General features: G+C 35.2%; 1 protein-coding gene across 2 annotated transcripts; it reads right to left on the bottom strand.

The window, feature by feature from the left end:
- Window positions 1-40,225: 40,225 nt before the first annotated feature.
- Gabrg2 (gamma-aminobutyric acid type A receptor subunit gamma2) lies at window positions 40,226-128,160 on the bottom strand. 2 transcript variants are annotated; one of them, XM_078052074.1, is made up of 10 exons: window positions 127,626-128,160; window positions 100,823-100,974; window positions 99,240-99,307; window positions 95,657-95,877; window positions 92,519-92,601; window positions 91,571-91,708; window positions 51,322-51,474; window positions 46,332-46,537; window positions 44,035-44,058; window positions 40,226-42,645 (listed from the first exon to the last, which is right to left on the bottom strand). In XM_078052074.1, exons 1-10 carry the CDS (start codon window positions 127,730-127,732, stop codon window positions 42,370-42,372), a joined length of 1,428 nt encoding a protein of 475 aa, XP_077908200.1. In that variant the 5' UTR covers window positions 127,733-128,160; the 3' UTR covers window positions 40,226-42,369. The 2 variants fall into 2 exon arrangements, with proteins under 2 accessions (XP_077908200.1, XP_077908203.1); XM_078052077.1 differs by lacking the exon at window positions 44,035-44,058 and having other exon boundaries at window positions 127,626-128,159.
- Window positions 128,161-144,179: the final 16,019 nt, after the last annotated feature.

Raw genomic sequence — 144,179 nt, 5'->3', positions numbered from 1 at the left:
GTGCCTGTGGCCAGTTTGACAGGGTAGGAAAGGAAGCCATAGGTTTCTAAAATATGCCTTCTTGACACAACTATTATCGTGCTAATTCAAGGTAACCCCATTATTCTGCCCTTTTCCCCCTATTCTAATAAAAACTTCCATAAAATCAGAACAAATACTTTTTTTTTCTATTTCCTTTTAAGTAAATTCTACAATTCCAGAGAAAATGCCTTTACTTATTTTTTTCCCATTCACCTTTTAATTTGAAGTCTGTTTTAAGTGTCTGTCAAAAACTTGACACATCCACTAGCAAAGTTTATGAGCTAGTACCTCCTTTCACTGAGTACAAGGGAAAGGAAAAGAAGAATGGAAAAAGATGGAAAGTAGCAACCTTTTGAGCAAGTACTGGGCTCAATGCAATATATAAATGTAAAGGTATATGTATTTTAAAGTAAAATATTGAGATGGAAAATAAAGGGTCACTTAGATTCAGTAGTTTCCCCAAATCTATGAAACTAGCAAAGAAGTAGAGAAAAAAATTCTAATCAGGGTACATGACAATACTCATAAATTAATAGAGCTGGAACCAGGACTCCTCAGCACTAGTTTTCAACATATAAAATGTTGTACTGCAGTTTAGACTTCTTTCTTATCTATATTCTTCTTCTTAGGAAATGCAAATCTTCAGAATATGCTCTAATACTGCATGTTGGGCCTTTGTCTCTCTGCTTTGCACAGGGAGGAGGGGCCCTGTCCTCCCAGGGGTTTTCAGCCCTGGGCTGTGCCTGGGCCTGGCAATTCTCTTTGTGTTCACTGTCTTCCTTTGTTTGAAGTCCACACCTTTCACCTGATTCACTCTGTGGGATCATGTTCCTGACTGGTTTTGGTCCTGACCTTCATATCTCCACAATCCCCAAACCAGACTGGCTGGAATTGGCCTGTGCTCTGCCCAGAGACTTACTTTGATCTGGTTTGTTTTAGAAGAACTTGGTGACATTTTCCTTTATCCTGACACTGTTCCAACATAGCAGATGATGTGTTCTTTACCTGAATTTACCTTTCAGAGGAGGACCTCAATCCTTTGGGGAAGGAAACCAACTGTTTTACTCAGTAGAATATCTTCTGGCAAAGGTGTTTGTCTTTCTTCTGGTGTTTGAGTTCCCAGTCTTGAATTCCTTTCTTTATACTCCCTGGATAGATCTTGTTTCAGGGTCTCCCCCCCCCACCCCTTTGCAGGGACAAAATTAATGTCCTTCCTCTTTCTTATGATCTGAAAATGAAATGATGCAGGTACTGACCACCCCCATGCCCTTCACCTGTTCTCTACCTGTCCTCTGAAGTTCAGTCACACTGTGCCTGGATTTGTCTTTGATGCAGGGGGGAGGGCCTGAAAACTCTGCTTTTTATCATCCTGAGTCTGATGATTCCCTAGAAATTCATGTCCGGTATCAAAGAAGGATTATCTCAGGGTCATCCAACCTTTCTCACCTACAGGAGAAGGTTAGGCAGAACTTTATCTAGGATATGCAAGACACTTTCTTATAATCATCTATTCTACATAGAATGCTTAATAGAATGCTTAATGGTGTCTTGTGAAGAACCAGAAATCCTTGGCTGTTTGGTCTGGCCCTAAACCAAGTGTACCCAAATGGGGAAAGGAACCAGGAATGGATTTTTCTTGATAAATTGTCTAGATTCTAGGACCTTGAGAAGTTGGCTCCAATATTGCCATTAACAAAACTGTGTCAATTAAGCTTCTCTAAATATACAGATCAAGGAAAGGAAAGAATGCTACAAAAGGTGATGGTATTGATTTAAAAAGGTGACTCATCTTTGATTTTGCATATGTGTGAGACTTGCAAGGAATGAAAAACAGAGAGAGAATCAGGGTATCAGATGGGATAAGGTTGCTAATCATCTGACCTTAAGAAAGAAAGATCATCTTAAATTATACAAGTGGGCCCAATGTAATTATGCCTTCACCTGATAAGGAGGGAGGCACAGAAGAGTTGGAATTAGAAAGCCATGATTGGAAAAAGACTCAACTGGCCAGAAAAAAAAAGAACAACTGGGACTAAATCCCCATGCTTCTCTCTCTAGACAACCTACTGAGTTTCATTTGTCATGCATTGTGTTCCATTTGTCATTGAATTCATGGACTCTGCGCTCCCTTTTTGTTACTCATTTGTAATGTTGGTAAACATATTTTCTATTTCACTTTCTTTGTAAAATGTAAATAGAAAAACACTGTCTGGATAGAGAGGATCTATAAACAATCCTCTGTTTATATTGCAGTCTGTTGCCCTCAGCTGACCTGAGAAGAATCCATGACCTGTATAGATGTGCGAATTCCACCAGGTAGATTTCCGCTTTCTGAGGCCTGAGCTGAGTATTTAGAATCTAATCAAAGATTTTCAGAGACTGAGTCTTATTTTCCAGTATAGCCCAAAGGCAGAGGATGGACTGTGTTTTCCTGCAAGTCTGGTACTTTCTTAATAGTCCACTCCATGGACACAGAATCAGTATTCCATCTTCATCCTGAGATTCTTTGCAACTAAAAGTGCACCTTGGATAGAAGACTCAGTTCCCACTCTAATGTTTATCCTTTCCTGTCTGCTCTTGACATCCCCTTTCACAAATCTGTTGATTTTAAAAAATGAAAATAAAAGGAACGTTAAAAACAAAAGTAAATACAAGAAGAAAGAGTCAATCAATGTCTCTAACACTGGACCTGGAATTTTTTTACATGCATACAGTCCCTATATTTTGGAAGAATTGATTTATTTGTAGAGAATATATACAAAAGGAAGAAGAGTTTCATGGCACAGGAAGAAGAAAAATAAAAACAAATGATAAAGTGTCCTAGGAAAGTGAGTTTGAATTCATTCATGGGGCACTGTGGTTATCCAGGAAATGGGAATCATCTTTCCATTTTCTTCAGCTCCCAGGTGCTGAGCGTGTATTCTATGAAAGATTTGAAGGTGAAAAAGGGAATAAAATGGGAGAAGGTGAACTCCCAGCCATCCCTGCAACATGTAACCAAGCAGATCCTACCACTCATCTGGGCTATAGAAGTCCTCGGTTCTTCCCTAAGCCTTGTTGTTTTCCAGTTCTCACATTCAGAAGATCATATATATCTTAGTATAATTTTCTATTAGTGTCACACAAAGCTAAATAGTCACTTAGTCTAACTTTATTTTTTTTTGGAGTTCTCAGCCTTGAAAGATGAGAGGTTTCTCAGAAACGTTTGCTTCTTCTGAGGCCTCAACTCCAGCTTCTTCACATAATCTAGTTTTGCCTTGGATCAACCCAGACTCAGAAATTAGAAACTCTTTAAGTTTACCCAGAATAATCCAAAGAAGCATAAATAAGCAATAGAGACCCTAAGAAATGCATTATAAGAGTTCAAATATGTTGAGAGAGGTGCCAGTATAACCCATGGCAAGTAATTTGAGCACCCCTTTTAGTAAGTGTTTGTCTTGTCTCTTTAAGTTACTCTGCCCCTGAGGTCTTTCAAGTTCCCTATTCACCCATGGACTGCCTGCCCTGCTGGTCACCATGACTTCCTGAATTCTCCTCTTATTTCTATGGAGAAGCATTTTCCCAGGAATTCATGCCTTTCTCACTCCTGTGGCTTTGCCCATTTTCTTTCTTTTTTTAAATTGATTTGATTTTTAAATACATGACAGCAGAATGCATTACAATTCTTATTACACAGATAGAGCACAATTTTTCATATCTCTGTATATAAAGTATGTTCACCCCAATTCATGTCTTCATACATGAATTTTGGAAACGATGTCCATCACATTCCACCATCATTGCTAACTCACTGCCTACTCTCTTCCCCTCCCACCCCTCTCTGAAACAACAGGTCCTCTTTAGTTGGGTAGCTCCCCAATGTTGGACATTAACTGCACCTCTTATTGACTATAGATTTACTGAAGAGGCTCTTTTTATTTGAAAAGTCTCCTCTGAACATACTGGCATTTCTGCTATTGTCATTTGTGTCTTGATTCTGGTCCTGGCAACCATAAAATTCCAGGACTACTCTATGTGAAAGCCCTCCTTAGGGAACGTAGCTTAGTGGTGGAGCACTTGCTTAGAACATGGGAGAATCTCGGTTCCATCCTTAGTACTACAAAACAAACAAATAAAGGAAAACCAGCAAACAAAACCCCCAACAGTTTAAACAAAGACAAGCTTCAAAAAATGAGAATATCAAGGTGATATAAAGAGCTATGAAAACAGCCTATTTTTCAGAAATTTATTATTATAAAAGACAAAGGATGAGTAACTTTTATAGATTATAGGACTGAAAAGATGCAGGTAACTAAATGCAGTCTATGGCCATGGATTAATAAGTACTAGAAGAAATATAATGGCATAAAGAATACTTGGGTGAACTGAAATGTAGCTGGTACACTAGAGAAAATCTTGTACACATATTTAACTTAAAGAACTTGATTATTTTATTAAGGGTAAAATTGCACCTATTAAGGAAATAGTCTCTGAAGTATTTAAGGCAAAGGGTCATGATACATTCAACTTATTACCAAATGTTCAGGAAAGAGAATTAGAAGTGTATCTTATAAAAAATGTAAGTTAGACAAAATATTAAATGTAACTAAAGCTGGATAAACAATATAGAGAAGAATGTTTTTACCTATTCTTTCAATCTTCAGTAAGTTTAAGACTACTTAGAATTTCTGAAAAGTAGTTTATTTTATTTTTTTCCCATTTTGTTCATCTCTTTTATTTCTTGTAAAATTGTGGCTGCTCACAGTCCCCAGAAGTGTGAAATTCTGATTCTAAATCAGTTCAATCAGATTGTGTCCCAGGAAAAATAATGGTGGGATATACTTATGATAATTGAGGTTTTAGCATTTCAAGTAGGTTTTCAAAAAAAAAGGAGAAAAAAATCAATATGTGCAACTTATAAGAAAAAAATACAAAGAATCGTGTTTACAGCATGCAGATTTCAGATCTGAAGACTTTACGTGTAGATTTTTTAAGGCTGACATAATTAAATCCAAATCCTGTTTTTACATTTACAAGCTGTTTGACTTCAACATTTTTAGTTCTTTGATATTCAGTCTTCTTATCTACAATATGAAGATAAAAGTCCAAAGTTTATGGAAAAGAGTATGCATACAGGCATAGGATGAAGAGTTCTGAAAAGGGGGAATAAGTAAGAAAAAGTGTTACTATTTGAAAGCAAGACAGAATATTAAACTACCATTTTTAGAGTGGTATCTAACTATGAGGTACCAAACAGAAAAATAAATGAAACACAATAGGGTCCCCAAATCCATCCTAATAGCCAAGGCAATTTTATCTTCGATATAGGAGGCACCTCACATCATGAATAAAAGAATATATTCTGTTGACATAGACGGGTGGTTGAGTACAAATAGATTTTTGGAATGATGGGAAACTGGAAGCTGAGATGCTGACCAGGATGCCTGTAGGAGCTTATGAAGGTAACTGGTTGTTTCTAAATATGTCCATCTTTCTGGAAAGATGACAAAAGCAGAAAGTAGCACAGCAATAGCTTCCACATCCCTCAGGGTAAGTCCTCCTACAAGGTGCTCCATGCCATTCATCTCTAATCAAGGAAATGGCTTAGAGAAACCTTTTGGTGCACTCTTGACCTGAGTGGCCAATTGTAAAATATAATGCCAATATAAGAAACTGACCTCATTCTTTTTAATCTATTGCATAGTTCTTCATTGTATTAATGTGCATTATTATTTAGTCAGAAATATTGATGTATATTTCTTTTCCCTTTTTTTTTTCAGTTGTCAATGGATATTTATTTATTTATTTATATGTGGTGATTGAATTTGAACCCATTGCCTCATATATGCTATGCTAGTGCTTTACCACTGAACCACAATCCCAGTACTAATCGGAATTTTTTGTTTCCAATATTTTGCTGTCACTACAATGCTTTAATGACATTCTTAATTTGATATTATCAGTGAGTATATATTTTGCATACATTTCTAGGGGAGAAGTAAGCATTTTAGGTTTTTAAAATTTATTCTATAAGAACATTCAAGTAATTCATTTCCTACAACAGTTGAAGGTAAGTGTACTTATTTCCTTCCCACATTCTGTTTGAAGTGTATATTTATTGAATATTTTGGTCTTTACCAGTCAGACAATTGAAAATGTCGATTTGTGATTTTAATTAGTATTTTGTATATTTTGAGTAAGACTAAGATTTCTACACAAATTTGAAAGGTTAATATTATATTTATATTATTATTTTTAACCTGGATTCTTATTATTATCATAAACAGTCATTGGTAAATTAAGGAAATGAGCCACTTGTCTATGATAATTGATGGAAAAACATTTTGTCTCAGTTTGTCTACTGCCTTTGTTTATTGAGTTTGTACATATATGCACAATATACCTGTTTTTGTATGTGTATCAAACTGCTGAAAGGTAAGTGGATATTTTAGTACTAGTTTTTAATTTAATGATTTATTTTAATTAAAGACAATTTAGGAAGTCCAAAGTAATTATCAGTACATAAGGAAAAAAAGTTACCAAAGGATAACCAAACTAAAAACTATTTTATGTTTTGAGATTGAACATATTATACTGATCATTGGTTGATTGGTTTTACATTAGGAATTGCAAAATTCTCAGAGTCTATCAATGCTATTATTAATTTTCTGAATCATGTTTATGTTCAAGGAGAAAAAGATTAATAGGAAAATTTCATTCTGCATTTCCTACCATTAGTACCGGAAAAATGTAGAGACCAAATTCCAAACTAATAATCAAAAATGTTTTAAAATATCGATATATAAGATGATCTTTTTAAAATATTGGCCCATCTGAGGACTGGATATTTGCTTGGGGATGTGATTATGGATTCAGTTTTGGTCCCTTCTGTCCATTCATAAGGAGTCCATGTGTATCATTAGTGGTAAGTTCACTATGTGATCTGCAGCACACTCAGAGGCTCAAGCATCATCATTTAAGCCTACCTGTACTTAGTACAGATTATGTTAGTAAAAAACACTCAAAAAAAGTTAGAATTCATATTTGAATTAGACTTTGAAAAAAATGAGATTTTTTTAGGGACTAATTATCAAAAAATTGTGGGCTGAAGTTGTAGCTCAGTAGTAGAGTACTTGCCTAGCAAATGTGAAGCACTGGGTTCAATTCTTAGCACTGCATATAAATAAATAAAATAAAGTTCCATGAACATCTAAAAATATATTTAAAATAAAAACAATTAAAAATTCTTTAAAAAATTGTGTTCTCCTTGTTTTAATTTATTCTTCATCTTTTCTTTGTTCTTCTCTCTCTCTTTTCCTTACATTCTCCTTTCTTTCAAAGAATTGCAAGAGAATTAGTTAACATTAATAGCAGAGAGAATGTGAGCAGAGAAATATGATTTTACATTTTGATGCTATTAATCCTTTTTTTTAAATAATTGCATATTCTTTTTCTTTCTTTCTTTCTTTTTTTTTTTTTTTGTAGGAATCAAACCCAGGTTGCTTAACCACTAAGCCACATCCCCAGCCTTTATTTATTTATTTATTTATTTATAATTTTTTGTTTTGAGACACATTCTCACTAAGTTACTCAGGGCCTTGAGAAGTTGCTAAGGCTGGCTTTGAATTCAGGACCCCTCAGCTTCAGTCTCCTGACTCCCTCTGGGGTGATAGGCGTGAGCTACCATGTCTGGAATTTGTGCTTTTTTCTCTGAAAAAAGATGTTAATGGTGAATGTTCTGCCAAGGAGATTATATACACCTCCACCCACCAATACATCATGTTTTGATCCTTTGGTAGGAGAATAGGAAAACTGAAGACAGGATTTAAAAAAAAAAAAAAAACCTTAAAATCTCGGTTCTATACAACCACAGTCTATGGGAGCATTTTCAGATCATGAGCCGAGGACTCAAGGACAAGCCGTCCACTTGGGAGGTGATCCTCAGGAGAACTGGCAGAGAAGCAGGGGCACAAGAGTAAGAAGGAAAGTGTTCATGGTTCCACCAACTTGCTGGATCTTATTGGATTAAGCAGAAATCAATATGGCAAGGGTATATCAAAGTCATCCACTGTAGGAATCCCTGGCTAATGCCTGCTCCCAAATAATATTAATTCTTTGGCCTTTGTTCTTTCCAGACTGCCAGGGACCTGAGAAAAGCCAGGTTGCAGAAAGAATCCTGGGAGTGGGAATCCAGGGCAGTTATGCATGACCGTCCCAGTGCCTGAAGGGTAAGGACGGGAAACTTCAGGTTGGCTTCTTGAACTCTGAAGCACCTGGTACACTTTGTCATCACTCCAAGGGGTATTAGATTTCCAGTGTATCTCCTTTCTACTTCCCTCATGAGGCCACTTCTCAGTGCAGAGGACAGAAGATGTTCTGGACCTTCAGAGAGGATTGTCTGGAAGGGGGTACATTCTGAGAGCAGGGGGACCTCAGGCACAACTAGCATAGGGTTCATTTGTGTTTGCTCACACAGATGGTGTCCAGCTTTTAGAAAACCATCATTTTTTATTTGGGGATGCTCCTCCCTCACTCATGCAACTCAGTTCACGTGAATCAGAGTTTGCACATGTCAGTTTAAATCAGGGCAGTTTAAATAAGCACAGGTTACATCCTAGGGTCTTTGTCAGGAATGCCACAAAAGACACTCACTTATCTGTTGTGGAGCTGAAGTGGAAATGATTTTGCCCCTGGTGCCTCTGTCTGCCATTAAGTGACCCCAGGGAGAGTTCCTCCGTGGGAATGGGCCAGCCCAGACACTGAGCTCAAGAGAGAGGAACTGGGTCCTGAGCATTGTAAAATCCCTTTTCCAGCCTGGCCAGAGCTCAGATATTCCCCTAGGTTACCTTAACCTCATAATATATTGATAAGCTTCCTATTTCACCAGTCGATGATCAGATCATTCCAATGGAGGGAGTAACAAGATATTAGCACCCTCAAATACAGGATTTTGATACAAGCATCAAGGCTATGGTTAAAATCAGCATTCCAGGATTTGGCAAGAAATTAAGGATGAGGCAAGTCATATCTTCAGTTCTGGAAGATACAGAGCTCAAGACAGAGGAGGAACAAAGACAAGCAGGGTTTGTGATGGGAGACAAGCCTCTTGGTGACAATGCTACAATCCAGGATTTGAAAACTAGAAATGCAGCAAATATTGAGTTATCACAATCAAGGAAGTGTGCAACATGTATGATCTTTGCCACCAAGCTCCTCTTCCTGGCTTTCCTGGAATCCTCCCTCCATTTTTGGCTTCCCAGTACATTATCAGTGCCTAGCTATGCGGACGTACTGAAAACAGAGTTGATCCTCATTATTCTTGGATTCTGTATTTTAAAATTCACTTACTCTGAAATTTATTTGCAACCTAGAAACTGATTCTCAATGGTGCTTTCACAATCATTGCAGATGTGTGCAAAGAAGCAAAAAATAATTGAGTCACCTAACACATGTGTCCCCAGATAAAGCTAAACAAGGTGGAGGACTGACTTCTGGCTTCAGTCTCATACTGTAAACAAGTTGTTGTTTAGTGGTCTGTTTAGAGTCATATTTTTTTCCCGATTTTTGTATTTGTGTTCGTCCTTTAATTAAAATAAACCCAAACCACAGAGTTAAATTGTTGCCCAGTGCTTCTGAAAGTAAGAAGCCAGTGTTGTGCATTGTAGAGAAAATATGTTCAATAAGCTTCATTCAGTCATGATTTATTGTCTGTTTGGTCATGAGTTCAATGTTAATGTGTACACAAGATATTAAAGAAGGCATCTTTAAACAGAAACACTCAAACTAAGCTCATGTGCTGATCAATTATAAAAAATGCTATGATCAAAGGCTTTCAGGAATCTAACTGCATTTCTTTTAGAAATAATGGTTTAGCCTCTGCTAATTCTGTGTTCACAATGGTTTTAAATGACCTAACTGCCATCGGTAATGAGAATCAAAAGCATCTTTCCTCCTTTGCTGCTTTGACCTAAGTGCAATTATTCAAAGTGTTCGGGCTTTGAGGTCAAATTGACCTGTAAGAAATGAGCACAAACCCATGTGGTACTCTTATGAACCACAGTTTTCTCATCTTCAGAAATGAATAACCAATATCATGGGGTTTTGAGGATTAATGCTAGTTAATTTGCAATGATCATTTCAGTGCAGTGTAAAAGCAATCAATGATCAATTACTTATCATATCAATCCTTTTTTTGTTTTGTTTTGTTTTGTTTTGCAGAGCTGGGGATTGAACACAGGGCTATGTGAATGTGAGGCAAGCTATATAGCTCAGTTGGTAGAACTGAGCTATATCCCCAGCCCATATTTCAAGTTTTGCCATTTTAATTTTAGAACATGAGCTGAAATGTTTCTTGTATGTTCACTTAATCAGACTCAAGGTAGATCAAAGAAGGAGTGCACCAAACTAACTAGTGTTTTGATATCTATTCAGTTTTTCAAAGGAGGTTTTTTTTTGTTTAAAGAAAGGTTGGCCTCTTCTGCATCCTGACCACTGGACTTCCATCAGGTGTCCCAGCTTCCCCTGATACATTGAACATGACACCTCTGATCTTTTCTCCCTGTTCAGAGCTGTGGCTACCCTAACCATGTGCTGCTTAGCTTGCTACATTGGCCTGGTGTGTAAGGAATCATTTTATGAGAATACATTCAACTTGGTTCTAGAAGAATCGCAAAGTTTTCTTATATGAGAAAACTTTTTAAAAAATAAAAAAAAAAACTTTTAAGAAAATGCTTAGCAGTCACCTGGCAAACTCTAAGCAAAATCTGAGTGACATGAACATCTGCTCATTTATTTTGTCTGGAAAGTGCTTCAGGAACCCTTGCTCTCTGAAGCTATAATTTTGGAGAGGCCTCTGGCCATATTTCAGACTGTGAGAACATTCTCTTTAACCAACAGCACCAAGTGTCACATTATTGTGACACTCACATCCCCCTTCAGAGGTAAGGCCTCTGGGATGAGAGAAAACCTGTTTTGTAACCTTGCAGATATTTGGCCATTCAGGCCTATTTTTTTCTTGTTACTTGTCTAATGACAAAGACCAAAGGGTTTAGATTTTGCTTTCTGTGAATTTTCTAGAAACAACATGATTGGCAGTTCAGAGAGACTTGTCTTGAGGGAAAACTGCATTTTATTTTCATTTTCTGTGTGTTCCTCCTCCCTTTCTGTGACTCTTCCTGCCAAGGCCCTCCCCTCTGAAGAATTTAGAAGTGTCCATGGCTCCGGGTTACCTGGTGTTCAGAGGCTGTCCCTGGCACCCTGCCACCAACTACTGAAGGGAATCTTTCTTCTCCATCTTATTATCCCAGGGTCCTGTTCTCCACCTCCTGTTATGATCTTTTCTTCCCAGCTGTGTTGAGATATAATTGACATGAAAAACTGCATGTATTTAAGGGATGCAAAATGTGGTGTTTAAACACACATACACATTGTGAAATAATTACCACAATCAAGATAATTATCATATCCATCTACCCACATAGTTAAATTTAGAGGGCCATGGGGTGAGAACATTAGTATCTATTTTCTCAGCAAAGTTCCAGTGTACAATACAGTATTAAATGTAGTCAGCATATTGTACAAGAAATTTCCAGTGCTTAATTCCTCCTGCATAACTCAACGTTTATACCCTTTTATCAACAACTACCCATTTCTGTACCCCCAACCCACTGGCAGTCACTATTCTGCTTTCTGTTTTATGAAGTTGTGTGTGTGTGTGTGTGTGTGTGTGTGTGTGTGTGTGTGTGAACATCTGTCTATACACACGCAAACACTACTGGGGATTGAATGAACCCAGCAGTGCTCTGCCACTATGATACACCCCCAACCTTTTTTTTTTTATAATTTCTTATTTTGAAACGCAGTAACGCTGAATTGCAAAGGCTTTCCTTGAACCTAGGATCCTCTTGCCTCAGCCTCCCAAGTTGCTGGGGTTACAGGTGTGTGCAACTTCATCCAACAATTCAATGAGGTTGAAATATTTTAAAACTATACATATAGTAAGACAAGAGAGCATTTGTATTTCTGTGAGTCAACATAATATCCTCCATATTTGTCTATGTTGTCACAAGTTTCTCTCAGTGTGTGTATGTATGTGTGTGTGTGTGTGTGTGTGTGTGTCCATTTGTATGTGTGTCTCACATTCTCTTACCCATTTCTGATAATGGACACTGAGATTGTTCTCATATCTATTGAATATTGAAGTGTGCATGTCTCTTTAATATCCTGATTCAATTTCTTTTCAACATAACCAAGAGTAGGACAGCTATACTATAGGGCAATTCAATTTTATTTATTTGTATATGGACACAATACCTTTATTTTATGTATTTATTTTTTTGTGGTGCTATGGATAGAACCTAGTGCCTCACAAGTGCTAGACAAATGCTGTACCACATCCCCAGTTCTGGCTGTTAAATTTTTGATTTTTCAAGTAAACTGCACATTGTTGTCTGACTACATCAATTTATATTCCCACCATAGCCATTCTAAAGGATAAGATGGTTTTGATTTGCAATTTTGGGGTCTGATTCTTTATAACTAATACATTCACTTAATTTTTAATATTTTTTTACAGTAAAGGACATTTTCAGGTTTAATATGTTACCCCGTATGTCATTCTCTTTAACCTCTTCAGGATTTTTAAAAGGGCAGTAAGTACATACCACTCAATAATGACTAAGGAAAGAGTCAAAGAAGGAAGTGTTAGAACGACTTGCAGAAAGAGCAATTGAGGAAAAGTTATGGACTCAAGCAGGAAAATAGAGCCAAATCTTCTCTGTTTTGCTCTTGCTAGATTCCTGGTGTTGTTACAGCACTGCACATTGAGGGTCCTTCTGTGACTGCCGTTCTAAGACCAACCCCTGCCTGACTCCCTCATGCCAGCTTACACTTTCCGTCACAAGGTTCCCTTCCTTTGTCTGTATTTACAGATGCTATTAACTCTGTAATGGGATGAGGTCTTAATAAACCCATCATATGTGGAAAATATTCTAGGTAAAAAATGCATTGGGTATCTCTAACCTACTGGACATCAGCTTAGCCACAGCTTACTGTGGCCAAAGGGGACCCTTGGCCCAGTGTTGCTAGCCAGCATCATGAAAAAGTATCACTCTACATATAGGTAGTCCTGGAAAAGGCTAGAATACCATTATACTAGGATTTTAATCGAGTTATTGAGGAGTTCTCAGAGCCATACCTAAAAGCTCAAAATTTGAATTATGGTTTTACCGGATGTGTAATGCTTTTGGCATCCATTGTAAATTCAAAGACTCCTAAGCCAAACCATTCTATGTCATCAATCAGTGACAGCATTTACTTCTCTGATTTTAAATTCAGTGCCTGCCTTCCTCACTTGGCTGTAGGTTTCTTGAAGACCTAGCTCAGCACAGAAAACACTGTCATTGTTTATTCGATAACTGGATGTTCAATGTTGAGACAGGGTCACGTCACCAGATTTTGGGCATCAGTAGTGCTGCGTAGGATAGGTGGAAGATCATCTAGGTTACTGTGGTCTCTTTCCACCATCTGTTCCTTAACATCTGAATCAGTGGTTTCCAACTTGGAATGATTTTGTCCCTCTCATGATGGAATTTTTTTTTTTTAATATCAGAGAGATTTTGAGAGAGGGTAGCTACTAAACCCCATATAAACCACTTGCAGTAAAGAATTATCCAGCACAAAACTTCAGTATGGAGCCTAAGAAGCCTTGATCTAAATGCACTGCATTTTTCTTCCCTCTGGCTTTCCTTTGCCTTCCTGTCCTAATTAGTTTCTCTTCATTCTTGTCCCTGTTACTCTCCCAGATAAGTTTTAATTCAGTTATTGAAAAGTGCTCAGGGGCATACCTAACTGTCTTAGGATAAGAAATGCATTCATACCAAAGTTAAGATTTGGGAAATGGTTTTCTTAAACCCAAATAGAGAAAATTAATTGTTCCCCTATTTTTTTAAAAAAAATATCTGTCAGGAAGGATGTAAAAGGAGGAGATCGTTATGGGGCCAAGGCTTTGTATTCAGAATCCCAAGCTATTTGAAACTGACAAGGAAGTTGGAATAGAGGCCCAGGGATTTCATCCAAGAGGAAGTTACGCTTCTGCCAATGATTAAGTAATTCACGGGTTCTTTGTGAGCTCGATCTTAAATATTTTCAACCAATATAAATGTTCCTATTGCACAGAATGGGGCTTCTGTTAATCACAGTCAGTTAACAGTCCCCCTCCTTAGAAAGGACACGACATGGTCTTAGCAGTTCTCAAGAAAACCCAGCCTGTCTAATGAACTCATCCTTAACAGAAGTTGGGCTGACTGAGGCCTGGAGTACATGGTGTGGCTTCCCTGCTCAGAATCTGACCTCATCTTCAGTTCTATGTGGATTCTTGCACACCATACTTTGCAGTCCACACTGAGGGTTCATTATAGGCCACAGTGCAGAACAGGGGAATTAACAGCAACCACCTGCAGGAGCTGAAGTGAGTTTAAATAAACACGTCTTAAAGTGCAACAGGATCCTTCATCCACCATATCATCCCAGTGACAAGCATCACACAGAAACACCCTCCCCCCAAGGGCATGTATTAAGTTCACCTCAAGATATGACATTTATCACTATTTACCCAGTATAGGATACTATGTAAACTCTAGGAAGTCTCTTTATTTAGTCATAGGATTTACAGTAGTAATTTCAATCGTTATCACAGATCAAGCGGTCTGGTCATATGCCTCAGAACAATTTGTAAGGCAGTATCTGGCATGAACAAATGAAGGGAGAAAATAGTAATTGTAGTCATGATGGTGGTTGTAGCAGTAGCTCACCTTTTTAAATGCTAACTGTGTGCATCATAGGTGGGCTCTAGGAAGCAGCAGGTCTGAGGTAGAGATGTGTGTGTGGACATCTGCTGGGAGCAACACTTACAAAAAGGAAGAAAGCAGTTTTAAGCAGGGGGAGATGTTGGGCTGTGGAGCAGTCTCAGTGTGTGCCTCCCCACCACCCGCCTGCAGGGGGCCTGCCCAGGGCTAAGAGTGGGGCCATGAGTGAGGCTGTCTATCCTGCGTTGATGCCTCCTGTGTTGATTCCGGCTGCCCTTGTAAGGAGATGTGGCTTTGGAGAGGCATTCAGCCCCATTCAGGTGACTTCCTGAGAGGGCTCGAGTTAGCACTATTAGCTGTCTTCAACCAGCAGAGGAAGGAATAAAGCCATCTTTTCATCTTGAAGATGCTCTTCAGAGAATCAACCATAATGTAGAGGAACTGGGTTGTACACTTCCCACATTCTTTTGTTTAAATGCTCTTATCCCTGCTGTATAGATGAAATAACCAGGGCATAGAGAGGTTTTATACGTTGTGGGCAGGGGGAGAGCACACCATGATATATATACAACCCCCTTATAAAACTCAACTATTTACATAGTCATCCAGGATAAAAGGTATGTAGAGAATTAAGTAAAATTGGTGATATCATGACTTAGCTTATGGATTTGTTTACCTAGACAATCCCAGTGTGGTCATTACTCACAGTGTCCCTGTTAGATAATAAAAGGTCATCCTAGGTAAGTCCAGCATTGATGCCACCAGGGGGCAGTGCACACAAACTAGATATGGAGGCAATGGGGGAGCCCAAGGCCAGGAGTTAAAAAAGAGTTGGACAGACCAACTTCTCTTCGTCCAATCTTCAGAGCAACAACATCAGCACCACCTGGAAACTTGTAAGAAACGCAAATTATTGGGCCTCTGCCCAGAACTATTAATTAAATCAGACAGGTGCTGGGCAGGTGCTAGTTTCCAGTCTGTGTTCTAAGGAAGCTTCAGGTCATTTGATATTTTCTCAACTGGAGACTCATTAAGAGAATTCGTAGAATGACTTGGAAAAGAAGTTTGTAACTATTTTTGTTGTTGTTGTGTGTTTGTTTTTTGTTTTGTTTGTATTGTCTTTGACTAAAGTCAGTAAGGATTGGTTTCCCAGCAAATGCAGGAAAAAAAAAAATCCAGGATAGATGAAAGTTTTAAGGTTCAAAATTTTCCATAGTGCTGTGACTCATTAAAGTCACAAAAACCTTCACAGTGTCTACCTTCTTGTTTGTATTACTTTTGAGGGTCAGCTGCCAGCTCCACCAGGATCCTGCTGTGTGATGTCTTTGTATTTCCTTTTAACCCCAGTCTCCCCCTCACCTAGCTCCACCAACTTATTTTAAGATATCTTTGAGATGTTTTAAATAATTACATGACTTTAGTCAAGTCACCAAAATTTTGTGTGTTCTCCATTCACATACACAATGATTTTACCTTTCCCACTGGGTCTTTATGAAGATGGAATAAATATTATGAAAAGCTATTTACACATTGAGAAGTGCTTTGAGATCATAAGATAGGTGTGGGAATAGCATAGCTCTTTTCTAGACTGTTTTTTAGCTTTCGAGAAGCATAATTTATGCTTGATTAATTTGTGTGTAATTTTTATAAAGCGACCTATTGAAATAATGGTTTCTACTATTAATGTTTTCACATACTGAGAGAAAGAGAGAAGGAATAACATATTGCCAAAAAAATAGGTCTTTCTTATCTAATAAGTCTAGTTCTCCCTCAGGCTATGAGAACAGGAGCTATAATTTTAACAAGCATTTAACCTGGAAAGATGTATTCTGGTCCCTGCTTCTTCCTGGGCACAATGTCAGTTTTCTCTTGGGCACTCAAAAAAAAAAAAAAAAAAAAACAAAAAAACACCAGTTGGGGAAGGCAAGGATGAACAAATAAAGGACTGAAAGACCATGTTATCATATTTTTGAAATTGCATGAGTGTTAGTGAAATCATCCATGAAAATGAAAACTGGTCTCCATGGACCCCTAAATCCACCTCGGTACTCACCAGGGTCTTCACGGAGGCATACATTAAAGCTCAACAGCATCAACTGAGTCAGAATATAATAGATTGATTCCAGCCTGAGGAGAGAGGTGAAGGACAGTTACAGCCAAAGGCCAAAACCAGGATATTTGACTTTCAATATGGAGTCCAACTGTGGGGATTTTTAAAATGTTCCAGCTCCTTCTTGGATATGCCTCCCATGAACTGGACTAGACTTAGTGTTTTACTTCTAATAAATAAGCTAAAGTGAAATTAATGGACTGTGACTCTGGGATGGGCCATCGAAGCACTAGAACTTCTTTGGTGCACTCTCTGTGTCTCCAAATCCACTGCCATTCCATCCCTCAATCTCAATCTCTCCCTCTCGCTCTATCTCCTTGCTATAAGCACATGTGTTGTGAGCAGCCTTGTGAAAAGACTCACATGGCCACAAATTTAGGCTCCTGGTCCACAGTCTGGTCCTGAGATTATTGCAACCCTAACCCTGTTTTGACAGCAGCCCTGAGCCAGAAGTACCCACAGAACCCACCCTGAGACACCCCTAGACTTCCAACTCGCAGAAACTGCGATTATTGGTGTTATAAGCTATTAAATTTGTGGGAAATTTGTTACACAGCAATAGATGGCAAACACAATAAATTTTGTCACAGGTAAATGACTGTTTATGAAGCCTCTTGTCTTCAGCTGAGCACTAGAAGCTTGGGAAGGCAGTGCCTGAGGAGAGCGCAGGTGGAACCTGTCTGTATCAAGTGCAAAGACTAATTTTTTTTAAGCATGACTGTTGAAAGATTTGACTCTTTAAAACTTGCATTTTATTAACTAAGACAGAAAAATTTTTAAAAAAAAGATTTTGTGATTCATGTGTCATAGAGAAAGTTGGACCAGGGAGCTCATGGCTAATGTTGCTCAGCAAAGGTTTTCAGGGCACTGTTTAAGGTGAGGGTTACTGGGAGCCACTTGGGATTAGCCTGTGAACAAACATCTTTCTCCTTCATTCTGCATCAGCGACCAAGTCTGCCCTTTCCCTACTTGCTCATGGAATTCCTACATACTTCAAAATTGTTTTGACATGAAATTGGTGTCACCTTCTCTACCCTTTCCTCTAACTTCACCATACATGAAAATAATCTGCAAGACAGGAAAGAGGCTATATTTATGTTAACTAAGGAACATTAGATGTGAATGAAGATGGAAGTTGCAAAATTGCATGCTTGTAAGAATAGATTCTTTTTTTTGAACCCAGATGGATGATTCATAGATTGCTGGTTTTTTTAAACAAAACAATGCACATATCTGGATAAAAAATAGGTTTAAAATAAAATATCACATATTATCCCAACTAAAAAGGTAACAATTATAAGCTTTTCTTTCTGAATAGTTACTCTCTTTCGCTCTCAGTATGTGTGTCTGTGTACAGAGATATACATGGTGACAGAAAGAGACTGAATACACACCACACACATATCTGTTTTCAATAAAATATTACAGCAGATCCTTGTATTGATATAGTGCTTTATATTTTAAACATTGTCTTCAATCGTCTCTAGTTGCTCAGTAAATAAATAGATTATGAAGTCTTTAGAGACAGAGAGCACGTCTTATACATCTCCATGTCTATCACTGTGCATCACATGCAGCATGGATCTAATAAATGTTGAAAGCATTATTCCTATCTTATACGGAGCAAGATAATGCAAAAAGAAAGCAAACGGCTTGTTAAGTCATGCACTTGGTTCTCAGTATTACAGGATTAAGAGCCATTATCATCCTAGTATGGCTTCTTCCTTTGGGAGAAGGAACAGCACTCCTCTGAGAAGGGAAACTGCTCTCCAAGGAAATGCACTAGTAGAGAGAACAGCTAGACTCTAGAGACCAAGATGGCATTGCCCTTGGAGCCTATCTTTCCTTGTGCTTTTGAAAATCACAGGGTCCTTTTACCCACAGCTGGTCAAAGACTAGTCTCAGCCATTAAGTGAAGGACTATTGGAGGAAGACCACACCCTGCAGCCTGCAAATGCCTGGCTTCTGGAGAAGCAATGGTGCTTCTCATTTATGAGAAGCAGCCTGCAGATGGTCCCCAGCAGAACAACTCTGACTTTTTAATGTCTCCTTGACAAAAAAGCTATTTCAGAAATCATCTCAATGCTGCTTGCTCAGTCATTCATCTACACAGGCAGGGATTCTGTCAGAATTTGTCACTTTTATTTAAGCAAGGCCTTGACACGGAGCGACTTTATTCTAATCATGCTTACATTTGATTTGACAGTCTCAGAATATATCTTGTATGTCCATTGTACATGCTCAGATAGATAATTTTTCACAAAACATTTCTCTTTTGGCAATTCTCACCTTCTTTTAGCCCAATTTCTAGGGAACAAAAAAGACTATATTAAAAATATCACAGTTTTCCAATTCTCTGGAGATAGTGTGAGAAAACATATTATAGAAACAATCACAATTTATTTTTAGTAGGGAAAAAAAGTCAAATCGAATTAGCACAGAGAATTGAAACCTGAACTTTTGATTTTCTCTTTGAGCCCTATATTCCCAAAGAAATAGATCACATTCACTCATTTGGCTTTATTGAAGTTTACAAATAAGTCTAAAATGTGATTTTAAATGTTACGTAAATAATGATATGTAAACTGAATTTTCACACACACATACATGCACATATATATACATATATATATATATATATAAACATTTTACTGGTTTTGTTTGTTACTTCGTATAACCCTTATATGCACTACATGAGACATTATTATGTTCATTTTGTAGAAGGAAAGACTGAATCTCAAGCAGTCAAGCATGTTATCTAGATTGTTGTAAAGAAAGTTTATTTCAGGGAGATAACCATTCATACATTTTAGACAGATAATTGGGTCATTCTATAGCTATTTGTGGAGGAATAGAGACATGAATGTGTGCCTCACTGTGGTCCATAATGCTGAATAGGACAAATAATATGGATAAAAGTGGACTAGCAGGCTTTCTACAAAGTGTCAGTAAGAAACACACTTCGATAGCACTAAACTTGGCAATGTCCCAGGTATGACAAAACCCACTTTGCACGAGTTGTTGAAATCAGCATTCTCTGGCTAAATATGTCCCAGAACTCTCTGGAGAGATGAATTTTGTAAGGTGACATAACTGTCTAAAAAAATGTTAGGCAGAAGTCTTTTGTCCTCAACAAATATTCATACCCTTCCCTCATTTCCTATTCCTCCTTGCAGTTGCTTAGGGTCATATAATGAGTTCTGGCCAATGATTCTGAAAAGTGACTGGTGTCACTCCCAGGCCGAAGCAGTAATAGAAAAGGGCATTAGCAAACAAATTGGTGGATTTCTAACAAGATCTGCAGTTCAGTGTACAATATTGTACCAATATAATTTCTTGGTCTTCATAATGCCATTACAGGAGATGATAGCAATCAGGAAAAGATGAGTCAGAGATGAAAAAGAGCCCTTTGACTACTTTTTGCAAATTTTCTGTAAGATTGAAATGTGTTCAAAATTTAAAGGTCAAAAACAAGTGATGAGTGTTCTTACCTCATCTCTCTCTTCCCTTGGTTCAGGCTGATAAGATGAAAAGATGAAGACAGTGCACACTACCCATATAAGATTGTAGATGAAGTCTTAGAACAGTGCTTTCTTGGTATTAAGCCCCCGAGATTGGAGATTTGCCCATAGAGTAGGAAGTATTCATTTCTTTAATATACATGGTATGTAACATACTAGTGATTTTTTACTCCAGTGTTCCCTTAAAAGTTCTGAAATAGTGTTCAGTTTTCCATTCCCAAAGCTAAGTGACAGAGGGGGTACCTTCTTTTGGCTCATTTATGCATGATCTAGTCCTTACCTACAAAGCAGGAGAAAAAGATTCCTGCAGCACTTCCAGAAATACACATGCTTTATTCTCTTCTTTTAAACCAGAGGCTCTTACCTGAGGGCAGTTTTGACCCTTCGCCAACCAGAAGCCCATGTCTACAGACATCTCCTAACCAGAGGATAACCAGCCGGAGTACTACTGGCCTCTAGTTGGTAGAAGTCTGAGACATTGCTAAACCTCCTTCGATGCAGGGCAGTTCACATAATAAAGAGTTATCCCAGCCAAAAACTGATAGTGAAGTTGAGAAGCCTTGCTCTAAATGGTGACATATCAGATGTGAACTCTGGATTTTCTGCATCCTGGGTTCCACAAGAATGGAATCATGATTAAGACTGGCAGAGAGATGAGACGGAAAACATCTGAGTTCTCAAAGGTAAAACCAAGCAGTTAAATTGACTCAAACTGAAGCCTTTTCTACTTTAAACGATCCTTTTTTTTTTGCAATAATCAGCTTCTTCGTTATTTAAATACAGGCTGGGTCAGAGGTTTTCATATTTGTATCACAAATCATCTTAATAAAATTCTATTCTTTTTACCAGGTAAATCAGTATTTATTTAAGTAAATATCTGTTTCCAGATGTCTGACATGGATCTCAATTTATAATTCTCTTGGCTGGCGATATGGTTAAGAAGCTAGTAAGTAGAAAAGCTGAAAACAAATGTTTTGTTGGTTTTAATACATAGCCTTTCCAAATACACATCAAGTTAGATTTTATTTCACATTGAAACCAAGTATGCCTAATAGTATTAGAATAATGGGAGTAATTAGTAGTGGTTGTATTGGCAGCAGCAACTTTTATATTTACTAAGTCCCAGGCACTTTGCCAAGTATAACACACACACAAAAAATATGTTTTAAAATTCTTGCATTAATCCTGTGATATATGGTAAATATGAATGTGTGAGAAATTTCTCATTTCCTTCTAATGCTTTGAAACACTCTCAGTGTATCTGTCTAGTCCTCTAGAAGACACCACTACCAAATTTGGTTGATAGTAATAATCTCTGAGCTTATATATATAGTACAGTATTCTTCTTTTCTACTTTCTAGAACATTCTGATTTGGATAAGAGATAACCTATTTTCTTATATGCTAATTGAGAGAGTAAGATAAAATGTAAGTATTACTTCAAAAATGAGTTCTATAAAATTAGTATTGTATTGACCTATGCATAACAAATATTTTTTCTTTGTATGCATACGTGTGCATGAGAGTTAAATTCATGGCAATGCTCTTTTCTGTATACAGGAGCTATGACTTTATAAACTGCAACAGTGACAGCTGTTGTGACTTCATATTTGATTGACAAGAGTAATGAAAACAGCATAACAGTATAGTATCTCTCATGTAACAATAAAGAAACTGAAATTCAGTGAAACTTTGCTAGTTACCTGAGTTGTACAAAAGAAAAAAATAACTACTAAAATGAAAACAATAAGTCATTAAAAATTAACCTTTTGATGTAGAATTCTTTCTTGTTGCATAACCATTACATAAAGCTTCAATGTGACTACCTCAAATTTTTGTGACCCAAGGATAGGGACTTTGAAAGACATGTGAAGGGGATCCCAAGAATCCACAGCCAGAGATAAAACATGTGAATGCAATTTTCTGTGACATTTGCATTCTTAGTTTAAAGATTTTTAACACCCACCTAGTTAGCAGAGTAGCACAGCACTTTCTACGTACATTGTACTCTGCCAAATATAGAGAACTGTTGTTTCCTTTTTACAAAGATGTCTGGCTCCATTTTTCCATATTGACTGCTGACAGATTTGAAGCCTCACCATTCCCCTTCCCTTTCTGTACCACATTTTAGAAAGCTTATAAAAAAAAGCCTGAGTGCTCCCTGCTGCAGGGTCACCTGAAAGTCAGACCATAAAATCCCTGGCCTGTGCATTGGAACACACAACTCCAGTCTCACCAACCAGCCACAGTTAGAACAAAGACTTACCAGGCTCTCTCAAGCCATTTTTTGAACCCGCTCGTGCACCTGGCCCTGTGCCCCCTAGAAACCCTCAATATGTGAGTAATGAATGTTTTCATACCCTCTCGGTACATCTGTAGCATCACCAATTTCATCACCCAAATATCAAGGTTAGGTGATGGACCAGTCCTCTCTTTGTGGGATAAGCAAAACATTTTGCATTTTTCCTCCTGGGGATACTAATTCCTCTTTTGAAAATTTGTTAAGAAGGAAAACAGTAATTCAAAAGAAGCCAATATATTAGTTGAAAGTCACATTTCTTACTACAAAGGGTCATGGACATATTCATGATCCCTGAGCTTCCAGGCAATACTCAAATAAAAATAAATTTTAAAGCAGTCAACAAAGTACATTGAATATTTAGAAAAATGACGAACATAAAAACATGAACAGCATGTAACAGGACTCAAGAATTAAAGATTATTTTATTTCTATTTTAATGTGATAGGAATCAAAAATTGCAAAAAAAAAAAAAAATAGCAGGCAGGTTTCCAAATGATGTCTTCTTATTCACTTTTGAAGAAGCCTTTAGCAGGGAACTGAGTTTTTAACTCCAGTGGTTGAATATTATCTTTCTCTAAATCAAGATTAGGTAGGTGTGCATATTTTGTGGAACTAGTCATTGAACCCAGGGGCACTGTACCACTGAGATGCAACACCAGCCATTTTTAGATTTATTTTGAGAAGGAGTCTTGTTAAGTTGCTGAGGCTAGACTCAAAGTTGCACTCCTCCTGCTTCCACCGCTGGAGTAGCTGGGATTACAGGAAAGTGCCGCCACACTCAGCTAAAATTGTGTTTTTATTACTCTGTTCTTCCGTTGATTAAGACTCTTCATGAAACTTGAAAACAAAATCCCTAGAAGGAACTGAAGTAAATATGATACAATCAGATGCTACCCAGCTATTAAACTCAATACTAATACATCTTAACACCCTTGGGAAAAATATTAAAAGCATCTAAATGGTCCATTTTTTTTTAACAGCCATCTCCTTAAAAGTCATTTAGTAATGTTACAAGATAGGTTATAGTTGAGTGAGTGAAAAATTCACAATAAACCATTTACAAGGTGGGCACTGTGTATTATAATTTTAAAAGGAAACATTTGATTGATAATTCTTATAACTTTTACCCAGTGGGTCACCTATTATTTCATGATTTATAATTCCAGGCAACTTATTTCATGATTTATAATTCCAGGCAACATACTTAAGGCTGGATAGCTCTAAAAATCTAAGAAAGCAGCCGAATAAGCTGGGGAACCATCATAAGAAACATAGTATTCTTGTGTTTATTTATCTAATATGTTAATGTAGTCTGGTGATTTATTTGTAAGAGATAAAGTCATCAGCTCTACAGTTAAATTAAAAACCAATAACATTAACTATGATCTAGACAATCAAAATGTAATTTGCTTTCCTGAACTTTTCTGTGAAATTGCTTTTCTCAATGGAATTACATCCAATCAGCCAGTCTGAGGTCTTAGACCATCTGGCGTTGTATTTCTTTGTTGAAACAAAGGCAGTTGTCTTCCAGAAATTTAACCTTTGTGCTATACTTATAAACCCCTAGTTCCTACAGGTAGTATGCAAAATCCCCACATAGGCATGCACACCTTCCCAGAACTCATAGTTCCATTTAAACAGTTGTAGAAAGATGAATAAATAAACCAAGCACAATAAGACACTTCTACCCAAATGAGTAAAGCTAACAGAAATGACAGCGAATGCTTTGGAATGTTTTGTTTGGCAGCAACTGGAGATGTCACATGGTATTGGTGGGACTGAAAAATAATGCAACATATTTGAAAATTTCCGATGGTTTCTTATAAAATTAAATATCTCTCTAACTCAGTGATAGGGAGTGATGATCTAGTGATTCTATTGCTATATTATTTACTCAAGATACACAACATTACATAATCAAAAGGGCTTTGAAAATCCCTGTCCATAGCAGCTTTAACTGTAATGGCCTTAAAATAGGAAAATAGTTAATTTTTCATCATAGAATGATGGATAAACAAAATTGACTGTATTTATAAAATGGTATAATTATATTTATGAAACAGTACACATTCAGAAATACGAAGGAAAAAAACAATATATGAAATAACATGAATGAATCTCAAAAACACTGTCATGAAAGAAGTCTTAAGAAAAAGAATATATTTGGCACATTTACATTTGCATAACATTCTAAATTAGGTAAACTCACCTGTGATGAAAAAATTCAGAGCAACGGTTGCCTCTTGGGAATTGAAAGTAGGAAACCCCTAGGAAGAGAAAAGAGGGAACTCTTGAGGGTATCAATAATGCTATTTCTTGAAATTGGTTTACCTTACATGGGTATGTGAATTTATGACAGTCATATAACAATACACTTATGATTTATGCCTTTTGTAATCAAAATTTTTACCCTTAAAAATTGGGCTGGTTTAACAGAGTGCTGGATGGAGAAGCATTTGTAATAAAACAAATAAGGTGAAATGTAAATTGTATTAATAAAGTATTATGTGTTATTAGGGAAAATTGAGATATAGTCTTCAGCAAAGAATTAAATAAAATTATTACTAAAAATTTTTCTGTGGTATTTTTTACTTTTCAAAATAAAATTCAAGTGTAATAATGCAAATTATTTTCAGTTGAAATGATAGATCAGTGATTGGAAACAATAATATCAAACCACTGGTTTAAACAATTAAAAAATAAGTAAGTAAGCTTGCTAGGAGAGAATTATAGTATTTTCAATGATTTACTAAGAGACACCATCACAAAGAAAAATTGATATCAGTGGACACCTTACCAATATTACCCCAATCACAATATAATTTATATTTTTAGCATGAGTTTGGATAAAAAAGGGAAAACAATAGTGGTTATATTGTGTTTACTTATAATTTGATTTTAATGCTATAAAACTAAAAATGAGCCTTTATTTGTATGTTCCTGTTGTGTGAGAACACCCCATTCCCCAAGTGTACAAACTTACTTTTTTATTCTGGCACAATTCTAGATATAAACTTCTTCAATTTTAGAAAGCACAAATCATAATTATTTAGCAGGCAAAGTTACAACAAGAAATGGACTTACAACAAGATTTACAACAAGAAATGGAAATTTGTGGGTGCCAGAAATAAAAAATAAACAATACTCAAAAAGCAAGACAGGAATTAAAGTAATATGCATCAGCAGGTGTATGAGAAGTATTATGCTCTCATATTTCTGGCAAGAGTCTAAATTGATGCAGTTACTTTGGAAAGAAAATATCTATAGATAAGAACAGCAAGAATGGGATGAACAGGGCCACTCAGCAATTTTTCAAACTATGTACACTGTGGATTACCCTTGATTTATCTGAGTTATGAAAAATGAATACAAACTCAGAGGATTTACAAAACCCCTGAAATTGATCCACAAACATTCTAGGGTATCTATGGACTTATGTACTAGTGACTCCTGGTGTACAATTTCATTGTTGGAAAACTAAGAATATCATATAATGCATACCCAATAGCTAGCAGAGAGCTTACAGGGACTATGAATAAGTTAGATATCTCAAAGGTACTGGTAGAGCAGGAAGTGGACCTTTCTTTGTTATCATAACCACTCTTGGAAGAATTCTGAGGGACAGACAACTGACAATAATATTAACAGTCTTGATATTGGTTTTACTTGTAAATGTGTTGATGAAAGCTAAAATGTCAATTAACACCTTCATGGAAATTCCACATATTCTATAGTATCACTTGAAAGAAATAACAGCACCGGCAAAAGAAAACATATGGTCTTATGTCATGCCTCCAAAACACCCCTCTTTCTTTCTTAGGGCATAAATGCCCATTTTCCAGGTCACTTTTTCATGGACATGAAACCTTACTGAACAATGTTGAAAGGGATAGTTTTTAACTTGCTGTAATTGGTATTTGAACCATGCAATGGATTGAAAGGTGTCCCCCCAAATAAATCTATGTCCCAAAACCCATAAATGTTACTAAATTTGGAAAAAAATTGTCTTTGAAGATGTAATAATATGAAGGGTCTTAATATGAGATTACCTTGGATTATCCAGAAGGAACAAAAATTTAGTGACAAGTAACCATTTAAGAAAACACAAGAGAGAGATGCATGGGATGAGGTTATGTGACCATGAGGTGCAATTATGCAACCCCAAAGTCAAAGAAGTTAATCTCTAGAGCCATCAGAAGCTGGTATAAGAAGGATTGTATCCTAGAGCCTTTAGAAAGAGTGTGAACTTCCTGACACCTTCATGTTGGACCTCTAGTTTTCTCAACTATGAGAGAATAAATTCATATTGTCTCAAGGCATCAAATTTCAGTTATTTAATATATTTATTTATTTTGTGGCAGCCATAGAAATCCATACTGTGTAGAAATACTTATTTTTCTAGGGATAGAAAAACTTACCCCTGAGATGCTTCATTCCATAGTCACTAATCCCATACAACTATAATCAATTTGTCTACAGTGCAAGTTATCAGTCATCACTTGAGAAGATTCTGCTCTAGAAATTACATATAAATTAATTAGATATTTTGGCATTTGATCATAATTATCAAAGGACATTTGATAATAATTATGGAGTTTCAGAACATAATTTATCATTGACTACATTTGTATCTTATCAGATTACTGAAAAAATTGGGTCTCCATTTATTCAGACCTGAACTACTGAGGGATATAAGGGAGAACTAATCCTAGTGGAAATACAGAGAATTGGAACTGTTATTTAGAAAAATCACGTCATTTCTGTAGCTCTATTTATTTTTCTACATCAAGAAATTTGCTTAGTGAGATCAGAGCTATTCTTAGTTTATGAAAAAAGCCTTCCAGGCAATTACTCCTTGATAGCCCCATATTAAGATAAAAGTAAAGAAAAACATTTACTTGAGAAGCATGACTTTCAGTTATGTCACTACTTGCATTTTCCTCCTCTCCTTGGTGACATTCATTGATCTTCCTGTTGCACTTTATCATTTACAAGAGAATAAAGCATCTGACTAATAGCCTTGTTCCTCTTCACCCCACATCCCTGAATAAATATCAGGGTTTTTTTCTACATTTCTGTGGCTCATTCTTCTAATAGCATAGCCTAAGTCCTTTGTACATCTCTATTCTAATGACCTTTGGCCTTCCCTCACTGCCAATATTTGCTCCTTACCTGGATCCATTTCACTTAATTTTCCTGGTCTATCATTTCAATATTTATTTTCCTTTGACCTGTGCTTTCATGGCAACTAGATCATACTTCCCAGACACACCTTCATGAATTGGGTCTGGTTCCATTTCATAAGAATTACTTAGGAGGTTTTAGTAAGTAACCTCCTTTCAATATCCTGAGATTCTCTGTTGATCTTGGTTGGTACCTGGGAATCTGTGGAATTTACATTTAGTTTGTGACTTCACTGTTAAGTATCCCTGTCACAATCTGAAGTCTTCACTCTTCTGCCTAGACCCTGCGATCCATCAGTTAGAGTACAGTTTTTCTAGGAGTCCACCTTCACCACCTTACATCTGCACTGATTTTTCCCCTTTTGTTATGAGATTAAAGGTGTTTTCCTTCTTCACCTATGTACTGGATGTCATTGCATCCAGGGTTCCTACAAGTCTAGATGGTTTCTGATACAACGGATTTTATTTTTCTTCATCTTTTCCTTCTCTACCGACTTCTTCGTTACAATATTGAAACCAATAATATTCTCTCCCTTAGGGACTCTGGAGCTCTTCTCTCACATCTCTCCTTCTCATCCCAACAAAGTGCCTCAAGGGATTGATCTATGAGGAGGGCTGTCTCTCGTTTTTCACCTTCTCTTTGTGCTTCAGACGACTGCAATCTGGCTTCTGCCACCTGCACTCAGCTGCAATTGCTGTAGATAAAATCATCATTGACATCTTTGCTACCAATTCAATGGAAACATCTCAGCCTTAGCTTTAGTTACACTTGTGCAGGATCTTACCTACTCACCAACTTCTCCTTAAACTGAGCTCTATTGTGGAGGAGATGAGTTACACTATGCACCCCACCCTTCTTGCCATGTTCTTTAGATCCTACAGATTGGATATTTGCCTCTGTTTTTCCTCCACGTTGCTCTTGTCATTCTAAATGCTTCCTCAGTCATCCTGTTTTATAATCTTTTAGATTATTTCCAGTCTAAGTCTTTCTCTTTGACCCCAGTTTTAGTATCCATGTATCTATTGAATGTCACAAAGGGGATGATAAGAGTACTATTAAACTTAAGGACAACAATAAACACAAACTTTGGACCAGCCTGTTTGATAGATTGGTTTCATAAATTATCTCAGTCTTATAAAATAGGTTCAAATATGCTCATTTACAGGTAAACTGAGTTTTAGAGATATCTAGTAAACTGCTCCATACATACAACTAAAATCCAGATGGGTTGGTTCCCAATCATTAACCACTTTTCCTACTGCATCTCATGGTAAATATGTAAGGGCTACTCCAGGAAAGCTCACATCCCACACGACCAAATGGATACCTCCCATCTGATTTATAATTGCAGTGATTTCCAAATATTTCACTTGCACACTAAAAAATTTGGACCTTTTCCCCTTATAGACCCTTTATCTTCTAGCTTCTTCATGACTTGAAAATACAGTACTTTCTTCCATCCCTGCTGTTCAAACAGCATTCTCCATCCTGAATCCCTGCAGCAGCTTTCTAACTGGTGTCCCTCTGTCAGGTCATGGCCTCTCCAATCCATTTTTCGCAATGCAGTCTGAGTGATTTTCTGAAGTCAAATCTGATCACATCACTTTCTGGCTTACTTAAAGCCTGTCAATGTCATTCCACTGCCTTCAGGATAAAGTCCCACTCCTTAGCAGGGCATGAAGGTCATTCATGACCTAGCATCTGTTTAGATCTACAGCTTCTTCTTTCAAAAGAACTGGCCTCATTCTAAACCCCAACAAAAGGACACTATTTGGAGATTCTTGAGCACATTATGTTTTATTTCAGCATTAGTTTTTTTTAATGTCCTATTCTCCTGCCTAATTTCACCTTCTTCCTTTGTTTAATAGATTGGCGGCATCTCATCCTTCACAATTCATCTCAAACGTAACTCCCTCTTATAGCCATCTCTCTCCCAGGATCCCCCTCTATTCTCCCAGACAGCATCATCATTAGACGGGAGAATTCATCACACTGCTTCCTAATTAGCCATTTTCTTGCCTGACCCGGTTACTGCATTTTAGGTCCCATCAAAGGTGGGCATCATGACTCTCTCTTAACTTTTTTTTTCTCCCTCCGAAAAAGGGAAGGATTCAAGTAAAAATAATTTTGAAAGTGATCATAGGAAATAATGGTGGCAGAATAAGAAAGAGAAACAGGGAAGAGAAAGCCATCACTAAGGCACACAACAATCATGTTAGCACCCTGGTAAATGGAGCCTGCTACACTGAGGAGCCTGCAAAAGAGTTAACATTTCCACATACTAACTTGTTTGAACAACTCTCCTGATTGTGTCTTCACAGTAGGTACCATCAGTTACTGGTTGAAGGAAGCTCTAAGAGAACTTTAGGGGTTGAGGGTGTTTATTAATTCCCCTGACACTGTTAGCCTTTGGTGTAGATGGCAAAATGAACTCCAGTGATCCAAAATACCCCAATAAAGAAACAGGAGAAGGCAGGTGAAAGTCAGGATATTGCTTACCAAATATGGGTGACAGACATGGGCCTTAACAGCATTTGCAGCAGACCTGAACATCATCCTAGAATAAGTACTTTTATAGTATAGGGTACCTACTAGGTATTCCAAACTTTTTAATGAATAATTGAATATTGAAAAACAAAAAAAGATAGAGGCCAGTGTCTATGACTTATTCATGCCTCTGTTCTCATGGGCCAAGCATCCTTTCTGGTGCTTGGTGCTTGCAAGATATTTTTGAATGAATGAATAATTGATCGATGTCCTCAGTAGAACAGAAGATCTCAAAAGTTCTTATAAGCTAAGAGATTCTCATGTGAGTATACACACATATGCATCCACACACACACATATTTTAAATCAATCTTTCACAGCATCCTCATCAAACGCTGGTCACTTTACTGTCTCTGCATGGACATTGTGGAGAACAAAGCACACTGATCACTCCTAACCAGTCCACATGAGGGAAGAGGAATGTTGCCACATTCACCAGGCAGGGTCATTGTGACTAATTGGAGTTTTGGTGTCCCATCACTTCAGGAACATTTAAAATCATACTGTGGGATGATGGAACATAAGTAGACTCTGCCACATGAGCTCCACTAATGATGGAAATGAAAAGACACTTCCAGTCTCCAGAGCTCTCCCTCTGTCATGTCCCATGAACACTTTCTTCATATTAAAAAAAAAAAAAGCAACTAAAAGTGGAGGTATGGGTAAGGGAGGGGCTGATTCTTCAAATAGCTCCCTGAAATGCCATCTAAAACAGGAAGGGCTTGGGGGAAGGACAAAGGGAACATGCTTTAACAACAGCAGAAAACGGAATGCACTCACCTTCTGGGTTTTAGAATACTTGACATTTAACAAAAACTACACTTTTAAAAATTTTGGTGAATTGCATATGTAGCTTTATGAGATTTTTTTGCTAGTATTGATTTTTTTAAGGTATAATTTTTTTTCTCTAAGGAAGTTCTTCCTATACTGACCATGTATAATGTATTTTTTTAAAGAGAGAGAGAGAGAGAGAGAGAGAGAGAATTTTTTAATGTTTATTTTTCAGTTTTCGGTGGACACAACATCTTTATTTTATTTGTATGTGGTGCTGAGGATCGAACCCAGCGCCCCACGCATGCCAGTTGAGCATGTTCTCCTCAGCCCAATAATGTATTTTTTAAAATCCAGAAATTCTATTATACTAATGTTCTAATTGAATAGTATTCTGCTTTTTTGAATATGAAATTAATTTGTGTTCATAACTAAGGTTTCTAGTAAACACAAAAGAAAATATTTTTTAGAGGTACTAATAATCTAAACCTCCAAACAATATGAATATTATTAGCATTTGTCTTCTGTCTACCAAGCATCTATCTAATCCATCTAATAAATTTAAAAGTTATCTTTAAGACTTTTTAAAAAAATGTTTTAAGTGGTGTACCCCAAATTTGTTTTAGTAGAACCATTGTTAGGCTCCCAAAGAAATTGTTGGTTATGATTTGCTTTGATCATAAGAGACTCTTTTGCAGCTTTTTTTTTTTTATGTGGGGGGCAAAAGTCTTGGTGACTCACCGTGGAGAACTTGGAGAACGGGGTGTGAAAGCAACTAAGCGTTAGGCACAGATAGAGGGCCTGGTCAGAGGAGGCATGTTTACAGGTACTGAGACTGTGAATACAGAAACAGCTGTCAATTTTGATCAAGTATCGAATTGCCAAAGCACATAGCATGCATGAGAGTAAATGACATGAAGGATTTCTTCATTTGTGAGAGGTAATGGTTCAAAGAAATAAAAGATACTGTGTGGATATGGAAATTTATCTAGGTATATTCTTCATAATATTTGCATTATTTAGTTTGTAAAACTGGCAGAATATTCCCCAACTACTAAAATAATATTTAAATTTTATCTATTTACCTTTCTGTCATTGAAACTGATGATCATTTAATAAAAAGCATTTTATGAAGTGAACTTGTGTAAGTCTAAGATGAATTAGTGGATCTATCAGTAATCTGAAAACTGCATTATTTTTTTTTTAATTCCCTCTCAAAGGAAGTACCAGCCCTGGGAGATTTATGTAAAATTCCATACATAGCTTATGGAATGTAAAAGAGAAAAGGTATAACTGGAGTTAGTGTGGTCCAAGCTCCTCCTGAGAAAGCTCTTGGTCTGTTACATCAATTTCCTGGGGTCAGGATGCTGGTTAGTTTTAAAAACAGAACTAGAATAAAATTGATTTGATTTTCTACAAAGTCTTTTACATTATGCCTCATGACAAAGGGTACATTTTATTTTCATGGTAGATTGATAATTTGTAGATAGATATAACACTACTCTATGTAGTCTTAAAGTTTTATTAAAATATATATAGTGAAAAGTATACTTATCAAATAATTTTTCCAGAATGACTTATTCGTGTGCCTAGAATCCAAATCAAAAAAGAAACTTTATTAGTGTCCTAGAAGCCCCTCTCTTGTTGGGAATCCTCTCTCCATCATCACCATATATATATATACAAGAATTCTCCTCACAGCCACACAATAGAATAGTTTTGATTTGTTTTTAATTTTATATAAATTTTATATTTAATTTTATGTAAATTCATTCAGGTCATCCTACTATAACAAACCCCCATAGACTGGGTGGCTTATACACAACAACAAAAATATTTCTCATGATTCTGGAGGCTGGATGTCTGAGATCAGGTTGTAGCATGGTTTGTTTCTGGTGAGGGACCTCTTCTGGCTTACAGACTGCTGGGTTTCTGTTGTCTACCTGTGTTTTAGTCAACTTGTTTGTCACTGTAATCAAAAGAGCTGACAAGAACAATTAGAGGAAGAAAACTTGGTTTGGCTCAGCGTTTCAGAAGTCTCAGTCTATGGATGGCCAACTCCATAGCTCTGGGCCAGAGACGAGGCAAAACATCATGGCAGAGGGGAGTGGAGGAAGAAGGAGTCAAGAATATGGTAACAAGGAAGGAGAGAGAACTACCCTCCCCAGGGACAAAATGTATACCCTAAAGGCAAGTCCCCAGTAACCCACCTTCTCCAGTCACATTCTACTTGCCTACAGGTCTCAACTGTTAATCCAGTCAATGGATTAATGCACTTAATAGGTTATGGCTCTCATAACCAAATCACTTAACCTCTAAACTTACTTGTATTTGCTCACTCAGAGACTTTTAAAGGACATCTCATATCTAAACCCTAACACCTCAGACAGTGGAAAGAAGCCAGAGAGCCTTTCCTACAAGGGCACTAATCTCATTGATAAGGACTGCACCCTCATGACCTATTTAATTTCAAAGATCCCACCTCCAAATACCATCGCATTAGGATGAGTGTTCAACCTGTGGATATAGTAGGAACAAAAATATACAGTTTATTGGAAGAATAATGTTCTCTCTTGAGTTTGGTATGTTGTTCTACATACACTAGGACTTTAACATCAATTTCCAATACATTCATATTGTTACTTGTAGTTCATCAAGTTGTTGTAGATTGGTATGCTATTTATTGTTAGACTATGTCATAGTTTGCTTTTTTTTAATCCATTCCACATTTGATTTGCATTGGAGGAGTTTCATGCTTTGAATTATTAAAAAACAAACAAAAAACCAAGTGTTTGAATAGAGTATTCTTATAAGCATTTGAGTGTGTTCTGTATGAGTGTGGACATTTCCATACTTTGAAGAGAAGAACTGATATGTCATTAGGTGTGTGCAGTTTATTTTAATAGGTTCTTCCAACAGATTTTTTAAATTTTATTGTAAAATTTATATTTCTACAACAGACTGAGACTTGTTGTTGTTTCATATCCTTGCAAGTGCTTCAAATTTTCTCTTAAGCTAGTTTCAATGGTTGTATAGTGACATTGACTTTTATTTGCACTCTCATGATCACTCAATATATGAGTTGGGCGTCTTCATTTGGAAATGAGCTTTCACTCTTTGCACATTTTTTATGCAGTTGTCTTTTTCTTATTGAATTGTAGAAATTCTTTAGGCAAATTTAATGAATCCTTTGTTAAATACAAGTATTGCAGATAACTCCTAAACACCCTTGGATTGCTTTCTTAAATGTGTAAATTAAAGAATGAAATAATTAAAGAACTTTTGAATAAAAAGTTTGTAAATAAAAGTAGTTTTTAATTTTAATATAATCCAGTTCATCACTTGCTCACATTATCTTTAGTATTTGTTATGTTGACTAAGAAATCTTTTTCTCCTTCTTGTGCATTTTATATTTTAAATTTTTTTATATTTTTGTTTTGTTCTTTTTATTGAATCATATAAAGACATACACAAGGGAAATTTATTTGGAGAAAAGTGGAATAATCTTGTCATTTGTCATAAAGTATTAATTTCTATGAAGTAAAACTTACTGGGAAAATGTATATGAAATGTAGAGGGCTGGGGATGTAGATCAAGCGGTAACGCTCTCGCCTGGCATGCGCAGGCCCTGGGTTCGATCCTCAGCACCACATAAAAATAAAATAAAGTTGTTGTGTTCACCTAAAACTATAAAGTAAATATTTAAAAATTCTCTCTCTTTCTCTCTGTCTCTCTCTTTAAAAAATTGTAGAGATGGAGGTTCCTTGTATATAAATTTTGGTAGTTCTCATTGTTACTAAAGCAGACAATTATTGAGCACAAGTTGTAAGCAGCCTACTATGATAACACTTTGACATAAACAAAAGAACATTTGGAAAATTTTGAAAGGTATTTTTTATTACAGAAGCCAATATAAATATAGGTGCTCAAATTACTGCTAGTAGTAATATGAAGGTTCATGTGCATTTTGCTAAAAAAAATTAAAGCCCAAATGTAATGAAATTGTTACATTACAGCTAAATGACTGTTCATAGTATGAAGCAATGACCAGAGGAGAGCCAATAGCCACCTTCCTTGTCCATTGTGCTCTTCATTCTCGTACTGGCTCTAGCTTGCTTTTGGTCTTTCTCTTACTCTCACCTCTGAGTCATAAAGGTGATAGATTTCATATAATTTATTAAAAGTTTATAAAATGGTCAAAAAAGTTATTGAAGGATGAAGTCATACAAAATGATAATTAGAAAACCATCTCTTTATTTTCCCACCTCTGATTAGTTGTGAGAATTATATGCGTGCAAAACAAGAAGCTCTCAAAGTGGGTTTTGTTGAGGACTTGAAGAAGTCAATTAAAACAATCATGAATGATTGCCAACTTATCAACAAAGAAAGCACTTTGAGTTTTGCCTCCTTTTGGACAGATTGTACCTTACAAAATCCCATTTAAGGAAAGATTTTTTTTTTGTTTCTCCCCAAAACTAATTGAATCTACTGGCTGTCATTGATGGATAGTTGGTGAATAAACCTCATTAAGTTTTTTGAAATTTCATTGTTTTTCAGCTTTGATGACATTGTTAGATTAATGAAAATGTTTAATTCTGATTTTTTCATCAAGTTAGTGTGTTTTTCTGGTGGAGGAATTGTGAAGGTGTGTCTTTGGAAGATTTTGGTAATATATATATATATATATATATATATATATATATATATATATATACATATACATACACACACTTTAATTTCTCTTTCAAAAATCAAAAAATACCATGGGTATTTTATTTTATTTTTTATGGTGGAGATTGATCCCAGGGTTTAATTGGTACTAATCAAGTACTCAGCTACTGATCTGAACCCCAAGCCTCATAATGTATATTTTAAATGAAAATTTTATGAATTTTATGACATCAGTTTAACAGATTTTATTTTGAAAACTTCATTCCTCACATTCCTATTATGAATCAGGCACTTTGACAGGCAATAATTCAGTGGTAACATGTATAGCCCCACTTTAAGGAGCTTATAGCTTTATAAGAAAGTTTTGATAAGACATGAATTTTGCAAATGCATAGGTATGCCTGGTGCATGCATTTTTACAGTAGGACACACAGGTTCCAGTTATCCAGTCTGAAAATGTTAATGGAAAACACAGACCAAACCAGTTTGTTTGCCAAGTGGTTAAACTGTTTTCACTTCAGGTTATGTTGTGCCAATTAAGTTTTAATTGTCCTTATAGTCATTGTGTTTACAGAAATAGAACTGTAGCTCTGCTATTTTTAGTCTTAACCCAGTATAGAATTGTACCCTTGGGCACCCAGTGACTCAGAAGCTCTGTCTCTTTTTCGTTTTGCAATAGCAGAGGGAAAATATGGGCTCAGAAGCTCCCCATATTCCTGAAGCAGCTCCAGGCTGCTTGGGCCTCTAAATCAGTGACTACCTGGGCACTCTTGCTGTGGGACAAACCAAAGGGCCATGACTATTAACCCACATTTACTCCCAGAATGTAACTCCATAAAGGGCTTATAAAGCCAGTTGGAAAGATTTTCATATGGAATATATTACCCATCATAAAATATATGAGACTGTAATATTCTTAAAGTTACCTTTTTCCCTCATGGGGATAAACTTAGATTTCTCCTTTTTCTTCAGAATTCCTAATGACCAATCTGCAAATAAATAAACTTTCTTTTGTACTACATGTACAAATGTGTGGAGAATTTTGCTAGTACATTTCCATTAATTTCTCTAGCTCCATTGTTCATTCCTCTTTATCATCTGTGCCCCACCAGAGAGTGACCCCTCTGGCCCATATTATTTGGGTTTCCTTGCCCTTTAGTTTCCTTTTGGCTAGAACAATTTGGTATTTGTCATGTAGAAGAAGAAAGAGTTCTGGGTGCTTATTCCTCCCTTAATCCCAGGAGCTTATTCTGGGTGTTTATTCCTCCCTGATCAACAACTATTATTTTTACTGCTTTCTCTAAAGTACTGTAGCTCATCCTTTCTCTTGTGTTTATATGATTAGGGTGATGTGCTAGGTAGAATGATGCCCCCCCCAAAGATGTCCATAAACTAATCCATGTGAATGGTAAACAACTTATGTAGTAAGAGGAACATTGCAGATATGAATTAGGAATCTGGAGATGAGGAGATTATCCTGGATTATACAGTCTCAATGTAATTACAAGAGCCCACATAAGTGGGAGGCAGGAGGTCAGAGCTAGAAATGTGAAAGAGGAAACATTTGAGTGATGCAGTCGCTTGCTTTGAATTTGGAAGGAAGGTTTTAGCTGAGGAATACAGAGACCTATAGGACGTGGAAAAAAACAAAAACAAAAGAAAGCTCTGGGGGAAAAATTGCAGCCCTGCCTGCATCTTGACTGTATCCAGTGAGACTTTCAACCTTCAGATATGATAATTTGTATTGGTCTAAGGCAAAATACTAATGAAAATTTAGTACAGTAGCCATAAAGAAATTAGCTTAGGTGACGATGGCTTTCCAGTATTGGTAGGCACATAATACTGTACCATCCTTTTACTGGTGGACCTTAACCTGACCTACATTGTCATGAGTAATCCCTTCATTCATTGTTCTTCAATATCTTCTGGAATGTACCACCTGATTTCTGCCAGAATTCTAATATGCATATGCATTTTGGTATGGCAAAGACTATATTTAGGGATGAATCTGTGGTAGCTATAGTTTCTGACAAAGACATTTACTGTAGCATTATTTATAACAACAAAAATAAGAAATAAAGCAGATTTTTAGAAGCTAAAGACTGGTTACCTATATTATGGTAGAGCTGTATAATATAATAATAGACTTCTGGAAAATGTTTATGCTACATAGATTCATACAATTTGTGTAAAAATTAATCTACAAATAAGATATGTCCATATCCATATGCATATTTGACTACATCTACCTATTTTATCTATCTGTTTAATATGTAGAGAAGAAAAAATGTTATATGATAGTTTTAGTGCTTAACTTTTGCTGATGGATTGACTAATATTTCTTCCTTGTATTTTTTTTACATTTTATAAGTTTCCCACAAGTTTTTCATAGTAGTCATAAAGGAAACATTAAGAAAGTGATAGGACCTCTCCAAATAGGGCAGAATGTTTTGCATTATATAAGAAACACTTTTCTGGTTTCACTTATGGTTAATATAGTACTTTCTTCTACCTAAAGCTATTATGTACAGCCCCATTATAGTTACATGTATTTATTTTTGTATTTTATCATATCACAAACACTTTAAAGCAAAGAAGGCTTGAAATTGTTCTCTTTCTGCATCCACAGTGCCATATTTGGAGCCCGTGGTATGTTTACTGAAAGCTTTCTCTTGAATTAAATTTATAGGTGCTTAATCAAAATTTCTTTGATAAAAGACTTAACTCCAGACCCGTAATATGTACAAGTAACAGAAAAAAAAATTGTGGGGCACATTTATTCAGCAGAGAGGCAGAAGATAAACAGCCTGATTTAAAATGCAAATGGGTAGTGAATTATTTATATCATATTCTTGTCACAGCATTGTTCATTTAAAATTTGTTTACTAAGAGGATTGTACAAATGTTAAATACTCAGATGAGGTAAACATTAGGACTAGGCCACTCAAAAATCACATCAAATATTGAAAAAGAAAAAAAATGCATATTGTAATTCAGTAAAACCAGGTAGAATGTTGAGTCTGTTAGTAGGAAAAGAGACACTAGGAATAGGACACGTTTTTACAGAAGAACTTCTAGGTTGTCCCCTTTCTCCTACACATTTGACTCCAATCCACAATGACAAAGCATTAGAGATAGCAGTTTTTTTGCATAATCCCTAAAGATGACATCATTTGGTTAATTTAATTAGACCTTCATCACAGACAAATGTTGTTGCAACTAACAGAATAATATTGAGACCAAAAAAAAAGGATGAGAGCCATGCAATAAATCTACACTCAGCCAAAAATGAGGCATTGAATTAGACAGCAGGTAAAACCTAGGTGAAAACTATGTGTCTACATATCTAGAAAGTGAGAAATGGGTGTTTAAATCAAATATAGGAAATCACAAGGGGCCAAGAAATTGGCAGGTAGAGAACGGTTAGAGTAGCTTTTCTAAAGAATTATTTTATTCTTCGGAGAGTTTCAAAGGACTTCAGGAATCTACAACACTGTTGCTGAAGCACGGATAATTAACTCCCTATATATCTGAGTTTTAGAAGTGAAATTCTTTGGGGTTATTTGAGCCTTAAAAATCACTAATCTGGGGGCTGGGTTTGTGGCTTAGTGGTAGAGCACTTGCCTAGTATGTGTGAGGCTCTGGGTTTGATCCTCAGCACCACATAAAAATAAATAAGATAAAGGTATGTGTCCATCTACAACTAAAAAAAAAAATCAATCAATAAAAATAAAACCTAATGTGATGTGGAACATTTTTTTCAACAATTATTGAAAACTTACAGTTTAAAATAGAGTTGCAAGGCAAATCTTCCTTTAAAAATGAAATGCCATGAGGCAGGGTCACCTTAAGGCACATCTGTGACCACTGCTTCATTCTTTCAGTGGGGTTGATTTGTTGGAGGAAGAAGGAACTGGGCATTGGTGAGTGGACAATATTGGAAGAAGGGAGAGAGGATTTGACTATTTGTTGATTGTTACTTTATGGGGTGTCGTTGTTACACCCAATTTATAGTTGGGAAAACAGAGATTCCTAAAGGGTGAGTTTGGGACTTTGTCAGACATCAAACTCCCTATTCTTAACTGCATCAAAAATCTCAAGGCGAGAGCCTGACCTTTACTAACTTCATCACATTTCCACATTCCTTCTTCATTGTATGCTCCAAATCCACCTTAAATCTTCTGAAGGCAACAGAATCACCATGTAAAACATCATCCCATAGCTCACAATTAGAAAGGAAGTTAGGGAAATGAAACTAGAAAGGTCACAATCTTTAAGAAAAACAGTCCAACCAGACGAATGAGATGCTACCAGGATTAGAATTCGGGATTTTTATTGTAAAAGTCCACATTAGGCAATTCCTTTTGTGAAAAGGCTTTCAATTACAGCGACAGGGTGCAGCTGATAATTAAGAATTAGATTATATATACTATATATCCATGTTGCCAATACTATGCACACATTGGAAAGCTAGCTTTTTTTAGTGTCCCCATTACAGAACACATTTCAAGTTGACAATAATAACATGTTTCTCACCATTGAAATTTGCCAACAACTCTCCCAAAGAGTCAACATTTAGTATCTTGACGGTTTAAAACAAGAAAATAATTCATTCTATTTACATTTGTTTGAGGTTAAATATGAGAGCACTGATATATTAAACATTGCAAAATTGGCAGCTAAATGTATTTCAAGATTCATCCAGATGACTTTACATGGTTTTATATTCACAAAGTCTCTCTCTTCTTTCTACTTTTTTTTTCAGATTATCTATAAAGTTACACTAGCTATTATTAAACTCTGACTTAGAGTAATGATTGCATAAAGAAGAACCAACAAAGGGTACTATTTTAGAAAAATAAGGACTCAGGTAAGTATATAAATATAAGACTCAATTCATTACATTTGACGTCTGGGACAATCACTTCATTTCATTACAATATAGTCTCATGGGGCCACAATCATAGGCTCAATGACCTCCATGTGGGCCATTCGTCTTTTCATTTGGTTTTTAGTTTAATCTCTGTATACTTTTTTCACAGAGCATAGAATACTACATTCTGAATGACAGTCAGGTATGAATCTTGCTTTTGCCTTGCGTAAATTTGCAAATAGAATTTTCAAGGGATCAGAATTGACTCACACCCAAACCTGGAAAAAAAAATATTATAAACTCTATGCCCTCTTAGTCATTTCTGTACACAAATATAGAACATAGATACTATTTTAAAAGGAGTGCAGACTTTACCTGAAACAAATTTTTGAAGATGAACATAATAACCAAAGATCTTTGGATCCTCTGTGGTTATGTCTACAAAATCAAGCATCACTTGACAGTGCCAACATGAATGGATGAATCACTCATTCCGGGGCAGCACGGAGAGATTCACCAGAAGTTTATGAAGGCAACTCATCGCAAATCATATTTATTGAGCACTGACTGTATGTCAAATATTATGCAAGGTACTGAGGACCCAAAGAAGAAATGACAAGGATTCTGCCCACAAGGCACTAACAGTCACTAGAAGCAGATCTTGAGATGGAGAGTAAGTCTGCTATGATCTAGCATCCTAACTGGAAGAAAAAATAGCGGCAAGCACATATGATTACTTTATAGCTTACTTGTGAAATTGGGCATATTTAGAGTTGGCAAATGTCAATTATTCAGCCTGTATTTTACTCAAAGTGTTTTTTAATATGCCATACAAGAAATAAAAATAAACTGAGTCTTCATGCATGAGGGAGAAGGCAATGGAAATTCCTCCCTCCAATTGTAAACCCAAATCCTTATAATTACATTCATGATTCTCTTATAACTCAAAGACACAAAATAAAGGACAATACTTTATGAAGATAACTTCAATCCATTTATTTTGGCTCTAAAGAGATGCATGCATTAAACTTGAAGCATTCTACATTATTGAAATATTTACATCATTGTACATGTGATGTGGAGGAAATTTTCTTCCTATCATGGAATGAAGGAATAAGAGATTTCTAGTCTAGGCTTGTGATTATTCTCAAATGAGGGAGTTCATTGTGTTCATTATATCCAAATTTACCACAACTTGCCCCCGAATGAACTTAGGATACAGTTTTGGACCTTGGTATCTAACTGTTTTATGAATCAAGTAAGGACTCTGGTCAATATAAACAGGAAGAGCTTTCACTATTTCAGTTGCTATAGATGAAAAATACCTTGCTTGTTTTCCATTCTTGCTCTAATTTTCCTTTGCCTTGCAGGTATGAAACACAGCAAACATTAAAGTTCAAATTATACTAACCAAAGGAGAGTTGGGCACAAACGATATGACATTGTACGATTTACCAGGTTAGGACATAGAAACAAATTCAGGTCATTATCAACCACACAGGGGATTTTTGAAGTGGACTTACAAGGGACATCTTATTTCCATGAGATTCAGTGAATAAGATCCAGATCAATAAAACCCATACCTCCTCACAGGTAAAGATAAGAGACCCAATACACCAGATTGAACAAGCAGAAAGCCGTAGGGAAGAAGATGCGAGCATAGGAGTCCATCTTGGCGATGCGGATATGTATTCTCCCATGTCTCCAGGCCCCTGTGCGACAATCTTCAAAGCAGCAGAAGAAGCTGGCACAGTCCTTGCCATCCAGACACTCGTACCCATACTCTTCATCCCTCTCTTGAAGGTGAGTGGCATTGTTCATTTGAATGGTGGCTGACCTTGGGCGGATATCAATGGTAGGGGCCTGAGACAAGGGTAGGGAAGGAGAAGAATCCAAATTAGTTACACTTGAGAAATCCTGGATGATTTTTCCATAATGTCACCAATGTGATGATGAATCTGAAAATGGGTACTCAGGAAATTGCTATGACATCATGATCTACAATGGTAAAATTGAACTTAGAGAACACATTTGCATATTTCAAATTTTGAGCTTAAGCAGTGCAGCTGAAAATAATATCACCAAGCTAATAGCTAGAGCAAGAATATTGAACACCAAAAGAACTCAAATTTGAAGATCTAAATCAAACTACATGGAATCTTATTCTATTAATTATTAGATATGAGGTTGGTTACATGAAGGCTAATGGTATTGCATGTGAGTGAAACAGAGAAATAAAAATGCATCTATTTTGAAATCAAATTTTAGGTCATGCTTACTTATAAGGCAAATAGGAAATTGTTACACAGAGCAAGTATATTAAATGATGTTAATAGAAAATGCTAATATATATGTAAAAATAGATGTTTCCTGATTTTATGCCACAGAGGGATAGTTTATGTTTTTAGAGAACTTTGTGTGACATTCACCAGTTAGAAGCTTAAAATTATCAGCAATGTTGACCTACATCTGAATGAAAATTAAAAAAAAAAAAAGATGTAACTGCCTGTTGAACGTTTAAGCATATGAGGAGGAACTAGTGCCAAATGGCTACATGCTAATCTAACCTTTGTTGCAAGACCAATAATAAATTTGCTAAAGGACAAAAGGACTTATTTAATGCTAATTTGACTGACTTAGCTTTAGGATAATATCAACACAAATTCTAATGTGTCTAAATCAGATATTAGAGTTGAATAGAAATCTCATTGCAGTATTTCTCAGAGCCAACAGCCCTGATAATTAACTACCCTAGAAAGAAAATATGGATATTTAAACTCAGCCTTTTAAAGGCAGTATTCTTAAAAAAAAATCAAAAGTGGAGTTAAGGAAAACACAGATTATATATTAAAAAAAAACACAATATTTTAGTTTCCATTCTTAAAACTAAGGTTTATAGAGTTAAACTTTACTTTTAAAAGAGTCTGTATGTGGTAAAATTAGCCAGTAGATTTGGATCCCATGTTCATTCAAGGAAAGAGGATCAGACTTGGTTTTGATGTGTAAAAAGACCTTCTTTACCTATGACATCTCTCATAGGCCTGATAGCTTTTGAGCTTGATATAAGATCAAAACCTATGAGAATTAGTGAATAGTTGTAGAATCAACTCTAGAAATCTACAGATATTTCTGTTATTTCTAGTAAAATGCTTAGATTTCTCCTTATAAAAACATAAATAAAACACCATGGAAGCGTTAATAGTTAAATTTAGCAGTGGCATGCAGTGAATTTCCATTCCAAAAGCATTATACCTTGAAGGAAAACATCCGAAGAAGCTTTGGGTTTGTAGACAGAAAAGAGAATAGCATTTTTTTTTTAATTAAAAGAAGGAAAGGGGAAAAGAAAAAAAGAGAGAGAGACAAAATAAGATAAATTAAAAATACATTTTGAAAACATAGTAAGTAAAAATGAACTGAAATTATAAACACAGAAGGAATCTTCTGAGCTTGGGATAAAGTATATGCCTAAAGTTGGAACACAGAATTTTGTGATATTAGTGAAATTTTCAGTAAGTTAATCCAGTTATCTGACTGCAAATTCCAGTATTGTTCAGCTGTGAGGAAACTTCCTGTTATCTGGTTTCCCCATATGGTAATACTATGGATTTATCTTCTCACTATCACCAAGGAGACCTGATGTTAGAGTTAGTGAGTCCTGATACAATGAGCCAAGGGTATATTAAACAGGAGGGTGAAATTTCGGCTGCTCACTCACCATGTAGGCTTTTACTAGCTTTGGTAAATTAACAAATTGGCTTAAAAGGAAAAAAATGAATAAAATTACCTGTTTGTTTTCACTTTCTCGGGTTTTTAAATCCCCTGTCCTTTCTACTGTCTTTTTTTCTTCTGTTATTTCCAAGACCCTGGTTAAAGGAATCCATCTGTGTCTAACTCAGCAACAAAATCCACTCTGAGGTGACACAGCTGATAGAGAAGGCCAAAGGACTTCTAAAGGGCTCTTCAGAATTCATGTGAGAGCCAGCCCTCCCATCCTTGTGACTCTGGCAGGTAATAATTCTGAGCGTCAATGGGGGACATCCTCTTGGGGGACAATGAAATGGAAAGTGAAGTAGAGAGAACAAACAAAAACCAAAAAAAAAAAGAAAAAACCATAACACAACAAGGAAATTAAAACCAGGAGAGGAAATAAAAAGTAAAAGTAGAGAGAAGCAAAACAGCTAGCTAGGGAAGGAAAGATTGCATAAAGCATAATAACATTTTGAAAATTAAAATAAGCATTTCCTCTTTGCTAATCATCTAGAATAATGTTGCTTCTTTCTTTACCTGCTACGCAGTCTCATGGTCAAGTAAACATGAGCCAGTTGCAAAAATCTACCTGAGTTTTGGAGATGCATCAAGCTATGACCTATTTCAGTCAGATTCCCTCATAATTTAGCTCCCAAAGTCCATAAGTCAGATAGTTAGCCACTGTCATGGCCCTGGAGGCCCTGAGAACAGAGGACCAGCAGATGCTGTAAGTCAAGGAGGGCAGGGCCATTACCTTTGCTTTCTCTTGGAAGGGAATGGACTTTAACTTTAATGAAAGCTTCTAAGAGTCAGATACTGCACTCAAGTGGGTTACCTACCCCTAACAAAGCATAACATCCACAATAAAAGAGAATTGTGTAGGCATTTATAATTTTACCTCATCCTCTGTTTAATGTTTAGTGCAAGTGGAAATCATCCTACCTGTTTCCAAATCACATTGACACTGAAAGAAATTCAGGCTGGTAACTGTATAGGCCATTAAGAGCATATATCATGACCAGCTACTAACAATAAGGATTTTCATGCACTTTTTGGTAATGTTTTTGTATTTCATTTGTTTACTTCCATTACCATATTTATTTTTCAGAGCAGCACCAGAAGATTTATTTTGAATAATATTAAATTTATCTTCTATATGAGAAAAGAAGAGAAAAATAAAAATATGGAGGCTTAGTAACTAGTCCACACAATAGTGAGATATTTGTTTTAAAAACAGAGATGCATGTTAAGTATACAATCAGTAGAAGTCCTCAGTGGGCAATATACATGTGCATGCGCAGGTATACAGACACACACACACAAACACACACACACACACACACATGCATGCGCGTACGCACACACATTATTTGCAAAAGCTTTGTTAATCTTGAAATTTCAAAGACTTCTTAGTGGAATACCTTGGATGAAAGTTTTAACTTAAAACATCAGTAATTTAAAAATATTAAAGTTGGGCAAAAACAATAAAACCTAGAGAGTAATACTAATTAGAAAATGGATACATTACTCAGAAATGGATTTAATCCTCAAAAAATGAAGAGATCAAGTAATTACATTTGCATACATAAGGAGTCTAAGAGAATCAGGGCTCTCTCAAGTAACTAGTGGCCATAAATGGATCTATTTATGATCTGGTCAAAACTCACACATTCTGTTTTCATCTTGAAGCCCAAAGTGCTGAGCCTTAGCATGCAGATAAGGTAACAGAACCAAACTAAGACAAAACAAGGTAAACTTCCTGTATAAACATTTCTATGATACCAATAGGACATGATACATACAGGATTTTTCTTCTTTTTGTCTTTGTCCTTGCTTGGTTTCCTATTGCTGACAAAATAATGCAGGGTGCCATACTCCACCAATGCAGAGAAGACAAAGATGAAGCAAACAGACACAAAGAGATCCATTGCTGTGACATAGGAGACCTTGGGGAGAGATTTGCGCGCAATGGTGCTGAGGGTGGTCATTGTCAGGACAGTCGTGATACCTAAAAAGAGGCACAGTAGAATTGATGGTGTTATAGTATCAGTAAATTGAGTGACTATGTCACCAAGGAGACTAAACTTGGTTTGTGTCTTCTGATAGACAACCTCAGTGGTGGGAAAGGAGATATAACTGAACTTAATCCACTCTCGCCATGAATATTATTATATTTTCACTATGCAACAATTATTGTGACAAATACTGAATATACACTCGAACATTTTCCAAGCAAACCAGCCCATTCCACTAGTTGTTTTGTGACAGGGAACAAAATTAAGACAACCTGCTGCAACAACCACGAAAAGGTGACAGTTTCCTCTATAAAACCTGTGTCGTGTGTGGAAAAGGTAACACAGCTTCAGCATTCAAGTTGATTCTAGCTCTTTCTGTAGAAACTTAGTTCACCATCCTAACCATCCAGGCATTGATTTTCCCATCATTTGAACTAGCTCCTTGAAAGCCCACCTTAGATTTTATCATTCTAGGATTCTAATTCTGCATATCTTGTAGTGACTGGAAGTGTCTTTAGGTTTTTCTAAAATAGTATCTCTGTGTCTTTATTTTCTCCGGTTTTATGATTTTTCTCATGGGGGAAGAAAACCCACAAAGATTCCATCACTTAGTGATGGCAGATAACAGTTATTGCTGCCCAGAAGACTTCAGAGGAAAGATCAAACTTTGGAAGAGAAGAAGAGTGATCAAGCAAACTGTGACTATAAATGTCATAGCCCTGGTATTACACTGCTCGTGAGTATTTAATAATCCACTTTTTTTTTCCATTATCTATATTCTATGACAATGGATATCTCTCTTGATGGCCATTGTAACCCCATAGTAGAGCATAGTGCTGGGATTCAATAAATACTTGTTGAATGAAAAATGTGACATAATGTATCAATAGATAATATATATGTGAAAGACTCAAGAGGCTCAGCCTACATTTGAGAATAGTAATTCATATTCACAAAGTGTAGGAGATAGTCAAATTTCTTTGGCAAGGTGCTATGTCAAGTGCTTTATTCAAGAAAATCTTCCTAATTTCCTATGATGTGTAAGCACAGGAAGAATAAATACTTGTCCAGGCTAGTAAGTGGTAGAGATGAGATACAAACCTAGGTAGCCTGACTTCAAATGCTATGTTTTGAACCACTAGGTTTCATTTCCATGAACAAATGGAAATATAAAATGAATGATATGCAGCATGAAGCATCGAAGTGCTGGGAGCATGTGTTAGTGACTAATTCTTGATTGAGGAATTATTATAGGCCTGGGGAGGTCTTTCATGCTATTATGGAGAAATTTTAGGAAAGTTCAAGTTTCTCATCTACTAGCAGAGGATGGAAGGTGGGGAAGCAATGGGAAATTTCATGAAGCTTTTGTTAAAATTAATTTAAATAATGTGCATAAAGCGTGATACAGTTTGGATCTGTAAAATGTCCTTCAAAGGGCCAGGGGCTTGATTTTTCAGCTTGGCTCAACTGGAAGATGGTGGAACCTTTAGTAGGTGGGATCCAGAAGAATGAAGTTAGGTCATTGGGGAGGTGCCCTCGAAGAGCATATTGGACCACTGCCCCTCCGTGTCTTTGTCATTGGTTCCTGGCTGCTGTGAGGTGAGCAGGCCTCCTCTGCCATGCACTCCTGCCAGGGTGTACTGCGCTGCCACAACCAGAGCACGGGCTCTAGTGACCAGGGACTAAAAGGAACCTTTCCTCCTCCGAAGCTGATTTTTCTTGGGTATTTGTTACAGTGTTAGAAAGCTTATCAACACAGAGTAGCAATATTTCGTAAAGTCTCAGTAAATGTTCAGTAAATTAAAAATTTTTGATTTTTTAAAATTAAAATTAAATTTTTAACTTTACTTTAATTAAAAAAATATTACTTAGGTTATCTATGCATTCATTAAAGTTGAATTGCTTGATTATACCCAATTACCGCTCATCTTTTTAGGAAGAAAACTTAAAAATTAAATTGGAGCCTTGGCCTTCATGTCATGATCAGGCCTCAAGCTACTCTTTCTTGACTTATGAAAAGTGAAAACCTCTGTGTTTGTGGTAGATACCAAAGATGAGTTCATTTTAGAAAACCTAGTGTGTGACAGTTTAAGCAAAACAATTCCAACATACAGATTAAACACTGATCTTGCGCATTTGGAAGATACTATTAGGTTACATGGAAGTCAGTCAATCACAGCCTTTTAAGGTATGGTTTGAAGAATCACCATAGGATAGTTTTAGAGAGCCACCTGAAGCCACAGGAAAGAAAATGGCTATGACATCAAGAATGAGAAGTGATGGCAGAGTGGGTTTCCCCTATTCACTAACTAACAATACAAAAGCATTTAAAATCCAGTTTTGCTAAACAAAGACATAATTCTCTTATTGGAGGTAGATGAAAAATACCCAGAGGTTTTACCAAGTCTTCCAGTCTTGGCATGAAGTATCCTTCTCAGGAATGTTAGCCCAGATCAGATTACTTTGGTAAAAAATACCAATTGGCATTTTCCCCTTTTTGTGCATCATCATTGGAACATAATCGAACCTCATCAGCTACCAGCTGTGTAGCTACAGTCAAGTGTTATAAGCTCCAGGATGACCATTCCCTGTGTTCTGATGGTCTAGGCACAGAGAATAGCACGTGTCTCTGAGCAATGTGAGCATATTTATCTCACTCAATAAAGAACTTGGCTCTGACTGTTCTCTGGCAATAAGGTTAAAGTTAGCAGGTGTTCATGCTCATCTCATTTAACTCTTGATGATGAACACAGGAAAAGATAATGGAACTCAATGAAATCTAGAGCAATGTTCTAAAAGGTGGACTGCACATTAAAATTGACTGAATTTTTCTTTTTAAATCCTAAGCCCCAGGCCATGCCCTTGACAATTTAAATAAGCATCTTTGGGGACTGTATTAAAGAATCTTACTTTTTAAAAGTGCTCCTCGTTATATAAATATGTAATTGAGTTTAAAAAGCAGTGATCTAGATGAGTGAGACAGCAAAGTTAAAAGAGCGATATTGGTTCAGGCTGGCTTCTCGACTTTACCATGACCAGCCTTCAGCAAAGCTGCCTACCCAGAGCAAATCTATGTTCCATTAGCCAAGGTGCGAATTTATTACCTATTGGCTATGTGACTTTATATAAGCTGTTTAACCTTGCAGCATCTTTACTTCCTTAGCTTAGCTCTAAAAACTTTTATGATAACTTGTGTTGTTATCATTGCAACTTCTTGCAGTTGTTTCAAAGAGTAACAAAGGAATAAAGACCATATTGAACATGCCTGACATATTCATAAATGATCAAGAAATAGGAGTATGTATCCGTATCTTGCTGAAAAATCTGTTCTCCATTTTTTAGCTCACACATCTCCATTCCTTCTGCTAATAAGCCAATGAACACATTTCATGAGTGGTTGAAATGATTTATCTAAGGGGCCATAAAAGGGATTTTGACCAACAAGAGTCCAGGTTTCAAGAGGAGAGGTTGACTGAAATATTTAACTTAAAATATACTGAGGAAGAGGGTAAGTTGGAATCTATCAATGTATTTGTCCCATCAATTCAAGGAAATATACATTAATTGATGGTCATTGAGGTACCAGCTATGTGCCAGACAGTACACTGGAGACATATGACATTTACATTCTGATTTGCAATGACATGTAAACATGTCATGTAACACCTTCTACTCAGTGACAAGCATTAGTCCTAACGTATTAGGCTCAGTGTATTCTGAGTATGTGTCAGCATGAAGCATGAGACGAGATATTTGAATTGTTGAATAGGACTTGAAACAAAAAGTACTGCATATAACAGGAAAAATCAAAATAACTTCATTTTGAAACAGATGGGAAACTAAATTAGGTTTGGAAGAGGACAGATATGCAAATGTTGTCTTTCTTCCCAGTAATCACTTCTGCCCTCAGTTTAATAACCTAGTACAGATCATTTTGTCAGAAAATGACTACATAGTAGCTACCATTTCTGAGTCTTCATCCTGTTCCATGTGCTTTGTGCATAGAATACCTTACATAACCCAAAGAGAACCTGCAAATTAGGAATTGGAAATGATGCATGTTTTACATGTGAGGAAACTGATGTAGAGAGATGCAAGGGCATTCCAAGGTTATGTAGTGTGTGTGACTGAAAGTCCAGATTTGACTTCAAAACCCCAGTTCTTACTTATCACTTGATGTCACTTCTTTAGCCAAGGAGTTGGCAAAAGCTGTGGTTCTAGGTTTTACGTAGAGGATGAATGATAAGAGGGTACTGTGGTTTTATAATGACATTTCCCTTGCTATATACTTAGTTAAGTCTTTATAGTTTCATTCACAAACCTAGACTCCAATGCTCCTGTGTTTCTGTTTTGATTTAGTCTATTTAACACTTCTTCTCCAGGTGAAGAAAAAGACATGGAGAATCTAAGGTAAATATCATCATATATAATATTTGGAGAAAACTTCAAATAATCTTAAAATTGGTCTTTTTTCCAAAATTTCACAGATAAATGTGTTTTTCAAAAAATAATCTGTTCAATGGATCTTCTGTAAAGAGCCAATTACTTCCAATGTCATTGCCATCACTGTAAAATGAACACTATTTTTAAACCATTATTTAAAAATAATTGTAAATAAACATTATTTTTTTAAAAAATGTACTAATTTTCCCAAAGATGAAACAAATGGACTTCTATATAATTGCTGGCTGAATTTTGAGCAAATAAAAAGTAAATAAAAATTTCTTGCATTGTGTACTTATCTTGGGACACCATAATGTAAAGAAATGTAACTCACCTAAAGATGTTCTGGCTGGAACAGCATCCTTGTTGATCCAGAAGGACACCCAGGACAGGACCACGATAAGCGTGCAGGGTATGTAGGTCTGTATGGTGAAATACCCCATTCTTCTGCTCAGATCAAAGTAGACAGTCATGACCACATAGTCCCCTGGAGAGTAGAGGAGAGATAGCAGTACCTATATCAAAAGCTGGAAACATTTAAATATGAGCAGGCTATCTAACTCTCCTGAACACATTTAAATGGAGAGGGTTTTTAAAAAATATTTTATTTATTGTAATTTGTTATATATGACAGCAGAAGGCAATTCAATTCATATTACACAAATAGTGCACAATTTTTTCATGTCTCTGGTTGCACACAAAGGAGAGTCACACCATTCATGTTTTCATACATGTACTGAGGGTAATTATGTCTGTCTTATTCTACCGCCTTTCCTACCTCTATACCCTCTCCTTTCTCCTCCCTTCTCTTTGCCCTATCATCTATTCCTCCCACGCTCTCCCTCCCATTCCCATTATGAATCAGCATCCTTATATCAGAGAAAACATTCGGCATTTGTTTTATTGGGATTGGCTTATTTCACTTAGCATTATATGAGGGCTATGTTGAAAACTCTCTTCTAAACACTGGGTTAAAAAAATAGAGTGGAAATTTGGGAAATTAATCCTGATTCTTTTAGAAGCCATGTTAGCTACTAGGTGGAAGAAAACATTTTAAGGGCATTGATCATATTTTCTTCTTTCAGATGACTCTTGGTTTTTAATTTTGTTATCACATTTGAAACACAATTTATAAAATTTCTGTTTACCTACTATTCTTGTTTTTATGCTTTGCCTGTCTTGCCTGCAATATGGTATGTTCTAAGTTTTGTAACCTTTTCCTGTCTTTCTTAGACGTTTACCTGCAAAAACCAGAGAGGAATATCTAGGTGCTTGACAATAACAAATGAATCTTTTACTCAGAATTTATAGCCAAATTCTTATGGTGAAACATTTTCCTCATATTTTACTGAATCATATGATTTTTTAATAGAAATTATTTTAATTTGCAATTGTTCATTCAATTGGAAGGTAAATGTTGCAATACCTGTCTTTCCTATTGCATGGTACCTGAAAAAGTTCATTGAAAGTACCCATTTTAGGGGCTGGGATTGTGGCTCAGCAGTAGAGTGCTCGCCCGGCATGCAAGAGGCACTGGGTTCCATCCTCAGCACCACATAAATGTAAAATAAAGATATTGTGTCCACCTAAAAACTTTAAAAATAAATATTTTTTAAAAAGTACCCATTTTAGTCTACCATTGTACAATCTGTACTGGGCATCTTGCTTGACTCTAAACAGGTGCTCAGTAAAATTTGTTGGATAAATAAACAAATGAATGAATGCATTGATAAATTTAAAATATAAAGAAGAAAATACAAAAAATATATCATGAAACTTTTTGGTTAAAATGGAATTTATGTAAATAACCCAGGAAATACACTGTTTAGAAGTACTAAGGAACTGAAGAGTAACTACATAGCTATGCATGAGAATAACTTACTGTAAAACAATTTCAAGTCTCTAACTTTATTAAATCATGATGTGTATATTGTTGTTTAAAATCCATGTCCATCATTTTGTATTATTGCATGTAAAATTCTAAAGTATTTTGATTTTCAAAATTACAGAACATAACATGGAATTACATCTCAGTTACAGTATATTTATATATTCCATATATTGTATGAGAACATTAGTTTCAAAGACTGTATTTGTGCTTATGACATGAGAGAAATACATGGGAACACTTTTCAAATTTTGCTTTCCTTTTTTCTTTGATAAATTATATATTACATATAAGCATGTATTTTTAAATATTTATTTTTTAGTTGTAATCGGACACAATACCTTTATTTATTTATTTATTTCTATGTGGTGCTGAGGATCGAACCCAGGGCCTCGCACATGCTAGGAGAGCGCTCTATGCCTGAGCCACAACCCCAACCCAATAGATTATATTTTATCCTAAAATACCTAGATAATTAAATCCAAATCATGTGCCTGAGCATAATAACTAGGCATTGTGCCTATGTTGACTTAATCTGAAATCAGACATCTTAAGAAGCTTCATGCAGAGGAGTTAACTTTGCAAGTTATCTCTATGCAGTCTAGTTCTTTGCCATTTTCAAGCTTTACCTGCTATTCTTGCAAAGGGCTGGTATATAAAGCCCTTTAAGCCCTCTTTGAGGGATCAAAGCCTCTCCCTTGGCACTGCCTTTCAGTAGATTCACATCTCACTATGTGCTTAGGCTAAGCCTGGTTGATGCAGTAATCACTACCTGGTGCAGAGTGGGTCACAAGGCTTCCTGAGGGACATCTGTACCCTCTCAAAGATCACTGAGTAATAACTATTTAGTTTAGCAATAACTATTTAGTTTATGCCTCAAAACTTGAAGGTAGAAATACTTGATTGATAAGTAGATTTTAGCTGACTTCCTTGAGATTATGCTTCTCTGTGTTAATATTTCTGACATATAGGTCAAGTTATAACATTTCATAAATCAGTGTAGTCTTTGCTTTGTCCTAACTTCAAATAGAATAGACATAGGATATGATCGAGGAGTAAAAACATTTTATTTGAGATGGCCTCTATTAAGTCATCTTTCTCTTTTCATTTCTTTGATCGGAATACCAAAGGAAAATGCAAGGCCTCTTATTCTGTATGAAAAACACAAAGAAAGAAAGAGAAGGGGTTTCCTTTTTTGTTGTTGTTGTTGCTTGTTTGTTTATTTATTTATTTATTTTTAAAATGTCATATATGGGTACTTTTTTTGCTATTTTCCAATTCCTTGAGTTTCTCCACATTTTAAATATTTAAATTAAAATTTCTAAATTTTAATATTTTAAGTAAAGCCTCACAATGTTAGTAGCTTCTTTTCTCCTTATCATGTAAGGGAATGAGAGTCTGCACTTCTACCTTAATGATCTGACTCTTTAAAGGTGAACTTTAATCTTGTCCAATATTAGCAAGATAATTATCTCAATTCAATTCTCCAGTTCCCTTTAAGTCAGGGTCTAAACTTCCATAGTGCACTTATCTGTGAATTTCTATTATGAGGGAAGAGCTTCTGAGCACCTTTCATCTTTGCCAGCAAATCTAAAGCTTTTCTACCAGTGGATTATGGATTCAAACTTGGGAACAAGCTGTTTAAAAGCAAAGCAGTTTCACAGTGACAGCCCGATGCCTGTCTTATCTTCAAGGCCCTGGTGTTTTTTGTATTCTTAAAAACTCTTGGGCTGAGGAGTCTATAAAGTCAAATCCCCTTAAAGTGCTGCATCAGTGATTTTCCCAAACCCAAAAGGTTTAAATGCCCACCAAATCAAAGGTGGTTATTTTGGACACTTCAAATTTATTCTTCCCATTGATTTGTCCTAACATTTGGCTTTTAAATTTACAGCCTTTCATAAATTAGTTCCATCTCTACTTTGGTCAAGACTTAAGACTTTGGTCTACTGAGCATGTAGTAGACTTTGGTCTATTAAGCATGTAGACTTTGGTCCAGATTTAGTATGTACATACTTAGATAGACCATGTTTGAGCTCAGGAGGCATAGCTCGGAATAATAACCATGAATGTCCAGCCATCTCTTTCCTTAATTTATTCAAGCTTCTTATGTCTAGTTTTATGAAGCAACTATCAATGTCAGTAACACATGAGACTTTAATTCCTTTTTTAGCTATATTGTTAAAAAAAAAAAATCATAGGTACCTGAGTCAGGAATGGTGGCACATGACTGTCATCCTAGGGACTTGAGTCACTGATGGAGGAAGAGTGTGAGTTTGAAGCCAGTCTCAGCAACATAGTGAAACCCTAAGCAAACTGTCTTAAAATAAAGACTATAAAGAGCTGGGGATATGGCTCAGTAGTTAAGCACACCTGGATCAACCCCTCTTCAGTACCAAAGATGAGAAAATAAAATAAAACTAAATAATGAGAAAGCAATAAAATTCTGAACTTAATAGTGTGTTTAGCTTCTTTCATAGATGAAACCTCAAAAACTTAATGATTTTTACAGGAGATAATTATTTATCTCCATTGAAACCCTGAAATAATAATTATTATTTTCTAATACTAATAATAAGAACCTACTATATGCAGACACTGGGCTAAATGATTTGCATACATCATCTTAAAATGTCCTAAATACTTTGTCATGAAAATGAAAAAAAAATTAAGCCTAAGATTTACCTTTGTTTTGTTCTTCTTCCATCATTCTTAGTCTATTTTAAAATAATTAGAGCAGATTATATTCCGCTCTGTTAACTTTACAAGGTATTGTAATGTATAGTCCTTTTCTAGTTTCTTCTTTAAATCAACAATATTTTTAAAAACTGCTATTTGTATGGCACTCTATTAGGTATTATGGAGATTAAGACCTATGGGATCTAACAACTTATTCTAAATTAAATAGGTTAAATGGGAACATTATTGTTCTCTCTCTGGAACCCAGATAGAGATGTGAGACAATGCATCAGATCTATTCCATAATTCCTCATTAGACATCTGAATCTGAGTCATAATTCTGGGCAGTTGATTTTTACTACAGGCAAACAATAAATTTGGTTGGATTTTCATTTGAAGAAATCATTTTCTCAAATTAGATTTATACCTCCACCTAACACACAAAATGAATTTAAGATGGACCAGAAGTCCAAATTTATGAGCAAATATAAGTACTACATAAACACAGAATATCTTTACAACCTTTATGTATGAAAGGTTTTATCAAGCATAACAAAATATAAAATTATGAAAATGTTTAAGGTGTAAAACTCAGAAATTATGTTTCCTAAATAATTCTATACCTGGTTTTAAAAGGCAAAATACCACACTTCAATGAAATATTAATAAAAAAAAAATCAAAGGCTCATAATCACCGATACATAAAGGGTTCCCATTATTCACCAAGAAAAGAAACTTAAATTTTTAACTAAGCTGGAATAAAAAGTGAAGAATTCATGGATACTAAATGTATGGTGATATTTTTAACTTCAGTAGCAATCAGTGAAATTAAGTGTAAAATAATATTTCATTTAAACTGTCAGAGTGTGGGGGGAAAAACTGACATGTAAAGTTCAGCCCCAACATGATGTAAACAAAGGGCAGAGCTACATATGTTTGGGGGTGGAGGGAGAACACAGAGATGGTACATACAGAGATGCAACTTTTTGAAAGATAATCTGAAATTATTTATTTAAAAAAAACACAGTTTACTCTTACATTTCTGCAGGATCTTAAGTACCTGGGTGTGTGTGGGGGGGGGACTTTCACATATATTGCTTTTCATTGGGTCCCAAGATTTTCTCAAGATCAACTGTGTGCCTAGAAGTTTGAGGAGAATTCTCAGTCCTTGGGCACAATCCCAGGCTTCCAGTTGAAGAGATCTAGAACATGATTAGGGAGGAAAGGCTTCCACATTAATCAGCTGCTAGCTTCTATGCATATTGCCTCCAAGGAGTTTCGGCATCTGTCACCTATACCCACCTTCCCAGGGGTGGTTTAGCCTCTCACTAAGTATTTTGCAATACACTCAGTGTTTTCAAAGAAACCAGCGTCTGAGAGGTCAAGGGAGGGCCTTGCCTGTCACAGGATTTCTTAGGCTAAGAAAGCCATGTCAGTTTACCTTTCCTACACAATGGCACCAGCGCTCCAATAAAACAAACAGACCTTAACTGATCTCACACCCCACCACGGAAGTTTCTGGCAAGCACCTTTTTGAGTGTTCTAACTAAATATTGCCAACCTTCACAAAATTTAACCAGGTCCATTTTCTTTTCCAAAAAAAGAAAAAAAAAATCCACTCTATATCCTGGCATCCAGGTAATCTATAATTTGAATCTCACCTATCTAACCTATGTCTTTCTGTTTTGTTATTCCCTTCCTGTTCTCTAAACCCTAGCCAAAGGAAATTCATCATCTTCATTTCGTGCTTTGGTGACTCTTCGGCCTTCGTTCTTCCTGACTTCAGCTCTCTCCCAGATCCCTAGAAAATTTTACAGCTTCTGGCCGTCCACACCAAAACCACCAGCACCACTACACACACGAATTTCACAGTATATCTAGGCCTGTGTTATCTAAAATGATAGCCATCTTAAATAAAAATTAATATTAAATAAAATTTAAAACTTCACCTCCTCGTTTGTATAAACCAGATTTCAAGGGCTCAATACTACACATGCCTAGTGACTGGTACATAATCTGCATTGGGGCAGTGGGGTGTAGTTCAACTGGACCATCTTGACTCAAATCCTCTTCCTCTTAGAATACGGGTTTGTTCTGGGCCTTCCCTTCACATTTTTCATTATAAATGTACATCGCTCAACACATCTGGTACATTTCACCATTACTCATACTGAACCATCACAACCTTATCGCTCACCATTTATAATGTTCCCAGTTTATTTCCAGCCAACTGATTTACTTCCTGCCTCCCCAAAAGAGTACTTTTCTTTCTTTTGTTCTTCTTTGTCATATATTGCCCCCATCTTCTAGAATGTTCTCTGCCACTCTGGTCAAGTCATACACATACACATGCTTCCTATTCTTTCAGTTATTGACCATTTCAGACACTGAAATTCTTTAACTTGACCTGTAACACTTCATATGGTCTTTCCCCTAACTATCTTCTGCCTCATTCAAAAAAATTAACTTGTTTTAATTAGTTACACGATAAAAGAAAAAATAGGCCCAAATCTTTATCATGTCAGCTTAGGATCTGACTTCCTTAACAAGACTCCTAAAGTGTAAAAAGTAAAATCAAGAATCAATAAATGGGATGGATTCAAATTAAAAAGCTTATTCTCATGGAAGGAAACAACCAATAATATGAGGAGAGAGCCTACAGATTGGGGAGAAAATCTTTACCACATGCACCTCTGATAAAGCATTAATCTCTAGGATATAGAAAGAACTCAAAAAACTTAACACCAAAAACAAACAAACAAACAAACCAAACAAATAACCCAATCAATAAATGGGCTAAGGAACTGAACAGACACTTCACAGAAGAAGAAATACAATTGATCAACAAATATATAAAAAAGTATTCAATACCTCTAGCAATTAGAGAAATACAAATCAAAACTAACACTAAGAATCATCTCACTTCTGCCTCATTTTTACTGGTGTTCCTTTGCTACTTGGCATTCTTACAGTCCTTACATGTCCCACCCAAATCTACTACTGATTGTCTTTGGGACAAGGATATGCCTATACCTCTGACTGTAACTCTAATATTTTTATAGAACTCATACCTTTCATGCTTTATATCAGTTCATTAATCCTAGCATTCAAAAAGTCATCACTGGGTCCAATGTCTTTGGTAAGATCTCATAGTAAGGCATCAGTAGAATCATAATCCAGACTATATGAATGGTGTAAATACTGGATCACACTCTGTATAATAATCCAGAGCTCCATCTGGGAAAGAGTTGAACTGCTTTTTTTTTTTTTTTTTAAATATTTTCAGGATCTAGTTACACAGAAGTAACGATGAATTCCTATAATGAATAATGCTTTATTTCAGAATGTCATGATGAAAATCTTGGATAAACTATACAGCGTCACTCATGCCAATGCAGAGATCAATATTAGTTTTAAAAATATTAGATTTTCCTTTTATGAATTATTGCATTTGGAAGTTGTCTTTTGTTTGTTTGTTTGTTTTTTTTCCTGGATATCTTGCTGAACTGAATCACTTGAGACGACAATGGAAGATCACGGCTTCTGTGAGCAATATTAACTTCTTGCCAAGTAGGAAAAGAAGGGGAGGGAAATCATCTCTATCAGGCTGCATGATACTTAGTGAAGCATTCATTGGATATTTGGCTTCTCTGCCAGATTCAGTTATTGAAAGAAAAGAACAAAGCGGCTTGGCTGTTGCGCAGGCCCTTCTCTGTCTTCATGTTAAGTCTAATGGATTTGTTTCCACTTAAAAAATTTGCTGTTTTTATTTTATCTGTTGTTCAAGTTCAAATGTTGAAGAACAAAAATAAAAAGGAAATTGGGGAAAATAAAAGCTGTCATTCATGTAAAAGCAAAGCACCATGAATATGCTGCAGCTTGCTGGGGAGAGCCTCCAGGAGATTCTTCAACAACCCAGTGCAGTGTTGGTTCCACCTGGAGGCAAGGAGACTGGGGACTCATCTGTTTCTTGTGCGTTGAGGTAGGCTGGTCTTAATCTCTTAGCTCAAATGGCTGCATTCCCTGGAGAAATGGACTACACTGAGCCATTAGCAGCCAACCCATTAACATCTAAAGGTGGATGTATGAGCTCAAGGACAGAGGTAAGGTTGCTGGACAAAAATAGTGTTCACTACAAGGGCGGTCAGATCAGAATAGCTAGGTTCAACATTCCTAGTCGCATCACTAGCTGTGTGATTTTAGGCAACTTCTCTAACTCTCTCAATCACATCATCCTTATCTGTAAAATAGGGATAGTAATAGAATCCACCTCGTAGGGTTATTGTGAACATACCCAGAATTCACATATCAATCAACTAGACTTGGTGTACTGCTAGCACATATAAAGTTTGTTCATTCAGTTATTACAAAGTAGAGTGATTGATGTCATACCACCAAGCACCATTCTGTCCCATAATAACCATAGGAGAAATGTTATTAAACATGCAGGAGAGAATCAGAGATTGAAACAATCTTAGAATGTGTCCTTACCAAGGAATTCTATCCCCTTGAAGACTAAGTAATTAAGTTTCATTAAAGAAGGATACTTCACCCAAGACAGGCTTCTAGAGGCAGAACCAAGATTCCTCCTTCATAAACACACACACCTTCTGTAGAAAACAGCCTCTCATTTTGAACCAATGGTTAGGACCATGAAGATAAAGATGAAGAGAAAGTGAAAAGCAGTTATTGTTGAATGTAGTTAATACAGAAAGCTGGTTTGAATATCTGGGGTCCCCAACATCAAACATATAATACCTTCATTTACTCTTGAGCCTTATGTAACAACACATAGTACCCTTTATAGGCTGGGAACTCATCTGGAAGGACAGCTTGGCAGAATTAACAACTATAAATTTTCTTCTTGGAGAATAGCCTTGGATGCAAGGAAAATCAGATTTTACAAATCCTTCAGAGTGTGTTGATTCTGTAGGTTCACGCTATGAGGAATTTGCTAATATCAGTATTCTTGCACTCCTCTGTTCCATAATTCTCTTTATTAATCAGTGTAGCAGCTTCTCTTCCTCAATCTCCAAAAAAGCCACAGAAGATGCCCAGCCCAGTGTGGACTTTTATAGTTTGATTCAAATTCTGAATCCACCATCAAATTCCAAAAATGCAGCAGGCAGAAAAACTGAATTAATTCACCTTGGGATCTATATGAATAACATAACTCTGGCTGAGAAATCAGAAACTATCCATACAAATGAATATATTTCCACTCTAATCCACCAAAAGGGAATGCAATTTCCCAGCATAATTAAGTCTAACTCCTGCAAACATCTGACTAGATATTAAAACATGTTTTACCTAAGTGCAGTATGGTTCCCAGTAGCAGATTTAGAGCCAGAATTTAAGTACAAGGCATAGTGATAACAAAGGATAACGATAACAAGGTACCTGGACATGTCCACATCATTTAAATTCTCCCAGTAAAATAGTGAGAGCAATATTATTGCTAAAGCTGCTGTGAAAACAACCTTTGCTAATGGTAAGGAAGGTGTTTTGTACTCTTTCAAGCACAGTATATACATAAGGTACTACAATCAGCTTATTGAAGATGTTTGTTTTGCAAAATAACTTCTACAACATTGGTAGGTAAGATTCCTGTTGAGGGGTATGTGTTTTTAACCTTTGTTGAAAGGCTGCAACTACCAGGAATGAGAGGAAAGCAGCTAATCTTGTTCTTGTTTGTACCAATTTCATTGTATCTATGAATACTATTAATTCACTCCCAGCTTAATAGAGCTCACAGTTTTGTGCCAGTAAAATTATACTCTTTTGTTCAATTCAGACTCTGAAGTGCAGACTAATTACATATCAACATGGTCTGGTAGTCAAAGGTAACAAAATATTCTTTAATATGTAGTTACTCTTTGTGTAGAGTATTATGTGGCACTAACAGATCTAATTTACCTCTTTCGGAAGTCCCATTGCTGTAGAAATTTTAAAGTATGAATTCATGTTTCACTCTTAGCTCTTACAGCTCTCAGACAATATTTTCAGTGGCTCAGAAGAAAGATGTCAATATGGAGCATGTGAAATAGCATGGGTGTTTCTGCTAACTTTGGTAATAAAGTAAGTCTTCAAGTCCCAAGAAAGAGCACAATCATTCACTTCTATATGCAGCTAGATACGTTGAACAAGGGGATGAACTTTGTGTTCATTTGAGTTCGAGATTATCATTAATCGGTCAGAGTTACAATCCCAGAGCCACAGAGGAGGGGTCAATACATAACATTTACATGCTGGCATAACAGATTGCACTTCACTGGGCAAGTGAGTGGAATTCCTATCTGTGACTTGTGGAAAGGAACAGAATTCCCAGTGGAAGACAGTCCTATAAACAGTCTCCAGCCATGGGCAGCCACACATCCATCTACTCTGAAAGGTGAAAGTTTGTTCTCTGCAAAAGCCTTTTGGTACCCACCACTTCCTAGAAACAGGAAACTATTGATGGTGAGATCTGAATTCTTATCCCAAATTAGTCAGGTTCTAATTTGTGATGTTATGGAGTTATTTTAACTAATGAATCTGGGCCTCAGTTGCATTTTTATGTAAAATAGAGCTGACAAAACTTCACCATAGAAACCTCAGAGTTACTGCAATGATTTAATATTTCTTGTCCTAATGGTAGTCAAAGGTAACCAAATATTCTTTAATATATAGTTACTCTTTGTGTAGAGTATTATGTGGCACTAACAGATCTAATTTACAGATCTAATTAAATCACTACCTAAGATTTTATTACTACATGTCTCCTCAATCCTGTACTTGGCTATTATTGAACATATTTCAATAATTAGTATGCAAAGATTTCAAATTTGTGTTAATATTGTGGAAAATATTAAAACAAACTTTATTCCAAACCCTAGGCTTGATCATTATTTTCCATAGTTTAAGAAAGATAAAAGATGCAACAGGAGTTAAAAGGCAGTAAAAATCTTGGGGACATTTGAATTATGAAATATGGGTTGTAATTTTAATTAGATACATGCTGCATTATAGATTTGAAAATAAGTATTTGTTAATTCTTATTCTATATAAATCTAATCTCTATAAATATTTTTCACATTATTTAAAAATTATTTTTATAAAGTTTGTTCCTTTTTCAGATCATAATTTGCTTTATGCAGCATTTAATATTTCTGGTAATGCTTTAAGAAGACACCCACTAAGGCCCACCTGTGCTTTAAGAATACACCTACTAAGGCCCATCCTACAACTGTTCACCAAGACTTGCTGTGGCATGCACTCTTCTCTGGGGTTTTCTCCTGACCTCTTCATCCTTCATGTACCTTGTGTTAAAATAGATACACTTGGCTACTGAGGTATTTCCTTACTGGATGAATCTAGTATCTTCTTCCTTTTATTCTCTATTTGGTAAGTTCTCTTGTGTTAACAAAAGAACTAATGTTAAGAAGTTGCTTTCATGGTCTCAATCTATTCTGATTTGGAGTACTCAATAGGTACCAGCCTGCTAATTCTAAGCACGGCAAATCTTGCATACAAGGCTCTTCCCTGCATTGTTGACTAATGCCAAATTTCAGGCTTGGAGGAAAAATGGTAAGAATTCAAGCTATACTCAAAATTTAATACTAATACTACCACCAATAATGATGGTATTTGAATACTATCTGTCCTAATGATGACTATATCACACAAATGGTGCCAAAATCTGGAAAGAATGATTAAAATGATATTAATTATTATAACATTAAACCCAGAAACCTTTTTTTTGGAGAAAAAAGCATGGTATTAGATTAAAAAAAAAAAACTTCATGTTTTCACCCTTTTAATGAACCTGGTATAACTTTGCATTTGAAGCCAGACTTGATTAATCTAACCTAGGCCCTGACATTTTCTTAAAGTAAAAGCTCCATGGAGATTGTGGAACCTAATGTTATCAGAATACCACATTTCTGAAATGTCTTTGAAAGAAGCTGGAAAAAAAAAAAAAAAAGAATGTTCAAATTCAGGCAACTGCAGGCGATGGTTGCAAAAGGTCAAATAACAAAATGTTCCCTGAGATGTCAAATCACTCCTGGGGATACTCTGCAAAATTACAGGCTTAAAAACTTGGCCTTACTTGCTCTTTATTCCTAAGCACACAATTTTCAAGTCCTTCCACCTACCCCATGGAATTCTTTCTCTCAGGAAGTTTGGTGTTTTGTGATAACCAAGGATATTTTTAAGATATCCTTGCTAAGATATTTTTAAAAATCATTGCTAATATATATATATATATATATATATATATATATATATATATATATATATATATATTTAAAAACTGTATATTATGCCATACTGCAGAGTCACAAAGCTCAACTTCTCTCAATTAGGAGACTTGCTATTTTGCTGGGGGAAACACAGGACTCAAAATTAGAAGAACGAGGTTCTAATTCCTATTTGAGTCTGATTTTGTTGTGTGATGCTGGGTAAATATCACTTCTAGTTCTCTTTTTTCTCCTCTCTATAAAATGTAAAGGATTCAATTGGATGATGCATCTAGTGGAAACACTATAGAAATGTTAAATATGATTTTAGTACCTAATAATTTTTATAATATTGTTATTTAATAGTTCAAACATATTTCATGTTTCATGGATGATGCAAATACCACTAGTGAGAGTTATCTAAAAGTTACTTCTAAAAATAAAGTAATAAGACATTTGATGAAAAGTGAAAAACAGCTCTTTCTTAGTTTAAATACTCATTTATCCAAAACCTTGGGTAAGATTTGTACTGACATTTCCCACATGGAAAAATGGGGATGATAGTTGTCCTTTCCTCTTATGGAAAGGGTATGTGATAACTATTAAATAAAACGATTCGTGTGGAATTTTTAAAAAGGGATTGAGATATAGAAGGTGTTTAAAAAAAACTACCGATTCATTATTATTCATTTTTTATTTATCTGATGGTTTCAAATAACAGAGAGGATCTTTTGATCTTGAGAATCAAGTTGGATGTTAGAGCTATTTGTCTGGGTTTATATTTACAGTAAGTATCTTTATATTCTTATACATCATGATGCAGGTCATTTTAGGAAGTTAAAACCTTAGTCCCATTCCTTCGTTTTCCATTTTGAAATCTAATGTTGCTATTGGTACACATCTGACCAGAAATCCTCTAGCACTGCAGTATGTACTTGGGGTCAAAGACAAGAAAACCAAACTAGCCGTCCTGTTTGACTGAGAAGACTCCATTCCAGACATAGAACTAGGGCCTCACCCCAGACATGACACAGTAAGGCTGTCAGAGGGAGGCAGTGCCCATACTCTGTGGGATGTTCACCATGAAGTCTTTGCTGTGACTTGATTGTGAAATTAAGTGACATACTCTGAAGACGGGGAACAGCATGCATTCACATGCATTTTCAGATTATACTTGGATTCCAGACCTCTAGGTCCTCTTGGTTTTCAATTTACACATCAAAGAATAAATTCTAGGGCAACCTGCTACATGGGTGGTGTGTCCTTTGCATTTTATAAAGGGCAGGGATTGGCACCAATTTTGCTCTGCCCGTAGAGAAATTTTGGTGCAGAAAAAGGCTTTTGGGAAAAACTGCTCTGAAGGAAGGGTCAAGTAAACCAACGTATGTGGGCAACTGTCCTATGGCCGGCTTCTGCTGTTGCGGGATTCATACAGGGGATTATCAAAGCCCTCCAAGTCCACTGTTTTTTTTTTGAGTTGGCACTTAATATTTTTTCACAGATGGTATTCTGTGTCTAATCAGCATCGAGAACAATGGCATAATGCTCAGCTCCTAAAATGAACTGTCTCTGGCTTTATTATATAGGGAGTTTTCATTCCCTCTATTGCTGAATTAGAATTAGAATTTGACCCTGTGGGGTCAGAGCTGAAAAAAAATTTATAGAATAGGACATTTTCTTTGTATTATATGTTAGAAAGAGGAACCATGAGAGGGAGCAGTCACTGCTCAGAGTATAAAAGTTGCACTGAAAGCCTGGTCACTCAGTCCATCCCTGAATGCTTTTGTTTGTTTTAATACTTTTATTTCAATAAATAAGCTAAGGGTTGTAAAATTTAACTATAGTTCATACATTAAAGATTGATAGGTTTTTTTCCCTCCTCTCCTTTTCCATAACTAAGTGCCTGAATAAATTTTGGAGTCAACCAATCCTTGATGTGGAATAACTGCTTTTATAACTTACAAAGGAAAAGAAGGGAAAGCATAATAGCCCTTACTTTGAAAGAGCTCCATTATCTGTGAAGCACAAATGTTCTCAGCAGAGTGACAACAACCTCCCAGTCAGCTGATCAAGAGAGACTTCTAAAGGAGCATTTGATGTTGGTATTGATAAATGTAAAGCCTAATTGGAATCTGTTTTTGTAAATAATAAACAAGTTGAAGTTGCTTCCTTTCCTTCTATAGCCATTCATTCAGGAGAAAAATATATCATTTCCTTTTTAGGCAGTTTCCATAGGGTGTACACTCCTAAATTTATACACATTAATATATAGTTTCTTCCTCCAACCAATTCCTAATCAACATAAAGCAACCAATTGCAAGGGTATAATAATTGGGATAGTTTGTGAAAACTGACTCACTAGGTAAAGAACATCAGAGAAAAGAAAATATCTGCTGTAAATGAAATGTTTTCCAATCGTTGCTGTGATTGAGAAAACACTCTTGGCAATGTTGTAAGACATATTCTCGGAAAAAAATAAAAAGAGACAACCCATTCATTTCCTTGTGTGCTGTGTATCAGCTTCTGTGGACAGCTATAATCTTCCCAAGTGTCAAATTCACCAAGCATACACAGCTCATCTTTTGCAGGAAGGCAAAGAAAATTCCTATGACGTAAACATTCCCCACACACTCTATAGCTTTCTGCTGGTTGGTTTATTGTTCTTGTTAAGAAAAGACACTGATCAATAAAACCCCCTTTATTTTTAGTTCTAAAATAATTTCTTCAAACCACTGTCACTTTAAGGTAAGTAGAAGACAGACCAAATGGAAAAGAGAAAGTAGACTATTTATATGTAAAAAAAAAAAAAAGAAGGAATCAAGAATTATCTAATTCGTCTATTGGTAAAACTCAAGAGTTAAAATTGAATCACCAGGGTTGCACAATTACTTAGTACCAGATCTAAGATACATACAATTCCAGGAGCTTGAATCTGAATTTGCAATTTTCTCAGAGTGACATTTCATTAAAAGCATTTCATATATTTTTGGTCCATACAACTAAACTAATAATGCAACAACGATAACCACAGATATTGTGGTTTTAATATCAACTTGTTCAAATCTTTCATCTTAGAAATGAGAAAACTGAAGCCCCTTGTTTCCCATTCTGCCTCCTAGAGAATCAAAAATATTTGTGCTTCTTTGTCATAGGATGTCAGGTGTAACATGGCAGAAGAGAATGAGTACAGGAGAGAAAGGGGTTGGGCATTAGGGAAAATTGATTTTCCACCTGCTGAGAGCTGAGCTTAGAGAAAGCAGCACTTTGCAATACTTATGTTTCCCTCCTAGATGTCAGGAGAAGTGGAGCCAGGGCAATTTCTAACATTGTTCCTTGAAGAGCTGTGGCATCTGATTATGTAAAACAAACCCAGAGAAGGGAAGGGATGCCAGCAAAGAGTCTCGGCACACTTAGTCAACTGTCCTCTAGGGAGAGCCTGACAGTATGTCTCCGCCTCTAGGAGGAAAAAGAACATGACTTGCTGAATGTAGGTTGAATGATCCAGAAGAGAATCTGAGATGAAATCAATACACCCGCTCACTGTGTCTCAGCCCCGGAAGAGAACAAGAGAGAGACAGTTGGAAGAAATCCTCAGCTTGGCATCAGGCCAAGCTCTGTGCTCTCCAGGCAAGGAAAGAGATTCAGGAAGATGGACTGGCAGTTGTAAGAAAAGTGGGTTTTCTCTTTTCCTGGTTAATTTAGAAGACGTAAATAAAAGTATGATAAAGGATGAATTTTATGCTTCATTCTCCCCATTCCTCTGGTCTTGTGCTTCTGGTGCCCTCTGTCCCATGAAGCAGAAGTTTCCTTTCCATCTCCTACCCAGTTTCACACAGGGCATTTGCCAGACCAGTTTGCCCTGAGCAACATGCTGCTCTCATCATGACGACATCACCAGTCTGAATTTGCACCCTCACTCTGGTTCTTGTCAAGTGTTCTAAGTCACTTAACGGCTTGGAATGCCAGATTCTTTGTATCTACACTCAACTGCCTTCTATGTCACATGTCCTCCCTTCTAGATGACTGGGAAGGAAAGATGCATGGCAGAAAGTGTCTAATGATTGATTTTCCTAATTAGTTGTGGTTTAGAGAGGATTTCTAAAGGTAATGCTTTCAACTCAGCAGAGGAGATCTTGAATAGTGGGTTTTTTGGTATCACAGTACCTAACAGGAATATATTTGGGAGCCCTCAAACAACACAAAAAAATTACACTCTAATCCACCCCTAAGGCCAAATCTCACTATTGCTCATGTCTGGAAATGTGAACTTTCAGCTGTGGTTGGATTACATCATAATGACACTTTTTAAGTGTATGATCTTATCAAAATCTGAATTAGTGATTCCCTAAAGCAAATCATAAAGATGAGTAAATGGAGAACAGACCAAACCCAATATGAACCTCAAATAATCTTAATATTTTTTTTCTTGCATAGTTTAAATTTGGGGGAGGAGATCCATTTACTCCAAATATCTACAGTACAGGCAAAAGTGAAGAGATGACTTTCATGCAGAACAAGAAAAAAATGACATGCTTTCATATTCAACACACAAAAGTTTCCAGGAACAAAGATTTGATAACTTTGCTTAAAAAAATCCTTCACAAAATTAACAAGATTTAGGAAAGGATGCTCTCTTAATCTTCATTACTTATATGTCTGTCCTTAGGATTTGTTTCTTCTCTTTCTTTGCATCCTTTAAGAGGAGCACTGGTGAATTCTAATGATGATAGGTGTACTAGAGGTTATGGAGCCTCTGGAAATTACCTCTGGAATTTTTTTGTAATTGTGAATTTTAAAAATTTCAAGCAAATCAGTTACTTCTGGTAACCAAACGGATTTATATCATCGAATGCTTATTGATCACTGCTCCCAGAGGTGGAAATTGGAGAGACAAGAGTAAACAAGAAAGTTTCAGCTAGTCATTCAAGTACAGTGAGAGACTTCAGGGAAACGGGCAATTCAAAGTGCTGTTATTAAGTGTGAAAGAGGAGAAATAAAGGGAGCCTCGGAGAGAACATTCTCAGAAGTTGTTGCCTCTCCACTGAACGACAAAGGAAAAATAGGAGCTGTCACATGAAGAATGTTGGGAAAACCCTCTGTACAGAATAAGCCTGGTAGTTCTAGTGGTTGTAATGTTGAGTGTCAGCACTGGTGAAAGAGAAGGTAGAGAAAGATGAGCTGGGAGAAGCTATGGTGTTAGGCTAAGGTGCTTTGAATTAGTCCTGAGAGCAATGTGGAGCATTTCTAAAGCTCTCTGCTGGAATTATCAGGAGTGACTAGGGAAATGTCATTCCAGGCTGCAAATGAAGCCACAGGTAACTATGCTCATAAATATCCAAACCAATTGCACTACACTAGCCACTTTGAGTCTACCTCAATCTAACCAGGTCACTACTGCCTCAGTTTTTTAACATTTCAGCTCATGGCTCACTATTACTCACTCTAGGGTCTCTTTTGTATTCTTAGAATGTTTAAAGATAACTGTATGATCTATGGAACTCTGTCCTTTAAGTTCCTTGAATTCCTCTGGTATGATAGTACAATGATCTTGTCTTAACACAGTTTTGTTCACCCACTTGAATGGCATGACTAACAGTTTTATTTTTTAATTAACAATTGTGACTTTTCCGTAATTTCTGTATTTGAATCTAGTTATTATGTGTCAAATATCTCTTATTTATTTCTAAATAACTCCTTCTGGTACTCTGGTCTGCAAAATCTTTTCATTTTACGGAAACTTAGAATCCATTGATTTCATAAACTCTTTATTCTCCTTCATCTCCTCAGGGTACTTTTCCACCTTAAGGTTGTGTAAATTGGATACACAGTTCCATACATCTTAGCTCATGTTCATCTCTGTCTTGCAATCCATGATGACACAGTCACCCACAGAGGTTTTTCAAACATCAACAGACAGTTCAGTTTTCCCTGGACTAATAACTTCCAGTTATGCTACCCGTGGGGATGCTCACCATTGCATTTTAAGTATTTTCCTAAAAAAATCAAATCCAATTCTAGAAAGGATTATGAAGACAGACAGTCTTCTGTTAAAACCCCAAGTGCCAAGTACTGTTTTTTTTTCTTCTGTCTTATTTATTTAATCAAAATAAACTTCAAGATACTTATTATTTTATTAATTTTACAGATGAAGAAATTTCCATTTATAATGAGTAACATGAATGACACACTAAATTGGTAAATTATGGGTTTGTCATTTATTTCAACTACTGAGCCCATCTGTGCTATTCCCACGCTCATCTGAAGAATCACAGCCGGTTAGAAGTTAATGACTCTAAGATAACAAACTACTTGTCTTTACTCAGGTGATTCCCCTGGAGACCTGTGAGATTCCATAGGATTATTTGACCAAGGGGACACCACACCTTCATGAATGTCTTACTAACTTCAGTCAGATGTTTTACTCTGAGCAACTACTACAATCACACATTTATTTTTACATGCCTCCCATTTTTTATAAGAGAATAGGAGTTTCCTTAGCATTTATTGTTATCTCTGGTTTAATTTCCTAAAAACAGTTAATTCAATATATTTTTTTTTCAGGAGCTGTTGCAAGACTGCTGCTTGGAAAGCCCAGGTGGCAAACATTAACAATAAGGAAGGTAGTGCTAAATGCTCCAGGGGACCAAAGAGCATATCAAATATAATAAAGGAGACTTCAAATGACACCTCTGGAAATAGGAATGCAGAAGGCATCACACAATGGCATGGGGGAAGAAACTTGTTTAGGAAAGTTCACTCAAGGGGAATTTAAAAGACCAGCTTTTCTTAATATCAGAGGAAGAAGCACTTCTCAAATTTTTATTATGCCTGAGAATCATCTCAAGAGCCTTGTAGTATTAAATACTGATTCCAAGGTCATATCTCTAAAGATTCTAATATTCAAGCATTGGGGTGGGACCTGGAAATCTGTATTTGGAGTTCATGGCAGGAGGATCTGAGGCTACTGTTTCATGAAGTCCTCTGAGTTCTGCGTGATGGAATTGTTGCCCCGTATTTTAACACTTATGAACATATTATAGTACTTGTCAAAAGTAAGGCTAAATAATTACTTCAAGTTAAAAATTCGCTTTAGTTAAAGTTATTTTTAACTTTCCTAAAAGTTCTGGAATTCTTAAGTACAACATCCACATCTAAATTTGGATTTTAATATATATTTGGTTGTTGAATTAAGGAATGGTATTTTTTTTTTGCACTAGTATCACTCTTTATTATTTTCTCTTGCTTCTCTATGGTTCTCATTTCAAATTTTATCCATAGTCAAAATCAAAAGATATATGCCCATGTAAATTCTAAACCGGGCACTAGTAACCATTTCCAGTATATATTGCAAAGAGGATTGCCATCAAGTGCAACCAGGTAAGAGAATAAAGTTTTAGGTGCAAGTCTTCCAGGCACTGAATCAATATCCTAGTTGCTGATCCCCAGTTATTTTTACCCCTAAATTACTCCCTAATTTATAAGGTACCACGATTGGATGTGACTGGGATTGGCAATAAATTTCCTGAGTTGCATTGAATCTTTTTTTCATAATAGCCATGTTAACCCATGGTACAATTGCTAAGTGTGGCTGAAAACTAGTAAATTTTTAGTGATATCAAATGCTAAGCCTTATTTTTTTTTCTCCTTCCTATTTGAGAAAGACCTCAGTTTGAAAAGGACTGAAAGCCATAGTGTTGTCCCTGCTAGTTTTTCCTAAAATCCAAGGACACTAGATGCCAACATTGGCATCCACAAGAGATGCTGGGCAGAAAGAATATTCTTCTTTTATATAACCTGCAGAATTGAGCCAGAAAGATTACCAGTCAGGATACTTAGCCCATATTTCAGTCAACTATGAGATTTAGTTAATGGAACAAGGAGAGAACCTGGCCCTTTTGTCTATAATTATAATTTCTTTCTCTTTCCTGAGTTGACTTCCCACCCCTTACCACTAAGGAGTGGTAAGGGCATGGGGAACAATTTTGACAGCTTACTCACTCATGGATCGCTTCCTACTCTAGCAGATTCCTGCTGAGTGATTTTCATGAGGAAGATTCACAACTACCCAGGGTACTTGCAAGTTCACAAAGAGGTTAGAAAGAGGATTTTTGATCACAGGGAGCTGAGGAAGGCCATTATTTTTAAGTGTCTGATCCTTATATTATGTAACCACAAGATGAGCATGATATAGAAGGATAAATAAATAGTCTTTCCTAAAATATATTATTGCAACAACTGAGGTTCTCAGGAAATTTGAAATGTTACCTGGATGAACATTTATAGCTTTTCAAACGTGTATTAAGAAAAATATACGCTTCCACTTTGAACCTGAACCCAAGGATTTATTCTTAGGAATCTTAACAGCAAAACCAAAGTGCTGGCACTCATCTAGATACTCTTTCAATAATCCTTATTTGATATTTATAAAATTCTATGAGAGTGTATGAATTGTCCCTCCTTACTTCATTTGAAGAAACTGAGGCATGTAAAGGATTGCTAACTTGCTTAAAGTCAGTGGTGGATGGCTCCAGGCAGTTTGGCTCCAGATTCTACACTTTTTCACTCCGCAACATCACATTGTATTGTGGTAGCTCCTTGTTTGTTAAAAAAAAAGTTTATATAAAAATATTTAATATTTCTATAAAATATTTAAATAATAGTATAGACGTCATTATACTGTAATGAGAGTGAAGAACTAATATTTTGGTTAAAAGTATATTACCAATATGTTTGGTTTGGGTTTGGTTTGCTTGATTCTTACAGGTACAATTTTGTAGCATAGGTCTAATTCTTACTAGGATACAGAACCTATGAATTGCATTTAAGTATTCAAATTTCTCCTGAAGTTTATCCAATGGAACTTTCTTTTATCTCTGAGTAACTCCAAATTACTTCAAGTTCTATGAGTATATATATTTTTCAGATTTTAAAAAAGTCTGCATATCAGTGTGTGTATGTGGTGTGTGTGTGTGTGTGTGTGTGTGTGTGTGTGTGTGTGTGTGCATGTACCTAGTAGAATCAACAAAATATTTTAAACTACAAATTAGGGAATACAAAACAATATGTATAGAGAAGATAATGCTAAGTGAAGTTAGCCAATCCCCCCAAATCAAATGCTGAATGTTCTCTTTGATATAAGGAGGCTGATTCATCATGAGATAGGGAGCATGGGAGGAATAGAGGAACTCTAGATAGGGCAGAGGGGTTGGAGGGGAAGGGAAGGGGCAAGAGGTTAGAAATGATGGTAGAATGTGATGATCATTATTATCCAAAGTACATGTATGAAGACATGAATTGGTGTGAATATACTTTGTATACAACCAGAGGTATGAAAAATTGTGCTCTATATATGTAAAGAATTGTAATGAATTTGGTTGTCATATATAAATAAAAAATAAAAAGAAACAATATGTATTATACTTACTTATACAGATTCCCTTTATGCTTCTTTATGTAATTTAAAGAACTTGTAAAATCTGACTTTTGCCTTCAGTGATACTAAAATATTGCTAACTTAGAGAACTATTTATCCATGCAAGCAGTATAAATGATCCCATAGTTTTATAGTACTTTGCAACTATACATTTATTTTATATATTTTAATCTCATTTAATTATTCAAAGATCCTATGTGGTTGGCTAAATAGAATGTTTTGATTCTTATTTACAGGCTTGGAAACTGAGACTCAAAAAATCTGGAAATTGGCTCAAGCTTATGGAGTTTGCAGGGATAATACAAGGAGGTAACTTAGCTAACTCTTCATTTAGAATTCTCCCAAATCCATTATATATGTTAGAAAGATGCATTGCTCAAGCAAAATCACAGTGATGGAGTACCTACTGCAACTTCTTATATTTCCGTTGAATGGAGAATCCAAGTGGGCAGAACCTCTTGTTTAGATATACTATTGCAATTCTAGAGCAACGATCTCAAAAAACTGTGATCTGTTATCTCAGGCTTCATAAAGAACTCCCAAAGGACTGAGATTGAATGGAAAGTTGGGTTAGAGTATCAAATAACTGTCACATCTAGAGTTGGGTCATATTTGTTTAGATGCAAAGCTCATGCCTAGTAATTCCGTGGGCCTCAAATTGAAAGCAAAAGACAGAGAAGACAAGTGAAGCCATTCAATATCAGCTGGCACAGTTATGGGAAACACCTCTTTTGCTACTGTGTGATGTTTGAGCAAAGACCCCCAAGAGAGCTCCATTTAGCAGAGTGCTGGCTGGACACCTTTCTCTGGGGATCCACAGTGGGAGGCACCAGACATTCCGGGCAGGGATGTGAGAATCCCAGCTGTCAGGTAGAGGGGTGGGTGGGAGTCCCAACTTGCTAAAGTGAGCAGTTGGAACCATCACAATTAAGAACTACAATAGCTCTCAAACAAGATAATGATTGTTCTGATACCTTCAAATTATATATCACCATATATGAGGGTATTTTAAGCATATAAGGTATTTTTAGGATAATGATTTCTTCATTCAGAAAGGTAAAAGTGAGAATGACATGCTTTTGAAGCACATGTGTATTGATTTTTTTCTGGTAGAGTAAAAAATATGAATTTTTCATATATGATGTTTTATAGGCATATCTTATAAACTTCTATGTAAAAAATTTTGAAAATGCAGTTAGATACAGCTCATTATTATTCTGCTGGCTTGTGATCTGGTCAAGGGAAATTTATCTTCATGAAACCTATTAGTGCTGTTTGGAGCATAGTAGGCATTGAATGAATAACCAATAAAGTGGACTAAATTGACCCAGAGTAAGGAGCGAAACAGAACTTTTTGGCCACTTACTGATGGCCCGTCAGTGTTCCACAGGTGTGCAGTCTCCACATCTGAACGGAGTCTGAATCCACTTGCTAGCCGTGTAGCCTTAGGGCAGTTTATTCTCCTTTCTTAATCTTAGTCTTTCTGTTTATACATTGACTATATTAAAACCCACATGGAGTAATTGAGAGAACCAGGAACTAAAACTAGGACTTAGTTATTATTTCATCAGCGAAAGAAAACATTCCTTTTTGGATTTTTTTTTTTAAACTCTTTCCCCAAAGTGTGGTATATTTCCTTTAGGGCAATGAAAATTCTGTACCCGTTAAGAGTGAAGAACCCACCTTCCTATCTGATGTGATTTAAATGGGTTCACCTACAGGTTCACAGGAATCCCTGGTCTGTGTCAAGGCTCTGAATGTTCCCTGACTTGGTGAATTTCCACAGTAAATAAGACTTTAAGAAATCAGGACACTGACTCATTCAGGTGCCTGTCAGATGATCTCTAAAATGTTCTTTCCATCAGTTAACATGGGGTGAGGAAACACAAGTAAGAAACGAAGTGGTCCTGTTGATAGCCTTTGGCAAACCCTAGGGGCTGTTTGGCAAGTGTCCTTTGATACGTTGATCTGAATTTACAATGGTTTCTACAGTACATTTTTTAGTGCCAGAATTATTTTTCTCTTCCTTCTCATCCCTTATCCCTATGTATACCCTTTGACCAGAGGCATTCTCACAAGAATGTTTAAGAACATGGGATTTGTGGCACCTTGAATCTCATTTAAAGTCCCCATTCGTCTTATTAGTTATCCAATATCCTTCTTATCTCTAAAAAGAGGATAATCATCATAATTACGTTGGGGGTTTTAAAGGGATTAAAAGAGATACATTTTATGAATTGCCTTAGACAGTTTGCTGCATATGTATTATCAATAAATAAAACATGTTATTAATTATTACAATATGGGGGAAATATGAATCCAGGAAATAAACAATTATTCTGAGAGAAATATTTAACCAGGTGATCAGTTTGCAAGAAAAAAAAAATGTGCCCTGTATCTCCCAGGCTCAGTCAGAATACAGACTAGCACTAATGCAGAGTTTTGTAATTTTTCTTGCATCCCACTTAGAGGCAGAAAAAGCATTGATTGTCTTGCAGTGAAAGGATTATTCTTTTCAGACCTGTTTCTGAGTCTCTATGTGAGGTCTAATATCAAATTGCTTTCCAGCCTGCATTCTCCATCTGACAGTTTAAGTTTCAATGCCCAAGAGTTAAAGGACTGCATTTGACCTGGCCCAGCTCTTTCTCACATTCCTGGGGACTTCAAAAATGTCCGAGGCTAGAGGTCCTTTATTGGCTTTAGGTAGAAACACATTAATCCTAGGGGCCGTGCACATTCCACCTTCCCCTGTCTTTCTCCAAGTGTCATTCCCTTCATCCTTTCTCACCCACGTCTAGTCTTGATCTTTTCTTAGCAGTATGCCCCCTGGAATGGCAGAAAAAGTCAGAATTTTGCCTTTTGTGTTGCTTTAATGATATCCTTGGTTGTTATGGATTATAATCCTCCCTAAGTGCTGATGACAAAATCTGAGCTCAGGACCCCAGGAGTAAGAGACAGGGACTTGAGTCACTCAGCCTCAGTTCTTGAATTGTGACAAGTGATTCATTATTTCCTGTCTCAGTTTCCTTATTGGCACAAATGCCTATCTTTAGTCATAACTATGAAGCATGAATTAAGAATATCAGACCTACAGGCCTTAGAGATAATTATTACAGCAAAGGTAATGATGATGTTGAGCATATGTGCTGCATTTATAAGATGTTATAACATTTTCACATCCATTATCTCATTTGATTCTCTCCACACATCTCTGAGAAAGAAGCCTGCTAATGTCACACACACCTTACTGATGAGAGGCTGAAGCACAAAGAGATAAAGGGATTTACCAAGGTGACACAATACACTAAAGGAAGCCTAGGAATGGAACCTGAGATTAGAGATCTGGCTCGAGTTTTCTTTCTAAACTCTATGATATTCCAACTAATAATTAATAACTACAAACACCACAAAAATTCTAAGCCCTTTGTAACTTATCCTTCATAAAGCATTCAGTGTCAGAATCTTCCAGCAAATGAAGAAATAGGTCATGTTGTTAACACAATCATTTTTCCTCTTTTAATTTTTATTGTTCTTTGTTCTGCTTTTCCTTAGCATTGGAGGCAAGAGAGAGGACGCGCCAAAGTAAACTTTTAAGTTCTAGAACTTTCTAGAAAGGATTGAGAGAGGTCTGTCAGAATGAGATCTGGAAACCAGTTTTTATCTGCTGCATTTCCTGGGAAGCTCTCTGGCAGAAGTTATGCAAGCTGCTTTACTTTCCCATAGTTAAAAAAAAAAAAATCTTTAATATGAAAAATGAAGGAATTTGACTCTGGAAGTCTAGGTTTTCATTCATATGCACACTTTTGTTTATTATATGACTATGTCATAGAGTATTGTTAATAACCTGGGATGGAAAATAATAAATTCTGACAGGAAATGAGTGTGTGTGTGTGTGTGTGTGTGTGTGTGTGCGCGCGCGCGCGCGCGCTTGCGCAAGGACACACTCACACATGCACATGACTATGTTTGACAGCTAAAGCCAGTGACAGTAAATATCCAAGTCAATGTAATATCACTCTCCCACATCCTCAGGCACTTTTCTTCCAGAGATACTTTATAGGAGAGCTATTAAAAGATTGTTCCCATATCCATCTTGTCTTTCCATGTAGCCTAAATGCAAGGTTAGAAAGCAAACGGGATCCAACTACTGCATCAATCCTTAGCTTCTACAAACTTTCAATAAAGTATAAATCTTTTTTTTTCTTTTTTGGAGACATTCTATATGACTGGAATTTTCCAGCAATTTTTGCACATACACATTTTTATTTCAGTGATTATATTAAGGGAAATATAATTATATTATGATGATATTGTCACCTGTTTTTCAAAGCTATTCATAATCTCTTATGCATTTTAAGACATCTACCTTAGTGAAGACTCACAGCAACTCTGACAGGGTCATTGTAATTCTTCCACTTTACAGATAAGCAGACTGAGTGCCGAGATATTATATGACTTGCCCTGATACATATATGATATATTTATATATATTAAAAAGCTCAACTAGGACTTAAAGCCAGTTCTTCTCTCCCCTAGCCCAATATTCTTTCCTTTCAAGTTTTGATAAAAAAGTTAAATTTTGGTAATATAGCACCCACATAATTATACCTAGACTGTTCTTTGAGTCATAGGTAACAATTCAGTTCAAGGGAAGCATCTTAGCTATCCTCGATCAAGACACTTCTGTTCATACCTCATTGTTATCTTTGTAAAATGACAAGAACATCTGAGGTTAGTCAGTTATCAGAACTATGAACTCTAAAGTTATTGCAGGTTTACATAATTTTAGTAAAATGACTGGAATAACTCATTTGCTGTACTTGAGTTAATAATACGTACTGTGTTGATACAGCATGCAGTTTGTACGAAGTGTCTTGAAATCATGTATTTTTGTTATGTATGATAAACATATATGTGTACACACACACACACACACACACACACACAGAGGAACCCCTGTTCATATATGAAGAATTTTTCTTTAATAAATCTACTATATTAAATCTCCACTACCTACAAAGAGAACCAACACATAATGCTGGGCACCCTTCTCAGACTGTGAGTTTAGTCCATGGCTCTGGCACTTAACAGCTGTGTGATAATGAAAATAAAAAGGAGTTCTGCCTTCTAAAGTAGTTGCAGGTTTTTGTGAAGTACTTCCCATAGTGTATTTCACACATGCAATGCCCAAACAAACCTGGCATTAGTATCTGCGCTGGCATCTTCTCACCATAGTACCACAATGTGTAATGGGATCACACTAGCAGGTTTTTAAGTCCAAAATATGGCTTAGAACTTATTTATTGTTAGCCAGTAAATGGAAATTTCTTTTTATACTAATTTTGTCTAACCTAATGGCCATGGAACAATTGTTTGGAGCCCCAAATTGTTGCTGATTCATTCCAGTCCTACTAATAACCAGTCACATGGCAATGTTTTAAATTATTAGTAGCGTTATAATTTATGAGTTTTGTCTATAAACAGAGGAGCATGATTAATTTTAAAAGTGTTTCATAGAGGAAAAGGTTAAAATAGAACCTCGCTTTAAGATTAAATGCAAGAAAATAATTTTACTTGAAGCTACTCTATTTAATGTTTCCTTCTTACTCAGGACGATTAAAGACAGTAAATATGTTTTCATGCAAAAATAACAACAATCAAAACAGCCTAACCTTTTCATTATTTTGTGACCATTCTTTATTAAATCATATTTAATTATTTCCTGCTACTAACAAGAAGATGATTCTGGGTTATTGCTTCTTAGAAATTACCACAGACTAATATCTGTGAAATTGAATTTAGTATAGTACAATATTGATGAACTTGTTTTCATTGTAATTAATAAAGTTGTCTCTGCAGTACAGCAAGAGAAAACCTGCCCATGTTTATAAGGTGGGACATTTCACATCACCCTACAATCATTTTTGTGTTAATATTGTATCTTTTCACTTGTTGCTTCTGAAAACAATTTTACAAAAATAAGAAATCAGTAGCTGCAGTTCATTGACAAGGTGAAGTAGGCTTGACCTGTCTCTTCCAAAGGATGATTCCCAGTCTGAGAAACAATTTCATATCTGGACTGTATTTTCTCTGTGAGTATGTGATCCTTTTCTTTTTTCTAGGGTGACTTATCCTGGCATGTGACCAACAGCTTTGAAGACCAACAGAAACTGGAGTTATGAACCACCATCCAAGGGCTTTGATCTTCCCCATGGAGTAAAGAATTTCTTTTACCATGGTAATACCAGATCAGAGGGCACAGTGTCCTGCATGTACCACTGCTCCTAAAGAAGACTTCCTGGGAGCCAACGACCAGGCCCTCTGACTTCCTTTTCCTTCTTACATGGCCAGGGCAGGAGGTCATTTATAGCACTAAGGATTATACTAATGCAATTTGGGGTTACATTTTTGTAGTTCAAATATTTTTGCCCTTTTTTTTCTCAATACCATCTCTACTGGGCCTTTCTTGGTGGTCCCCTGTGCAAACAGAGTAGCATCTCATCCTATGAACATCAATCAGGCTTGCCATTTGATTCAGCCAGTAGAATATAAACCAAAATGAATAATGTCTACAAAATGCAGACTTTAAAAATAATTTTTCTTTATATTCTTTCTCCTTTAGATGATGAGAATGCTGCATAGACAAATTATGAAGCATACGAAGAAGAGCAACACAAATTTGTTGTTTTTTAAGGCACTACAAATTTGAATGTAATTTGATATCATGGTATATTCCTGCTTAAATTGATCAGTAAAATTAATTCTACCATACCTACAAATGAATAGTTTTAAATAAATAGATGATAGAAAGTAGATAATTATAGAGATATTGAGATATGCTGAAATTATAACAGGAAAAATGTACAATACATAAAATGATAGGAACAAGGGCACATTTTTCTGAGAACAAATTCAGAAACAACTTTGGCTTTTGAATCATCACTGTATTTAAATCAGAATGTCAGTAAGAAAACATGAGTGTCTCTTTAGTCATGTACTACATGATCTTGGACAAGGTCCTCAATCCTCTCTGGATATTTTTCTACAAGTTTGGTTGTACCTGATAATCTCAGCTGGAAAATGAGTTTTGCATTATAGAATGACTATGAAAAGTGCATGAAATGAGGCATATAAAGGGCTAATAAATACTAACACTATTGTTATTATGATCACTCTTATTATAGAAGTGGTACTTCCATGAATTTTTGAATGGGCTTCTTATTTGCAGAACTATTTGGCATCCAGCCAAATTTACACACTTAAGTTATTAAAATAAAATATCAAGTAAATAAAGTAAGGTCATTCCATGTGCTTTTGATTGCAGGTATTCTTTCTGTCTGAACATACTGAGTGACTGTCCTTTCTTCACTATGAAAGTCTTGTTATAGCCACTGGCCTACCTTCACTTCCACCCAATTTCTCACTCACTCTAAATTCAATTGGCAGCCCCTCCCTCCTCCCACCCACAGTGGACCCACAGTGCTCATGCCAAATTCTCAATCAGACCTTAGCTGACTTACCAGTCCTCTCTGTGGCAATGCCCCCTCCCACCACATGCCACTGAAGAGCTTGGAAGGATACTGAACTTGGTGGGGGAAAAGACTTGACCTCAAGTCCTAGCTGAGCGTTTTACAATACATACATATTAGGGCAGGTCATTTAACAAATACCTCTGTTAATTTCTGACAAAATAAGACAACATGAGTAAATTTCTATTAGAAACTCTTGGGAACATAGAAAATAGAACATAGAAAATCTCAATATCCAACAGAGTTTGCTAGATAACACAGATGCTAAATATAAGTTAATGCAGTCCATCATTTTAAGACTAAAAGGGTCCTTCCAAATCAGTCTAGTCTGACTTTTTTGTGTTGAAGAAACTGTAATCGTAAAGTGAAAAGGACTTGCTCAAGGTCATTCACCCTTATGGTGATACAACTAAACGGGCAGCCCTTAAACAGGAGTGGTGCTACTTTATCCTATAGCCAGTTGTCTCATCTCATTATAGAAAATGAAGAATTGGATTTTGCTGCAGATCAATTGCTCTGTAGGTCTTCATAAAACTACAAAAGAATGAAATGTTAATTGGCAATGCAAGACTGCTAATCAGTAACTTACAGGAAAGTGGCAACAAAGCTTTCAGCTGTTTGATGTGTGAAAAAGAAACACAAAGAGAACTCTATAAGCAGAGCTATCCATATATAAAACAGCACAATATTACTTTTATTCAAAATCTGCCTTCCATGAAAGCATATAGTGAAGATGAATTGAATGAGCTTAAAATCAGTTTGCATTGCTTCTGCTAGCCACCTGAGATAGAGCTGTGGCATGTAACAAGCAAGTCAGACCTTCATCAGGCAGGTCCGGGTACTTCTTTGCAACTCCATATCTGTTCTGAGACAAACCTTTCACATTCATAGAGTCTTGTTCTATGATATACATTCTCTTTTCCTCTTAAAGATACATAGTGCTGTCATTTGAGGATTGATCGTTTCTCATCTCCCCCCATTTTCAGTAACAACATGCACAAATACTCTTCTCTGTAACAATTAATTAAAACCCAAGAAGAAAGCAAGTAGCCCTGAAAGTGGGAGAGGGAGTGGCAGGAACTTTGGTAAGCTACAAATTGCATACCCCATATGCTGAGATGGCTGACAGTTCTACTCCTCACAAATGTTTTCACATGGGAATAGGGTGCAGATGTAAAGATACTTAAGTATTTCCTATGAAATTTCTCAATTATTTAATGAGTTCAGTAATTTCACTCTGTGCCTAATGACCCAGGCTAGGTGGGAGATAGTTAACTGGCTACCAATTCACACCCTCTCATATTACCTGTTTGGTGTAATTTCCCTTTAAGTAAAATTACAGTTGCAAATGATCTTTAAGGTTTTTTTTTCATGTATTACTAAAAAGAACAAATAGAATTTTTTTAAAAAAAGATTTAGATCCACTTTTTATGTTTGTGCCAATCTAATTCCACCCTTGATTACTGATATAGTAACAAGGAATCACCAACTAAGGAAATGTGATCATTACATGGTTACACTAGGTGTCCATGATTGCATTATCTCTTTAACAAGGAGCTATTACACAGCTCATGGATTACACACTGTCTTTTATATTATTTGGCTCTTCACCATTTAGCAGTGAACAATGGATATAAATGGTGCAAATCAAGGTGTGTGGTCCTATCAGTCCTGTATCGCCAGAAGAGAAATCATGTTTGGAAACTATTCCAGTGAACATCATTGTATAATTTGAATTTTTCAGCTTTAAGTCTTACCAGCAATGCCACTTATTTCTTGAACTCCATTATTCAAAACTAAAAGTTTCATAGAGCTGGTACTGAAGTGCTTATGGGCAAAACAATTAGATAAGTGTTGAGTATTGGAGAAAAATTATGATTTTAAGAAAATGTTCCTTTTTAGTGTAACTTACTTGTCATCACTCTGAAAGATAATGAATTGCAAGGAGCAGATAATATTGAAGTGGGTGATTAAAAATGATAGTATGAATAGTATGATAGTATGTTTAGGATTCTATATTAACTATAAAGCACTATTTCTTCAGCTGAGATATACAGTTATGGTTTGGATTTTAAATGTCCTCCAAGGTCCATACACCAAAGTCTTGGTCACTAGCCTGTAGTGCTCTTCAGAGGTGGTGAAATCTTTAGGAGGTGGGGCCTAATGAGAGAAAGTTAGGACATTGGGTCCCACCCTTGAAAGGAACATTGGGACCCTGGATACTTCCTTCTTTTCTTTGTTTCCCAGGCACGTTGAGGCTCAACAGATTTGATTCACCACATGCTCCCTGCCATGATGTTTCTGCCTCATCACAGGTCCAAAAACTATGGATTCAAATGATCATAGAAAGCCCTGAAACTGTGAGCCAAAATGTTTTTTCTCCTTTTAAGTAGATGTTCTCAAGTATTTTGTTGCACCAATGAAAAGCTAATACTCATATAGGAAAGTAAACCAAAAAAAAATTACATTACAAATCATATGTTACATATTTGTCCATCCTGTTCCATGGGATTTTCTGATCTGTTTCTGCATGTACTTGTAAAAGTGGATGTTTTTGACTTTCTAAATGAGAGATTACATGAGTAGCAGGTGAGAATTGTCAATAAAGTCTGTTAAGCCTCCTCTAGTCTGTATGCCAGCAAAGTATTTTCTGGGTTGTTCTGCAATGGAATGTATAGTACTCTTAATTCATTGTTTTCTGGACTGCTATCTGCTGTCTTTTCTCAGTCTTTGACATATATAAGTGCCTATATCTGTAATGTTAAATAGTATTATTTTCTGAAAATACAAAAATAAGATGAAGGAATCATTCAATTACATAAAATTGGGTAAAAAGTACCTGCCCTGAGTTTGTGTGAAGAACATGATCTCAGTTTGCTCACTCTTTATATTCTCACTCACATTTTCATTTGTTAGAAACAAACAAACAAAAACACCATATTTCATGTTTTAAACTAATTTTGGCACAGGAGTTGGATAGGTGCTATCTCTTAGTCATGTATGCTCATGCTGATGTATCTTTTAAACATAGTGAGATATTCAAGTAAGTTAGGAAACAACAACAAGAAAAAAAAATTGAATGCTTTCTTGACCTGGTTGCTTTTGATAGACTATCAAAATAAGAGATTGATTCCTGAACTTATTTTAAATAATATTCATGCAGATCTTTTATTATGTTTATACTCAAATGATATTTTTCTTCAAGGGACAAAATTTATACAAATATGCTCCATCTAAGAGTTTCTTAATCAAGTCCAGATAGAAATGGTGACCCCGAGGTCCCCTTAGGTAGTAGATGCGAACATTCCATAGACCTTACACATGTTTCTGAAAAATGAAGGTTCTCATTATCAAGTTAAGTTTCTGATTTTATTTTGTGCTCTATCTAAAGATAAGTTCTATTTATACAATTTCACTTGTCAATGTACACATGTACTTGTCATATTAAATGCTAATACCACCTTGTTGGATGTCTCTGTAAAGTTAGCTATTATCAAAATTAGGAATATTTTTTTTCAAAGTAATCTATCTCTTTATGAAAGATGTGGGTTGGGGTTGTGGCTCATGGTAGAGTGCTTGCATAACATGTGTGAGGCACTGGGTTCAGTCAGTCCTCAGCACCAGATAAAAAATAAATATATAAAACAAAGGTATTGTGTTCATCTACAACTAAAAAAAATCAAAAAGAAATATATGCTTATAAGTGGCAGTAGAGTAAAAATTATGAATGTGAATAAATAATTCCATTTCACTGAATATCCTTGAACCTACTACTTAACCCATCTAAACTTCAGTTTCCTACTCTGTCAATCAAAAAATGATAATACATTTCTCAGAAGCTTGGTGTGGAAATAGAATGGTATCACACATATTGCACAGATGCTAAAACATCAGAACACCCATGGTCTCTTCCAAGCACAAAGCTACAGTTCCGAGCTCTATTTTGTCTCCATGGAAACATGCAATGCTTTTTTGCCCAGTGAACCTAAATAGAAATGACAGGAGTCACCTTGAAACCAAACAATTTCTTTGATTTCACTACAAAATCTCTTTCTACCCCCTCAAACCTATTTCCTGAGAGGTAATATAGGGAAAATCTTGAAATTCAAATGTGTGATTTTTAAATGTAATATACAAATCTTCCATATTTGCAACTCAAATAAAGAAAATAAGTTGCCATTTTTGGTTAGCATTTTTTTTCTGAAAGTATTTGTTAGGTCACTAAGGACCAAATAGATGGAGAATAAGTATTGTTTGCCTTAAATTAAAAATCTAAACCTGAAGGAATTTTTTTTTTTTTGCATTTGTCTTGCTTTGAAAACAATTAAAAACTGGAAGGAGAAACAGCCTAGGAAAATATTTACACATAGAGAAAGTAATGCTCACATTATGACATCTATTTTATAAACTTGGTTATCCTGGGGTCTATGAAAAATGCTAAGGATGAGGACTCTAAGGAAGCACCTGATAAAGATGAATTATTTTTATAGATAAGGTACTTTCATCCTGGAGAAGAAAAGTGACTTTCTTGTGACTTCTCCCTGCCCAGCTCTATTTACATAATCCATACAGTTTCCTCTCTTGAAACCAAAGTTAACTTTTCTAAATTGAAGCTCAAAAATAAAATACAAATTTATATTGTACCATGATCCAAACTCAAAGGATATTTATTTTAAGATACTGCATTATTCCAAGTAATTTGAAAATTTTAGTATTAATTAAAATAGGCTCACCACTCCCTGAAACTCAAAATAACTAAACACTATGGAATTCATACTATAGTTGGTAGTTGTTTAATTTTCCTTTACCATTTAGTTTTTTTCCCCTTTCAACCACTTCAGTGATAGTATACTATTAAATTGTGTCTTTTATCTCCCTCCTCCAAACAGCTCATCTCAAGAATGAGTCAGATAGAGCATTAATCTCCAGGATATATAAAGAACTCAAAAAACTTAACACCAAAATACAAACAACCGAATCAATAAATGAGCTAAAGAGCAGAACAGACACTTCTCAGAAGATATATATTTGATCAACAATTATATGAAAAAATGTTCCACATCTCTAGTAATTAGAGAAATGAACATCAAAATGTCAGTTTTAAGAATACAAACAACAGTAAGTGTTGGTGATAATGTCGGGGGAAAGGCACACTCATACATTGCTGGTGGAACTGCAAATTGGAGCAACCACTCTGGAAAGCTGTATGGACAGTCGTTACAAAACCTGGAATGGAAGCACCATTTGATCCAGCTAGCTATCCCAACTCCTCAATCTATACCCAGAGGACTTAAAATTAGCATACTGTAGTAACACAGCCACATCAATGTTTATAGCTAAACTGCAGAAGCAACCAAAATGTCCTTCAATAGATGAATGGATAAAGAAACTGTGGTACAGATACACAAGGGAATATTACTCAGCATTAAAAGAGAATAAAACTATGGCATTTTCAGGTAAATGGATGGAGTTGGAGAATATCATGCTAAATGAAGTAAGCCAATCCTAAAAAAAAAACAAAGGCTGAATGTTCTCTCTGGTAAGTGGAAGCTGATCCATAATGGGCGGGGGACATGAGAAAAATGGAGAAACTTTGATGGGGTAAAGTGGAGTGAGGGGTGGGAAGGGTACATGGGGGTAGAAAAGATGTTGGAATGAGGTGGACATCATTACTCTAGGTACATGTCACATATGGTGCTATGCTACATTGTGTACAACCATAGAAATTTAAAGTTGTGCTGCAACCGTATACAATGAATCAAAATGCATTCTCCTATCATATATCCCTAATTATAATAAAAAGAATGAGTCTTCTTAGTTTTTAAAGATATGTAAATTCAAACACAGTCTTAAAAGTGAGAATATTATTTCTATTTTGAGTATTATTTCCCTGGGTGTATATGTTGATGCATGCACAAAAGAGTGGACTTGAAGTTGGCATTGAGTAATGGAATTAAAATGTGCAGAGACTGGAGTAGGTGTGCAACCTCTCCAGGAAATTGCAGGAAGGGAGATGGTAGAGTGGGAGAATGGCAAATAGTGTTTGAAGATAAGGAGTAGGTAGTAGATATTTTAGAAATCAGGCAAAGACCATGGACTTCATCCTTGAAGCTGGCATTTCTAAAACCGTATTTGTATGCACTGGTGAAGAGGATGATGCATTTAGTGATGCACATGGTTTTTTTAAAATAAAATTTCATGTTATATATTTCTTGTAGTAGAATTTAGGAAAATATGACTAGCATATGGAATGTAAGCCAAAAAATGTAGGTTAAATACAACAAGGGAAGAAAATAATAGCTAATGTAGATGAGGATGATAAAAATTATAAAGCTGTTTCATGAAGCACAGGTGCTTTGGATACATGGCTAAAGATAATATGGAAGCTTTATTCAAGTAATTGTCACATTTACTGGCCCAAAGGGTCAGAGATTGTGGAGTAAAATAAGTGCCCAAGTAACTGCAATTATGTTTGAGAGTGCATGTTCTGGGCTGGGGATATGGCTCAAGCCATAATGCGCTCGCCTGGCATGTGCGGGGCGCTGGGTTTGATCCTCGGCACCACATAAAAATAAAATAAAGATGTTATGTCCACCTAAAACTAAAAAATAAATATTAAAAATTCTCTTTCTCTCTCTCTTTCTCTTTAAAAAGTAAAAGAGTGCATGTTCTTAGTAATAGTTCTGAACTGTTTTGCTGTTAAGATAAGTGAAGGAATCATTGCAGAGATGTCATTAGGTCATAACAATGAATTAAGAAGCCACACAAGTGAGAAAGAGAAAAAAAAGAGTCATGATTAAATATGAGGGTAGGATTGGTCAGTTAAATTCAGGAAAATATTAATTAAAGTTCTGTCACATCTTGGAAGTACAGAAAACAGTGCTGAAAAGTGATGAGCAGGTTCTTATGTATTAAAAATAAAAGCTTGTGCTTAATCCAACTTACTGGATTCTTGACATCTGATGAAAGTTGTACCCAGGGATTCAGTGGACCCCAGGGTAGTGAAATACTAGAATGATTACATGATGAGTCTGAGAGCAGATCACTGGATTTCATGCCCCAGACCTTGCATAAGATCCCTGCAAATAAATGGATCCCTGAAAGTCTCAATTTCCTCATCGATGATGAGACCCTTGTGTTGATATTTGTAGGTATGGCTGGGTTTGAAAATTAAAGTAGGTCATTTTCACAAAGTGTTTTAGGATGCATGTAGTTAGTGAGCAGCAAAGTGCTAGCCTTTGTGGTTACTGTGTAAGACATGGACCTTAAAGGGAAGACTGACAGCAGGAACATAGCTTCACAAGCCTCTGACATAGTCCAGATGAGAACAAACAAAACTGTGAACTGGGACAGTGGCAGTAGCAACTGGAAAGAGGACAGTTACACAAGATTTTTTCAGAGGCATAAGTGCCTTCATGATTCATTAGATGTGGGAGGCAGACACATGACTCTTTAGTGTTCACGCCTGGCTCGTTGGGGCAATGGTGCTGCTTTTGCCAGATATAGAATAGTCAGGGAGAGAGGCTGGTTTGCAGGAGAAATCCTGGATCCAGAATTTGTTCTTATGTATTGACACTGAATTAAGGATCTTCTCATGGACTATCTATCTACCCCCAAGGAAATATGTTTCTCAAGTGTAGTACAGATAAAACTGATAGTGAAGGAGGTGATCCAGGTGATGAATGAAATGACTTTCAAGTAGCGTTAAACTACCTGATGAGAAAATTGTTTCCTCTGAAATGTTCCTTCTATCTTAATTATATCAAGGAGAATGTTTTACTTGGATACTAATTGGTTTGTGCTATATCTGTAGATCTCTCCCTTTTTCTTATATTCAATATCTTTCATCTGGTCAACACAAATAGACACACTTGAAATTTGTCAGTGGGTTCTGGCTTTTCACTTATTGTCTTAATATTATAAAAAAACATTTATTTTATTAAAACAATCAATGTAAAGAAAAAAGAAAGGGCTAAATACAGAGATAAAGATAAACTTGACCATAGGTGCCTGGCCTTGTACCTGCCATGGTTGCTCATAGCAACACTGGTCTCTTTCCCCCTAGCATAGTTTCCCAGCATGCTATAAATAAATGCTATTACAGTCAGACATGGAGCTTTACCACCAGACTCTGGTGCTGTCAGCTCCAGAAATGTGTCTGATGTTCTTGACATTAGTTTGAGAGAAACCAGGTACATTCTGGCTTGGCTAACATCATTTCATCCTCACCATTCAATAAGCCCCTCCACCTGGCCCACATCACAGGGAACCACTGGTCTTTCTGCTGCCCTTAGTCATTCTGTCAGGAAGTCCCAAACAAATTATACCCTGTACAATTCTAATTCTGTCTTCCTCTTTGTTTGATCTCAGGACTCCTTTCAATCAGTTCTTTTACAACAGAGTTTTCTGATACGCTAAAGTACAGTTACCACTTAGGTGACTGGATTTTACTAAGCTTGAATGAATGAAGATTAGAAAACCCTGCAAAGAGCTATGTTGCATTTTAGGCGATATTTGTGTCCAGTTATAACAGAGGCTTCTTGAAGGGAGATACATTCTCTACAAGCCTAAAAGAAAATCACTTTATGATAATGACCATTATTCAAAAGCATTATAACTTGGACTTCTGATAATTTCCACAAAACTTAGAAATATGTATTCTCTATAGCTATTAACTAGTTAGAGTGCACTAAATGCAAAGTTAAAAATGGCGTTAGAAATAAAACAAAATATCCAACAAAGACTTCCAATGGTCACAAAATGAACTCTCATTATGAGTCAGTATCTGAGCTAGTTTTTAATTCGGCCTTTTCTTTTTATAGTGGTCATTGAAATAGTGTACAAAATACAAATCTGTAAGAACAAGGAGTGGCAAAAAAAGAACAAATGTAGAGCCTACCCATAATATTAAAATTCATAAAAGAGTTGATGAATTCTGGTAAGTGAAGATACTCGGTATCAAATCGAGTATGTTTTCAATACTGTTTCATTGTGATTTCTTCAGCAGGATGAACAGCCTTGTGGGACCCTAGCAATTCTCTTTGCTAAACTAAGAATAAGGGGATAATTTTCTCCTGGCATTATCTTCTAATTATCAGTAAATGTCCTCTACCACTCTCCATACGAACATGGAGAGGAGAGTCACATTGAATCCTATGAAGTAAAGCCAACCCTTCTGCTTCTGTCATTTGGTCTTAGTGCTACTCTGGGCCCCAAATGACTAAACAAAAAAACGTGCTTGTCATGAGTTTGTGGGTTCTGTTTTAGGGTACTAGAATAATTATAGAAATACAAATATACAGCACAGAGGATTGGAGACTATTTTTGCACTTCCTTTCACAGATGGAAGACTACAGCTCTAAGGCAATCCTGAACCTCTTTTTTAATTTGTTTTTCTAAACCAAAGGAAAGATTGTTCTAGTACTTGATGGCCAGGATTTCCTGTGAATAAGGGAACAGAAGGCCACCTTTCAAAAAATATACTCAAGCATTACTTGACCTTTCTGCTGCTTTTTTTTTTTTTTTCTTTTCAGAATAAGAGCCTTGAGAAGAAACTTGCAAATGCTGAAAACAGTGTCAGGACCAAACAACTCTACGATTTATAGAATAGTGTTTTTAAAAGCCAGAATCTTGAATTTTTATCTTTATATAGGCCCTAAATTTTCTTTTCTCTATACAATAGACCAATGTCTATTCCAACTTAACCCAAAAATATGTCCTGTGAATTCTAGAAAAAACAGGTATGTATGAACAAATCCATAGAAATATGTTAACCTCATGGAAATATGTTTCTAATGAAAAGCCTTAAGTAGACATAACTTGAGAATACAATGTATTTGAAATTGTGACCTATTTAAATTTACATAAGCTTAAAAGGAATAATCGGAGTCATCTGCATGGAGGATAGATACATTCAGTATTTTAGAGTTCCTACTAAACACACAAGAGAAAGTTCTTGTTTAGAAATACATTTAACCCACACCACTTGACATTTCAAAACAAATACATAATAGCATTATAAATTATGAGATTTCATGCAAAAACATTGACTTTAGCTTCTATTGAAAAATCTAAAGTACTGACCACATTATTCCTCATGCATACCTGATAAGCATAATTAGTTTTGGTAACACTTACTATTGATTGAATTCTAAGTGCCAGGTAGGTATTATTCCATTATTCTAAGCATTTCACGTTTTTCTTTTTATACAGAGAATCCCTGCGAGTGGTTCTTTTTATCCATCTTTGATATTTGGGTACTTGGGAAAGTTGATCCCTTAGAAATTCAATAAATTTGCTCAGCATCTATAGCTCATAACTGATGGAGTTGGGATTTGAGACCAGAGTTGATAATACCCAAAGCTTGATTTATTTCCACTAATAAAGCCAATCTGAAATATTAAATTATTGAATGGAGAATGAGTCTATATCCATTACAGTCATTTTTCTGCATTTGTGGAATGTACGTTATCTCTGTATGATTCTTTCAAATATTCCTCTTTCAGTATATTAGAAAACATATTTCCTAAAAGAAACAATAAATTTACACCTAATAAATATTTTCTTTTTAAAAATAATTGCTATTCACATTTGCTTAAACAAATTAGTAAATAATTTACTAATCCAATTTGAATCCAATTTGCTTTAAATTGATAGAATACAGTTATGTTTATCTATTCTACTAGAAAAGCAATTATAATTTTCTCTAGGAAATTAAAACACTTCATTAATTTTCTGAATATCATTTGTAGACAGACATTGAAAATACTTTCAAACCATATATACCAGAATTTTAACTCCAGAAGGGCCATTTAAAATTCTTTTCAAGTGGGTCTTACCAGAAGTTGTCTTCACTACTTCAGTGGTATTTCTCAATCCAACAAATGAAAACTGATAAAGCCTCCAGGATCTTGTGTCACCCACTTCCACAGAACTACGCTTCCACTGATAGACAATTTCTTCACGTGGATAGCCATCTACCGTGAGATGGAAAAGCTCATGTTAAAAATGATGATAAATGATGATTAAACGAACATACGTCAGTGAAAAAGGTTTTATAATGCAATTTTTTTGTTTGGAGAGAGAATTTGTTGGGAGAGTTCTGGTCTATCATTTGCAAGGCCATGGGTTTGATGTTCAGCACCAGAGATAAACAAAAATTCATCCGTAATCAATTTTTTATTCTACCTAACATGTCTAACTGGCAGGCCAAAAATGAGTAGTAGATAAGAGACCTAATATAGATACTAAACTAAAGTAAGTCAAACATTTAGGGAAACTGAGGTTTGCTTGCTTGGGTTTAGGTACCTGTGAAGTTTACGAAAACTTTATCTCGTTTAGATTTGTTATGAAACTTCATGGGACTTTATTATCTGGTAAAAATAACAGCTAATAAGAAGTTATATTGAGTTTAACTGTGTCAGGGTGCATATTAAGCATTTTACCTATGTTATACCAGTAAAACAGTAATTCTGTATGGTAGGTCTTAACTAGCAATGTGCTGCAACATTCTTTTCCTGGGTCCAAGCAAACATTGCCAATTCATTAAAACTTTGAACTCCAGTGAAACCTATCTGTAGTTTCTGATAAAATAGATCAGTTGTTTTTTAGAAACTGCCTAATTGAGACAAACTGGGATTAAACTAAAAGCCTGTCAAAATCTTCAAACTCAGTGGCATAGTTTCATGCTATTTTGCAATTCTTTGCAATTCTCCCATTTGATTGACATTGCAACCAGAAAAACTATACATGAGATGGGACACAGAATGCAAAAGAACTACACTTACAACTGGAGAACTCCAGGGGACAGGAGTGTTCATCCATTGGAAAGTTGTGCAACTGTAACTGGCACTCAGCATCAATTGTCAGTCTAAACAGAAAGATATTAAAAATAAACAGAAAGAATTTTAAATGCACATGAGCATGATTTCTAGAGTGTATCTCACATCCCAATCCATAACACAAAATGATCCATAACACTAAGTGCAGTCAAAAATTAAGAGACTAAATGTGTGTTCAATTTTGCAGACCAAAGCTTAGCCTCTCATTCGCCTCAACTCCATTTATTCAAAATTTGTGATCACTTAAGTTTTGTGTTTTGTTTATTTTTTTATTTTTTATTTTTGCAAATTAATTGCACACATGAGATTGCTCAGTGAATATATTTAACTTACTTAACAGAACAAACTGTTTTAAGAACTTAAGCTCATTTATTCTTTGCATATAAAAGAATGCTGAGAATTCTCAGATCTTATCTGCTAATTAAAACAGGATGTTCTGTTAGTAAGTGCTTGTCAGCTGTTAGCTTTAAATTGCTATAGGTAAGTTTAAAAATTACTGTGTTTCACAATGGACTTTTATGCATTTTTACAATGAAACACTATGAATTCATTAAATAGGATGTTAAAAGAGAAGAGGAATATCAAATCATAGCCAATCCATATTGAATACATATACACAGACATATTAGAAAAATGTTTGCCAGTGAGTATGAATTAGTTTGTATCTGGAGGGTTATTAATGTATACGGACTTTTAGTCTAAAGTCCTAGACTGGGACTCCAGGAGGAAGAAGATTTAAAGGAGCCCACATGTTTTGACCACCTTTTAAGAACTGCGAATATAATCTACAATTGTATTGATGGTGGGCTGACAATTTTTAAAGTTTCATATTTGTTAATTCTTTTATTTAAATATATATAAAAATCAATGTTTAAGTTGATGTTAATGTTTAAGTTATGTTTTTATAAAAATTATTTTAAATATTTCTCAAATTGCATAACTTTTAATTGGAGAGACTGATCTTTCAGTGTTGTAATAGAGTAATTACTAATCTTTAAATATATTTGAAATTGTCTAAGAAGCTCTGGATAAAGTGAATTGTTTCCTCATTTGATAAATGTGCCTTAATTGCGCTTGAACTTGTCCAAAATCACATAACTAGTGACACGGTTAATATTTGGGCTTAGGTTTATCAGTCTTTAGAGATGGAGGTTTGAATCACTGCAACTCCATAATTACATGTCATTCAAATAAAAGACTGTTTTATTCATAATTGAATTTATTCTTAAATTTAATACTTTATTAGTATTATCTCTCCAAATTAAACCTGAATTATTAAAGTTGAAAATGATATGGACAGATTGCAGATACACAGAAACAGACATATGCATGTGCACATACCCTCACCCCTGCACACACAGCTCATTATAGATAAGCAACCAGAATAAAATCATTTCTATATATATACTGGCAATGATGCAAGCTTTAATTGAATCTTATGAGTGACATATTGAGGCAGCTTTTATAATTAACTATTGTAGTGATTTCTCAAATTAATAAGTCAAAGGATGAGTATAATGTTATGAGAATGATAAAGAGACTTGAGACAGTGTGACTGACTTCATAGTTCAAAAGTTAGACTAAGTTCTAATTTATTGGACCAGGCTTTGATTTTCACTAGTTTCTAATTCCAGTTATTACCTTATCTTTAATTTAACAAAACCCATGATGAATGAATTTAAAATAGATGCAATGAATTTCTTTTGCAGTTGTAGTCATTTTTTCTCTTGATTTGATCAAACTCAAAGCCTTTAGGCTTTGGAACTAATTTGAAGTATTCATTTTGTAAATTGAATATTACATAAGACATAAAAATATGTATCATAAGTGACATGAATCATTTTGAAGTTAGATGTTCTAGGATACTAATATGTAAAAGAATCATATTGTTCCCATTCTTTTACTGAAAGTATATATACAGATATTTTAACATCTGCTGTATTTACTATTTATGACTCAATATTAAGCATTTTATCTTTATAACAATTCTGTAAGGTAAGAATATTTATCTGTACTTTATAGACATTCTGGAATGAAAGGTACAGGTTTGCACAATTGTATCAGAGGTGGGGGTGAGGTAGCATAGTGCAGTGACTGATGGTGGTCACAGTAACTTCCACCAGTTCTCACATAATTCATCTAAATAAAAGTGTAACCCAGTAAAAACATCTTGCTTACTCTGCACACAAATCTTTGAGATGTCTTTTAGAACCAAGAATCTTTTCATCATATGTGTTTCTCCAAGTTCCCATAGATAGAATTTCTGAAGAGTTGCCCAGTTCAAACAATTAACAAGACAGAGAGCCAGATCAATCTGACTCTTAAGTATATGTACTATTTTACTATTTAATAATGTACTCTCACTAGTGAAGAACTTCAGTGTAAAAATATTTTAAATGCCTGTGAGTACAAAGTGGGCTAAGATGATGACATAAAGTAATTTACATAGAAAACTTTGCAAATATTATGTAATCCTAAATTCAGAAGATATAAGATGGCTTCTTCAACTCTTACAAAAGATGCCTAATCCTAAACTAGATAATAAATTATGTCACACAACCTTGGCAATGTCATAGGGAAGATGGACAGGAGATGGAAGATAATAAATTCTAAGTGCTTGCCATTGTTCAGCTAAAAGAAAAACGATGTGTGGAGGCTCCCACATCAAATCTTCTCCTTTAGCAATGATTTCCTTAGAAATGAGGACATTTTCAAACACAAGAAGTGGTGGTCCCCAAGATAACTACTTTAGTTTCTATCTTCTAAATTAGCAGGACTCACATCCAAAACATCAAGGAAGGTATAAAAGTCAGAAGATCTCATATAGGTAAGAGACATTTCATACCAGTTGTAAGAAAACAGTGTACTTACATTATTCTCAGAAAATTAGTTCTGCCTATGATTAGAACTTTAATGAAGATTATTGATAACAGATAGAAAAACTCGGTGATGTTCTATGCTATTTTCATGAGATACCCTAACCCTCATATGGGCTGGAAATTTTATTTTTTCTTTCCTAAAGATAGTGTGATAGATTTTTGTTATATCCCTAGTGATTACTGGGCTTCTTTTCCAAAAGAATACCTTAGGGTGTAGAGCACTCGACCATCATTCCAAATTCTCAGCATCCTATTAGGAGTAGTTATCCAGTGCGCATCAGCCTTTTTGGAGTTTCTGAAGAAAGTATCTGGGATCCAGATTTTCCCCACCATGTTGCTATTCAATCGGAGGACTTTAATGGTACTGTTAAATTTCAAGCGTCTATCATACCATGTCTGGGCAAAAAATATATCAATTGTATACTCCTGTTTTAAAGAGAAAGATAGATCACACAGAACATGTTAATACAATAAAAATATATTTTGCATATTTTATTCTTGCACATATTGCCAATATGAAGGAAAGTACTTGGCTTTGAATACTCCAAGAGGAAGCAAGAGCTTTGTTTATAAGGCCATTGCCTCGCTTATCTTTGCAAGCAGTTTTATACTTTTATTTTTTAAAAAGACGTTTATAAATATATTCTGACAAAAGTTCAGAGCCCTGACATCATTCTTTGCTTCCCATGTCTAGACGACAGTTTGTGGTGGTATTTTGAGCCAGCTAATTCTTTGCTGTGGAAAACTGACCCATGCATCATAGTGTGTTTAGCAGCATTCTTTACTTTTATAGTCTAGACAGCAGGAGCAACCCCTCCACTCCATTGTAACTCCATCAAGTTGTGACACCAAAAATGACCTCCAGACATCGCCAAATATCTCCTAAGGAACAAAACTTACTAGGTTCAGAATCATTATTGTAGAGTGAAACAAAGTCTAGAATACCCAAAAGGTACTAAACTGGAGCTTCAGATACCCCATAATAAAATGGAGATTCTAAGAAATCTAACAAGTCAGGTCATGTCAACATAGAAAAAGTGAATGCACATGAAGTGCTTCACACATGCATGGCAGACAGCAAACAATCAATGAAAAGTAACTCATTTTTTTCACTATTTATTATAGCTGCTTTTGCTTTTTCTAAAGAAGATGAAATTAATGAAAAATCATTTCTAATATTGCACTAATCTCTATCACAAAGCCTGTTCTTAAATGCCTATAATGATTCCCCTCAAGCATATGTCACTAAACCAGAAAAATCATTGACTTCAGTCAAAGAAAAACAAAGGTGCTGTGGAGTCATAATACTTGAGTTCCAGTGGGACTGTCACATTTAGAGGAAGTCTCTGTGGAAAACCCTTTACTCCCTGGGCCTCATTTCCCTCATCTTCACAAACTAGCAATCAATTCATTACATGCTCAGGCCCCTCCAGCTCTGTAATGCTATGATGCTGTACTTCTCAACTTTATCACCACCATCGCCACCATCCAGCCCTTAATCACAAGGCTGCTCTCCTTTTATTCTTGTTTTCTTATTTATTCCATTGGGTACTTATTTGGTGTCAGTCCTCTGGCTAAATACTTTTCATGCAACATCTCATCTAATAAACTACCTATGTGCAAATACAACAAAGAATAAACTATTATTACCATAAACTGCAGATTAAGTTATTTGATATTGGCATCATTCCTAATAATGAACCCTAATTAAGTCTCACAATTTTTTGTAACTTAATTTTAATTATGTCTATGAAAATTTTAAAAAGTAGAAACAGCTCAGTATTCTTAGATGGTCAGAGACAGGGAAAAAAGTCACCCACGTTCTCCAGCCCAGTCCCTCACACTCTGTTTTACATTAAGCATAATGAACCAGGGAAATCATTGATTTGTTAGAGAATATGTGCTTACTTTACAATATATACACTGTTTTGTGTCTTTTCCTGTACCAAAATTTTGAATATATTTTGACCAAAACAGAAAACAAACCCCAAAATTAAAAAAATCCCACAAAAAATAAAACAGAACTGAAAACATCTGAGTTTTAACACCAGCATTTTAGAAACTGTGACCTTGGGTCTGTTCTGGAGACTCTAATTCCTAAAGAAAACAAAAATTCTAAGTTTAAATAAACTGCCTACAGGAATGAAGTTACTCTGATACCTATAGATTCCCGTTATTAAATATTTACAACTTATACCAGAAACTAAGGATTTTGAGAATTTTATTTATAAAAATGTAACATGTTAAAATGAATGGTTAATGGTAAAGTAAGCAATGGAATTTGTATGGGCTATTCAGGGGGTGCCCTATAGTTTCATCACAGAATTTTGTTATTGCTAGCTTGGTAAACACTTTTTAAAATGTGCCAATATCACACTGGATTATATTATTTTTTAAATAATATAACATATTATCATAACTCCTTGACCCCATTCTTTCTCTCTCCACTCTATTATACTACATACTCAGCATATTTTCTCATTTCAGATTTGGGTGGAAAATGTTATTGAAGAACAAAATTACATTCATTATTATAACTAATGAACTATTTTCTCTGAAAAACCTTTCTAATTTGATATAAACTCTGTCATCCCCACAACATCAATTTTCTAAAAAATAGCGGAATACTCTATTTTATTTTATTGTAATTAGCAATTGTCAAGTATACATACAGTAGCTGAATTATACTATTATAACATTTTATAAAAATTAATTTTCTATATTATATTTAATTTTTATAACAAAAAGTCCTCGATATTTATCTTCTAATCACAAGAGAAAAAAACAAATCTGAAAGATTTTATTTCTTTTCCAAAATGTTGAACTTAATCTTTGTAAAATGTTTTTATTGGTGCATAATAATTATACATAATTAGTTGGATTCATTATGCCAAAATTCACATACGCACATAATGTAATTTGATCAGCCTCATTCCACAGTACCTTAGCTTTCTTTCCCTCCTCGATCATCAGATCTCCTTTCTTTACTGATCTCCCTTTTATTATTATTATTACTATTAATATTATTATTATTTTAATTAATTCATTATATATATGGGTTTGTGCTATGTTTTTGCATGTGCATAGCATAATTCTCTTCCCCAGTATTTCCTTATATCCCCTTACTCCCTATCTATCCATCTATCCCTGTCCTTTGTTCTATTATTTTCTCTTTAATTTTTTTGACATTTCAACCTTCTTCCTTCATTTTCCTTTCTTTCCCTCCCTCTGTCTAGCTTTCATATATGAAAGAAAATATTCAAATCTTGACTTTCTCAGTCTGGCTTATTTCACTTTCATTCATATATATATATATATATGTATATATATATATATATATACATATATATATATATATTTATTTATATGTATGTGTATATTTATATATATATATATATTTATATGTGTGTATACATACAGAGACATACACACACACACACATATACACACACACACACACATATATATATACATATATATATATATATACACACACACATATATTAGTTGTAGATGGACACAATATCTTTATTTTATTTTTATGTGGTGCTGAAGATTTAACCCAGTGCCTCACATGTGCTAGGCAAGCATTCTACCACTGAGCCACAACCCCAGCCCTTCACTTTCCTCTTGAGTTGAAATACATATCCTCTTTTCTGTTTGGATTCCTCCATTTGAGTATTTAGAAATTCAATGAGACCATAACCCATTAAAACTAATCTCTTGTATTGGCATGCTCCTTGTTACTTCCATGCTAACGAAATAGACAATTTTAACATGAAACTCACCATATTGATAGCATTCACTGGGCCAATGCTATTAACGTACATGTCTGTGTGAATTAATGTTGGTTTAACTGTAATGAGAAACACAGAGATATAAACAGATGGAGAGGTACAAAATTTTATCATTTTAGTCTTTATTTTCTAGAATAGACTCATTTAGCTACATTAGAAGTATTTTATTCATAACTAATTTAGTACCAGTTACTAGTTCAATACCTTTGAATAACAACTATGTTTTCAAAGGAATATCTCCTTTTGTGCATGTAAATGCAATAAACAAGCATAGTAGAGTTTTGAAACTGATTATCCTTTTGATACTATATAAAAATGGAGAAATCAAAAGATACTGTTCAAAGCTTATTTTCATTTTTTTTCTCAGACATGTTGAATTTTTCCATCTTACCTTGAAGCTCTGTGATCTACTTTCATATCTTAACCTGACTTTACCCATGTAGAAAATAATTAGTTAGTAACTCAAGGAAAAAAAAACTACATTAGAAACATGAGGTAGATATAAAGAGCCACGAGTAATATGAATTGTTTTTGAAACATTTCTCCCTGCTGATTCATTTTATGACCACTTTATCCTTGCACACCTCTAGCCAACCCCAAATCAATCTCCCTCAGTGAATTATTGCATGCTGTGACTACACAGAAAAGATGGGGAAACCATATGGAAATCCATTATAAACCTATTTATCAGTGAAGACTGGTATAAAAATCTATAATGTAATATCCATGACCAAATACGGGTGCTCCATTTTCATTTAGCATTTAATGAACAAAGATTCATAATAGCATTCTGGGCTTTGATTCAACAAAGTACATTTTTTTCTCATCTTTATTCATTTTCCCAGAAAAACTATGCCAGACTCCATAGTGGATGGAATTCCTCAGGCATATTGGCTTGTGCAGTCTGACCTTCATCTCAGTGATGTTGTTCCTCTACCTCTAGATTCAGGCTTGACCAGTCTTGCTCTGGATAATGATATATAGGCAAAAGTTAATTTGCCGGTTCTAAGCCTAAGCATTAAACACTGCGAGTTTCTCATTTGCTCTTTTCTATTGCCTTGAAAAGGATTCTCCTAACTAGTATGCTAGTTCCAAGAGTAGAATGAAAGATGCTTAGAGCACCTCTGCCCCATATGAGCAGCCTCAGCCTGGTTTGGGCCAGGTTAGTTTATCCCTGGGTACAGTGTTAAAGAAATGCTTTCTGATGTTGGCCAAGTAATTTGGTCCTTGTTTGTTACATAGCAGCAGGTTAACCAGTGTAACCTTTCTAAGTTTTTCTTATTTTTTGTTGGTATTTCATAAGACATTGTCACTATTTTTTTTTACAGCTTTGGTCTAGAATAACTAAGAAAATTTGAATTTCTGGGTCAAGCTTCACTTGAAAATCACATTTTTTTTTTCATGTAGAACTGATCAATACCCTTCCCACCCAGTCTTGAATGCTATTTACATTCTCTATTTTTTACAATACAGAAGTATAATTTAAAATTTTCTGGCTCTTGAAATATGTCTCTGCTTTTCTTCTGATAAGGTGGACACATTCAGGTGGTCCTCTCAGAGAGGCTTCATCATACCTCCTATGTCAGGTCGAAGTTTGTTGTCATATCCTTCCAGCAGGTTGTTTAAGATGACAGTGACATCTCCTTCAGGAACTTTAGGGGTCAAGACCCAGGTTTTGTTAGAAGCATAGTCTTCATAGTCGTCATCAGATTTTTGACTGGTAAAGCTAAGGAAAAAAAAAATATTGGTCAAGAAACAAATTACGTGTGAGTTGATTTTTACCAAAAAAAATACTGATGGTGAAGGAAAAATGAAGCAAGTTTACAGGAATGTAGAAAACAAACAAGAAAAAAAAATAGCCACCTGATGTTGAATCCAACTGATCAAACTGTACAGATGGGGATTAAAATGTATTAAAGCATCTCCCCAGTTTTCCAGGGTGCTCTGACCTACCATCTATAAATACACCACGAGTCATCATTTATTTCTGCCTTTCCCATGTTTGACATTCTTCCTACCCACCTGCCCAGCCTCAGGAAGGACTTATTAAAAAAAACAAACTATTTTTGTGAATGTGATGCTTAAATTATCATAATGTAGTCTAAGAATTCAAGCACAATGTCTACTTCCTCCTCCTTTAGAAGGAACCTATTCATGAAAGTAAGAGAGTGATAATTAGATCCACTCCCACAGACCGCCAGACATTCTCCCCTCTCAATTGAAATACTAGGGATAACTTTATCTTGCTGCCTCTTCTGCCCCCAGGGTGTGTGCATTTGTATTTTCCCCCCTTGCTTGTACTGAAGGCAAGGGAAGTTCATTCATCTTTGATCGTTAAGAACCTGGCACTATGAAGAAAAAATACAGTTGCAGACTTTAAGTCACCATTTATTTCTGAAAACATTTCTGAGCTGGAATTTCAGACAGTGGTTGATGTAGTGCAATCATATAAATACACACCTGTTCTGACTGATAGTCATATACTACTCCTGTAATTCAGTCTTAAATGACTACAATCTGGCAGAACTCCCCCAACCCTGCGTCACACACATACACACTTAAGATAGAAGCTAAGTGTGAATCTGGAAGGTGAGTGGACTTCCCAGAGCTTACTTCTTCCCCTGCCCTAAGTCCCAACACTCTCCTCTGCCACACATAAGATGATTATATTTGACTGATCTAGGAAAACAGGAACCCTTGTAAAAGTTGCCATTTTGTTTTTAGGAGCACTCAGTGAATATTAATTTAAAAAGAAAAAATACAAACTTTCCCACCCTATATCCAATTTCAGTTTATATTCCTGAATATGTGGATATGTGGTATAGAGTAGGTTTTTTTAAATGTCAGATATCAAATTGCCACAGTACCCCAAACACCTGTATTCTCAAACCATATTTATTATCTTTTCTCAATCACCCACAGTTTTAAAACATTCACACACACATACACAATATTTAGATGAATAAATATTGGAGACAATGGTGATTATGTGAATAATGTGGCTTGAGGATAAGGATTGATGATGAAATTTTTAGAGCAATCACTAATATATCTCAGTTTAGTAAGCAAGTACTGTAACCTCCTCTTTCATTGTGTTTTAAAGTTTTAGGAAGCATTATAAAAATACATGTGCAAAAAGCCTAAAATAGTCAGCGTTTTACATCTTGCACTTCAGCAAGCATAGAAACTTTAAATAAGCATTAATTTCATAGTGTCCATAGTGGGTAGGATGGGCTGGGCAATGTTTCAACCAGCTCTCAAAGAGAAAGGCCTCTTGTGGGCATTGAGACCAGACCTCTGCTAGGAAATCCCATTTGAGGGCTCAATTCTTCATTTTTCCAGCGCTTTGCTAAATTCTGTGTAATAGAACTATAATTCTGTGACCCAAATCTTACTAGTATAGGGGAGGAACAGCTCTCTGGCAAAGAAAATTTTAAGTTCTTTAACCCAGAGGCCCATCTGCTGTCACCATGGTCTGCTTTCTGGATTCATTCATATGTCTGTCACTTACTGTTTAATGACCTGAGACAAGTTACTTTAGCCTTGATAAGTCTCAAAACTCTCATTTTTAAAAAATGTAGGAAATACTAGTATTCGGCTCATAGTCTTATGTAAGATTAAGATAATGCTTATTAAGTATGTAGCACAACGCCTGACACAGCAATTAGGCCCAATATCACTGTCATTATAGAGTGACCACTGCTGATTCATAACAACAGCTCTCGAATCTGATTCTAAAGATGCTACTTCGAGGCTTTTATATAATATGGTTCAGAAGAACTAAAAACAGATGTTTTTCAGGAAGAAAAATAATGAGCCACTGTATTATAAATAAATGAGGTTTTTCTTCTCTACGGCTCTCTCTCAGCTGAGAGCTAAATTAATGGAACTGGTGCGTAATCTGGAATTAATTCCAAATTTGTCTTTAAAAAAATATGGTCCTTTTTCAAGGCTGGCTGTTTATTTCTCTGGCCTCTTCTGGAGGTAAGAACCCCTGTGTTCCCAGGGGGGCTATCTGGGGATAATGACCACTAGGTGAGACATTCTGGGGTATTGTCAACTCCTTGAGGATGTCCCAGAAAAAAGAGACTAACAATGACTCAGGTCGATTTGACCCTTGTGTGGGATGAGAGTAAATACAGATTTGAACTTCTAGCAAAAGGCACTTTTTAAAATGCAACAGCATTTAGAGATTATTACTCCTCCTGGTGCCCTTTGGTTTAAAATGATATTCTTAAAGAGGGAAAGAAGTGAAATTGAAATTACTCTCAAATTAAAAAACCATAATACAGAAAGATTTTATTTTTGGTCATCTGAGTGATAATGTCTGAGTGTCAGTGCCAAGAAAATCTTTTGGGCTTCTCATTTCTGGAAAGTTTCAAAACATTGTTACAAAGCCATCTGTCCAAAAGACTTGGACCACCAGCAACAGTATCCCCTGGGAGCTTTGTAGAAATGCAGAACCCTGGGATCCACCCAGATCCTCAAATCAGAATCTTTATTTTAACAAATTGTAGAAGAGATTCATATACATATTAAAATATGAGAATGTTTGTCCGTGTGTGTGTATGTGTGTGTGTGTGTGTGTGTACGTCTGCGTGCTAGAATGAACTTTTAAAAATATAGATTCCCAGATTCCTATCATAAAGGGTCATTTAAATCTGAGTCTCTATGTTGTAAATTGGATTATTCATTTTTATTTCTGTCTTTACAGTTTCACATATGATTATAAACATGAACTCATCTTCAAACTGATAAAACATTTTATCTAGGATTAAAAGAGGTTTATAGGAAGACAAAACTTGATTGGCATTGTTCTTTGAGAGTTCTTACAATTACATAGAAGATTCTGACTCTAAATTTTGGTACATCTTGTGAATGTTTGGAACTGAGAAGATTAATCACACATTTTTCTGGAATTTTACATTTTCATCTAAGGATTTCATATTCCCATAGACTTAATATAGCTTTAAGTCTGATATGGGGAAAAGCCTAACTATTACACTCGTAAGATAGTAAAACTGAAAAAAAAAATTGATAAGAAATAAGCACAGTTGTCTTTTCATTGATATATCTTTAAATTTGTTGGTATTAGATGCATCACAAAGACAATGTGTACCTTTCTGTAACATACATAGATGAGATCATTGAATTAAAAAAGTAAACAAAAGCTCATTTAGTTTTACACTTCAAGTATTTTTAAATCCCTAGTGTTTCACTCTTTCAAAACTTCACCACTATATTATTGATGTGATTTTGGTTAACTTTTATTTTATAGATATAGTGAATCATATGCTCAGTATTTTTAAATGTCAATCTATATCTCCCAAGATATATGATCCATAAAATGATAAATTTTAATCTTTTCTTTGAAAAGATTTCTGTACATTTCGGCTTTTTGCTCCGTTAATGGACCCTTTAAATTTTGAATACCCCTGCTTATATCTCATAAATCTCCACTCTTTGCTTTAGCCACATTCCAGGGGGATCCCCTGCTCTTCAGGCTCCTTGTGAGGCTATCCCATAGGAATTCCACACTCCAAAGCACCATTAACAAGGAAGATCTTCCTCCTCATACCGGCATGCTACTTTGGAGTTCCAGAAATCAGGCCAAACTGCATGGCTTTGTATATGCTGTCCTCTGCCTACAGTCCTCGCTTTATTCCCCCTCTACCTAATACTCGCCATAGCTTATTTCACCTTTTAAATTTCAATCCAAACATCATCTTCTCACCCTGGCCATGCCTAGATGACTTTTCTACATTAGTTGCTCTCTGCACTTTTTATATACTGTAATCAGGAAATTGATGGCTTCTTAGTACTGATCACAATCTGCATTTTTTGCTTTGCCTATTAATTGTCTCCATTACTAAACTATAAAATTCCTTGAGCATGTGTTTAATGAAAATTTGTAGAAATCATCATTTTTTTCTGGAAAACTCATTTTCCCAGAGAAATAATAGCACCAAAATAATTGTTGTTAAATATTCATTGAGTTATAGAAATAACTTGAGGGTTTAAATACTTCTCTGATTTAATTCTTAAAACACTGATATTCCTATAATTATCCTCCTATTGAGGATAAAGATACACAATTATAGTTACCAGTAGACACTTGATATGCCAAAACAAAACATGTAACCGTTATGCTAAAAGGCTTTGAAAAGAAATTGGGACCAAAGAGTCTGTTACTATACATTCATCAAACAATAAAATCATACAAAATAAATGATTTCACCAGCTCATCTTCCCACAGGAGAATAAATTAGTTTATATCAGAGCCCAATAAAAGATACAGCACCTTCAGCACCAAGTTAATGATATTTAGGTTTCATAAACTAGCCTTTGCAGATACCAATGATTGGATCTTCCCGTGGTGAGGAATAACAGCAAAGCTTGCAATTTCACTTAATGGATGGGATAAGCTGCCTCATTTGAACTTCTCCTGTATTTGGAAAGCAATACTTGAGCAGGAGCATGGCTGACATATAAGTCAGGTCATTTTAAAAGATGCTCTCCAGCCTGTGCAGGAGGAGAACTTTAGAAAGTGAAGTCACAAGTAGAATAAGGAAGTTTGCATCATGAGAGAGCATAGAGAACTTTGCATTTGAAGATGAGATGCGGACATCACTGTGTACTTCCAGGAAAACCAGGAGTCTTAAAAGATATTGTGACAATACAATGATCTTGACATATCATACATTTGATTTGAATGGGGTATGAATTCTTATTTTTCCATGTGTACAGATTGCAGGATCACATTGGTTATACAGCCACATTTATACATACAGCAATTTTTTTTAAAAAAAGATATTGTGATATTCCAGTTCCAACAGAACTGGAATACCAGTTGGTTTTTTCTGTAGAACACTTCAGGGGTAGAGGGCATTCTGTATTTCTCAATAATAACCTGTCAGTGACCTATAAAGGACCTATTGAGGGGGCTGTTCCTCAATGCAGCAGGGTGTGCACATGAATGTGAATGTTCACACAGGAGAGTGAAACTTTCTTAAAGTAAATTGCCATACTTGGAATGACTTCCTTATCTCTCACCAAGTTCTATTCTTTAACATTAGTCTAACACCTTTTGATACATGTGTCTATTTGACTGAATCAATTATCAGAGATATAAATTCCAGTATGTAAAATTCAAACTTTATTTTATTAATAGTCATTAATGACTCATATAAAATAAATGTCTGTGACTTTTTTTAAAGTTTTGTTTTGCAGTGCTGAAGATCACACCTAGCACCGGTAAATGCTAGGCAAACACTCTACCACTAAACTGTGTCCCCAGATCTGTCTGTCAGGATGAATTTTGATTGCAAGTCTCAGGAACATCTAAACCAAATTGAGAAGCCTTGGCACATCTAATTACAAAGACTGAGGTAAGATGGGCTTTAGCCTGCCTATTTACTCAAAAACTCAGATTTGTTCTGTCTCCTCCTCCATTCTCCATGGCATCAGCTTTCTTCCAAACTTTACTTGACCATGTGGTCCTAAGTTGCTGGTGAAGACTCCGCATCACTATGATTCCTTGCTTATACTAATGAAGCAGAGTTAAACTATTCCAAGAGATCTCTCCAAAAGAGTGAGATCCTTGTTGTCTAAAGACCCTCAAAAATTCTTGTTTTATGTATGACTAGCCTGGAAGGAATCATATATAGAAAACCAGTATCCATAACTAGAGAATGAGGATATACTGCATAGTTTCTCTGCATAGTTTCTCTCTTACTATTAGTATCAAAGTGAAAATAGAGCTTCCCCCAAAGTGTGCTGGCTACACAGATACCACATGAAAATTGGGGCATTTGAAAAGGTTATGAGAAAAAAATGTGGAGAAGGAAAACACAGTGGTCACTGAGGAGATAAGGATATGATAGGGGAAAAAAATCATCCCTGTGAGGTCATGTTCTAGTAAAGTTCATTTTCTTTTAGTTCCCTTATTATTTTGTTTTCTTTTGTTTTAACCTTTCTCAAAGAAAAAAGGGAGGTTATGGTATGGCTAGGACTCATATACTGCGGGAAGAAAATTATTGAGGCATTATCTGATAATGTTAACATCTATATATACTATAGCCCCCAAATCCCATTCCTGGATTTATTCTGAAAATGTATGCTTATACATATCTACTAAATAACATGTATAAGAAAGTTCAAAGTTGCATTATTGTCTTAGTACTTGACACAAATGGATATGGCCCAGATAAACAGTAGAATGTAAGAGTAAAATATCACATATTTACATAATTAAATATTATACATCGGTAGATATCTATTTATGAATTATGAGTTATTAAATTTATAAATCATAATTATGAATTATTGTTACAACAGAAAAAATGAATTCAAGAAATAAAAGATATTGTGCATTCATTCATATATAAAAAATATGTTATATTCATGTTTATATAGAATTTATTGACAGGAAAGAATTAAGATGCTCAAAGAAAGGACAGCAGTTACTGTGAAGTCAGAGAAAGAGTACAGAAACTGGGAAAATAATGAAGACTTTTCTGAGGTGTTGGCAATATTTAATTTCCACTCTCAGTTGGTGGTTATATTAGTTTTTATTTTAATATGTGATAACTCATTGAGCTGAATTTGTCTTATGCGCTTTTATAAATTTTTACTTCCCCAAAGAAAAAACAAAGGTTAAAATAATTAGATTTGAATGTCAAGGTTAGAAGCAAAACATTAGGCCCCTACAGACAAGAGCTACTTTTATGTTCAACAGTGGTTTTTTTTTTTTTCCAAAAGCTTGCAAATGCCTGGCACCTGCTAATATGCCCAACAAATACTTTTCAAAATATTTACTGAATCAATGAGAATATGGGTTATTTTTAAAGAAGACTGAATGTTTGTGAAAATTAGTAAAATTCATCCCCTCTTTTTATGTATGTGTCTATGGAATAATTGTAGCTAACACTCAGATGAGCAGCCTCTAGAAGATGCAATTGCATAAAGTCCTCTCTCTTCATTAAATGTTATTGATTCTCTTCATGTGAAAACTTAAATGACATACACTGAAAATATTTTTTTGGGATTAAAATGAAGTAAGTCAAGGCTAACCCATGAAATGTTTTCTGACGTCATCTGAACTATCTATGGCTTTTGAGCAGAATATATATAAAAGATTGGATGGTAAATTGCAGTTAGAAAGAAATATCAATGGGTAATTTTTAAACTGTAGTATATCCTATTTATCTTTTTATAAAGAACTGTAATGTAGTTATTTACAAAAAATAATGAATATAATATTTTCAATTTTTCACTTGTACACCCTTTTCAATTAAATAGACGCTATAGGGACATTGTTGCACTCAACACGATTTCATAACCTGTAAATGGTGTGGGTCATCCTGCACACTCTACACTAATGTGTAATTTTAAAAGCCTAAAGTGGGCTTTGTTTGTTTGTTTTGACTTTTATTAACTGTATCATGAAGTAGGTCCATAAGTGTGTGGGTCTCAGGCAGTATCATTTTTCCTATAACAAGGTAGATATTACCAACTGCACTTGTATTGTATTTGGACTATAATGAAAACATGGTCACATACTCAGCCAATGTGGGGGTGCCTCTCCCTCACTCCAGAGACACAACTGGATTCTGCATTTCCAGCAATGTTCCAACTATAGAAATTCAAGATCAATTTTAACCCCCAAAGATATGCAAACCTTAAAAGTTAATGCCAGAGAAGGATATAATGATTTACCAACAAGAAATAGTTCAAGAAGGAAATACTTTGCATTTCTTCATCTATATGATGCATATCAGGCATTTAGAAGGCGCAATGTCCAGCACACACTTAATGTTTAAACAGGGTACAGAACAATCATTCTTAACCCTGGCTCCGTGTTAAAATTACCTGAAGGACCTCATGAAAATGTCAATGCTGAAGGTCACCCTCTTAAAATACTAATGTAATTGGTCTAGGATGACACCAAGACACTGATATTCAACTAATTCTGAGAAAAGAATTAAGAGCTACTGAGAGAGTATATGACACAGCCCCCCTTATTTTTATTTATTATTATTATTATTATTATTTTTAGTTATTGGCGGACACAACATCTTTGTTTTGTATGTGGTGCTGAGGATCGATCCTGGGCCGCATGCATGCCAGGTGAGCGCACTACCGCTTGAGCCACATCTCCAGCCCCATATGACACAGCCCTTTGAATTTCCAATCTTTCTTTTTAGAATAAATAATCACTTTGGGAAACTGTTATTAGGTAATTTAGATGTAACATACTATAGTGTTTCAAGGTATACTGGAAATGCAAAATACCCTCATTCTCAATATTTATGTCCTGTTAAATAGCTGTATTTGTCTCATTAAGAAATTGAGACACCTGCCACTAGAACACAAGACAATTCCAAGTGTCACATAGATCATTTTAAGTGTTGTCATAGGCATTAATTACCAAAACATGGCATACACAAGCTCTCAGAATTTAGCAACAACAACAACAACAAATATATATATACACACACACACACATAATCCTTAGCCACTACCCTTGATTTGCTAATCTAATTTTTTTAAAGAGAGAGAGAGAGAGAGAGAGAGAGAGAGAGAGAGAGAGAGAATTTTTAAATATTTATTTTTAGTTTTTGGTGAACACAACTTCTTTGTTTGTATGCGGTGCTGAGGATAGAACCTGGGCCGCACACATCCCAGGCGAGCGCGCTACCGTTAGAGCCACATCCCCAGCCCAACTAATCTAATTTTTGAAGAGATCAATAACATATGGTAAACAAAAGTATCTTATAAAAACTTGATAGCATTGTTTTGGTTTTATTGCCTTTACTTTGCAGTTTCTTTCATTAGGAAAAAATGTCACTAAATTTACAGATTTGTTTGTTTTGACTTTTATTAACTGTATCAACTAAAATAATTATATTAAATATATAGTACTTTATTTTATGAAAAATATTCAGTAAATAAATGGCCATGTATCACCTAGATGTCATAAAAATCCATAAAGGCAGTTAAATTTGGGGAATGATGCCTTACAGATTTAGATTTCCTAATCCTTAGCTAATCAGCGTATATTTGAGACTCTTTTATGCAGGAAACAGTTGCAGATGGAAAGAAGCACAAAGTACTATGCTGATATCAAAACACCTCCCATCTATTTAAGGAGACAAACAAATACCTGAACAGCTAGAAAAAAGGCACTCTTAAATAACAAGGCAAGACAATAATAAAACATTCTCATGTGGCAGAGCATGACTAATCTGTCTGTCAGCACCTCCAACTTGACACAAGGTTACATCTATCAAAGTGCCTCTGTATTCACTTCCAAATTGCAATTTCTGTAAGAAAGACATTTTCTTCTAGAATACAAATTATTTTAAGGAACTAATAAAACTTTTGTTTTCTTTTCTAATAAAAAAAAGGTCATACATATATCATGAACAGACATATAAATATTTGTACTGGGCCCACAAACACAGCACACAACCTCTGTGCACTTTCAAATGGTATATGAACAGAAGATTAAACTATTCTAGATCTTGGATTGTTTAAAGGTCACTAAGAGTAAGTGGATAAGAATGAAGGTCAGTTCTAATTCATATAATACCTGAGTGTTTTTAGATGCATAGTCAAGCATATCAAATTCAGTTGTATTGAAAAAGTGTTGAAAATTTCTATTGCTGTTTTATCTTCTACAATGCAGTAACAGAAAATGAAAATTTCCAATTTTTACCTCATGTCCAGATGTCTGGAGCCACAGAGCGAATTTGTTCAGGTAACTGTATACACTTTCACTTTCAAACGGGAATTTTATCAATCTGTTTACATACATCTGAGTGGCTATGATTCCAAGAATATTTCTTTCTCTTCTTTACTCTTTCTTTTCCAAAATTATGATATACCTTTGATCTTTAAGTTCAAGTCATAAAAATTCAAAGTCCATTCTTGTGTCCAAAGCCAATTCTAGAAGACTACCTTAAGTTTAAATTATTTGACTATTGATAAATTATTTTCTCAAAATCAAGGTCTTATTGCTCTCCTTTAAAAGTTAATGAGGTTGGTCTAACTTTATTTTTCTGTTTTGTTGCTAGCAATGTTTCTCTTCCTTAGTTTCTCTCCTCCATTAAATAAATAGTCTATTTTATATTCATATAACATAAATTTATACAACTAGGAATAATAAATAATCCAGATAACAGAAATTTTATGTTCATCCACTCATTTGTGTTTAGTCACAGATTTCCAATGAGCTAAGCAGTAGTTTTAGCACCCAGAACTATTAATTTTTTTTAAAAGTTCTTTATTGAGAATGAGCACCAATTAGTGCTTTCTGAATACATTTGGAAAGTCCAAATGACTTTTGTTGCAAGAATTCTGGAATAATGTTAAAAAAGAGAAAAAAAAATTTTAAAAAGTCTTAGTGGTATTTGAAAGAATTCTAATTTCATCAGCTTCATCTCAAGTTTAAACACGTTTTAAGTAAGCACATTAGTTTCATATAATAGAAAAGGGATATTTGCATCTCTTACAGATTTCCAAACTTATATCCTTTATTATATAATGTGGCTAGAAAACTTGATTCATTCAGAATTTGCATTATGGAAAAGAGAGTTTCAATTAAACAACAAGGTAACTTCCTGTTTTATTGGTTATTATTTTTAAAATATTTAGAAAGCCTGAAATCCTAGTGCACAGATTATAAAATGAGGTTCTTGTTATTATTTTCTTTCTGTTTCCACAATCCTCAGGTAGTCAAGTGTATCAAATTCAGTTGTACATAATACCTTTACATAATTCTTCAGGTACATAATACCTGTAATATCAAAGCAGAATACATAAGTTTGAAAGTTTCATGACTGGACTGGGGCTGTGGCTCAGTGGTAGAGTGCTTGCCTAGGACATGTGAAGCACTGGGTTGGATCCTCAGCACAACATAAAAATAAATAAATAAAATAAATATATTGTGCCCATCTACAACTAAAATTTTTTTTAAAGCTCATGACTAACACAATTATATATATTCTCCAATAAAATAGAAGAAGTTTCTATTTCACCTAGGAAACTTAATGTGTTCATTTATGTAAGAATTCCTAAAAAAAATAATTTTAGCTAAAGAAATCACTGCTTTTGAAAAGCTATTATTCTGGAACATAAGTTTTTAATTATCCCATGTAAATATTTAGAAATGGGGTTGATGAGTAATACATTAGGTGTTTGATTTTTACCTTATAAAAGTTATCAAATTGGGTTTTTTTCCCCACTAGCAATGCATAAGGGCCACAATTGTCCACATTCCTACTAACATTAGATCTTGCCGGTATTGTTTTTATTTTATCCAGTCTAATGGGTTTGTAGTGATATCATATTGTAGTATTAATTTGAATTTGCCTGATGTCTAATGGCTTAGAATGTTAAACTATTTCAAGTGTTTATTTGTTACTTCAATAAAATAGATGAATCTTTAAGGTGAACTGTATGATACTATTTATCTGGTATTCTTGAAAGAACAATATTCAGTGATGAACACCAGGTTGGTTATTGCAAGAAGTTGAAGGTGGGGAGAAGTTGTGAGTGAAAAGGAGTTGGGTGAGGGAGTTTATTTTAAAGGGGAGCTAGCCTTCATATAGATGTACCCCAGAAATATTCTTTACTATAAGATGCTTCTGAAATTTTCTGATATTAAATATGAAATAATGAAGCCTATTTTTTAAAATTTCCTGAGGAAAGGGAAATTTTGTTACTTAAATTGTACTATGGTTTCTTGTTAATTTGACACACATTTTACTTTTTTGATTTTTTTTAAATTTTTACCTGGCATTTTACTTTCCACAGTAATTCTGGACACATATTAAATCAGCAAGAAAATTTATAGGCATGAATAAGTGTACTTTTATTAATTCTGCCTATGTGAATCCTTACATTTTTTAATCAATCAATTTATGGAAAAATTTGTTAATTTTTTGGAATATAGAGATGGTTTTTGCCATTTAACTCTCCAAATCTAAATCTATATAAACACACTTGTTCAATCTAGTGCAAAAATTTCATAACTGCCATAAATTAATTATTATTTTTAAAAGATCAGTATAATAATAGAATTGATAAGTGATTCTATGTCTTTCTTGGATGTGGGATGACACTAGAATCCCAAGAGAGCTAAAAGTCAATAATTGAGTTGCGTTGTCAGGCACCTGAAGATCAGTAGGTAAACTGCAGCCCTCACCATTCTTCTAATCATGTAGTAACACTTCTTCCTTAAGGACACGAGTGGTATGTATAGATGAAGTAACTCCCCTGACCCACATCCTACCTGAAATACAATTCAAACGTTTTACTGTGGCTGCCAGGCCATCTGTTAGCAATAGCTTCTTGTTGGCAAATCCAGGGAATTGCCATCCCTGGTTCCTGTCCTTGAGTCATCTGGACCTTCATTCACGTCCCAAATTACACAAGACTCTTCTTCCTTTCAGGGTCCTGCACCTGCTATTCCCTGCCATCATTCTCATCCTAAGGGTGACAGCTGGCTTCTCTTCAACACCTTACAGTCTCAACTTCTCTTTTTTTTTAATTTTTAGAAATTACTTCTGTTTTTATCCATTATTGATAATGCCCTTTCTTGACATCCTATGTAAAGTAAAAATTCCCTGGATTTTCTTCATAACATCACATCTTAGTTATTTGTTCGACATTTACCCAAATTTATTTTTTTGTTGTTGTTGTTTATTTGTTCACTGTTTGCCTGCCCCCACTTTTTAGGGCACATGAGGATAAAGATATTTGTCTGTCTCCTTGTTTTATCCCCAGGATAAAACAGGCCAACAAAGCATTAGGAACTCAGTTAACAGTTATTGAAGGCAGGAAAAGATTTGCCTATCCCTCTCTATATTTTTTTGTCTTCATTCTGTTTTGTTTCCATTCCACATTTAAAAACAAGATTTCAGGGCTGGGGTTATGGCTCAGTGGTAGATAACTCACCTAGCATGTGTGAGGCCCTGGGTTCTATCCTCAGTACCACATTAAAAAAATATAAAATAAAGGTTTGTGTCCAACTACAACTAAAAAATTAAAAAAAAAAAAAAACCAGGGCTTCCCTCAACAAGAGTCAAATAAGGTCCCATGTCAGTCTAGGGGAAAAAATGAACATGATCATGTGAATTTGCATGTTTTAAAAATGAATATAAAATATGTATCTACTTACACAAGTTCCTTAAATCCTTGTCAATAAGTGAAACAAATCAATTTATAGATACAACATTGTCTATAAGTAAGTTTATAAATACAGGCTTACAGTATATTATTATATTTAATACTTCACTGTGTTCAAAAACCCATGTCTTTATTCTAGAATATGAGGTCCACAGAGGAAGGGTGAGGCCTGCCTTGTTCAATGCTTCATCTTCAGCACCTGTTAGTCTCTGTTATCAACAGCAGATTTTGGAAGTAAATGGCATGTAACTTTTGAGATGTTATTATAACGATTGTGGCTTCCATGTTTCTTATGTTTCTTCTCCATATCTCCAAATCTACAAAGAGCCCTGAACATAAACACCTAGAGTTTCCTTTCAGTGGTCACCTAGGGGCAAACTTGGAAGCTTATTGTCCAGCAGATTCAGATGTCTGCAGAACCCTGTTTCATAACTTGACGGCAAGCTCATGAGATGTCCTGAACCACAACCACTTAGCTAAGCCACTCCTATATTCCTTTCTCTCAGAAATTTTGAGATGAAAAGAATTTATTCCTCTTCTACTCCTCCTTTTTTTTTTTTAATCCTACAGGTCCTTAACCACCAAACCATATCCCCAGACCATTATTGTTAGTTATTTATTTTTATTTTGAGGTTGAGTTTCCCTAAGTTGCTCATGGTCTCAGTAAGTTGCCAAGGCTAGTTTTGAATTTGTGATTCTCCTGCCTCAACCTCCCAAGCAAGGATGTTACCAGATAGTTACCAGATACGTAACTATTACAAAGATAAATAATCTCTAAAGCTGTAAGAATTTAGAAAAGCCTTAAATTCATGTACTGGAAAACACTTTTGTTAATTTCTTATGTTAACATATGCCTATTTCATGTCCCACTAACTTCATTAAGAGAAATTAAAATGTGTCCTCAAAAACATGTGCATAATAATGTTCATGGTAGCCTTATTCAATTAACCTCACACTGCAAGCACCAAGGAAATAATGGTCAATGCATAGTAACTCATACTATACATTTATAGAAATAAAAGAAGACCACATGATGTGTGCTACATTACTGTATCTCAAAAACATTATTTTGAACCAAAGAACCAGACACACACAAAAAAATACCTAAATTATTCATTTCATCAATATGAGGTTCACAAAGAAGAAAAACTAATCTGTGTTAAGTAAAAAAAGAAAATAGGGGGAAACCCATCTAGCTATTCATTAAAATTATAAACAGTTTGTTGAATCTGAAGTATGTCTTTATTTTAAGGAGTAGTTGGGGAGAGAAATTCTCTCTGCTATGTTGGGAATGAGTTGGAAGTTAGCAAAATCGGTATCAGAAATTAGCAAAACTGGTATCAGAAAGGTATTTTGGGTGCTGAGGCAGTAACCTAGGTGATGGATGATTTTTCTTTAATTTTTAAATCTAAGAGGCACAAAGTAAAATGGAGAGTTAGTCATGACCTTGAATAACAAAATAGCAGCTTGGATGTTCTCCTTCCTCATTCCTCTCTGGCAGATTCAACAACCATGGCTTTCATTTCATGCTGATCAAAATAGACTTGTCCATCAAGATTAGCAACCCAAGTTTGCTCTGAATCATGAATTGAGTAATTTTGCTTAGCAACTCAATGTCAGTTGTTGCATACTATTTTGGGAAAAAATTTTCTTTACATGTAGTTAGGGAAGTTGTGTTAAGGAAGGAGTCTCATGCAATTGGCTCTTGCCCCTGTGAGGCATTAATCCATATTTTTAGAAATATTACTAGTATCACTGAGTTCACATAAATGATATGCTTAAAATGAATAATGCAGACATTTTAGAAACTTAGAGACATTGACACAATTCACTTTTTCATACAGGTTAAGCTGAAGGACTGAAAAATTCAAAAATTGCTCACATAATAGTAAAAGAATATAAATTGTTTTATAGGAAAGACCTTTGTAATATTTGTCAAACTTTTCAAATGTTTGTATAGCCTAAAAATCCTCACTTTCAATCAATGTATATACTAAAGAAAATCAAATTCTTTAATATTCTTGTTATCAGTTATAATGTATGACATTATTCTATATATTAATATGCACTGTACATGTTGAAGTATGTTCCCTCATTTTAGAGTTTAACAGGAGTAGAAGGGTTATTTGTGCCTGTAAGACTTTCCCTGGGAATTATATAAGGACATTATTGTAGAAACAGCAATAACCACAATCGGCACAATACTAGTACTGCACGAGGAATGTTTCTATATATGTGATCCTCGGAGTGTATCATGCCAGTTACAACTCAAGGTAAATTTGGGAAGAATTATAATCCTCCTGTTTTATATGAAGAGACTGAGCAAGTGCAATTAAGTTGACTGGAAGTCACTGTATAAATGGAAAGGCTGGAAGAGGGGGTCCTGGGCAGGTGATTTCCACAGCTTGTGCTCTTAGCCTCCACTCTGCACCTGAGGCCCTGTTTGCTTGTTCTGTTTTAGTTGACAGCCATATATATTTGCTTTGAAGGAGATAAAGCAGATAAGATGAAAATATTTTTTTCCTCCCTTTTTAAAACAGGACAAATTTTAGAGAATACAAGGTGTAATTTTTTTAATTTAATTAAACCAGTAGCTGTTGATCATCTATGAGGAGCTAAATACCCTCTAAAAGCCTGAATTATATTAGTGCAACAAAATAGCATCTCTTCTCACATGGATCTTGGTTTAAAGCTAAGATAGAAAGTTAAAATACTAAACCAGCAGACAATAAAATAAAAATTTGCTAATTACTTACTGATGGTTTCAGTTAAGTACTTAGGAAAAATATAATACCAAAGACACTAAGAGGAATTGGGGTATAGGCTAAAGGGCTGTTCATAATAGGGCTTTGAAAGATTAGGGTAGGTCTTATAGAGAAGGTGATGCCTAAGCAAAGATTTGAAGAAAGTGGATATTTTGAAGAAATGCTTTTCCTATGAAGCACAATATTAAATAAGACTTTCCCTGTTATCATATGTGACATCTCAGACCTGAGAAAAACAGGTGACAAGTACACTCTCACTGTCATTTGACATAAAGGTAATACACTGTTAAGAAGAGGCAGAGCTTGCTACCAGACCACAAATCAGCTCTAGTTTCCCTTTCCTTTGCTGCTTTTCAGCCAGGTAATGGAAGTTCAGTGATTCAATGAAAGAGGAGTTCTAGTAGAAGGTTATTAACGTAAGAGTAGAATGAACTGTGCAATTTCATATGCCCTCTTCCCAAGGTGGTGCTGGATACACCACCAGCTCAGGACAAGAGAAAAAGAATTGAGACAATGAAAACTAATAGGGAAATTCTTAACTCTACAGAAAAACTCAAATACCTGTTCCCTAATGCTCTCTGAACAGGAGGTTGATAGAGGATTCTTTGGTAAATTTGGCGTACATTTTCTATAACATGAACAGACTGCTGTAGCCTGTTTCTCTCCTGAAGAAACAGAAACATTAGTTGTTGGCTTTGAACTTCCCCAATTATGAATCTGAGACAGAAAGAGCTTCACTTTTGCCTTTTTCCTATGAACTAAGAGGATGCTACAAAGATAGTCATGCAGGACCATTTTGAAAAGATTGCCCATTTGACAAACAATACTAGCAGAGACTCAGGACGAATTTATCTCTGGAATGGAGTTGAGGGAATATCTCATACTGTCAGTCTTCATGAAGCATCACTCAGTCCGCTCAATTCTGTGATGCTGAGGGACTCCAGGGGGACAGAGGAAGGGATTGTCTCCATAGAGCCTGTGAAACTCTCCCTCACCCACCAGTGAAAGATGATTCAGTCTTTCTGCATCTGTTAGGAGATAATAAAAATCTTTCTGCTTTGTTCACTCTCCTCCCTCCTCCCACCCTGATCCTAAAAAGCCAAAGGCAGCAGAAAAATGGGAAGGAAAAGCCTGAGGTTACAGAAACATGAAGACAGCAAGAAGGATGATTTAAACTGAGCGAGACATTCAAGGATTCATTTAATGAGACTTTAATATCAGAAAACGAACTGATGGATTCTCAACCTTAAAGTTAATCAAGAAGCTTTGGAGTGTACCCGACACATTGTCCACAAGTGAGGGGGAGACTCAACAGGTGAGGTTTGAAGGAAAACATAACTTTTAAACCTTCCAAGTCCTGGCTGCAGAACACATCAAGTATGGGAAAATCCAGGCCAATTAAATATCATCTCAAAACAGAAAGCATAGCATTAAATATCTCTGGATTAATACTAATACCTACACATGGCTGCAATTCTATTATTGTCAGTTTTTTTTTTTTTTTTTTGGTGGTGGTAATTATTTATTTATTTGTTTGTTTGTTTATTTATTTATTTATTTATTTATACTAGGGATTGAACCCAGAGGTGCTACACCACTCAGCTTTACCCTCAGTCCTTTTTTATTTTGAGAGTTTTGTTAAGTTGCCAAGGGCCTCACCAAGTTGCCGAGGCTGGCCTCAAAACTTGCAATGCTCATGCCTCACCCTCCTGAATTGTTAGGATTACAGCCATGTGCCACCAACCCTACCATTCATATTTTTAGAAGAGAATATCGCACATTTCAGTACACCAACATCAAATATCTTCTATGTATAAAATAAATCTTGGTCGTAGGGTTAAGGAAGTCACCCAAGTTAATTTAAATTGTACATATTATCTGGGTATAGACTAAAAGTACTCAATTTTTAAGAATTTGCAATAATTTGTTCAAAAATATTGGTGTATGAGGTTTATAAAGTAAGAATTTAAATAATATCTTACATTATTTTGAAACTGAGACAAAATTAATTCTAAATATACACATCTGAAAAAGTTCAAGAGGTTTTTACTAAACATAGCACAATTAAAAAAAAACAAATATAGAGTTCTATCAGCAAAGAGGAACTTAAAAGGAGATGACTCAGTCAAATGATAATTTTTACCTGGAAACCTCTAAATATTGTTACAGACTCTAAAATTATCCTTTTGAATTTTCTTTACTAAAAAATGGGGGGGGGGTGGAAAGCATCTATTAAAAAAGGATAAATGTATCTGAATGTAGCTACAGTTAAAAGGAGTTTTGTTTTTGTTTTTTCAATTTTTGGAGTCATTTAAGAGGAATACAGATGCACTCAATCTTTTTAATGTAGCATCTACTATCTTACTGAAATGTTATAATATATCAATATTGGAAAATATCAAGACACTAACATCTCCTTCCTTATGTATTTTTATTGGAACATAGTATATTTTTCACTTAATACTCAAAAATTCCAAAGAAATTCATGCATTTCTTAGTTCTAGTGTATCCAAGTAAACATGCCTTAATATTTATGAAGATAAATTCAGCTCACAAATGATATGTGCATTTAAAGTGGTCATGGTTTCTTCATTTCAGTATTTGATTATTCACATGGAATTACCACAGACTCAGAGAAGTTGTATCACTGGAAGATGAAAGTAAGAAGTTAGTTCCATTTCCATGGAAATAGCTTGAAGATCTCTTTTTTATGTATATATCTGTTGACTATTGTGTGAGAAGTTGCTGGAGTCAAAATGCAGTAATCAGTTAATAATTAGTAAATTAAGTCTTTGTAAGGATAGTGTCATACATCAGTGGTGCTTTTAAAAATTGTCCTTAATATAGATTTGTTTAATGCATAGATATTTTTTTTAATTCTAAAGAAAACAAGTCTTCAGAACATTTAAGAAATCTATACTTCTCAAAAAAATTCCTTTTCAAATGCGAATGTCTGCAAAGGACAGCAACAAATCTGACATGAAAAAATATCAGAATATTCCAACTATCAAGTTAATTGATTTTGTATGAATTTCTGCTAGTTTGGGAAGCTCAGATTCTCTGTTCCGTGCATTCATTACAATCAAAATCTATATTCTGTCAAGAAGACATGTCACTTTCCTGTATAGCATTTGCCTGAGTTAAAGCTTAATAATTATTTGCACACTGTCTTGGTAATTACTTATCATCCCCTGTGTGAGAATGTAAACTCTATGATGGTACATACCATGGATTCTGCTGACCCCGAATTACACACACAGTCTCCAGAGAAGAATTGGCTTAAATTCTATTCCTTTAATAAAATGAGAAATTTGACATTTATTTATAATTTTATATATCCATGTTTTTTCCAGTTATGTATATTCAAAAGTAGTTTATAAAAGGAATGATAACCAGTAAAAAAGAACACTTTTGTGACAATCATTTATTTTTTCGACCAAAAATATATAATGAATTTGGATATAGTACATTCAGTTTGTTTGAGACATTTTACCTAAATATGCCTAAATAAATTAAAGAACTCACAGTATATTTGTCTTACTATATAGACTTTGGTTCTACAACTGACTTGAGATCATGGCAGGGTTTCAATTATTACAAAGAATCATTGCTTTAAAAATATCCCTTGTTTTCTTCAGTGCTATGTTACTTGGTATTCATATGGCTTTCTTTATGAATTGGTAGAGAGTATAAATAAGTGCTACTTATTTACATGGTACTTTATCTATGCGGAGTTATACAATGATTTTATAATAATATAGTATTATTACCATATTTTGTGTACTTATAATACTATAGGGATTAATATGATTTGGAGTTAAATATTTTATTTTTACCCTATGCCACTAATGTGTAACTTAAAAAGAGCTTTTTATTCCTTTTCAAGGATATTTATCCTGTAGTATATGGAACAAATAAAAAGAATTAACCTTCCCAGTAAGAGAAACTGGAGAGTCCTTTTACTTCTCAAAATAATCTAAGTTACACTTAGAAACAGAGTGGCTGTACTTGTGCAATGTGGCGTGTGCACTAGGACTGCAACAGGAGGTATCCTAATCCTTCCCCGAAGCTGAGAGTCAGAGTCTTGAACAAGTTCTTTAACTTCGTTGTATGTCACTTTTGACAATTCTCATGATCAGAAAATATATTTTTATCTAACAGAAGTCTATTGAGAAAAAACAGAATGGGGATATAGACATTCTTGAAAAAAACTAAAGTTCCATTCAACTTCTAGAAATGATAATTTCTAATTCCTCTAGACTTTAAAACTTAAGTGTGTTAATATTGTTATCACAGAGAAGATAATTAAGCAGTTGCTTGTACTAAGATGATAAAAGTACATCATCCTTTAACATCTATGTATTACAAATATACATATCCAGACACTGAAGTGGTGATATTGTTCATATTTTAATATTCAGTATAGTTTACTCAATTTTGTCTTGCATTTTTCTAAAAAGTTTGTTAAGTATTATGGTTTGGATGAGAGGTGTCCCCTAAAAGGCTCATGCTAGGTAATGTAGAAATGATCATAGGTGAACCTATTAGATCATAAGAGCTGTGACCTAATTGATTCATTAATTAATTTATAGATTAATAATTTTAGTGGATTTACTAGGTGGTAACTGTAGGCAGATGATACATGGCTGGAGGAAGAAGGCCATAGGGACATATCCATAGGGATTATATTTTGTCCCTGGTACTTGTTTGACCCTCCCGCCACTTTCCTGCTGCTGTGAGCTGAGTTTTCCTCTGTCATATCCATCCACCATGATGTTCTGCCTCACCTCAGGCCCAGAGCAATGGAGCAGGCTGACCACAGACTGAATCCCAAACCATAATCTCAACATAAAATCTACCTATTCTAACTTATTTTTATCAGGTATTTTGGTCACAGTTATGAAATGCTGACTAACATGGAAAGGAAACTGAAGAATATCATTGAACATGTTATCCTGCAAATTTGCTCACTGGATGGCAAGATCTCTTTATAGGTGAGATGTCATGCAGTAATTAAGCTTCTGCATAATGAATGAATTGCAAATTAAATTATGCTTTACTTACATATACACAGCATTTGGGGAAATAAATTTTCAAAATGTAATTCTGGTTTAGCAACTAAATATTGTCATTTAATATGTTCCTAAACTCATCAAAACAACAAATAGCAAGCTCCTCTTAAATATTTCTATATAGAGCTTTTCAACAATATAATAAGATACAATTTAGTAATGGTGTAATTGATAGAGATTGATTTTTCTCAAACCAGTGTCAGAATAGATTAAATTGAACTCTTTAATTTAGTCAATGGGCCAATGGCATCTACTGTATCTGTCCTAGACTCTGGTCATCTGAAAATAAACCCAGAATTATAAATATTAAAGTTGATGCAATACAATTAGCCTTCACTGGAATGACAGACTTGCAGTTCTACAAATTATTTTTGCCAAATTGATTACAGGAGATTGATTAAAAGTTGCAATTAAGGCAGTCTAGAAGTTAGATCACTATGGTGTGTTCACAATGCAAGTGCTCTAAGATTCAAGATTTCAATCTGTATGGATATTCCAGATGGGACACTTTATTCTGGTAGATTCAAAGAGAGTACATCCTGATAGGGATGAAGGTCAGGGGTGCAGTGCCTTATTCACATGAGCAAAGTCCAGGTTCAGTCTTCAGAACCACATATGCACAGCACAATAACACCATTCTACTACTAGGTTAAAAGAGCTAAATGGCATTTTCAAATCCAGAAAATATTCATACTTTCAAACCTCCTTGTATCATGTATGTGTTGTGTGTGTATGTATATATATATATATATGTATATGTATAACTATATATTTATATTAAAATATGTGTACACACACCCACACACACACACACACACACACACACACACACACATGCACATTGACTCTTCACCATGACTCTAAAGTAATTATTGTCAATCATGTTTGATAGACTAAGAAACCAAGACTACAGACAGAAGAAATGACGGCTAGAGGGAAACATAATTAGAAGATGAGTTTGTCTGCTGGTAAATATAGCATGCAAAATGATGAGTAAACATGGTACATGTATATAATGATAAAAGTACAAATATGTATATATATGCATTATATATAATGGTAACTGGTTATACTTTGGATCTTTTAATAATTACCTTCTCTGTTTCTTTTATCAGTTTACATTTCTTAATAATCTTTTCTTACAAGTGTAGTCACATGGCAAGGTCATAAGATATTTACACTGACTTAAATTCTGAATAGTCTATCTTGGAAAGGCTGGGAATTGCAGCAGAGAGGTAGTCATGACCCTAGTAACACAATATTTACAACAGTGATATTGTCACTAACATCAATCTTAACTTCCTTCCCATTTGAGTGAAAATCCTTGGCATGAAACAAATTTTAAATTCTGTTTTAAATTAAATATTCTGTGATAGTTCTTTTGAGGAGATTGACTATTTAAAAATGAATCTAATATATCTGAGAGAGATTTATGAAGCTAATTATTTAAATTAAAAGATAATTTTTAAACTCCAGACTCCTGTCCTCATTTTGTTTAGTGACTGGCAACTAAATTCTAGGAAACTCTGAGTCATCAATATTTCTTTCTTCTTCTTTTTTATTATTATTCAGGTGCTAATTTTAGTGTAATAATAATATTTTTAAAATATTATTTTTAGTTGCACTTGGACAAAATACCTTTATTTATTTATTTATTTTTATCTGGTGCTGAGGATTGAACCCAGGGCCTTGCATGTGCTAAGTGAGCACTTTACCACTGAGCCACAATCCCAGCCTCACTGTAGACTATTTATAATGCTATGTCTACCACTAAAGCAATTAAATATGCTGTGGAAATGTGATTTTCTCTATCTAAAACCAGGTGAAACATTTGAAAGTAAGGGAATTACAAGATTATCCCTAGAGAGTTCTTATGTAAGTAAATAGAATTTGTTTGTTTGAAAATTCACAATATTTTCTCTATGTGAATGGTCATAATTTATAAGTTAAAGTCTCTGTGAAATTAAATCATGGGATAAAGAGTAAACTTCAGGAGCTCTCAAAAATGTCACCTGAAGCATTTTTACTCAGCAACATTTAGGAAGATAAAATATTTTTAAATATTTAATTCAACTTATCAAAAATTAAATAAAATTCATTTCTGTTCAATCTATCTTTGAAAACAATTCTTTGTCACCCTAACTATATTATGAGATATTTTATTCTAGTAAAAATAAATGTCTTTCCTACTTACCATAAATAATTTTTTGTTGTATTTTAATTATTTTTCTTTCTCTTATGATATTTTTACTCTGAGACAGAATCAAGTTGGATTTAAAAAAATATAAAATTTGAATTACAAAATCATGTAAAACTTATTTGCATTTGTATGTGGATATAAATAAATAGAATTTGTGAACATACTTAGGTACATATTTATACATGTATTTATCTTTGGGGTTTTTAGGCACTGTCTTTATATATATATTATGTGGGTTTATTGAAATTCTTTATAGTATTCATAATTTCTTTTGGTTTGTATAGTATACTAAATGATTTATATTAGAGTAAACCCTGTCTGGATAAAAAATTGATTCACTATGCCCATCTCAATAATAAATATCAAAAAGCAAAGTATTCATAAATATTAAATGAGGTGATGAATAAACTTTTGGAAGTTAGAAAAGTATAGGCCTCTTATTCTGAATGAGTTCTAGGGTACTTTTTGAATGCATATTTCTGGACTCTACTTCAGGCACATGATTCAAAATCATTAGTGTATAGCATAGCAATCTCTAGTTTGGTTAAGTCTTAGGTGGTTCTGTGACAGCACTGCAAGAAAGATACATGACATTTCAGAAGATTTTGAGTTTTGAAAAGAACTACTTAATTTCTGAGAAAAGATATTGGTTATCAATATGCTCACTCTAATGTTTTATTTTCTTATTTGTTTTATATTTATGTAGACACAATCGAATGAGTGTAGTCTTTTCATAAGGAGTGAAAGTTTTTTTTCCAGAAATTTGTAAATTTAAAATGTCAATTAAATGTTTGTTTTATTTTCCTCCAACTTTCTATATGACTCTACCACTAGTATTTAAACTCAAAGGCTCCTAGTTTCCAAGTTATTATTTTTACTTTTTTTTCATTTCTTTCTCAGGGTAGCCTCATACATCAAAGCTTCTGTTTGCATCCAGTCTTACTCAGCCATTCAAATTGCTTGTTTATGGGACTGCAGCAAACTGAAACTCTGATCACACTCTCTGCATCAAGCTGCATTGACTCCATTCTCGGTTGCTACTGAGAAAATGCTTTTTAAAAATCCTTCTATTGGAGATATTTTCATGATACATAATTCTCATTACTTGAAGCTCCTTTAAAAGCTCATTTGGGCTACTTCTGTTATAATTGAAAAATAAAGTATGTCATAAGGTATTGATTTTCATATGATATTAGAAAAAAAGTAGGACTGTTACAACAATGAGCCATCCTAAATACTGTAGTATTATAAATAACAATAAAATTAATTTTTGTTAAAATAGAACTGTTAGAAACTAAATATATAAGAATATAAACCCTTCTAATTATAAAATTATTTATTTGAAGTGAGTATAAAAGAAAGATGTATTCCCCTATGTCTTGTCTAGGCTTTAATCCACAGGTTTCTTCAACTCTAGGAATATAGGAAAGATACTTTCTATTGTTAAGCAACTATGAACTCTCTAATTCTGTAAGAAAGATGAAGAACCACATATAGCATTAAACAGGAAAACGTGTGTGTGAATTTTGAATAGAAAAATTATTGTTCCAGGGTTCCACTAAAATGTATTTCACATAGAACCATTTTCAAAAAGGTCCTCTTCTTTTCTGAGTAAACTTCTTAATCTTACACTTTTAATGAAAGTGTATTCTATTTTATAGAAAAGGAATCAAATACAAAAAATACTGGAGGAGTTGAACAGACCTGTCTTTGTCAGCATCTACAAACTTATCCCTTTTCTCCTTGTTTTGCCTAAAACTCTTCTTTTTCAGACATTTGCATGTTCCATCACCCATCCTAGAGAACAGGGGACCAAAGCAGTTGACCAGATACACTTAGCAAAAGTAAAATGAAGCTTAACCCCCATTCCTTCCAGCTTGGTTACAACTACTATCTAAGAGTGCTAACTCCCAAGAGAACCTTGGGGTAGTCTGGATTTCTTCTATGGCTATTTGTTTTTCTTTTTAGGGGGTAGGGAGTAAAGCAATTTAGGGTAATTCTTATACAGTTTTATTTAAAAATAGCAAAATAGAGGAGTATAATTAATGTAAATAGTGGATATCTAACCTGCCTTTGGTCCTGGTTGGAATTTGAGATATGGTGGAGGCTATTTATGTAGGTAGATGAGTGGTTTACTATACTACATGGAGGGTTATCCCTAATGCTCCAGCTTCAGGAAAGTTCCAAGAATTTAGATGCAAGACACTTTGTAGCACACTCATGCTCAGGATTTTTAGGACTCCCTCCCCCCTCCTCTTTTCTACTCAGTGCAGCAATGCTATAAAACGTTAATGCATACTTCAGAATTTTGGCCTCACATTCATTTGGTTCAGCATGTTTTCCAACACTGCAGCAAGGCCAACTCTTGCAGACATGTAGTCCCCTGAGCATTCATTCAACTACATTCCCGTCCACCACAGGGAGGGAGTAGCAATAACCAGTGCAGGGTCTCCAGGCTTTATTTTTGCTCCTTGGCTCCATGGGCCTTCTACCTGACTATAGGGATGTCCTGTGCAGATTTAGAGATGCTCTATCAGGTTTGACAAGCCGCCTTCCATCCGGCCCAGAGCAGGACCGCTGTCCTTGGTGCTGAACCATGTTTGCCCATCAGGAAGTCGGCTGCAGGGTCAATGGGGCTGGATAGAAAACCTGGCTAACTGAATAACCAGGTGCAGGAACAAGGGATACTTTGGTGTATGGAAACAGAGTTGCCCCCGCCCCCATCTTCCCTCACAACATCTCTCCTGTGTGCGCCAGGACCCGATTTGCAGATTTCTCCCCCAGACCCCCACCCAAATGCCTTCAACATGGCCTCATCCTCAGGCGTGTGCAGCAAAAGCCCACCTCGACAAATCGCACTGCAGTAATAGAGAAAGGCTATTCCCCCAATACCAAGTCTAAAGGGATAGCTTTACCGCTCTCAAACAAAACCAAAATAAAATCCAATACATGAATAAATAAACCAACGTAACCTTCCTCTTTCATCCCTCCTGTTCCCGCCCCATATATTCACTCTGCCCCAGATTATAAAGCCCCAAATCCTAGAAGAGTGTTTTAAATCTGGGTGGTCTTCCTAGTTCCACATCCCCACCCCTTCCCCCCACCTCTGGGGGGGGAAAAAAACGACGCCTAAAAAGGCACATCTTACCCTGGGTAGAGCGAGAGCAGGAGCAGAATCCACACCGTCATTTTCTGTGAAAATACAGGAGTCCAGTAGACAGAGCTTCCTGCGCTCCATATATTTGGCGAACTCATCGCTTTTTTTTTTCCTCTCTCGTGTCTCTTGCCTCTGGTTGCAGAAGAATCCCTCCCCTTTGTATTATTATTATGCTTATGGTTTGATGGTGGCTCCCCCCACCTGCCTGTAGTAGGTCCCGTCACTGGGGAGATGTATTGCTACCAGCTTCGGGATTAATATTCAGGGGGCAGAAATAAGATCAGCACAAACGCTTGCAGATACCATCAAAGCGTCAGCTCAGGCAGCGGCTTCCAAGTCTGGGGGAATAATATAATTGAGGTAGGGGGAGGGCACAGGGAGAGATGCACAGGGAGACAAATAGAGAAAAGCACGCACATTCATGCTGCTCACACTCACGCGAACTCCCCCAGTTTCATCGTTTTAGGTTTTATTTATTTGCTTTGTTTTCTTTCTTTTTTTATTTATTTATTTTTTCCTTTTAGTAAGGGCAGTGTGTGTGTGTGTGTGTGTGTGTGTGTGTGTGTGTGATTGTGTGTGTATTTAAAAGAAAGGAAAAAAATCACTAGAAGCTCTGCGTGATCATCACGCAGATTAACTCAGAGGTCAAAGGGGAAAGGATGCACGCTGCTGCAGCAGGAATTAACACATGAATGGCATCCTGCCACTGCCTTTTAACCCTTCCATGCACACAGACATGTAAGGATTGGCCTTCATAGAAAGAGCTGTTGTAGTAAGTCCATAAACTACATCACTAATGACAGAAGGTTTGTCTTGTCACATCTGCCAAGAAGCCTTAATTTAAAATTGGGTAGTCTTAGAAATCAGGATTACATTGTTGGGGGTGGGGGAGCACTGGGGAAAGTGGCTGCTTTCCTCTAAGCCATCCTGTAAGAAGATGGATTTGGTGAATTTAATTTGAGTGAAGGGAGAAAATGCAGATGGGATTACAAGACATGGGAACATTCTATGCTCCCAGGATTCTATTTCAACCCTTTCAGTTATCCAACTCCAATGAAAATGTGAAGACATGAACTCCTTGAAAACTGAAGAAGACAATTTCATCCAGATAGCTGCTAGAGCAAAGAACACAGACCACACAATAGGGGTCTTCTTTTTTGCAGAGGGAATTCTGTTTCTTTTATGAGAATTGAAATTTTTTTGTCCTTTAGTAGCAATTCTAAACATTCCTGGGGTGGGTGAGTGGTATTAGCATGTTTCCTTTTAGTGTAGAATGTTGCCATGGATACTGATAGAATGGAGATACCCGTTTTTTATGCCAACCCAGATCATCCATCACAGAGGAAATCCCACTCACTCATCATGGGGAAGAAGATGGAGGAATGTTGCATGGTTCCCAGAGAGCCAACATGCCACAATCAAGGTGTTCATGAAGAGATTCAGAGGAATCAGACCTCGTCCTGGAAAGTACAAGGAAGTTGTCTCTAAAGTGGTACTTTTTCTTCAAGAAAAACTCTTCCAGAAATGAAATTTGAGTGGCAGGTTCAGGAGACAGGAACAGAACACAAGATGATCTGGTCCAAATTCCATCATTAACTCCAAACATACCCCCAAAAAACAGAGAATTACTGGTGGCTGCTGCTCATGCCATAGTCCAAAGAGATACATTCTGACAACAAGCTTTGACAGATACACCTCAAAATCTGCATGGCTTTAAAACTTTGACTGAAGAAAAGTTATTTTTATTCATTTGGAGGAAATATGAATAAAACATAGCAAAAGCAAAAGCATTCACATGTAGTGAAATTATTTCTTTCCACTGAGATTAAAATGGAGGCAGAACAATGTAAATCCCATTTCTCTGAAATTCTCCTGTTCCTTGCTGCAATGAGGAACATTTCCCCTCTATGGTCAAAATTTGACTTTTTAAAAGAGCCCAGGTTGTTTATAATTATAATTGTCTTAGTGAAGACAACTCATCATATTTTCATAAAGCCTAAATATATATACTTAGATGCTTATAAAAATCAAGCAAGTTTGAGAAATAAAAGAAGCAGGCTCATTATGAATTTGTTAAGTGGCAGAATCCATGCAAACTAGAGTGGTCATCTAAATGTAGTTACCACTGTCTGGTCTCAGAGTTCCCAGAAGAAATGTCAATGATAATTATTTTGTGAAATGTCCTAAGAAGGCCAAATCTAATAGGCCCATCAGGCTACTAATTTGCATATTTAATTATAGACTATATATATTAAAAAAAACTACATATAAGAAATCTGTTTTCTACCATACAAGATATTCTCAATTTTCCACTGTAAAGGTTTTCAGGTAAAATTGGATTCTGGAGCAAATGAAATTCCAGCCACTTGGAAGGCTAAGGCAGGAGGATCACAAGTTCAAGACCAGACTAGGAAACTTAGTGAGACCCTCAGGTGAGTTTATTTAATAACAAGCATAATGATGCTGTGAGAATGAATGCTATCCTTCACAAAAATCACAGCCATAATGGAATATAATGGTCCCTTAACTTATGATCTATTTCAATAACAGAATAGCTTCCAGCCTGTTAAGAGATTTCATAGAAGAAATTTTACTATTTTGTAGAATCTGGGCACAATTTTAATTGTGCTGTTCATGCCTCGTTGGTCTCACTATGCCTCTGTGGATCTTTCTGATCTGGTGACTAGCCTCTGAAAAAAAATTTATTTTAATAAGTTTTCTAATATTTTGCATGTTACATTATTGGTATATTTAAGACACATTGTCTTGTTTCTTTTGTAATCACCTTGTAGGTATATTTCTTCTTAACCACTCTGAAGAAAAGATTTATCATACATAAACATAACCATTATTTGGTAAACATGATGTATATATAGTCACAGAAATAGTACATATGTTTATGTATATATTTATTTACATACAATTTTATTAAAATTTATTTAAAAAATTGGGAAGTAGAAAGACAAAAACTACCACCTATGGCCTTTGATCTAAATGAGGCATTGGCAGTATGCTAGAAAGTTATTTTGGATGTGAACGTTTATTTATTTATGTTGGTACTGGGAATGAACCCAGACACACTTAACCACTGAGTCAGTTACATACTCAGCCCTTTTTATTTTGAGAAATGTTCTCCCTAACTTGCTTAGTGCGTCCACAAATTACTGATACTTACCTCAAACTTGCAATCTTCCTGCCTCCTGCTTCCTGAATCACTGGGATTACAGGTGTCTGCCACCATACCCAGCTGAATTTTCATTTTTGAGTAAAGTCTTCATTTACTTTTAATTCCAATTTGCAGTATCATAATTATTAACGTTATGGCCACTACACTCAGAAACAAATTATGAGATTAAAATTGAACAATGTACAAAATCTCTCATTATTTGAAAAAGTAACCATTCTGTAGATAATAATTATAACTGTTGGAAAAATATTAAACATACAACAATGTTAAGTAGAAAATTACCAAAAGTGATTAGAAAGTGTGAAGAAGAAACAGAATTGGATGTGACTTAATGTTTTGTGGCATTTTTCATTAGGACACTTAAAGGGTGAAAACCTTTTTCTTCCTATTTTCCTGACATTGTCATGTTTTTAGAATGAAGACTCCCACATCCCAGGAAACCCAGAAGTGTAAGAAGCCGGAAACAGCAGAAAGCAGCAATCTTACTGGCTTGGGGTTTCTGAGGAGGGTAGGGACTGCAGAGTAGCATAATATGAGGACATCAAAACAACAAGAGAAAGATAAGACTCCATATCTGAATATTCATTTGCCTCAAGTGTCTGTTTTGTGTGGAAAGGAGGAACAGATAGTAAGAAGACAGGAAGAAGGCAACACTTGAAAATTTGTGAAGTCTGAGCCAATATTTCAACTGCTACTCACCGCAGAACTTGCGAAGTTTGGAACTTTAGTTAAAGGATCATCATTACCACCAGAGATATTCCTTTTGGATTTTGGGAAGACCACAACCCTTACCTGTCCTGGACTAAAGACTTGCCGTAAGAGTGAGGACTGAAGCTGATGAACTTGAAAACTGACCATCCACCACATTACAGTGATTGGCTAGCAATTTAACTACCATTTGCAACAAAACCACCATTGTTCAGAAGAAAATAACTAATCAAGAATGTTATTAATATATTCCAGAAAATGTCAAGTACATGGTAAAAAATATTAGATATAGATAGTACAGGATGAGAAGGTATTAAAAATAATTTCAGTCAATAAAAGAGGTAAAATGTAATGTGACACAGATAGTGTAAATAGCAGATGAAGACATTTAATCAAACATTAAAAAAACAGTTAAAGCACTTAAAATATAAATCTGATCATGATGTTTGCATAAGCAAATCATCAAGCAGCATGAAATCTCAGAAGAAAAGGGAAAACTAGTAAATAAAAGCAAAATGGAAATTCTAGAGCTTAAATTTTTAATGCTTGGGAAGAAAGATACACTGCATGTACCTTAATAGCAGAAACACACTTGTAGGAAAGCAGAACAAAGGAACAGTAAACCTGAACACAGACCAATAAAAATGATCCAGTATAAAAAGTACAGAGACAATATACTGAACCCCCAAAAATTAAAGGAGTTCTTGGGAATGGTGAGCTTAAATTAAAAAAAATACTTATAAAATTGTATAGGAGAAGAAAAAAATTAAGCAGAGACACATTTAACTTAATAATGCACAAAATGACGCTCAATTTGTTCTGGAAAATATTAACATAGAGATCCAAGAAGCTCAGTGGATGCAATTCAGGTTAAATAATAAAAACTATGTCTAGGAACTTATATACAGGTCATGTGTCTACAAACTAAAAATAAAATGAAATTTTGAAAGTATCTTGAAAAATGCAACATTATAATTGCAACTGCTGGTGGTCAATGATAAAGTAACAGTTGACTTACCACAATAACTGTGGCCAGGAAAGTGGGTGGAAACATCTGTAAATCATCAAAATTAAATGTATCCATAGAACTATGAATTTGGTAAATAAAACCTTCAAAATGAAAGCAAAATAAAAATATTTCCAATAAGTGAAGGCCTGGAGAATTTGTCACCAGTAAAGCTGAGCTAAAAATAATCCTAACAATTTTATGCTTAAAGAAATACCAGATGGAAACACAGATCCATATTAAGGAAGAATGCTGAAAAATGGTTAATATGTGAAAAAAAAAACATTAAGCATCATATTATTTTAACTGGATTTGTTTAAAAGACCCTAAGCTCCTTTGGTTTCTGTTTTAATATTTCAAAATCTTTTTTCATTTTATTTTTGACACCTGGATTGTGTAATGTTAAAAATTATAATACTGAATTCTGGAGTTCACAACACATATACATATAAAAATATGTTAGCAATAGTACAAAGCACCCCAGAGATGGAGTTAAATAAAATCATACTATAACACATTTCCTGCATATCTTATGAATTGGTATCTGAGTAACCATAAATAGAGTATGATAAATGAAAGATGAAAATAGTAATCATTAAAACACGACAAAAACCCAACTAAATAACACTAAATTAAAATCTAATATTACAAATAATTTAGTTAGTACCAAGCAAGTAGAAAATACAGAAGAGAAGAGGAAAATAATTGGAAAAATAATGGCACATAGCAAAATATTGGCTGAAAGTACATGTGGATATAAGGAGACAAAGAGGCTTTATCTATAAAATAACAAAAAAGTCAACTCATCAGAAAATTTTTAAAAATTAAAAAAGTTTGTATAACTGATAACAGAGCTTCAAAGTAATTGAAGCAAAAGCTAACAGGACATAAAAAATTTCTAACATCATCCTTGGAGATATTAAATGGAATTCTCTAACTAGACAGTTATAGAACACTGAACTGCTATTAAAGGAATTCTCAGTACATTTCACAATTCTGAAAGCTCACTGTAACAGCACTCATTCAGACATCAATAATAGAAAATCATAAAAAAATCTTTAAATTGTATAACATACTTCTGAATAAAACAGGGGCATCAAAGAGAAACCATGAGGAAAATTAGAGAGCTTTCTCAATAAATAAAAATATACATATCAAATTTTGGTTTGAGGAACTAAAGCAGAACTTAGAGGAAAATGTATAGCTAAAGATACATAGAAATAAAACTCAATCAATCAATTATCTAGACTTCCAACTTCAGAAACTAAAGGATAAAAGAGTAAATTATACTAAAAGTAAATAAGAAGAAGGACAAATAATGAATGATAAATGCTTTAGAGTGTATATGTATGTGGAGGGCTGTAGATCTGTTAGGGATAGAGTGAAAGATTATCACTCAGGTATGTAATAAAATTGAGAACTCACAAGCAGGACTGCATGGTCTCCCTATAGCCTCCTGCCTACTTTCAACTCGGTCTGTTTTCATAAATGCCTCCTATGCACTAGTCACACTGAAACCTCATTACATAGGGCACTTTTATAATTTCCTTGCCCCTGGACCTGCACATATGCTGTCATTTCTGCCTTTAAGTGTTTTTTTTTCTATTGATCTCCTATTAACTCCTATTTTAAACTTTTTTCTTCAGTTAAGATTTACCAGACACACAAACTAGGTAAACTTTCCAGCTTAAGTAGGAGATATGGTTTCCTATCATGCTGAAATTTCTTCTTTTCCTTTTCATTTCCTGGCAATTAGACCCAAGGCCTTCTGCATGTCATAAAAAGTGCTCTACCAATGAGCTACACACCCATCTCTATTCTGAATTTTCATTATTTGAAATATGAGTGATTGTAATTGCATAATTAATTCATTATTCATTTAACATTTGTCTCTCCACCAACAATGTGGACCTTCATGAAGGTGGACCCTCTGTCCGGTACTGTTTGCATAGTGGAATAAAAGTGTGATGACTGAGTGTCTCTGCTGAAATCCTGTTGTTCATATTATACCCCATTCCTTGGTTTTCTGTTTCTATGTGCACTTGAGAGAATCCTTGCATTGGCTGATTTAAAGACAATGGCAAAAAATGACACATTCTTTGTGTCCTTAACATGAATTAAACTTAAAATATGAAAACATGTAAAACAAGGGACATGATATATTACATTGGAATTGTAACTTTTGTAATATAAGAATATGGAAAATAATTAGGAAAAGGGTTTCCTTTTATATTAACTCTTCAATTAATATTAGTAAAGCAACTACTGACTTCACTGATTTATGAGGTTGATTATATCTGAGTCCAATTTCTAATAGAAAAAACTTTTAATCTTGTTTCTACAGAAAACTGGACAAACCAGTCAGCTTCCAAGTCAGTTATTTACTCTTTCATTGCACAATTACTATTAACTGCCACCTGAGGTGACAGGCACTGCCAAGTGTGGGGATACAGACAGAAGCAAGCCATGATTTATCCCTCATGTTTTTCACAGATAGATCAGGGAAGTAGCCTAGTACTTGGTTTTCAAGGGCCCATGTATCTATTTTGGAAAAAAATGACTTAAAAAAGTGAAATATTCATGGAAATCTTAAGCATTTATTCGTGGCTAGATGTGGGAATTTGATACTCAATAGAAGGGCAACTGAAACTTTTAGAAATTACCAGTTTGCTGGTGTAATGTTTATGAAATTAAATGATGTAATAACTTTGATACTTTCCCCACATATGCCTTAATCAACATCATATTAACTACTCACTCAAAATTATTGAATATTGGGGGCTGGGGATGTGGCTCAAGCAGTAGCGTGCTCGCCTGGGTTCGATCCTCAGCACCACATACAAACAAAGATGTAAAGTCCGCCCATAACTAAAAAATAAATATTAAAACTCTCTCTCTCTCTCTCTCTCTCTCTCTCTCTCTGTCTCTATCTCTCTCTCTGTCTCTCTCTTTAAAAAATATTTAAAAAATTATTGAATATTATTTCAAACTTGAAATAGGTTTTATAAAATGTTTGAACTTCTCTTTAAGAAAGAGAGGGAGAGGGATAAAGAGAAAACCAAGAGAGAGAGAGAGAAATTTGGCTCAGAGAGATTTGATGACTGATTCAAAGTGCCCAGTTAATTAATGACAGTTTCCTAGACTAGCAGTCTTCATCTTCCCTATATCCCTGACAACAACTTCAATTTGTACTTTCATAGAAAGGTGAAGATATGACTATAGCTTGTGTTTAATTTCTTCTTATTTTGAGTGCTATGAAGTATATGGATTTGCTCCTTGTTTATTTAAGCCAGTCTTCAAAGACAGTTTCCTTTTTATTGATTCCTGATATTAATCTGTTCAACAATATGCCAGTACTCTAGTTATAAAACTTCACAATACTTGGTATGGAAGACAGGAGTACTTGTTATTGTAGGGCAAGGTGGGCAGTGATGTCCATTTCCACAGTGTTGGTCAACACAAAAGTTTAGTTTAATGGTAGAACTTAGATTGAACCATGGAGCTAATGACATTCTCAAACTTTTACTTTTCTCTTCAGAAAGATAGTTTTCTCTCATGGAATTTTGATCATATCCAGCTAGTTGCAAAACTGACAAACAGATATGTTTTATAAAGTGCTTGTATAATTATATCAAAATGGATTCTACTGTTATATATAACTAAAAACAATCAGTAAACCAATAAGTTAAAAAATAAAATTTAAAAAGTGCTTTATACAAGTGGAGTGTAAGCAATTATTTTAAGTTGTATTTTTATTTGAGCAAAATATGCTAGTTTCCTATAAAGCATTTAATGTATGAGGAAGAAAGAAAGCAAGAATTTTTTTTTTTTTTTTTTTTTTTTTTTTGGTGGTGCTGGGGATTGAAACCAAAGCCTTGTGCATATAAGGGAAGCATTCTACCAACTAAGCTAGATTCCCAGCCCAAGAAAAACTTTTCTAATATAAAAATTCATGCCTTCAAATATTTCTTTTTTCCCTTCAAACCATATTAACATTGTCATCTCTTGCTGCCTAAGGAGGAATCATTTAGTCATCTACATTTTCTTTTAGAATTTGAGCTTTGTTTAAAAGAATAAAATATTCCTCAAAAATTCAAATTCCAATGTGATAAATAGCTATTTTAAGGGTTTTTTTAGAAGTATAATTAGCTTATGAATACATAATTAAATTCAAGGCTACATTTAATTGTTTATGAAATATTTTCACATAAAATGCCATATTCAAGTTAACTTAGAAAACTGTGAGCTTAATTTCTGTTAAAGCACAGATTAAGTATAAAGAGAACAAAAATAGCACAATCTACTTTTGATGAAACAGGTACATAATGTCAAAAACAAGAGGAAATGCATATCATTAGTAGAATATTAAAGTATTTAACAGAATAGGAAATATTGGTGGTGTATTGATAAATAAGTAAACAAAGTTATAAAGTATTGACAGATGGATGGATGAACAAATAGATAGTAGCCAGACACCTACATGGAAAAAATTGTGGCCATCAGAATGAGACTGTTTGAAGACTGGCTGAAAATTCACCAATATAGTGGTGCTGGGGATTCAACTCAGGGTCTTGTGCATGCAAGGCAAGCCCTCTACCAATTAAGCTATATTCCCAGTCCTATATTATATTTTAATGCCTATTATTTAACCTCTCTGAGCCATAGTTTTCCTATATTGCACATATTGCTAGTCATGAGTAAATAGTTCAGTGTAATACCTGCCTCAGACCTTAATACTAAAGGCCTGTTTTCACAAGCAACTATTACCAATTTACAGGGAAAATTAGGCCCAAAGAACCTGAAAGTAATAATTACATGATATTAACAAGTACAAATAATGACACTCCTAAACAACTACTTATAAGAAGCAAGGATTCTCGGAGTGACCCTGCATATATGGCAAACTAAGGGATACAATGAAAATGACTAGTTACTCCTAGTTTCCTTGGTAAAAAATCAGAGAAAAGGATAAGCTTGAGAATTCAAATTCTCAAGTGCCACATAAATAAATGGAAATTTCTCTTTGAGCCCTAAAGAGACCCTCGTCTTCCATAGCTGCAAACCTGAGATCATTGAAAATCACGTGCACAAACTAATTTAGCAACTGGCAAAAGTACAGCCCTTAAGAATATACCAACTCTCCAGCCTCATGTTATAATTCATTTGCTGAGACTCTCCATCACTCTCCCCCTTCACAAGATACTAACATACTGGAGTCTTGCCTGCTTACTGAATTACCCACGATGGTGTTGGTCTTGAATGGAGAATGGAGCTCAGAACAGCAGAAGGATCTGGAAGACTTCCAGGCTACAGTGTGAAATTCTTTATTGCTTGGGCTGCCAGCAAATCCACAAATGTGTATTATATGTCTATTGCACTATATATTATATATATATATATAGTGCAATAGACATATAATACACATTATCTTTTTTTCTATTTCACTTCCTAACTTCATAGTCTTTATTTGCCACTTGAGTCCAAAAGGAAATGTGAATATTCACATAAGAATTGGAGCATTTCTTCACTTTTGTATTAGTTTAGATTCTTTTTGTTAAAACTCGTAGATCAAAATATTAATAGTTTCATAATACATATTATAGGCCCCCAAACTTGAACAACTTACAAGCTGGAAAGAAAAGGAAACAGTTCTGCTATGAAAATTCATAACCATCTCTAGAACCTGCCTTTAATGTTATTCCTCCAATGTCATCATGATCCTGTTCTCTCTGTTCTAAAAATCAAATGTCTGAGAGGAAGGATATTAGTATGTGCAAGACATATGCTCCGTTAAATCTCATTTGGTCAGAGGAGAAGGGCATAAGGTACAGAAGCAGAGACAGGTCTGGACTGTTGATAATGCCAGTCTCAGAGAAGAAATTGGTGAATGCTTTGCAGCAAACACTATGTTAGCTGGTTCATACTCATTATCTTATTTAATCTTTAGACCAAATCCTTAATACACTACATTTTGTTTATCAATTCATCTACTGAAGGGCATCTAGGTGGGTTCCACAATTTTGCTATTGTAAATTGTGTTGCTATAAACTTTGATGTGGCTTTGTCATTGTAGAATGCCATTTTTAAATCCTTTAGATATAAACCAAGGAGTGGGATAGCTGGGTCAAATGGTGGTTCCATTCCTAATTTTCCAAGGATTCTTTATACTGCTTTTCATATTGTTGCACCAATTTTCAGTCCCACCAGCAATCTATGAGTGTGCCTTTTTCCTCACATCCTTGCCAACACTTATTGTAGTTTGTGTTCTTAATAACTGCCATTCTGACTGGAATGAGATGAAATCTTAGAGTAGTTTTGATGTGAATTTCTCTAATAGCTAGAGATTTTGAATGTTTTTTTCATGTATTTGTGGATTGATTGTATATCATCTTCTGAGAAGTGTTTGTTCAGGTCTGTGGCCCATTTATTATTATTGATTGGGTTATTTGCAGGGTTTTTGTGTTAAGATTTTTGAGTCCTTTATATATCTTAGAGATTAGTGCTCTATCTGATGTGCATATAATAAAAAATTTGCTCCCATTCTGTAGGCCCCCATTCACCTCATTGATTGTTTCTTTTGTTAAGAAGAAGCTTTTCAGTTTGAATCCATCCCATTTATTGATTCTTGATTTTATTTCTTGTGCAATAGGAGTCTGATTAAGAAAGTCAATTGTGTTTTGTATGTGTATTATGAATTGAAATGCATTCTGCTGTTATATATAACAAATTTGAATAAGTAAATAGGAACAAATCCTTGAAATAGGGAGGAATGCTTTGTCAATTTCACAGAAGAGCAGAAAGCTGAAGTAGAGAAGGTTTAAATTGTGTTGCCAAGACAATATAGGTAAAAAGTAGTAGAGCTTGGTTTGTAGGCCAGATCCCCTTGATGTCAGACTGTGTCCCTAAAACTACTACATTCTGTTCAAAGCAATTATTTCAGATCCTCTGCCAACTATGCTGTATTCCCCATTCTCTCTCCCTCCCCCACTCATTAGGTTGTGGCTAGAGATAGACCTTGATGAAGAACATTAGGTAAAAAAAAAAAAAAAGATTCTGTTTCTAATTTAATCTAAGCATAACTTCCAGGCATTAAATAAATGGAAGCTGTAAGATTAAGGAGAATAATGAAGGAGTTTTTTTATATGCTAATTATGTTTTAGTATTCTATGTCCTTTGCCTGAAAATCTATAGGAATACTTTAGAAAGACATCAATTTGCAAAATCTTTCAGTCAAATATTTTGGTACCCTACTCAATGTGCACTGCACAGTACATTAGTATATTATATTCTAAACTCTTTAACCCCTAAAATTAAAAGATTTCTGAATTTATGATCCCTCAAGTTTTAAATTCTATTTCCTTTCTTAAAATTGCATATTTCATCATACTTTGTGTCCTTTTCAATGAAAAACACAAGGTCTATATTTGTGTAACTTCCTCTATGCTATTTTAGGACATTTAGCTCCATCCAGAGAGATTTAACAAGAGGCAGTGATTCTTGTTGCTTAAGTTCCTAAATAGTAGAAGTAAATACTAGGGAGAGATAATATTTCAAAGTAGGAATAAAAAAGAAATTGACTCTAGTTCTGATTAAAGGTTTAATCCAGGAAATAAAAATAAAAAGGAAGGGGTCAGAGTACCACAACCCCTTAGAAGGCCTGCCCCAGTGATCTATAGACCTCCATTTTAGATACCACTTTTCAAAAAACTCCATCATCTCCCAGTAGGGCCAACCCGGAAACTACACCATTCACACATGAAACTTTAGATGAAATTCAACATCCAAAGTATAGCATCCTATTACTTTATCTTGTGTCAATTAGTTAATTAAATATACTTTACCTAGTGTCTCCTGGGTAAAGGCAATGCTTTTAGTTGTCCAGGGGATAAGGTGGGGAGGAAAGCAGGTGTGGTCCTTCTCTTCTGTGAGCTTATTTTCTAGATGAGATATTAAACATAAAAAAAAAACAAATGCACATCAGGCCATCAAAGTACACTAATAAATTTTACTAAGTAGTATAGAAAACTAAATACATTATAATAAGAAATATTAATAGGGTTGAGGACATATTTGTATTGAGGTTCAGCTCAGGGGAGGCTGTGTTGAATGTTTCACAAATCCTGCTTTCTAATCATTCAGTTATTATTACTACATTTTTTTAATGGGTTGAGTTTTCAGGTGTGTCCTGAAAAGTTCATGTGTTAATGCAGGAATGTTCAGAGATGAAATGGTTAGATTATGGAAGCTGTGACTGTGTTGTGGATTAGTCCATTTGATGAATTAACAGCTTGAGCAGACCACTGGGTGGTAACTGTAGGCACTTGGGTATGGCTGGAGAAGTAGGTAACTGGGGACATGCTCTCTTGAATCATATTTTCTCATGAGTTCCTCTCTCTCTCTCCCTCTCTCTCTCTCTCTCTCTCTCTCTCTCTCTCCCTCCCTCCCTCCCCCTGCTTCCTGGTTGCCATGAGCTGAACATCCTTCCTCTGCCACACACTTCTGCCATTATGTTCGACCTCACTTGAGGCCCAAAGTGATGGAACTGGCCTATCATGGACTCAAACTCTGAAACCATGAGCCATAATAAGCTTTTCCTCCTCTAAGTGCTTGTCAGGTATTTTGGCCAGAGTGATCCAAAACTGACTATTGCATCATCATTGCTGAGGATTGAATCCAAGATCTTGCACATGATGTGCAAACTCTTCACCACTGAGCTATAATTTCAGCTGATCATTGATTACATTTACAATTTTTTTAAAAAAATCATTTTGGTTTTACTTTTTTTTTTTTTTTGGTTCTGGAAATTGAACCCAGGGGCACTCTACCACTGAGCTGCATCTCCAGCCTTGTTCATTTTTATTTTTTTATTTTGAGACAGTGCCCTCAGTTTCATCTCAAACTTGTGTTCCTCCTGTCTTAGGCTCCTAAAATGTTGGAATTATAGGTGTGCACCGCCATGCCTGGCTGATCAATTATTATGATTAATATTTCCTAATGACAACTCCCCCTCCTTTTATTGTATTACTTTTATATCCAAAGAAATAATATCAGGGAATAAACAGATTACATTTTATTTGCACTGTTGCAGGAAAATATTTTTATAACTTAATAGTTTCTTAAACATCCAAAATCTATAAAGGGAGAGGTAGGGAAAAAAATCTTGATGACAAAAGTAGACTCTAAAATAAGTCAAAGACTAGTTGTAGACCATGATTTAAAAAACATGGATCCAGAAGGCTTTAATAGTATTCTTCAAAGAGCTCCTGCTAATTGATGAATGTTTATTCTGATAGAATGAAAAAGGGTATAGATTTTTAACAGAAGATGAATTACAAAAGCCAATAAATAAATGTGAAAAAAACTTAGTCACATTAGTTATCAGGGAAATGCATATTAAAACAATAATATGATGCCACTATGTCCATGAGATGGGTATAATCCCTTCTCTCAAGAGCAAAAATACCTATGACAGATATTGTTGGTTGCCTAACCACAATTAACTACCTAGTTGTTTCTAAAAATAACCGATTTTGTGCAGCTCTGCATCCTTCTCAGAATACTCACACTTTTTATTTATATTTAGTTATTTGGGGGGAGTACAGACTGATCCTAGCAATTCTCTACCATAGAGCTATGCTCCCAGGCTTTTCTATTTGTTATTTTAATACAGATTCCTGCTAAGTTGCCAATACAGGCTTTGAATTTGCAATGCTCCTGCCTCAGCCTCCCAAGTTGCTGGTATATCTGTACACTTTAGAATATGCTGGCCATAGATCCAGCTCCAAGGATGGATCCTGTGGGTCATACTTTTTCCCAGTACTTGGTATAAACATTGATTTTTATGCTACATTTCAAGCCAATGAAATTGAAGAAGTCTGCTCTTCAAATTCTGCAAAAGATGTGCATACTCCACATACTTGCCAACACTTATTGTTGTTTGTCTTTATAATAGCCGCCATTCTGACTGGAATTACATGATATTGGTGCTCTATGTGATCTTTGAGGGGTCTCCAAATTGGTGAAGCTAATATGGAAAGCAGTATGGAGATTTCTTGGAAAGCTGGGAATGGAATCACCATTTGACACAGCTATCCCACTCCTTGGACTATACGCAAAGGACTTAAAAACAGCATACTACAGGGACACAGCCACATCAATGTTTATAGCAGCACAATTCACAATAGCTAAACTGTGGAACCAACCTAGATGCCTGTCAGTGGATGAATGGATAAAAAAAGAAATGTGACATATATACATAATGGAATTTTATTCAGCATTAAAAAAGAATAAAATCATGATATTTGCAGGTAAATTAATGGCATTGGAGAAGATAATGCTAAGTGAAGTTAGCCAATCCCCCCAAAACAAATGCTGAATGTTTTCTCTGATATAAGAAGGATGACTCATAGTGATGTAGGGGAGCATGGGAGGATTAGATAAATTGTAGTTAGGGAAGAGGGGTGGGAGGGAATGGGAGGGGACAGGGGATTAGCAAGAATGGTGGAATGTGATGGACATCATTATCCAAAGTACATGTATGAAGACTCAAATTGGGTGTCAACATATTTTATATACAGAGATATGAAAAATTGTGGTACATATGTGTGATAAGAATTTTAATGCAAAAAGTATATGTATAAATGCAAAATAAAATAAAATAAAATGATAATTTATTGGGGAAAAAGATTTGCATACTCTCAAAAAATAGGCCAAGAGGCCAATTTTAATCTTTGGATGGTTTTATATCTCAATGAACAACTGGAAGATCCATAGCATTCAATCTGTAGTCACTAGGAAGAGTCACAAGGTGATAAGAAAGAAGAGGGAGTTGGCCTGAAAACTATCCTCTCACCTTCTGAATGTTCAACTTTGGGAGATGAAGTATTTTCTTAATGTTTCAATAAACTGAAATCAAGACTTTCAATTTTTTACATCCCAGCAGCAACCTGATTTTCTACCTCAAACATTGTCAGGGGTAATGTAGAGCATTGTAACATTTCTGGATAATTATCATTACATACATATTTTAAGCTATTCACATTCTTTGAGTCAGCTATCAATACACTAGGAATCTTGGAAATATGTTCAGTTTAAATAAAGCATATATGTATACATATGATCTATTTATTATGTCACATATATGTATATATTTACACTCATATATACACACATATGTATATATACATATTATAAATAATATATGTATATATTTATACACTGCAATTTTACTTGTAAAAGCCAAAAGAACAAAAATAAAAACACAAAAAACCCTGAAAATAATATAATTTCCCTTAAATAGATTTATGACTGAATAAACTTAGTGAAATACCATGGAGTTCTGTGGAATACTATGCATTGTTTAAAACAGATAAGGTTAAGGTAAAATGTTTAACTTGGAAGTCAATATTGATTTATGTACACATTTATATTGTAATTTCGTTTTATAAAAGAGTCATGTGCTAGAAGAGTTTAAAAGCATGTTCTTAGGCATAACAGGAAAGAGGTGTCGGAACTTTGAACTGTGCTCAGTCTGACGGAGATCTTAGAGATCATAGACTAAAAACTTCCAATTATGGAAATAGGTGCTCCACTACTTGCATATTTTACATTTTTGTTTTACTTAATGAATATACGCATCCAGGTA

The sequence above is a fragment of the Ictidomys tridecemlineatus genome, chromosome 1 (genome assembly GCF_052094955.1).
Source record: "Ictidomys tridecemlineatus isolate mIctTri1 chromosome 1, mIctTri1.hap1, whole genome shotgun sequence".
Taxonomy (NCBI): Eukaryota; Metazoa; Chordata; class Mammalia; order Rodentia; family Sciuridae; genus Ictidomys; species Ictidomys tridecemlineatus.
Note: the sequence above shows the minus strand (reverse complement) of the source record. Positions and strands in the feature narration are given on the sequence as shown.

What these genes read in the sequence shown, in the direction of transcription:
- Gabrg2 (XM_078052074.1), bottom strand. Translation starts at nt 127,732, where the DNA reads ATGAGTTCGCCAAATATATGGAGCGCAGGAAGCTCTGTCTACTGGACT. An exon ending in CAGTGAATGCTATCAATATG is followed by an intron (nt 95,878 to 99,239) that starts GTGAGTTTCATG and finishes TCTTTAAAACAG; the next exon opens with GAGTATACAATTGATATATT. An exon ending in AGTAGTGAAGACAACTTCTG is followed by an intron (nt 51,475 to 91,570) that starts GTAAGACCCACT and finishes TCTACTCTCCAG; the next exon opens with GGGACTATGTGGTCATGACT.